Source organism: Fundulus heteroclitus, chromosome 15 (genome assembly GCF_011125445.2).
Source record: "Fundulus heteroclitus isolate FHET01 chromosome 15, MU-UCD_Fhet_4.1, whole genome shotgun sequence".
NCBI lineage: Eukaryota > Metazoa > Chordata > Actinopteri > Cyprinodontiformes > Fundulidae > Fundulus > Fundulus heteroclitus.
Window position 1 is genome coordinate 8317741 of NC_046375.1, and position 110724 is coordinate 8428464.

Consider the following 110724-nt stretch of genomic DNA (forward strand, 5'->3'; position numbering starts at 1 on the left):
GGCCGGTGTTAAACAGCGTACCTCCAAGCGATTTTTCTACTTTGGACGAGGGCTGAACAAAATTATTATTTTTTTTTTAGTTTAATTTATCATGTCTTTTTAAACCTATACAAACAACAAATCAATCTGTTTCATCGCTGTGTAGATCAGGTGCTAAAAGAGCCGCTGCGTCTCAACTCGGAGCAGAAATGATTGCGTTCTGCCTACGATATATTTCAACCAAAATTGCAATTTGATTTTAACTTTTCTCTGCATTAACCACAAGCAACAAAAATGGCCTGTAGATAAAGATGTTTGTAAACGAGGACTATTTAAAACAATAACTTTTAATGTTTTTATTAATCAGAATCATTCAAGAGAACAGCTTTTTATTGATTTGGACATCAATCCTTGTTGAACATAAACTGCAACCACCAAACAAGTCTATGTATTAAACTGATTGACCAGTACTTAATGCTGTTGTGAGATTCCTGAAAGTTTCTGGTAAAACAGTATGATTATATAAACTCTAAAACAAGTAATAAAATTAGATTATCTCACTGCTGCAACTATCTTCCCTTCCATGTGGAGGCAAAGCCACTTTAAACATATTACTGACACCTAAAGGATGCATCTAATTCACTAATTGTTACATAGTCAGAAATTGCAGACCTCTGCGATTTGGAAATTGTGGTTTTTTTTTTTTAAATTGCGATTATATTGCAAATGCAATTAATTGTGCAGCCCTACTTTGGACCTCAACATATTGGAGCAGCTGGGCTTGTAAAAAAAACAACAACTTCTGAACCAGCTATAATGTTTATAATGTTCCATATACGCTTTTACTTTGAAGTCTCCATACTGAGGTGAAAAGAGGAAATGCTGTTCTTTACCGAGGGAATGTCAGTCGGAAATAAACGACTAGAGATGTCGTAGGTTAATGAATTTGTCTAGTTGATTAGACACATTTTGTAAACAATCACAACAATAATGTAGAAATCAGCTCCTCTTTGTCAGCGTTAATTTTTTACCCATAAATGACCGCATAAAAATGTATCCATTTTCCCCAGATATACGACTACGTGTGAACTAGGCCTTAAACGTTAACGTACAACGCAGGATAAATGTTAGAATCAGCTGACGGCTCAGTCAGATACTCAACAGTGAAGAAACCAAACAGACTGGCGTGTCTTCCTCCATTACGCCTTTGTTTAGCTGTAAAGCTATTGGAGACTAATGTGGCTACTAATAACAGAGGTGTTGGTAAAGCCAGAATGAAGCGCTGACAATTGTAGCTAAAAAAAGTAGTAATGCATTGAAACCCTGTCATGTCAGGCAAAAATAGCAGAAAGACAGAAATTGTGCAGGGCTGCTGCTGAATACATTTTCCTGGACCAGCTAATTAGTTACACTGTATAAATATGTCTTTTATTTTAGTTCATTTTATTTATATGCAATATAAATATTTTAGTATAGAATGATTCTATACTAAAATATTTTTAGTATAGAAAATTTTAATATTTATTTTAGTATAGAATGATTCTTGCATGATGAATGCATGTTAGAATTTTATGATTTGATATATTTCTAAAATCAATTAAAGCTTTTTAGCTTCAACTTTTTAGAGACTCATCTCAGAACACGATTCCCTTATGATGCAGTTAAAACTTATTATTTTATCTTTTTTTGTATTAAAAAAAATCTCTTTTTCTGCACCTGATGTGGAAAATAATGCGTACAAACTGCTTCCATCGGCTGAGCTGTATGGGCCTGTTTGCATCTAATTGTATTTTGTACAAAAACGTGTGCAAAAAAAACTGAGAAAATCCCTTTGCTTTGTGAAGTTGTGAATGAGCAAAGTAAGAAAACTAGAAATTTGTTTAGAAAGGACTGGAGTCTTTTTGTCGAGGGTGTGCTTTACACTTGTTTTTCCAGCACATAGTGAAATAAACAACAAACTTCACCACTAGTCATAAGTTTGGTTGAAAATATAACCAGGTGGAGATTCAGAACTGAACGCAATAGAAACAAAAGACCACATCATCACATTGACCCATTTCCTGTCGAGCAACTGTCAAAAAAAAAGGCCACTAGAGCCACAAAATAAAAAAATAAAAATACTACCTTACTACTGAGTTAGACATTGATGCGTTCAATTGTGAATGCCTTATTGTTTCATCTCTTAATCACCGGTTCTTACGGGTTATTTTCAAGTGATTTGTAGCCGCACCAGACTCGTGCCTTTGCTGTTTATGGGGAACCTCGTTCTGAACCCGATGATAATGCATGCACTGGTCATTGCATCAGTCCACACAGTGGCGTTCTCTGCTTCCCTTTACTGTTTGCACACAGATGCACGCTCACGGTGGGCAGGAAAATGTGGAGCACAGAGGAAGTGGTTATCTGAGGGAGGAGATAGTAATCTGTGTTTGGAGGTGACCAGGAGCTGTCCGCTGTGCGATGGCAGCCTACTAGAGACCCCTTCTGGCTAGAGAGGAGATCTCACCGGCACTCCTGGCATGTGAAAGTGACCTTTCTCATTCAGCATCTCTTGTCAGCCATGCACCATCAATAATGATGGAATTTCAAATTAATCATCGCAGGACAGACAATTTTTGGGAAGATCCTCATTGGAAAAAAAAAACAAACAAACAAAAAAACATGTTTGCTTTTTTTTTTGTTTTATCAAATGACAAATATTAGAGGTCAGTAACATACAGTACTTGGGTTTTCTGCATTAACCGTTCAAAAATTATTTTCAATTTAAAGTACAAGTATATTTTCAATTTAATTTGTTTTTATTTCGGAGAAATGTATCATATTATTCTTCAAGATTGTAAAGTCTGCCGTATTTTTTTTTTTTTATCAGTTATCAAACTGATAAATAGTTACAGAAAAGGGGTATTATTTACAATTTATTATTCAAGTTTTAACAAGATTTTTGCGAGCGTACCCAACTGAAGAAAATCAAATGAAAGAGCTGAAATAAACAGCTGTGGCATGAGTAAAATTTGTTTACTAATGAGTTTTATTCACATTTTTACAACTCTACAAATAAGTAACTTATTTGCAATTTGGGCTCTTAAATCAGACAATAGATGCAGGCATCTTTTAATTTTTTTTATAGAATAATAAAACTAGTAAATAAATGTCCCTGTAATACGTCTGCTTTATTTGCAGATTTCCCTATATTTGCCACCACACTGCAAAAACGGATTTAAAAATAAGTAAAATGTGCTTAAAATTAGTGTTTTTGTCCTAGATATGAGCAGGTAAATAAGATTATTTGCCAATGTAATGAGTATTTTGACCCCTAAAATAAGATAATTAGATATACTGCACTTGAAATAAGATCATGGAGATGAATTGTTCCTATTTTAAGAGCAAAAATCTTATTCTATTGGCAGATCATGTTATTTACCTGCTCAACTCAAGGAAAAATACACACATTTTAAGAACATTTTACTTATTTTTAGTTCAGTTTTTGCAGTGCAGTAAGAATACTCAACATTCAACAGGTTTTTTAATCGTTATTTTTCTGTTGACCAAAAATATACAAACATTTTAATTTTGAGCTGGAACAATATGCTTACATTCCCCGAGATTAAATGTTTAACGAAGAATCAGAGTCCTGATAAAAGTGTATTTTGTACCCCTACTTGTCCCTGCTCTTGGCTCCTCTTCACGACTGCTGTCTGCATTTAGAAAAACAGAAAACTTCCCTGCCTCCACATATAGAGCTGAATCGCCGAGGCTTTCTAAAGTGCTACTTCTCGCTGAATTGCGACTGACTTCTCACTATCTTGATGGCTGAACTGACTGAACTTTAGCAGTCAGATGATGTTTTTTTTTTTTTCTGTTTTTTTTCCTGACTCGGTCCTCCCACTCCCTTCTGAGTCATTTAGTGGAGCTCCATGAGTCTGTCTGCTGTCGGGGGCACCCCCCTTCAGCACTTCTGTCTCTCTGTGGTCCTCCACTGAGGCTGCCAGCAAATGAATCCACAGAAAAAAAAAAAAGAAATCTGCAAACACAGACGGGTGTAACCGACACCAGTATGATGGGAAATGCTCTGTTAGGAACCAGACTCTGAGGCTACGTTCACACAGCAGGCAAAGTGACCCAAATCCTAACTTTTTCACGGCACCATGAACGGCACAATTACGATATTTTGCTATGGCGATGTGAAGGGCACAATTACGATATTTTCTAATGGCGCAATGAACGGCACAATTACGATCTTTTTCAATGGCGCCATGAACGGCACAATTACGATCTTTTTCAATGGCGCCATGAACGGCACAATTACGATCTTTTGCTATGGCGATGTGAAGGGCACAATTACGATATTTTCTAATGGCACCATGAACGGCACAATTACGATCTTTTTCAATGGCGCCATGAACGGCACAATTACAATATTTTGCTATGGCGATGTGAAGGGCACAATTACGATATTTTCTAATGGCACCATGAACGGCACAATTACGATCTTTTTCAATGGCGCCATGAACGGCACAATTACAATATTTTCTAATGGCACCATGAACGGCACAATTACGATCTTTTTCTATGGCGCCATGAAAGGCACAATTACAATCTTTTTCAATGGCGCCATGAACGGCACAATTACGATCTTTTTCAATGGCGCCATGAACGGCACAATTACGATCTTTTGCTACGGCGGTATAAATGGCACAATTACGATATTTTCTAATGGCACAATGAACGGCACAATTACGATCTTTTTCAATGGCGCCATGAACGGCACAATTACAATATTTTGCTATGGCGATGTGAAGGGCACAATTACGATATTTTCTAATGGCACCATGAACGGCACAATTACGATCTTTTTCAATGGCGCCATGAACGGCACAATTACAATATTTTCTAATGGCACCATGAACGGCACAATTACGATCTTTTTCTATGGCGCCATGAAAGGCACAATTACGATCTTTTTCTATGGCGCCATGAACGGCACAATTACGATATTTTCTAATGGCGCCGTGAACGGCACAATTACGATCTTTTGCTATGGCGGTATAAATGGCACAATTACGATATTTTCTAATGGCACCATGAACGGCACAATTACGATCTTTTGCTATGGCGGTGTAAGCGGCACAATTACGATCTTTTTCTATGGCGCCATGAACGGCACAATTACGATCTTTTTCTAATGGCACCATGAACGGCACAATTACGATCTTTTTCTATGGCGCCATGAATGGCACAATTACGATCTTTTGCTATGGCGGTTTAAACGGCACAATTACGATCTTTTTCTATGGCGCCATGAACGGCACCGTTACAATCTTTTGCTATGGCGGTGTGAACGGCACAGTTACGATCTTTTCATGCCGCCGTGAATGGCACAATTACGATATTTTCTAATGGCGCCGTGAATGGCACAATTACGATATTTTCTAATGGCGCCGTGAATGGCACAATTACGATCTTTTGCTATGGCGGTTTAAACGGCACAATTACGATCTTTTTCTATGGCGCCATGAACGGCACCGTTACAATCTTTTCATGCCGCCGTGAATGGCACAATTCTAATCTTTTCGCCCCCAAAAAATCTAATTTGTGCCACTTCTGTATGTTGTCCTAAATCGGATAAATATCCCATAAAGCATCAACAGTCTGAACGGTCATGTCTCATTTCATCCAACTTTTACGTCACTGTCCTGGCTCTCGCTGCACGTCCACACGGACTTCTCTACACCAGTAGCAGTCATGGCTCCACAAAAGGCTACCATTTTATGTATTCTTAATATTGTGACCTCCAATTGCTGAACAACCTCATAACACAAAAATGCTGGTACCCACTATTACGTGTTGTTGTTGTTGTTGATGTTGTTGTTTAAATAAAGCTTTATTGAACACTTCTAGTAACAATTACATCCATTCCTACTTACACAGCAGTGTGCTGCTGTGCAACGTCTACTTTCTCCTTCTGTCGCTTTTGGGCCGCGGACAGTTCAGACTGAAGTCTGATGGCAGTTGCATTGAATCTGTGGTATGAATGACAAAAAATCAGAGCTGAGCATCTAGACCTGCGTTGTGAACGTAGCCTTAGTTCAGACTGCTAAAATGCTCACAGTCTGGCAGTTTTAATAAGTAGTGTCAGCAACGTTGTTATTTAAATGAATCCAAATTTCCCTTTGTACTAATTGTACTCATTGGTAATGAATGCTGGTTGTTAAAAACAGAAATCTGTTGACCGGTGTAAAATTACCTGAAAGTGAGATTTGGGATGGATAAAGTGGAACTGTTTTAATTAAATAAGGGTTATTTAATATAACTGTCAGTTTAATGTTGCCCAGATGTGAAGAAGCCATAAATAATTGACTTAAATCAGGCCGATTCTCCTGGACTTCTCCCTAAAATCCTGCAGATTTTCTTCTGCAGGTCTGGGACTGAAGCAAATAAACATTTTGTTTTTAATCCTTGGCGTTCCCCCTTGTCTCCTTGTGCTGCTTCAGAATGTACCCAATAAAAGAGGTTCCTGTGGAGTCGGAGGCCCTGACTGACTGGCTGTATCAGAGGTTCGTGGAGAAGGAAGAGTTGTTGGCCCACTTCTACGACACAGGTACGTTTGACCCGTCGATTTGTTCAGTTTAAATTTATCATTTTTCTCCAGGAAAGTTAGTTCACTCTCTAGTAAAGCTGAGACCCATTTCACCAGACTATCAATAATAATCATAACAATCATCATCTTGATGACTAAACGTGTCCATTTTAGGGAGCAGCTGGCTGCCACTGTGCGGCTTGCTCAGGGACCCAGAGTGGCGGTCTCTGGGATTCTGGGAACCAGAGAACTTGCAGCCTAACCAGGATCCTTTCTTGTGCTTCTTTACCAATTACGACTACATGTTGGAGCTTATTATCAGCAAGAAGAATTTCCTCCATGAAACTAATCCAAAGCATACAAACTGAAGGCTGGTTCACACGGCAGGATTTTAAAATAGTCGCCGATTTTCAAAGACGAAGAGAGGGGCCACAGGTAACATTAAAGATCCTAGATAAAACAGGTTTGCTTGTTCAGTGTGGGGTGTCCGGTTTAGACGGCGGACTCAACACACCAAACACGAACAGATTTCACTTAAGATCATCCAGATGTCAGACGGGATATCTTGTGAATCCTCTCAAGATCAAAGCGTGAATTCACAGAGTAAATAAACATGGAGGACCAGGAAGAATAATGGCGATAATAATGCTGCCTGCTCAATTCTCCTCAGGGAACACCGCACACAGTAGGATGTAGAGAAGACAGATCACCTGCTATTACCATCTAATGTAGAACAGATTACTGGATCAATGTGTGCTTCTGTGCTTTTTGTCTGTCTTGTTGTGTCTATGCATGAACCACAAGCAACAAAAATGGCCTCTAGATATAGATGTTTTCTGTAACCACCAGTGGGTCGAGGCAGATGACCGTTCATACTGAGCCTGGTTCTGCTGGAGGTTTTTCCTTCCCGTTAATGGGGAGTTTTTCTTTCCACTGTCGCTTCATGCTTGCTCAGTATGAGGGATTGCTGCAAAGCCATGGACAATGCAGACGACTCTCCCTGTAGCTCTACGCTTCTCCAGGAGTGGATGCTGCTTGTTGGGACTTTGATGCAGTCTACTGGTTCCCTTATATAGGACATTTTTGACCAATCTGTATAATCTGATTGAATTTGACTTTGGAAAGTGCCTTGAGATTACATGTTTCATGAATTGGCGCTATATAAATAAAACTTAATTGAATAGGATATCGGGGCAAGACGATCCAGCATGTTGAATATATCCGATTTGAGGTCAGAGCGGTCCCGATCGCTCTTAACACAACACACCACACACGGCTGAGTATTCTCTTAAGATCATCTTAAGAGACACGTCGATAGTCTGTGCATCTCGGAAATGGAACGATCGGGGCGAAAATCGGGCTTAAAAATCCCGCCGTGTGAAGCAGCCTTAACTTTAAGGTAAAATGAATCAGAGCGAAGTGATGATTTGTTTTCTCTGTCTTCCTACAGGATCATTCCCCCCTCCAGAAGGCCAGAAGGAGGCAGCTTCCCGGCAGATGATCCTGGACCCCGTGTGGCTGTGCATGGTCCAGTCGTTTGCTTTCGCCTCGGGCTACATCTGGTACAACGTCCTCCAGTACCTCTACTGCTGTTTATTTTGAGCGCGCGGACGAGCCGGGAGTCTTTATCGGACCAATGGAAAAGCCTCAGGATCAGTCGCCGCGTGTTGTGTGTGTGTGTGTCTGTGTGTGTGTGTGTTTGTGTGTGTGTGTTTGTGTGTGTGACCCAACGTCACACTTTTGACCCCTCTCCCCTCCTTTTCCCCTACGATGGATGAATGTACATCTGCAGCATTGGAGAGAACCTAAAGGAAAAACTATAAACCACAAGAAACAGATTTGAAAAAGTCCATACGACACAAACACGGTCACCCAGATTGGTGTCTCGCACACACACCCAAACGCCACACACTCGCGCCAGCGGGGGAAAAAAAAATCGCCCACACCCACCCCCCCGCCCCCTCACTATTTGAATTTTTAATGTTTACACGTTCTCATACATGTAGACACATGACTTTGACTGAAAGGTGATGAAACGAGGCTCAGGACTCCTCCAGAAGATGCTCTGGACCAGACTTCCCCCCTCCCCCCCCACCCCCTCTCTCCGAGGCTTCAGCCGTAGTAGTTTTACAGCGTATGCAGTACGTCTGGACATGTTTGTGAACAGAAAAAACGTTCGACTAGAAGCTAAACGCCCCTCCTCTTCCTCCCTACGAGAGAGTCCGGAGCCCTCCCCGTTTCCCGCCGGACCTCTCTTTGAGCCCGCCGGTGATTCAGCCGGCCACACGTTGCAGGGCGGGTGGCTGTCCAGATGTTGAGGCGACGCCGCCGGCCTTCATTGCACTAAGGATCCATACTGCCCTGACTGCTCCCCGCCCCCCCCAGAAAGACTTCAAAATGGTAGCTGTCAATCCTTTAGTTGATTTTTATTTTTCTTCCTTTAACCCGCATATCTTCACAACAACCGCCATTGTATTTGATGTCTTCTTTTTTTTATTTTTATTTTTATTTTTTTGGGGGGTGGGGGTGGGGGGGATTGTTTTTAAATCATCAGGTTTCTGTCCATGTGTCTGTTGTGGCAGAGCTTGCTAAGAAAAAAAGTGGGATTATGTTTCTACTCTGCTGAAAATCTAAAGGGATTGTGGCTTTGACGCATCGCTAGAGAAAAGAGAAAAAGACGGGACTTGACCGTCAAGTTTATTTAATAAAAACAAAACCGATAAAAAATGTAACAATGGAAAAGCAGGAAACGATGAGCAGATTGCTCATTTAAAACTTAACAGCGCTGTGGAAAATGTTTTGACCCCTTTAGAGTTTGTTCAGCTTTTTTGCTTCCTTAGAATGAAACGCTTCGGATCATTAAACATATTTTGATATCAGATAAAGATAACAAAAAAAATAATTTTTAAATGATATTTTAGGTTATTATTTGAAAAACCTACATGTGGCCCAATGTAAAAAGCTAATTGTCCCCTAATGGTGGTACCTGGGTGTTTTTAATCCTTGGTAGGAGCAACTATCATCAAGTGTTAACCATATTATCATTATTAAATTCAAGTAATTTACCTGTATAAATAAGAAATTAGTTGTCAATTACAGAAGAGTCCAGACTTTGACTAGGCCACTCTGCCCTTTTTTTTCCTCCTTTGAGCCGTCCAGAGGTTTTCTGGTGGGCTTCGGATCGCTGCTCTGCTGCATAACCCAGGCCTGCTTGAGAATAAGGTGATGAACTGATGGCTGAAATTCTCCTTCAAGGTCTACTGCTATAGAGCTAAATTTCTGGTTCTGTCAGTTACGGGAAGTCTTGTTTTTAGAAATGCTGTCAGGTTTTTGAACTACGTGTAGCAAGACGCACACCTCCCAGAAGGGAAAATCTGTTTGTCTCATAAATACAGAGATTATTTTGCCAAAAGTCTTGAGGACCTTCCAGATTTCTTTTTGGCAGTCTGGAAAGTCCTTTATGAGTCGTTTCTGGTCACATGTGGTTTGGGGCCGGCTTAATGTGGCAACCGTTTGCACACACTCTGTCTTATTGTTGAATAATGAACTCTGGCGCTAACTGAGGCCTGCAGACGTTGTTCTCTGTCACCTCTGGGATAAGTCGTCGATGTTCTCTCGGAGCAATTTGGACAGACCGGCTTACCGTTGTTCTGTGTCTTTTCCCTTTGTGAATGATGGCTCTCATTGCAGTTCAGAATCCCAGAATCTCAGAGGAAATAAAACCTTCTAGACCTTCCAGATTAATAGATTTCAGAGACTTTATTTCCAGTCTGTTCCTGAATTTCTTAGGATTTTGAGATAAGTTGGCCTACTTCCTGTTGTCAGCCCGGTTCTATTTAAGTGATTAATTGTGTTCAACAGGACTGGGTGCAGCTATTGGCATTATAACAAACAAAGTAGCCAATCACAGTTAATTTGTTCATAAAACTAATTACTCCTTCACACAGGGCCAGGTTTGCTTGGATGGCTTTTCTTCCTCCTCGTTTTAAAGGAATTGATCCTTAAAAGCTGCTTTCTCTGTTTGCTCTGGTTATTTTTTTCTGATGTTAATACTTGTTTAATGATCTGAATCCTTTGTGATTTTAAAAGAAGAAATAAACACAATAGATGTGAAAGGGGCCAAAATGTTTTAGACAGCACTGCACCTTGTTGGGTTCCTCTGTTTACCCCTCTACGCTGCAACTCACACACAGATACATTCATGTGTCGATGCAGGAGATTAAACTTCTGTCCCGACAGTAATTTCAGCGAGGCTGAATCGAGAAAACAGATGTTTAAGCCATATAATAGCTATTGTTGGTGGTGAGAACGTACACTTTGTTCCTTGGTTTTATAGAAAGCTACCCTAATGTTTAGCGTTCTATGATAGAGATTTTGGCATACAGAGTTATAAGTGTCATAACTGTAAATTTACAGCATAACCTGCCTAAATGAGTGTGCGTGTGGTCGTCTTTACCCCTCATTTTTATATATAAGGCTCATGTCGTGTTGCTCTGTGACGTCACAGTTCGCAAACCGTTTCACCTCCAGTGGTCAAATTTTTATTTGTAAATTTTTTTTAAATTAAATTTCTTTTTTTCTTTTTTTTTTAGATTACGTAAACTGTTATGTCTCCATGTCATGCTATGTTTAAATCTTGTACATAACAAAGTTGAGAAAATGTTAGGAATGACTGCAGCGTCTCAATGGTGGTCTATGATCATTTCAAGAAATCTTATTTTGAAATATGAATGTTTAAGGAAAAAAACGAAGAAGAAAGGATTTTACCTTAACTTTACAGTATTACCCTGTAATTTTTTTTGTTTTGTTTTTGTTTTTATCTTGTATTTTTGGAAATGTGCTCATGAGGATTTATAGCTGCTGTAGCTCCAGGTGTGCAAGTGACACACGGGGGCCCCAGTGGCAAACTGTTTAAATAATAATTATTTGGAAGAAGAGATCTCAAGCCTTACCGGACGTGCCGGTTGAATACAATCTCAAACAATGCTGTTTCCTCGCGTTCCCTCTCGACATCTTTTGGGTTTGGTGTATTTCTCCGAAAGCGGTTCCGAGGTGTCGGAGTGAGGAAGGAGCCACCGTCACGAGCGAGGGAAGCTCTCTCGAATGTACCCGTGTCGTGGTTTTAAGGTTGGGTATTTGTAACTTTCTTCGAGGAGCAGTCGAATCATTGTCAAACTAATGCAAAAAAAAAAGAAGGAAAAAAACAAAAAAAAGGTGCGTTTTAGTTGCTGCCCTCCTGCTGTGCCACTGTTGGTAAAAACTGTGTGAAAAACAAAAAAAAGGGCTACCTGATTTAGGTAGGTGAAAACATTTTGAATCAGACTGTAAATGTGTTTCATCCACTGTCCCTTTCAGACTCCCCTTCATTGTGAGAGTGACTTGAAATAAAGCATAATCTTTCTGCTTTTAATTTTGATTTTTAATTTTCAATGTTTTCACCATGTTTCCAAAGAAGGCAGGGAAATGTTTTCCAAGATGTGGTTTTAGGGAATGAACACAATAGGAATTAAAACATATTATGCTAGAGTTGTCTCTGATTTTCCATTTTGTACTTCTCCTTTTAATTCCTAGCTACACAGCCATTTTACAACACAAACAACTTGTGCTGGAATAAAACATCATAAAGACCCTAACCGTGTGCCTTTCTTGTATTATTCTATTCTGTGCATGAAACTGATGATGCCAGAAGCTTTTCCCGTTTCCTTGTCCATTTATGCCTTAATTTCAGGCCTTGATAACACAAGCAGCTTGTTTTAAAGAGCCTAATTTGCACAATTTTTTATATATGCACAATTAACACAAAGTATTTTTTCCAGAAATATGTAAAATCATACAAGTTATTCCAATTTAAAGTTAATTGTATTCTGTTTGTAGTTTTAACTTCTTATTTCACATGTCTATTATTCTTATTGGCTTTAAATCAAAAGCTAAATTGCTTGTTAAATTGGTGGAATTACATATGATAAATAAGATTGCTGATGCAGATTCTACTCTAGGTAACAAATGAATCACTAAATATCGGATTAGGGTATAACAATCATGTTCTAATAAAAGCTTAGATTGTGGAAAGAGCCACAGTTACCTTGCAATCCAATAAGTGTTGGTACATTTAAGCTTCTTACACACACTTGGTGTGCCCCTGAGCAAGGCATTTAACCCGGAGTTGCCTCCCAGTGTGTGCGGTTGGCTGAATGTGGCTCTAGTGTAAAGCACTTTTAGTGTTAAGTATAATAACAGTGCTACATAGGTTTATAAGTATAAGTAGCAACCCACTAGCCTATAAATGATACAGCCATGAATGCTAGCTTCTAAAGCTAATGGACATTGGCAACAGAATATGACCAAAAATTGTTTAAAGAGTGTAACAAACATGTTCTGATAAAGGTTAATCTGCTTGTCAGAAGTTATGTTTTATTCAGTTTTTTCTTATATGATGCAAGTCGGTGAATAATTCTGTACATTTAGCACTGCTACACATGCTAGCTGCTAAAAGAAAAGAGCCAAGGATAAACATTAGCATTCAAATGTCAACAAAATTGTCTGATTTAAAGAGTGTAACAAACATTTTCTGATAAAGGTGAATCTGCTTGTCAGAAGTTACGTTTTATTCAGTTTCTTATATGAAGCAAGTCGGTGAATGAATCTGTACATGTAGCACTGCTACACATGCTAGCTGCTAAAAGAAAAAAAGCCAAGGATAAACATTAGCATTCAAATGTTAACAAAATTGTTTGTTTAAAGAGTGTAACAAACATGTTCTGATTAAAGTTAATCTGCTTGTCACAAGTTGTTTTATTCAGTTTCTTATATGAAGCAAGCCGGTGAATTAATCTTTACATGTAGCAATGCTACACGTGCTAGCTGCTAAAAGAAAAAGACCAATGATAGCATTAGCATTCAAATGTCAACAAAAAGGACTCTTTAAAGAGTAAACGGCTGTAACGGAAGTTTGTCCACTTTTGGATAAAGTGGATTTTTTTTGTTTTAATTAGCAAAAGTATTATTTACATATGTAGAATTGACACAAAATACAGTTGCCAAAGCAACAAAAATAAGCATTAGAATCTAAATGTAAATTTTTATATATAATTATTTTTCTCTCACTTGTCATTGTGCTCAATGATCCTTAGAATGAGATCTTAATGTGAGCCTTAAAAGTAGCTAATCAAGAAAAGAGACAAGACCAAAATTATTGTATTTGGTTTGATGTTGATTATGTTTGATTGCTCCATACAACTGTTGATTTTTGTTTTTATTTTTCACAATCCTTGTTTACTGTATCCCTTTTCAGTCAATAAACCACCGACCAATTTCTTTTAATGTTCCTTCAAACCCGATAAAAAAACAACAACAGATGCTTGAGCTTCACCAAAGTGCAGAAAACTCATAAAGATGAACAATGTTTATCATGGTTCATAGGTGTAAAGCCATTCTGTTTATGTTCGGTGAAACATGTGCCTTTCACAGAACCGGTTTTTTGAACAGCCCCACAGCCTGTTCCCGCTCAGCCATGTTCCTGTTATTTAACCATGCTGTCAGTTTAAGCTGTTTTAAGTAGCTGGGTTTTGTTACAAGGCTCCTATTTCAGGCCTTTCGCCAAGTGGAGCTTTGGTAGTATGTCTGTTTGCACTTGAAGCATGAGATCCAAGCTTTCTGACTCAAACCGCGGATTATTAGCCTTGAAATCCTGACCTATGTCCCTTTAGTAAAAATGCTTGCCAAATTATTAAATTTTGCTAGAATTAGATGATTTATTATTGATTTATGTTACTACATGACATTAATAAGTACTTTTTCTTTCATGCTATATTGACTCGTTTTACTTCAGTTGACGGTTTATGAAGATTGTTTGAACCTTGAATGAATTTGAGTGACAGTAGAAGGTCATGTCTGCAGAAAAGCCAAACGCTTTGGGCAGCAAATGAGAACTGAGGCTGAACAGCAGGAAGTGAGCTGGAAAATAGGATTAAATATGCGGCAAGGTTTACCAAAAAGTCAGGAGGCGAGGCAGGGCGGCTGCTCTTCCACATGGTGTGCTTGTGGAGGAGGAGGAGTTCTCCACACAGGGATGACGAAGGTCACCCGCACGGCACACACAAATAAATTTCAAGACCAACTTTAATGTCCTCTGCAGACACACCAGTGTTGATGTCTGGGCACCTGCACTGAACTATTTCATGGGAGCTGCTCCCTGAGGTCCTCAATGTCACGCTTTGATGCCTCGCCTGCCGTGAACGCTTCAGAGAGGGCGCCGTTCCCTGAGTCAGCGAGCAGTAAAACGTCCAGCTGTGGAAAACGAAGGCCGGCCTGAATGTCACTGCAGCAGCCACAGAGTCACCACTCCGGCAAGTCATAATTGGGCGACTACACCATGTTGATCGGCTCTGTGAACGTGTCTCACATGCAAATACTTCTGGCTTACAATTAAAACTGTCCCTTTTACTGCAGTGGTCAATTTATTTTGAGTTTGACTTTTTTTATACTAGGTATCTGGGAAGAATTGACGAAGCTTCACTTTTTTCACATTTTGCCACCTTATTACAAAATGGTTAAATGTTTTTTCACGTCGTGCTTTTACGCAGAATAATGAGTACAGACTAGGTGTATTAGATGTTTGTTTTTTTGCCAATTAAAAAAAACTAAAATCACATGTCAGACTTGTTTTCCTTCTATGCAGATCATCTTCAGCTCAGGTCAGGTTGGATGGGCAGCCATTTTTGGGTATTTCCAGAGCCATTAACTGGATTAAGCTCCAAGCTCTGGGTAAAGGACATCCACAGACAGTTACTGAAGCCGTCCTTTTGGTATCTTGGCTGAGTACTTCAAGTCATCACATTGAAAGATGAATATTCTCCGCAGTTTGCGCTGCAAAGCACTCCGGGGAAAAAAAGGTTCTCACCCCCACCCTATGTGGACTAGTCGCTCAGCTGAGTCCTCAGAGTAGGATCCTGCCATCACCATGCTTCACTGCAGCGATGGTTGAAGTTCAATCTAACAAGTTGAGTTTGGGTTTCATCAGACCAGAAGATGTTGCTTCATGGTCTCACAATCTCTAAGGTCCAACATTTAAAAGGGCGACTATGCCCGTTTAGTTAGGACCTTCTGTAAATATCCATCCTGCAGGAAAAACTGCAGAAACACCTGAAGGATGATCAGGGAAACAGGATGCATCTGAGCTTAAGCTTGAGTGCCCTAATAAAGGCCAGGAACACCCATTTTGATGTAGTATTTTATATTTCATCCCCTTTCTTTCCTGGAGTACCAGGAGAGAAGGGGATGCAAGTGTAGAACATGCAATTTCCATGCAAAAAAAACCCAAGGATGGGATTCAAACCCAGGATGTTCTTGCTGGAAAGCTACAGTGCATCTCCAAAATGCAGCCTGCACACAAGCATTGCATTATTAATTTATTTAGCTTGTTCGAATGATTGTTGACTCCAATATTAAAACTGATAAACTGTCTATTTATTGTAATGTAAGATGATATTGCTTATATGAATTGCTTAAACTTTAAAAATGAGCACGATCGGGCTCAGGGGAAAAGCACACGACTCAGATACGGAGGCCTCAGTCCTCGATGCGCCGGTCCAGGGATCGGGTTCCAGTTCCGCTTTGCCTTTAGGGTTTTGTGATGTAATAATCAAATCATTAATTCAAAACATGAGTGATGCACAACAAAAGATTAGATGAGAAAAACAAAACAAAATATCTAGAAAAAGTAGAAGAAAAAATCAAGCATTAGCTCAAACAGAATGCAACAGCTTTCTTAAAATAAATGTTATCAGTTGTATTGCTGGTATGATTGATTGAGATTGTTTTTTCCTCCTTCACTGTGTGTAGCTGCTCCTCACAGCTCCAGTGGCTTGAAACTGTATGACAGCGCTGACTTGATAGATGAACCTGTTTATATCTACATATGAACATGTTCAGGGGAGTGACGATTTTTTGCAGCCAATTCCTGGTTTACTCAGATCCAGTACAGATCCTGCTCTTCCAGTTCTGGAGAGTCTGGAAGATGAAGGAACTCACGTGTTTTATCACATTTAACTCGAGGGAAACGATACATCCAGACTTACTTTTCCCTCTGATCAACTCGAAAAAGTAAACCGTGAATCACAAATATGCTTCGGTTGCATTTATGTTACAGAAACAAAGTGATGTCAGTCTAACGGATGTAATCAAATTTAATGCAGATTTCCCCCCCCCCAGGTTATCAGTGAGATTTTTGCCACTGCAATGAAGGACATCTGAATCAGGGCTGCTTCACCTGTGTTAGGGCGGTGTATTTTCAAATCTTACAACGACAATCAGTCTTTCCAGCAGCTCAAGTGCAAGTTATGACATTTGGTTTGTATGTGTGGTGGCATTTTATAAACAAAATGCTGTTCATCCTCAGGTGTTCAGATTTAGATCAGAACAAGATGGACGGTCAGATGTAGAAAACTTCTTCAACGCCATTTCCTTGTCATGCCAGTAACTCTGGAAGCCGTTATGACTAATGTCTCAGCAGGATCTGGAAAAACTAATCCATGTGTTTATATTTAGTAGAATAGATTACTGCAACGGTGTTTTCACAGGTCTGCCTAAAAAGTGGATCAGACAGCTGCAGCTGATCCAGAACGCTGCTGCCCGCGTCCTCACTAAGACTAAGAAAGTAGAGCACATAACCCCAGTTCTAAAGTCCTTACACTGGCTCCCTGTATCTCAGAGAATAGACTTTAAAATACTTCTGTTAGTCTATAAATCCCTAAATGGCTTAGCACCTAAATACATCACAGACTTGTTATCAGTGTATCAACCCTCCAGACCACTAAGGTCTTCTGGCTCCAGCCTGCTCTGCATACCTAGAACCAGAACTAAACAAGGAGAAGCAGCATTTAGTTCCTATGCTCCACTTATCTGGAACAAACTTCCAGAAAACTGTAAAAGTGCGGAAAGCCTGAGTTCTTTTAAATCAAGATTAAAAACACATTTGTTTAAAATTGCCTTTGACTGTTCTAGTTAAACTGTTCTACTGTTTTTAATGTTCTTTTTTGTTTCTACATTCTATCCCTACTTGCTGTTTCCTATATTTTAATCATGTAAAGCACTGTGCATTGTCTCTGTACTGAATTGTGCTATATAAATAAATTTGCCTTGCCTTGACCGTCCAGATGAAATGTTTCGTCATTTTCAGTGTTTCTTGTAGCTGCTTCCTTTTGTACTCCAAGCCGGCATATTTGTGGCACGGGAGGAGACACTTCCGGCCCTTCTGCAGTAGATGCTGTCTCATGGTTACCGGGCTGCAGGGAGCATCAGTCAGGTCCTTCGTCTGGATCGACGATCAGGCTGTATCTTCATGGACAGACGGTCTTACATCCAACCTCAGCAGCAGAATGTCACAGGAGGCCTTATTTGTGCATCTCCATAATCCTGCCACATTCTAACACTAAAAGGACTTTTGCGTCTGCCATCAGGCGTCCTGACAGTGTGAATGCCTGACAGGTAATAACGTCGAAGCCAGATTTGTGTGCAGACTCTGATTCAATTTAAAAGCCGCTTTCAATCCGCCAACTCGGTTTGTTTATTCTCTTGCTCCTCTCTGCATTTTGAAGCCCTACTTAAGGCCTCGGTACAACCCTCCAGCACAAAATGCAAATACTTGTAATTTCTTCATCATTTTTTTTTTTTTTTCAGATTTTGAGCAGGAGTGTTTATATCAAGCTGTGCATTCACCACCGAGAAAGCCTTTTTTTTATAGAGGAAACAGCCTCCAAGACCTCAGGTACTCTTGCCACAAATTACAAACCAAACCAAAATAATAGTGCTTAGCAAATAAATATACCTTCAACACATCCAGAGAGACCGTTCTGTGTATACTTATTCCGGTTTTTGGGTCTGAAAAAGTACCATTCCAGCAGATAATTGTGTTTAGAACCTCCTTTTAGTTTGTGGTCCTTTCTTGAGACGGCTCTTTGATTGAACCAACACCTAGACATGGAGTTAGGAGGTCACAGAAGGAGTCAAATCCTCACATGACCCTGATTACAGCCTCGCTGTCACCCCGCAAGAGGTCAGGAGGTCACCGTTGGGTGGAGCTGCCCGGCCTCCCCGCCTCCCTCCACGCTTACACGGGCCGCTCTTTCACAGGGGCAGCTGACATCAGAGCCGCCCGGGGCACCCGGCTGTCTCTGTTGTTTTGTAGCTGTAGGTTTTCCACTCTCTCCCCCTCCTACGACTGTTCCTGGCCAGCGTCCAAGCTCTTCCAGCTCTTTGGGGGAGCGACCTTAGCAGGGCCAGACAAACAGACCGGCTCGGGAGCTCAATCAGTGTGTGGTGGCTGGCGAGCGAGCAGGGCAGGGCTGAGAGGATAATCTGAGGACGCTCAGCCAGCAGAAATCCCAGAGACTCCATTTATCGCAGGGAGGGGTCACACATTTAGAGGAATCATCCGTCACCGGGAAGATTTATCCGACTCCTCTGTGGATTTTTTTATTTTTTTTATTTTAGCGCGCTGACGCTGAAATTAATGTTGCTCGGCCCTCCTTTTGTGTCTGGTAATCAGAAATAAGAGGAAAGGAGATATTAGCCTGCAGATGTCAGGTGTGAAGGAACTGAGAATGAAGATAGGAAATAAAATGTAGAGGCGAGGTTGACATTCAAAAAAAAGTATTTATTACATATTATGCAGAAATCTAAAAAGTTCAGAAAGCAATGGTGCATTTCTCGGGTTTCTGAGTTGCATGTTTCAAACTGTTTTTACAGTCTGGGAAATGTGAAAACAGGTCATTTTTACAAGCGAAAACAAACAAATGCTTTACATTCCAGCTTTTAACACACCCCAGTTACCAGCTGATAAGAAAACCTCTATTCAGGCCATCCAAGGGTTGGAAGCAGAGCCTCCCAGTATGACTACCCTGACTAAAACAACCACGATTTACACCGAATTCACACAGAACACTGAAACAAAATGTATAATCTGATCTACTTGCTTTTAGTCACAACCGAAAAGACGTAATTTATCCTACTGCTGCTAAGTAATGGGGGAATACAGTGGGGTGAAAAAGTGTTTCCCCCCTTCCTGATTTCTTTTGTTCGTGCATGTTTGTCACACTTAATCGTTCAAGAACATCAGTATTAGTCAAAGACAAGTCAAGTAAACACAAAATGCAATTTTTAAAAGAAGGATTTTATTTCTAATGGCGGAAAAAAATCCAAACCTACATGGCTCTGTGTGAAAAAGTGATTGCCCCCTAAACCCAATAACTAGTCTGCCTGCCCTTAGCAGCAATCAAGAGTTAACTTGCAGTGAATCGTTTTTATAGAAGGATGAATTTTGGCCCTCTCATCTTTGCATTGTTGTAATTCAATGAGGGGTCTTCAGCATGAACAGCCTTTTAAGGTCATGCCACAGCATCTCAAAAGGATTCAGGTCAGGACTTTGACTAGGCCACTCCAAAGTCTTCTTTTTTTTCTTCTTCAGCCATTCAGAGGGGGGCATGCTGCTGTGTTTTGGATCATTGTCCTGCTGCAGAACCCAGGTTGGTTTCAGCTTCATGAACAGATGGCCGGACCCTCTCCTTCAGAATTTTTTGGCAAACAGCAGAATTCATGGATCCATTTACCACTGCATGGATTCCAAGTCTTGCGGCAGCAACACACTACCACCACCAAATTTTACTGTTGGTATGGTGTTCTTTTTCTGAAATGCATTGCTACTTTCATGCCAGATGTAATGGGGCACACACCTTCTGAAAGGTTCACCTTTTGTTTTGTCAGTCTACAGAATATTTTCCCAAATGTCTTGGGGTGCGTTCTGGAAAAACTGAGACGAGCCTTAATGTTCTTTTAGCTCAGCGGTGGTTTTTTTTCTTGGAGCTCTACCATGCAGGTGATTGATGGCCAGTCTCTTTCTTATGGTGGAGCCGTGAATTCTGACCTTAACTGAGGAAAATGAGTCCTGCAATTCTTTGGATGTTGTTGTGGGGTCTTTTTTGATCTCTTGGATGAGTTGTTGCTGCACTCTTGGGTTAATTCTAGTTGGCTGGCAACTCCTGGAAAGGTTTACCGTGTTTTCACCATTTCTGGATATTGGCACTAAGTGGTTCACTGGAGTCCCAAAGCCCTAGAAATGGCTTTGTAACCCTTCCCAGACTGAATCAATCACTTTATTTCTCATTTGTTCCTGAATTTCTTTGGATCTTGGCTTGTTGTTCAGCTTTTGATGATCTTATGGTGAACTTCACTTTGTCAGGCAAGTACTATTTAAATGATGTCTTCACTGAGAACAGGTGTGGTAGTAATCAGGCCTGAGTGTGGCTAGAGAAGGTGAATTCAGGTGTGATAAATCACAGTTATGTTTAAAGGGGGGGACAATCACTTTGTCACACAGGTCCATGTGGGTTTGGATCCCCCCGCCCCACCCCACCCCCCGCCCCCCACACACACACACACACCTTAGAAATAAAAACCCTTATTTAAAACTGTGTTTTGTGTTTACTCGTGTTGTCTTTGACTAATATTTAAATTAGTTCCATGTTCTGAAACACTCAAGTGTGACAAAAATGCAAAAACATAAAAAAAAAAGGTAGGTGGGGAAACACTTTTTCACACCACTGAATATTCCAGTACAAGATACATTACTGTGTAAGATCAGTCTTGAAACAGCATCGTTTTAAAAATGAATATTAACGAACAAGTAATTTGTGTAGAACATATGTAAAATAAGAATAACACTAATATCACTGGCTCTATCAAAGTACAATTTTTTATCAACTAGTAGTACGATATGCTAAATTCCAGTAAGAAATGTATTTAAATGTATTATATAGGCTACTGTATGTTTTTCCACGTTAAATAAAGAAATCTCACTGATAATTTCCTCTTTTTATTGAACAAGGAGTGTACAGTCAAGAGTTAACCTCTACTATGGATTTGCAATGTATCTATTGAACAATCAACACACTTTGTATTAGGGTATTGCATGTTGTGAAGTCTATTAAAAAACAGTGATATAAATAATAATACCGATGAAACTATATTTAAAAATGTTTTAATCTATTGTATCCAAATACAGAGGCCTGTACTGATTTTTGCCGTGTGGTTTTGCTGCCACCTAGTGGACAAAATACGGGATTGACAGCTACCCGCGCTGCTCTCGCGGTTCTTGGACGCCTAGCAACCATGTGATTGTTTCTTCATATGGACCAATCAGGGCCGACTATGAGTGGCGACTTAGCCAATCAAAACCTGGCATTTAGGCACACAGTTTAAATCTATTGCGAAGGCTTCCTGTTTTCAGAACAACAACTCGCACGCATGGAAACAAACAACGAAGAAGGAATGAAACGTAATATTGCGTCTTGTTTAAAGTAAAAGCAGGAAAGACGGTTGATCCTATTTTGTTTTGTTTTTTAATCGCTGGTTTAAATAAACGTTAAACGACGTCTGAATCCACTGACGCTAACGTTAAGTTAGGCAACTACTGTTAGTTTCGGGGGAAACGACCGAGATGCCGTCCCGTGTGGAAGACTACGAAGTGTTGCACACCATAGGCTCCGGTTCCTATGGAAGATGCCAGAAAATAAGACGAAACAGTGACGGGAAAGTGAGTATGTCACAAACACGCCCACTGAAAACTACAAACCTTTATTACTGGCTACAGTGAAATGTTAGCAGCTGCAGTGACTGAATGAAAAACAAAAAATAAGTAACAACATAACTAACATAAATTGACTAAAAGGTATTAAAACATGCCTCACCCACTCTCCATTGATCTTCAATTCTATGTGCGGTGTGAATTAAAGTTTTTGTAAATCAAAGATGTTTCTTTTTTTTTGTTTGTCTTCATTTCGAAGTGGTTGTCACTACACCAAGCTGCAAGTGTTCTTCCCTATGTGCTTCCTCGTTTTTTGCTAAATAGTCCCACAATATCTTCAAATTAAATAATAGTTTATGGAAATAGCAACAAATGTGGATCTGTCAGACGTGTAAGCAATTTTTGTGATCCTTCATAGAAACAGAATAAGATGACTCGGTCGGTTTAATAAGCAATAGGAACTCCTGTTCAGATCTCAAATGCTCCCAGATGATATATCAGTGAGCCAAAGTGTGTAAAGAAACACAAAAGGTCTAAGTAATACTTTAAATGGGATTACATTTACATTTATGACATTTAAGGTCTACTAATAGCGGAGTAAAAATGAAATAAAAGAATCTCAAAATCTCCTAGAAAGCTGTTTCAGGTGAATTATTAAGTAACACAAAAAGAGAAAGTGGCTCAAATGGTTCAATTTACTTTTAAATTGTGACAAAATATAATTATGGTGGTTATAAGCATTGATATTTACCATATGTGGTTTAAAGGGACTGATCAACCACAAGGAGATCCATCATGAGTACAGATGGCTCCTTTTTTTTTTAAATTTATTTATTTTATTATTTTTAATATATATATATATATATATATATATATATATATATATATATATATATATATATATATATATATATATATATATATATATATAATTGTAACTTCTCTCTTTCTGGGTAATAGAAGTTCTTGTGTTCTGCAGATCCTGGTGTGGAAGGAGCTGGACTATGGCACCATGGCAGAGAGTGAGAAGCAGATGCTGGTGTCAGAGGTGAACCTCCTCAGGGAGCTCAAGCACCCCAACATTGTGCGCTACTATGACCGCATCATCGACCGCACCAACACCACGCTGTACATTGTCATGGAGTACTGCGAAGGCGGGGACCTGGCCAGTCTCATCAGCCGCTGCATCAAAGAAAGGTCCTTTAGACAGGGAACGGCTGCTTATCTTTTCCTGTGTAGGTTTGCACAGTTACACATTTGTTTTCACCGCAGGCGTTACTTGGAGGAGCAGTTCATCCTGCGAGTCATGGCGCAGCTCACCTTGGCCCTGAAGGAGTGTCACCGGCGGAGCGACGGCAGGGCCACGGTTCTTCACCGCGACCTGAAGCCAGCCAACATCTTCCTCGACATCAAGCAGAACGTCAAGCTTGGGGACTTTGGCCTGGCAAGGATTCTGAACCACGACACGAGCTTTGCTAAGACTTTTGTCGGGACGCCGTACTACATGTCTCCGGTGAGTTATTGTTTTTTTTTTTTTCCTTGGAGCATTTAAACTTGCATCTTAAATGAAAGGATGATTTGGTGGAGTTTTCTCAATCGCTTTGCACCTACTGATACCTTTTAACCCTTTAAGGTTTCCATATTCCGTACGCCCTTTCAAATTTGTTGCAATCCAACCACATAGACTAATGCCAAGTAAAGCATATTCGTAATTGAAAGAAAAATTATAAATGTTCAAATTTTTTAGCAAATAAAGACCTTGAAAATGTGCCGTACATTTGTATTCAACCCCTCCTGAGTTGTAACATAATAAAACCACCCTTTCTTGCAGTTACAGCCGTAAGATTTTTTTTTTTTTTTTTTTTGCTTTACGCATCTAGACATCACCAATTTCTTTTTCTTTCTTTTTTTAACAACTGAAGCTCAGTCAAATTGGAGAGAGTGCATCTGTGAACATTAGTTTGGTCTAAACTTTGACTAGGCCAATCTAGCACAGGAAAAAAAAACCTTTCCTTACTTAATTAAATTTTTTTACTTGACAGCAAAGTGGAACCAAAGTCAAATACTTTATTTTATTTTCCAACACTAAACTTGACGAATAAACTGATTCTGGTCTAAAGCTGGGGTGTCAACATTTTGCCACATGGGCCAATATCATGAAAAAAAAAAAATTTTTTTTTAAATCAAGACATAAGACGGATTTTAATAATTTTTACCTGCTGAACAATAAACTAAACTTTGGACATTTTGAAAACATGGTCAAAGAAATTTAATTTGATTGAGCTATAAATCCCGTTGTTGGACGGGATTTATAGCAAAACACAATCTGGATGGACGCTTGCCCTATCCAGCTTTTTTTTTAATCATAATCAACTGGATTTTAGTGTTTAGACTTTAAAATCCTTCTGTTAGTTTATAAATCCCTGAATGGCTTAGCACCTAAATACATCACAGACTTGTTATCAGTGTATCAACCATCCAGACCATTAAGGTCTTCTGGCTCCAGCCTACTCTGTAGAACCAGAACCAGGACCAAACATGGAGAAGCAGCATTTAGTTCCTATGCTCCACTTATCTGGAACAAACTTCCAGAAAACTGTAAAAGTGCTGAAAGCCTGAGTTCTTTTAAATCAAGATTAAAAACACATCTGTTTAGGATTGCCTTCGACTGTTCTAGTTAGCTGAAACACTAGTTTTTTTTTTATGTTCTATTTTCTATCTACATTTTATTCCTACTTGCTTTTATTCTGTTTTATATTGCTATATTTTAATCATGTAAAGCACTTTGCATTGTCTTTGTACTGAATTGTGCTATATAAATAAATTTGCCTTGCATAAGTGGACAAAATCTGAAAATGCGGCAGTGGTTTGTACGTTAGAATGTTAAACTCACTCGGTGCATTCGGCAGACTTCAGTATTTGTGATGATCGATGTAAATAGCAGCCTGGTGCATGAAATTTTGCACTTTAAAATCTGCATCGCATTGGTGGGCTCTGTTTAGGGCAGTCGTCCTGATTTGGCTGCCAGAAGTTGAAAAAAAAAAATCACTCTTTAGTTTTCCTGAGTATCTGTTGGGCAGTATGTGCTCACTTTAATTATAATGCAAACAATAACTATTTCACACCATTGAGTTTTATCCTTCAAACAGAAACGTATATTTGTTTTTGCTGTAATTCATCTGTTTGTTCTTTCAGGAGCAAATCAACAGGATGTCATACAACGAGAAGTCAGACATCTGGTCTCTGGGGTGCTTGCTTTATGAGCTTTGTGCATTGTCGTGAGTTCTTCTACACACAGTTTGGTGTTATCGATTTTCCTGAGGCAGTTTTCCAGCAGCTCCTAATTCGTCTCTCCTGATTGGTTTCCTGCTCAGGCCTCCGTTCACGGCGTACAACCAGAAGGAGTTGGCAGAGAAGATCAGGGAGGGGAAGTTCAGGAGAATCCCCTACCGCTACTCTGAAGAGCTGAACATCTTACTGGGAAAAATGCTCAACTTAAAGGTTTGAAACGTTAACCTGTTTTTTTTTTTTTTTTTTTACCCCCGAGCATCCGTGCCTGCAAGGATGCCTGAAATGGTCCTCTCTGTCGGCAGGACTACCTGAGGCCCTCCGTGGAGTCCATCCTCCAGAGCAGCTTGTTGAGTGAGAGCGTTGCTGAGGAGCAGAGGAGGGTGCAGGCGCGGGCCCAGAGGAGGTCTGCAGACCCCGACTGTCCCGCTCACAAGCCGGCTGAAATGGTAACGGTGTCTGTCGCCGAGCTCAGACTCAGAGAGCAGGCGCTGCGGGACAGAGAGCAGACGCTGAAGGAACGCGAGGAGAGACTCGAGAGTAAGACTTGAGCGTTTGTCATGCCAAACAGGCTGTATTCTGTGTCTGATAGGGTAACATGATATAAACATGATATAAACCTCGAAACCTTTCAATGAAATGTGGCTTAAAGTCAGAACAGTGTTCCCACATAAGCTGGAAAAGTCAGGATTTTTCTTTCAGATCTGCTGAGAATAGAAAAGAAAAATGGAATCTGGAAATGTTTGTTTCCACGCTTTATTTTTTATTTTATTGTTGGCTTTCTTAAAGTCTTATCAGTCGGCTTCTTTAGGTTTAGAATCAAAATGTCTTAACCTAAAGCCCACTTTACATAGATTTATATTTAAAAGGCATGTTTTTATTTTATTTTTAGCCAAGCCAACATGATTTTGTTCTTTAAATTGTTTTTTAAAAAGCTACAGATACATTCATGATTCATAAAAATCGACCCTGTCAATCCACAGCTGCCTTAAGGTTGGTGCAAGACAAAACTGTCTTCTTTTCATTTTATTCAAACATCACCAAATTGGTTTTAGAGAATCTATATTTTAGCATTTAGTCCTGATTAGTGTTAACAGATAGCTGACTCTGGTTTGTTCAGATGCCTCTTTACCACATTATTGATTTAGAAACCAACTTCAGTATTGAGCTTCATGATTTGTGGAGCATACAGATAAAAAAATATTTAAACAGTTGCCCAGAATTATAAAGCTTACCGTATTTTTCAGACTATAAGGCACACTCTAAATCCTTAAACTTTCTCAAAAATTGATGTGCTTTATAAACCGCTGTGCCTTGTATACGATTAAAGTTTTGGTTATTGATTTTTATCTTAGAGTAAACATTTTAAAGGATAAAAAAAAAAAAAGCTAAATGAATTAAAGTTTTGAATTCTGCTGCTGAAATCATTAATGAATCCCAAATTGAACAAAGATCTGGGACCATTTTACCTTTTTCTTCACCAACCACTCCTGAGACTCGAAACATTTTAACGGCCGTGTTTACCAGAACTCGCTGAAAATGCTACAACGTTCTGGGACTGTGCAGTTGGTCCGGCGTCTTAGACAACATAACCGAGTTACCGAATATTTGTGTTGCAGCCAGTGTCTGAATATCAATCTACGTCGTTGCATACTTCAGAAAGGAACGGGTTTGTTCCTGTTGCCTTCAGCTAAAGTGTTGCAATCAAACAATGACATACTTGAATCCCCACGGCTCCTGGCTGACGGTGATTGTATGCTGCAAAGCACCTCAGGGAATTATGTGCAAGATACAGAAATGCTGGTTTAAAAACTGAAACGATCTGGTTTTTTAATGGCAGAAAGGGAGCAGGAACTGTGTGCACGTGAGCGACTGACTACTGAGAAGCTCGCACGGTAACGCTCAGAATAATCTGACATTTTGATTTATTTCGCCTGTGTTACATTTTCATTGACTTTGCAGTCTTTCCAGCTGATTGGTTCGTTGTCTTTTGGTTTTGTCTCGGGTTCAGGGCAGAGAGTTTGCTGAAGAATTACAGCCGGGCGCAGCAGAAGGACCCGGCACTGGTCTGTGGCAGAGACTTAGGTATGGGAATCCAGCGAAGATGTTTCGTCTTGCGAAACCAAGCCCAAAACTGAAACAGCTCTGTTGATTTTTTTATTTATTTATGGAATTTTATTCAATGAACGTACATATTTATATCATGTAAATAAAGTTTTTATACAACCATGGCGTCATAATTACATTAAATCTGGGTTTTGGCTCATAAATTACACCTCAGATGACCTGTTCGGCTTTAAAGAAGCTTTACGGTGATATTTCTGTGTTGGTCACTTGCCTCCTTGCTGTTTTGCTGTAGATTCGGAGGATCTGTCCCCCGGCAAGAAGAAGGTCCACTTTGCAGGTGAAAGCAAGGAGAACCAGCTGCCTGGTGGTCAGCAGGTCGGCCCGTACCAGGATCTGATGCTGCGGCGGCTGCACAACGCTCATCTGCGCGCCCAGAAACTGAGCGAGGTGGAGAAAATCTGCCAGTTCAAGAGCAGGCAGCTCCTCGGCATCCGTTGAGGACAAAAAAGGAAACGCTCCAAATTCTAAACACTGGATGAACATTTTGTAATTTATAAGATATGTAAATAGTATTTAAAAGGTGTATCATATGGTCTGTGTTTTAAAATGATAGGCAGCTATTGAGATCACTAATGTATTTTGTATATTTTTGTTTGATTGTGTTTCTAAACACATTCTATTTTAGCTATTAAAAAAATGTGTTTTGGGAATAAAGCATGTAATTGTCGACTGACTTAATTTAAAATTATCACTTTTAATTTAAGTGTCCCAGAACAATCAAATGTATTTTCTTAATGCCTTACTTGCTGATAAATCATTGCTTTGAAGTACTCATTTGCATTACATATACAAACACCCTTTAATCAAGATTTGATGGTTCCCACAAGGGGTCATCAGTTTCCTGTGAAAAATGCAATCACAGGATAGAATAGCGTGTCAGGACTTTGAAGCAATCAACTGGTTCCCTTATATAGGAGAATTTTTTACCAATCTGTATAATATGATTGAATTTGACTTTGTAAAGTGCCTCGAGATGACATGTTTCATGAATTGGCGCTATATAAATAAAATTTAGATTGAAAATTGAATAGAAACAGTTCTGATCTAGAAGTCGGTGCTTTGATAGCTGGATGTGATTAAAAAGCAAATGTCTATCACCACAAAGGCTCGTGAGCAGAAAGATTAGATCATTGGATGGCCTTTATCTTCCCTAATTTGACAAATAACACTATATATGGGATATAATAAATTAAAAAAGGCAAAATAAGCTCTTAAGGAAAATACTGTTCATAAATCTGTATAGATGTTACATGTAAGTCTAGGTTTCTATTTGCTTTAAATAACAGCTCAAATTAAATGGAAGACTTCACACTGAAATTTAAATAACTTCAGCAATACATCACCACAGTATTTTTCTTAATACTGCAGACATGTTTTAACAAATGCAATGTAGCTAAAGCAACTTAGCTAAAAAAAAAAAAATCTTTGACATAAAGTAGAAAGTAGAAAAACATTTGTCTAAAAGGCATATTGTCTTGTATTTGTTTCAAAAGCTATAATTGCCGTAACTAAGAACAAGCTTCTTAACTAGAATATAATCACTTCAGTAATAAATTGTTAAACTTCTTGAACAGTATTTAAACACTTGAGAATTTTATTAATTTGGTCATTTAACATTTATAACTGTTATTAATGATAATCTTGCTTTTCCAAAAATAAGCACTAGCTTATTGTAAATAAGCTAGTTTAAGATCTGGTTAATATAACGTATTTATTTTCTCTTTAAAAAAAAATAAAAAAATAGTATATATACTTATATATATATTTATATATATATATATACACTTATATATATACTTTTTAACTATATATATATATATATATATATATATTATTAAAATGTTAACGTGTTTTAAAGCGTCTGTTTAAAAATAAATAGCCTTTTCATTTTCTCTGATTAAAAATCCCTTAAAAAGGCAAATAATTGATGACATCACGTTTCGATACTACTGTTTTTTTGGAAATCGTTCGACAAGGATATCGCGAGATTACAGTGACGGTGAAGCGTGCCTAGCAACCTCCGTTGTTCAGCTTCCTAACAGTATCAGTTGCAAAATCTGACCAATCGGGTGCTCCCTTGTGCTCTCTCGTCCAATGGGAGGCCGCCGTGGCCCGTGTGGAAAGTTTACCGGCTCGGGTGCAAAGTTTCAGCCGTCTGCAAAGCGGAGCTCGTCGGCAGACGCGTCTGGAATATGCTGGTGACGTCCGCGGGGTTTTCACACGGTTCCTTGACTCCAGTAACCCCCGTGAATTCCGCTCCTGTAGATGCAGCCTCACCCTTAGGACGCCGGGGAAGCGCTATCTCTCTGTGAACTTGAATCGACGAACGACCACCAGGAAACAAAAATGGCCTGTGTGCCCAACCGTGCCCGGCTGCTATGTATGCTCTCGCTGACTTTCAGCTTCTTCATCGTCGAGGTGGTGGTCAGCCGCCTCACCTCTTCCCTCTCGATGCTCTCGGACTCCTTCCACATGCTGTCGGACGTCATCGCGCTGGTCGTGGCTCTGGTCGCGCTTCGGTTCGCCGAGAAAACCCAGTCGACCAAGAAGAACACCTTCGGCTGGATCCGGGCGGAGGTGATGGGGGCTCTGGTCAACGCCGTCTTCCTCACGGCGCTGTGCTTCACCATCGTCCTGGAGGCCGTGGAGCGCTTCAGCGAGCCCCACGAGATCGACCATCCGGTGGTGGTGGCCGGGGTGGGCGCCGCGGGGCTCCTCGTCAACCTGCTGGGGCTCTGCTTGTTCCACGGGCACGCCGGGGGAGGCCACGGGCACTCCCACGGGGGACACTCTCACGGGGGCAAGGGGAAGAGGGGCAAAGCCGAGAAGTTCCAGAAGGCTGGGAACGGATCGGCGGCCGAGGAGACCAACAACCTGGTGGGGAACCACAGCAGTCCGAGAAGCGGTGAGTGTGGGGGAGCTGGAGGGGTTTTGGAGCGACAGACGACTCCGGTAAATCACCTAGAAACATTTTACAACACTTAAAATCAAAAGTCGACTGATTGCACTTTAAAAAAAAAAAAGCCAACACCAAATGCCGATCTTTCACCATTGGTTTCCGTCTTTGTTTTATTTGTGTTGCCAGGGATTCCACTCATATGTGTTTTTTTCTTCATACAAACTATTTCCTTGGCTCTCTTCACACAGACCATGGGATCAATACCTGCTTTGGGAACATTTTGTACCCATTGCGATGGGATTTGAGCATTTCTATGATATCTTATCTCTACAGTTCATTAAAAAATACAGATAGCTTACAAGAAAAGTACGGATCAAGGCACCAGACGGTTGGGTACGTGAGTAAGAAATGGAAGAAGGGATGAAATATTAGTGCAAATGAACCAGAAAGTTGTCCAACGTGTTCGATCTAGCCAGAGAAATCTTTAGGGCTCTGGCAGATAAAACGATGACCTTGCCATTTCTCATCGCAAGTACGCCGTTGTTCTTTAAGGAAGTCGGCTTTCTTTTGGGTCTGCTGGTCTCGTTCTGGAAAACGCATTAAGGAAGCTAACGGTTCAAATTCAGGGGAAAAAAATCCAGAGGTTTCCTCCCTGTTAAAGGGGAGTTTTCCTCTCCACTGTCGCTTCATGCATGCTCAGTATGAGGGATTGCTGCAAAGCCATCAACAATGCAGACGACTGACCCTGTGGCTCTACGCTCTTTCAGCAGGAGTGAATGCTGCTTGTCAAGAGTTGATGCAATCAAGGGAAACTTTTTTGACCAATCTTTCTGTATTATTTGATTGAATTTGACTTTTGTAAAGCGCCCTGAGATGACACGCCTTGTGAATTGGCGCTATATAAATAAAATCGACTTAATCGTTATGCCCAGGAGTGATTCGGTACCAGTCCTCCAGGAAATGGCATAAATCTGCCACAGTAAGTTCTCTCCCTCTAGTTCAAATCTCCTGTTGCGACTCTACTAATCTGACAAGCACTCGTCGGATTTCAAATGCACTTTTAGCCGCCCGTGTTACCTAAAAAAAAAAAAATAAATAAATAAAAAAGTCAATCTTTACATTGTCTGAAGAAGCTGCAGCGGTGACTAATCTGCACTTGTTTCCTTGACAGCCACCATTTATTGAGTCATTCCTGGGCCGCAGCCGGGCGGTCCTAAGCGGGTAAAGCCTCGGCTTTCACCTTATTTAGCCGTTCAAAAACATCTGGAGTAAACAGCACCACCCATTCAAGAGAAAGGGACTAAACTGAGCAACGTCCTCCTGTTGCCCCCCACCCGGCAGGTGAATCCTGGCTCTCTGCACGCTGGCACAAACAGATCCTCTCCTGTATGAGTGCACGTTTAGAGGAAAACATCTGAAGGGTTAACCCCCCCGTATAGAGAGGACCAGGTTCCCCCTCCGTACCGTTAGGGCCCACCAGTTTCAATAAACGGCGGCTATATCCCCTCCTCTATGCCCTGGTTGCTGTTACCGGGTCATACATCAGTGCAGCGGTGGCGTCGACAGCCCCAGACACGCCATTAGCTGTTGATGAATGACCCGACGGTGCCCGGGAATGGAGGGTGGGGGGTCCGCCGTCCCTCAGGTGCCGCTCCCAGGCTTCCCGCGGGTACTAATTAAAATTGTGTGTGGATTGTTGTCGTATTTAGGGTACAACACGCTCCGGAGTTGATTCTCTGCTTTTAATCTGTGGGTTTCGGGGCCGGTTTGCTGTTTCCCACCGTGTTCAGCACCAGTGGCAGAAGCTTAGTCAGAGAGGACTTTAAAATGCTCCAGAAAAGAAAAAAAAAAATCCACCTATGTGTGGAGACCAAGAGATACAAAAAAGTTGCTATTTGTGAAAACTCTTGTATTTGGTAATTAATCCTGCTGCCTTTTATTGTTGTTATTTTCTGTCTAGGCTGGGGCCAGCATAAGATGACTGCATGAAAATCTTAAATATATAACCACTATAATATGAAAGTGTATGAAGTATTTAAATAGTCACGTAATATGGTACGGTATATAGCCATGTAATATGTTTATAAAAACGACCGGAAATGGTTTGATCATGATAAAGACAGGTTACTTACATCAAGCCTCCATCCTGATAATGTTTTGAGCCCCAGCTCCAGGCGTTAAGACCAGAGATGTAAACAGACGTGGCGCCATCTAGTGACAGTATCGCAGAACTATCATAATGCCGGTTTACTTAATTAATAAATGAAAATTAAATAATGCCGGAACGAGCTTGACCCTCTGAAATGCCTCGCAGTAAAGCAGCAGCTCAGCGTGATGATAGACCAACTATTATTAGTTAAATAAAACGATGTACAGCAACTTTAAGAGCCTCATATTAGAACATTTACTCATGTCAGTCAACTCTGCGGTCACAACTGACCCTCGGCTACTTTAGCGTCCGCTTCAGTGAACACCAACATTCGTACTGTATTCCCGGCGACTTTCCAGTCTTGTCTCTCTTGGAATCATATTTTATGCCGTTTTTTTTTTTTTTTTTTTACTGGATCTTGGACCGATCTTCATTGATTCGCTTGGAGATGCTAATAGCCGTTAGCCGCTTCCTTGTTTTAACCCAGGGGCCTGCAACCTTTACAGTCTCAAGAGCCATTTTGCCTGCAGTCCACTTGAATTAAACTCGTTCAGAGCCACACAAATGTTGCCTGGCCTTTTGGGGGGAAAAAAAAAAGACAGGTTATAATTTTTGATAAAGATCTACTGTAGAAAATATGTTGTCGTTGTTAAAGAAACGCCCTTTTATGGAGAAAAAAAATCATAGTTTCTAACACAATGAAGAAATATTGATTTTAGAATTAAATATTGCTGGCACTTTTAGCATCATTCTGTTGTGAAAATTAAAAGCAACTATTCCAAGAAAACCTGCATTTATTATTATTACATTTAAATACCATATTAAAAATATAATTTGTAGCCAAAGTTATTAAGAGCCACTTGCGGCTCCAGAGCCACAGGTTGCAGACCCCCTGTTTTAACCCCTTCAGTTAAAGTCGTAAATAAACACAAAAGGCTTTATTTACTAACAAACTGTGCAAAAACAAAGCATAAAACAGCAAAATAACAACTAATACGCCAGCAGGACTTGATAATCTTTCATAAAAACTTTGACGTTTTTATTTACACGTCAGTAGCTCACTCTGGTTGCATACAAACAACGTGGCTACGCACCTTTTAATAAAGAAGTCGGCACAAACTGTTTATCAGGATTTTACTAAAATCATGGGGAAATATTACATATTTTACTCCTAATAAGGTTCTCTATGAAATTGATTTATTTGTATATTGACGGATAAACATAATAAAAATATAGAATAATAGTTTTACGGTACCTATTAGTCCATTTTCTGCTCTTCAGTTGTCGGCAGCTACTACAGAAGCACAGGCATTAGGTTTTTGTTTTAAGCATAATCCTAGTATGTGCAGGTTTTTCTACAAACGGGCAACAAGTATCCCGAGTTTATAACTAAGGTGTAAAGGAGAGATATTCATCAATAAGTCTTGAGAGGCGTTCTGCCCTTTAGAGGGAATGGGGAGAATCGGGTTGGCTTGACTTCACGTTGCATTCAAAACAAGTCTAGCAAGAAACAAGAAGCACATTTTGTCCCTTTTCTGTGCCACAGTCCTTAAAAAAACCAAAGCGCAGCGACGGAACCACGGAAAGTTTGGACTTGCATGCCGTGATCGAGGTAACGAAGCTGTCTGTCTGCTCCGATGCTGTATCTCTGTGTCAAAGTCCGCTCAAACACTCGGCGGTCACGCAGCAGCGAGCTGAACCCGTGCGCCTGCTCTTTTTATCTGCAGATGTCGGCTGTAAAGACGCGCTGGAGGTGCAGATGAACGGCAACGCCCGCTTCGACGAGCTGGACCACGAGGCCGACCAGGACTCGTCGGCGCAGCTCAACATGCGCGGCGTCTTCCTGCACGTGCTGGGCGACGCGCTGGGCTCCGTCATCGTGGTGGTCAACTCCCTCATCTTCACCTTCGTGTGGAAGCCCTGCGCGGGACCGAAGCTGCGTGAACCCGTGCATCAACAGCCACGCCACGGACCACCAGCACGTCAACCACACCGTGGTGGGCCTGGCCGAGCACAGGAGCGAGGAGGCGGGCCCCTGCTGGGTGCTGTACCTGGACCCCACGCTGTGCATCATCATGGTGTGCATCCTGCTCTACACCACCTACCCGCTGCTGAAGGAGTCGGCGCTCATCCTGCTGCAGACCGTGCCCAAGCAGATCAACATCCACCGGCTCAACGAGCGGCTGCTGGGCCTGGACGGCGTGCTGGCCATCCACGAGCTGCACATCTGGCAGCTGGCCGGCAGCCGCATCATCGCCACCGCGCACATCAAGTGCCACGACCCCACGTCCTACATGGACGTGGCCAAGCGCATCAAGGGCTTCTTCCACGACGAGGGCATCCACGCCACCACCATCCAGCCCGAGTTCGTCACCTTCAGCTCCGAGTCCCGCGACTCGCTCTGCGAGCTCTCCTGTCGGACTCAGTGCGCGCCCAAGCTGTGCTGCGGCTCCGCCGACAAGCAGAAAGCCGACGCCAAGGCGCCGCCCTCCTCCGCCCTGGAGGTGATCAGCGAGGCCGGCGAGCAGGCCGGCGGCGTGGAGGCGCGGCCCCGCAGCGAGGAAGAGGCCGCCGTGGCCCGCGAGGTGGAGTCGTCTCTGTGAAACGGACCGAGGGGACGAAGCTGAAGCGTCGCCGTCATTTCCAGGAAGCTGTGTTGTTGTTTTTGTTGAGCCGCCGTGGCTCTGGTTAGAGATTAATTTATTCCTCCTGATTCCTTTTACCACAGCGAGCTCCTTCCTCGCCTGACGGCTGAGTCGAGCCGCTCCTCCTCCTCTCACCTCCTGCTCCGGGAGCACGGTCCTGATGCTGGCTGTAGTTTTACTTATTTTTAATTTTTTCACAGACCTCATCTCCTCCAGGACTGCAGCGTCGCCTGCATGCCTGGTCCTCGTTTTAGTGACATGTCTCCCCCCCCCCCCCCCCCCCCATCCTTGTCCTGATGCCCCCCCCCCCCCGCCGTGCCAAAGCCTCTCGCTGCAGAACCCAAGGGACAAACGGAGCACACGGTAGCCGTGCAGCTGAGCCTGTGGTGGACCTCCTGGCAGAAACGACTTATTGTCGTCCGACGTAGGCTACGTGCAAATCTATTTTCTTATCCGTTTGGCTGCAAGCGGAATAGTATTTTTATTTCATAATAATTTAAGTATTTAAGTTATTAGAAATGATTTATCTCTCTGTAGATGCTGTTTTTATGAGATTTAGTTTGAATAATATAGAAGGATCTTTGAATTTGTTTTGTCCTGGAGTTTATTTTGAAGAAGAGGAGGGGAGAAAAAAAAAAAAACAGTTTTTAGTGATATTTTTTTTCAACTTTGATGTTTTTTATAAAGGACCTCGCTGTCTGGCCTTGACTCCTGGCGGTCACTAGTCTGACGCGGACGCCTCTCACTTTGCCTTTTAAGGAAACGTAGACGGCGGAAATTCGACGCCTCGCGAGCTGCAGGTTTGAAATAGGGGCACGGGCCGGTACGTGGTTAAAAAAACAAAAAGAACGTTGCAACAAAACCTGTATTCATTCACTTTAATAAAAAAGAAAAACAGTTGTTTCCTCCACATTTTGGTTATTACAGCTGTAATCATCCTTAATGTTCATCTGGACTGAAATCAAACTTCTTTCAGCCAGCTGACCAACAGTTCGCAGCACTATTCGGTGCTCCGTACAGCATTTTTTTTTTTTTTTTTTCGTGGCTTTTCTAATTAAAAGGACTTTTTTAAAGCGTTGACAGTGACCGGCCCGTGCCTGGACGCCGGCGGCAGTCCTCTGCTGGTTGATCTCAGTTTAAACAAAAAAAAATCGTCATGAATGTGTTCAGCACCTTGTCACAATCCATGCTGGGGGAGTTTTTTTTTTCTTTTTTTTTATATATATATATATATTTCCAAGACGTCGTACCGTGTTTGCATGACCAAACCGAGCCCCGGTGCTCGACGTGTTCCAGCTCTGCTCCGAGCTCTCGCTGCTGCTCCTCCATCGTATCGTGTCGCTCGCCGGTCCGCGGCCCTTTTTGCTGGACTTAAGCTCATATGGTGGCCTTGGATCTCGTGTGACTCTCTCTCCCGTCAGGCGGCGCCGATATCATCTGAAGTCGGTACATTTCAGATTTTACCACTCCCTGTTAAATGTGTATGCAATGTGGAGACGTGTGCTGGGAAAAGTATTTCTTCTTTTTTTTGTAAACGTTTTGTCACTTTTACTCTGTCGTTTATGACCCGAGCTTTACGTGCAAACCGAAAAAGGACGGTGTTTTTATTTCAAGCACATGTCTGTTGATGTTTTTGATATATTTACATATATATCTATATATATATATTCACAGTACCTGTCCAGTGTGTCATTGTGAAATAAAACAGCTGTTTGGTACAGCTGGAGAACAGAACACCATCTTTGTCTTGCTTTCTGCCATCTTGCAGCTGAAACGGTTTCAGTGCGCTGCCATGAGCTATTTTCATTCAGCTAATGGGTTGGAGCAAAGGAATATGTCTAAGGAAACACGATTTCCTCCAGTCAACCGTAAAGTGAAGTAAAACGGCAAAGCCACAGACTTCAGTAGAAGAGAGACGACTCATACCTGCATATAGTTTGATTAAAAAAAAAAACAGCCACCTGGAAGGACTGAATCACTTTATAAAGATCAGTGTGGGAAGCATACAAATAGATTTCCATAAATAAAAACATCAGCAGTGCTTTAATTCAAAAAGTGAAACTTGCATAGGTTCATTACGCAGTGATGAAGCTATTAAAATGATGCTAATTATTTCCTATAGGATTATAGGGTCGACGTGCTCCGCAGGGATGGCAAGTTACAAACTACTCAATCCAAACATATTAATGGAAAGTTTGGTTGAAGGAAAAACTGTGGTGCAAAAAAGGTCCACAAGCAGTGGGGAGATTTTGTTTCTGTTTGATGATTATTGCTTGCAGGTGATTAATACCCTGAACTCAGTTTCTTAAAACAACATGCACTGTCCCCTTTTCACCTGGTAGGACTTCTGATATTTCTGGGTGAGGAGTGGGTCAACACAAAAGAGTTGTAGCCCATATCCTGGTTACATCCGGGTGCGATGGCCCTTAAAGCACCAATGCGTCTGGACGGACCCCCAAACTCTTGAATTATCTGTGCTTCACAATAATGTCAAGGCTGCAACCAAGTTGCTTGTGCATGTTTTTTGCACCGACATTTTTCCTTCCACTCGACTTTCCAACAAGCTGCTTGGATACAGCGCTCTGTGGACAGCCAGTGACCTTTCATTCATTGGTTTATGCAGTACTTAAAATCTCCGAGAAGCTGAGTCTCGTATTTTAGATTAGATTAGATTAGATTCAACTTTATTGTCATTACACAGGTACAGGTACAAGGCAACAAAATGCAGTATTCAGTAGCTGTAAGCCATAATCACAATCACCTAAAGAGAAGACGTCTTTGTGAAACATTTTGATTTGAATGATTGAAATAAATGAACTTTTTGTTAACATTCGCATTCCTTAACGTGTAGTTGTGCACATTTCTTCTGTTTTCGCTGCAGCTTCAGCTGGACGTACTTTCTAAGTCCAACAGGAAACGTGTGGCTTATATCTTCCACCCAGCGACAAGGCCCCAAACCGTAATGATGGTCAGCAGCAAAGCTGTTCTGCAATTACATAAGTCCATAATTGCGGCGTTTTCACCGCTCCGCTTCTTCTCTGCGGTGTGACGAGGCAGATTTGGCCGGGAGTCTAAGCCAGCAGAGGCTTGCTGACTGTAAATTTGGGGGTGCTGGGGGAGTTGTCGCTTGCCGAAGGGGTGGGGGGCTTATATAAGAGGCCGAGGGCATTCCTGAGGGCAACAAGTGCACAGATCTACCCAGCATTCCTCCTTGTAGCCGTGGAGCTTTCGCCTCTCCCTCCCCGTTCCCCCGTGGAGCAGACAGAGAGAAAGCGGCTCACACCTAAAACCGATGTTTCTTTTGACGAGGCAGTTCAGGACATCATCTGAAAACGTATGTTACGTCGACGATGGAGGAGACCTGGGCATCTAGCTTATGCATCAGTGTAACCCTAACTGTGTGGACGTGGTCGGCCATCTGTCCGCTCAGCTTTGTCCGTGTGGGATTTGCGAGGCTGGGTGAATCGGGTCAAGAGAGGGAGGGGTCGACGGGGATTGAACCTGCGGGTGAAGGGGGGGGGGGGGGGTCACTGCTGCTGCTAAATGTATTCACCTTTTGCAAGCGCAGCGTTTGTGGCAGCAACAACGAGCCCCAAAAAGCAACCTGGTGTCACTGTTTTCTGTCCTGCGTTTGCCACCCTCATTACTAACAACACTAGTACGGATCCCTATGCAGAATAGATAGGAAAAACCTCAATGGATGTTATTTCTGCGTTTTTATATAGTTCCCCATCTTAGATTAGGTGTATATTTCTGTCGCAACAGCAAAATCTCAGAATGAAAGTTAAAAGAATAGTCAGCGAGGAAATAAAATCTCATATGAAGAAAACTGTGTTAATATTAAGGGATATTTAGAGGGTATTGTCACCGCTCTGATGTATTGCTCTGATGTGATGTGACAAATTAAAGAGGTTGGATGAGGATCCATTGCCTTCATAGTGACTATTAAGCCCTAAATCTGTCCTACCATCACAAATGGAAACGTGCGGTGCTAAACCCTGGGGACTCACACCGTCAAAGATTTCCACAACAATCAATCGCCAAAGCACCTCATTTACATTTAAATACAGGATGTTGGATGATCTGTGATGTGGAGTTTCCTGGTTTACTTTAACTTTATCTGAAATTGTGCTTTGGTGAGATGAGATTAAGATTGAAAACACTGAAGGTGGGCTTGTTTCTCTTCCTAAAGGCCATGCGCACCTTGTGTGTGGCTCATCATAAACCTACATGAAACTTTTGGTAGACTCTAAATGGCTCTTCGTTGGATCACAGGATAAAGATACAGACACACCAATACAGAGATCATCCTTCTTCCTTTTCCAGCTCATTTAGAAAAACCTGTGAGATGAGCAACTTTGAAGAGAAGACTCAGGACTTTAACTTAGACGGTGTGTGCGCAGAGTAATAATATAATCAATGATCCCTCCGTCTCTATGCTCCGAGTTTGTAAATTATTACTAAAGACGACCTAGAGCTGCCATATAGGCAGCAGTAATTCTTTTTTTAAAACTATTATTATTTTAAAGTTCTTTTGCTGCTCTTCGCCGGCCATGTCAATAATAGTGGAAGATGCTGTTTTCCTGCAAAAGATCTGCTCGGATTCACTGTAAATATTTTGCTCTTTTTATCACAATCGCAGACACGGATTAGATGTGACATTAGAACCACTCTAAGGCAAAGTGACTCCAGTGCTCCTCTGGGAAAACCTTGAGTTTTATCGTTTCTTTTAGTTGTTGTGATATAATACGAGCAGCTAAAGGGACCCAGGAGCCCCACAGAAAGCCTGAGGTCCAAACATCCCAGATCTTATTTCTCAAAAAGCAGGAAACGTTTCGGAGGGAAGATGCGACGTCCAATGGCCCCATAAATCAGATTTATTTTGACCTGCATCATGGTTTAATCTCAAAGCGACCAGCGTGTACATCCAGTCTCACCTGCTCAACATTAGAGAAAACAGGCCACATAGCGTTCATCTGATTCCTAGTGATCCATCTCAGCTCTCATATTTATATTTTCATTTGTTCGAAATTAGTTAATATTTTTGATGGCGGTATTTACAGTATGCTTTGATTAGGCAGTCCAGTTTATGCAAAAATTGTTTTAGTTTTCCCAGAAATCTGTCGTGCACATGTGGTAGAAAACCTGCACAATCACCGCTGTTCTGTCCTTAAATTAAAGCCTTTTGTTACAGCGTACAGGTTTTTCCAGTGTTTTTCTTTCTTACCCCCGCACATCACTGGATGTAACAAGGATGATGCAAGATTAATGTCCTGCCTAAGGCAAGATAGAAGTCTCTCCTACAACAGCCACAACAAACAGCTCAGTGGAAAAAAACTTAGACGAACTTCATTGTCATTTTGTGCATACAGAATGAAATTTCGTTGCATACAGCTTACGACAATGTAATGAGATTGCAATTGAAATAAAATAACATTAGTGCGGCAGTGATAACAATGTAACAGTGCAGGAGATAAACAGTTTTTTTTGTGCAGAAGAATGTTCAACCATGTTTACAGGACTGTCTCAGAAAATTAGAATATTGTGATAAAGTTCTTTATTTTCTGTAATGCAATTAAAAAACATGAAATGTCATACATTCTGGATTCATTACAAATCAACTGAAATATCGCAAGCCTTTTATTGTTTTAATATCGCTGATTATGGCGTACAGCTGAAGAAAACTCAAAAATCCTATCTCAAAATATTAGAATATTTCCTCAGACCAAATAAAAAAAAATAAAAAATTATAACAGCAAAACAAAATCAAACATTTGAAAATGTCAATTAATGCACTCAGTGCTTGGTTGGGAATCCTTTTGCACAGATTACTGCATCAATGCGGCGTGGCATGGAGGCAATCAGCCTGTGGCATTGCTGAGGTGTTCTGGATGCCCAGGATGCTTCAATAGCGGCCTTTAGCTCATTTGCATTGTTGGGTCTGGTGTCTTTCAGCTTCTTCTTCACAATACCCCACAAATTCTCTATGGGGTTCAGGTCAGGGGAATTGGCAGGCCAATCAAGGACAGTAATGCCATGGTCAGTACACCAGTTACTGTGAGAATCTTATGTCGTCTCTTAACCACTACCATACTTGTGATTTAGTTTACTGAACCAAGCTGAGTGTTTTTCAAGGCTCAGGAAACCCTGCAGTGTTTCGAGTTAATTAGACGATTCAAGTGATTAGTTGAATAGCCTACTAGTATACTTTTCCACGATATTCTAATATTTTGAGATAGGATATATGGGTTTCTTAAGCTGTAAGCCATAATCAGCGATATTAAAACAATAAAAGGCTTGCGATATTTCAGTTGATTTGTAATGAATCCAGAATGTGTGACATTCCATGTTTTTTAATTGCATTACAGAAAATAAAGAACTTTATCACAATATTCTAATTTTCTGAGACAGTCCTGTATAGTGCAAATATACTGGTGCAAAAAGGCATTAATTTGAAAAGTTCAATGTTGGCAGTGCAAAATAATAATGGTGCAAAAGGGATTGGGGTTCCCAATGTGGGGGTCTGGAGCCTCCTGGGGGTCGCGAGGCGCCACGTTGGGGTCACAAGATGTCTGCCCCCAACACCCCCACCCCACTCCTGGGGCTGGATGTTCTCTGATGTCGAAAAGTTGTAAGTATTCAACAGGAAAAAAATCCTATTGAAATAATACATTTTCTATATTTAAACTAGTATATTCTCTGACATTGCAAAGTCAGAAATCTGCAGGCAAATAAATACCAAAATGTATGTGAAATATAATTAAACTTACATATTACCCGTTCTGTGACACAAAATAAACTTTTATGATGTTTTAGGCCAGAACGCCGCTGCATGAACTGGAAATTTCTGTCCAGATTGTCAAGATATTGAACGTGTGCGCTCCTTAATCTGAAGACAATCTGAAGACAAAGGGGCCGACATCCCTGGAAACGTTGGAGGACTTCTGCAATTAAGCATTATCTTGATTAACTGAGCAGATGTTTCAGGATTACAGCGGCATCCTTCCCTTCATCATAAAAGTTAATTTTTGTATCACAGGAGGTGCAATGTATCAAACCTGATTACCTTTTTAAAACATTTTTAAAAGTCTTGTGAACCCCTGTGTTAGATTATCTCCAGTGTTAGTTTATATTATTTGGTTTGGTAATAAAGGGGCTTGGCTGGTTCCATTTAATGCTGGGTAATCACTTTCATGGTTGCTTTCAGGGACACAAAACCTGAACTGAAACCCGGACATGTGGACAAAAAGCAGAACAGCGACCTGCGACTCATTCACTTTGCTTTAAATGTTGTTCAGTGTGGCTGTTCCTGCGTCATTCTGTGTGTAGGCTGTGGAGCGGGATGATGAGTCAGATTGTGAGCGAGGATGAAGAAGCTTGTTTCATTTTTTTTCCTCATTCTGGGATCCGCTCATTTTCCTTTCAGTTTTAGATTTCAGGATGATGCAAGCGTGATGCGGCGCCAACAATGGTGGGGTGGGTGGGCTGAGGGGACAAAGGATGGGTTCCCCTGAAAAATGCTGAAGAGAAATTACTAGCCAAATGTGAAACAAATAACTGCGTTGGTCAAATTTTGATCCGTTTTCTTCGTCGATATTCAGTTGTACAAAGCATATCTCGCCAGGAATGCACTTTTCGGAAACATGCACTTTGCGAGGGAACGCAAAAACTTTTTCCGAGGGAACGCAAAAATAAAAAATAATCCCCATCTCCCCTAAAGGGCTCCGTAGTCAGCCGTGAAGTGCTGGAAAACTTAGTTTTCCAGCACTTCTGAATTTGGAAACTTTCCTTTAGAGACATCCGGGAAAAAGACGTCACCTTCAGGTTCAGCACCACACAGCTCCTCCCCTACATCTGAACAGACCCCGACACAAACGTTAGCTGGTTAACTAGAAACACAACGGACAGTCAGAGAGGCCACACGCTCGATGTAAGGCTTCAACATATTAATATCACATAGGTGAGATTTCCGCTCCCGATCAGGAGTAGAGACCAAATAATCTTCCTCTTAACCACATAGGGGCCACTGTAGGGTGCTTGTAAGCTAGAACCAGGAACCGGAAGTAACACTAATACTTTTTCAACAGGCTCAAAAACTCCCTTAACTGCATTTCTGTCAAACCAGGACTTAATTTTAGGCTGTGCAGTTTTAAGACTTTCTTTGGCTATCTCGCACGCACGGCTCAGCTTCAGTCGAAAGTTACTGACATAGTCCAATAAATTTAGGTCAGATCTTTCACACAACCACTTCTATTTTAATAGTTTTAATGGCCCACGAACAGTGTGGGAAAAAAAACAAGTCCGACGGACTAAACCCTAGCTGCAGCTGTAGCTGCATGAGTCGCTTTTCAGCAAGCTACCCAGTGACAGGAAGTGAGCGGCCGGAAGTCTCGCACAAAAAAACGTCAACTCGCTGGCTCCGTATTTCTGTCAAAAATAAGGTGGATAGCACCACAACTAATGTAATCAAATTACCAAACAAAATAAAAATTATCCAACTCTAAAAATCTGTCTAGAGTTATACAAAACAATTTAAAAAAAAAAAAAAAAATAACAAAATTGTGTGCCCAAAGCACATAACATCAATGTAACTTTTACCCTTTACAAATCAAGTGAAAAAAACACAACAACTTTATTAGATGAAAAAAAAAATCATATCCTGGTGTCATACAGTAAACATGCACACTGCTGAATTAATACTTTGTTGAAGTAACGTTTTTTTCTTGAGCTCAAACCACCTATCAAATGTCATTAATTTGAAGCAAACTTTCAAATTAATGACAGGAAGCCCTTTGACATTGGACATTGTTCCTTTTGTGCATCCTTTAGCAAATGCCAGAACTTATAAAATGAATATTAAACTGTGCAAAGGTATCAGTCAGGACAAGAACATAAAAAAAATCATTGATTAATTAATTATTCATCATGGCACAGTGCAGGCAGCCATCAATAACTGGAGAACTCATGGGACAACGGGGATATTTCAAAATGGTGAACAATGAAACCAAACTCTAACTTTTAGGTGATATTTTTAACTGTTTTTTTTTGTCACAGAAATCACCTCATATAATGGAAAGAACAGTGAAACATGGTGGAGGAAGCGTCATGCTCTGAGGTTACTTCTCCTCAGATGGCATGTTCTGCTTTTTGTATAACTGGAAAAAGTTAAAAACAATTTAAAATAAATAAATAAAAAAAAATAAATAAAAAAAAAATACTAATCGTCAGTTTCAGTAAAAAACCTACAAGTGTTTCCTGAAAAGCTGAAGATGTAGACAGCTTTTATTTTTCTGCATCCTTGTGAGTCCTAGCATCCACATCAGCAAAGGAATGACTTCATCTGTAAAAATATATATAATTTATGAAACTTAATGTATTTCAATATTTTTTTCAAAAGACTGCCTAGAGTTCAGGACTGAATTTCACAGTGAACTTGTACTTTTTGGCATTCCTAATTAATTTGCTTGTATTTAGTTGAATTGTCCAAGATATATTTCACATTACATTCAAGAAATGAAAGGACTATTTTTAATGGTCTCGTCTTTTTACATCACAAAAACCTGGTATTTAAACAGAGGTATGTCTACTATTGTAAGACACACTAAATGTGCTTTCCCCACTGCGCTTTATTCGGAGCGTACAAAGCATTATAATTAACTCACAGTATGAGCAACGTTCCCGTAATGGGGCTGGAGTGGAGGCGAAGATTAAATCTGCAGGCCGACAAACCTGCCGACATCTGGGTGCTTAAATACAGAGTGTTTTAATGAGTCTGCAGAAAGAAAAGTTTGTTTTTAAGTTTCAGCGTTGATTTAACTTGACACCCAAGATCAATTTACGTTGACAGCAAATTGGGGGTGTAACAACGGGCACCGCTGACTTCACGGTTTCACGATAAAGTTCTGAAAACGAGAGCAAAACCTTGCATTTAGAAAGAGTTTGATGCTGTGGTGAGACAGCTGGCTGCTCATTCTAAATGTTGCCGAGTCCATCACAGTTCAGTTAAGCACCAATAAACTAGTGCAATTATGTTGGATAGCTGAAGTTATCTTATCAGAGGCTGTTGTCCAACACCAGCCTGCAGGGTATGGATCCCTTCATGCTGACAGATGGATGTTAAATGTGCTGTTGGCTGGACAAAAGTGCAACATTCAAGTTCTCTGCACTGGGACTCCCAAAGATGGAGAAATTTTTTAATCATATTTCCTTTGTGGGTGAAGTACCGGTTAAGGTAAAAAAAGGTTTAAAAATCTGAAATGTTAGTTTTAGCTTATTAATCTTATATTTTTATACGTTCTTTTAAATAATTTACTTTTTCTTTGTTTAAATTTGGCCCCAAAACCCCTGGTGATCTTGGCCATGTTTAAATCCTGTATTTGAATGCCTTTCTTTTTCACATTGATACCATTCAGTTGTGGTCTCTTTAAAGTGAAACTGCAACGCTTTGGTCTGAATACCCTGTTTTTGTTGCCCCACGGCTCCTTTTTTACTGCTTTCTGAGGTGTGTCTGAGAGCAATTCGTTTTGTTACTGTCTCTTTAAATGCCAATGAGGCCCTTCACAGTCTCCACCCTGTTCGGTCATTTTTCTAGTATGCTGGGGGATGGTGCAATGAGTTGTGTGGGTAAATACAGCCAACGACCGAACATTCCCACTTATCCACTTGTTCTACTGCAGCTTGAACTACAAAATTGCAGCAAAAAACTATAAAAATGGCGGATTCACGAGATTGGTTAGCCGGAAGTCCAAATACTGTGACCTAATTGTTCAAAACAACATAATGGAGAACAGTGAAAACTGAACCGCTTGAAAACTAAGACCCAAACAGAATATAAAGATGTCTATGCAGCACATGGATAGACTAAATTAAACTTTTCTACATTCCTAGAGACTCCAAGTACCCAACAGAACATATTTAAGGGCTAACAAAGGTGGATTTTGCATGATATGTTCCTTTTACTGAAAATACTTCAAAAATCTTTTGTGACAAAAAGATTTCTTGGCTGATTTGATGACATGGTGATAGAGATTTCATGGTATAGATATAAGAAGTAGATAAACTCTAAAACAATGTTGGCGTCTCTACGATAAGAGTTCAAAACAAATACAAAAAAGACGTTAATTCATAAAGATCATAATTCATCAAGCATTTATATATATTTTTTATCTTTAATGCAAGGCTCATATTTTTTATGATTCCTTTTACCCATACATTTTTTGAGTACAGTGGTGGCTGGTGGTATATATATATTTTTTTGATGAGGCTCTCTAGAGTCAGGATTTACAACACAACAATAAACTCTACCTAAAAATAAATCCATCACCGGTCACTGGCCTGCTGCTGGATTTTTTAGACACTTTTTTTTCATCCAGCAAAAGTCTTCTGAAATAATTGCTTTATAAATAAACAACAGAATTTTCTTTCAATGTGCCATTCTTTCCCGTCTTGTTTTGTTACTCTTCCGTTTGCATTGATATGTTTAAATGGCAGGCGTGCTGCGTATGATTTAATCTGATTGGTTGAAGAATGACACAAAAAAAACTCCTATTGGCCACGGGCACAGGTCTCTGCTCCTAAAGAATCTTTAAGTGACCAATTAGAGACCAGCGTGAAGTCACATGGACGCTCTGAAAGTTTAAGAACATATTTGCACACGCTATGTAAATGTACGTATGCCTGGAGAAAAAAAACAGCCCAATTAAACCCAAGATGCAATGGGAGTGCTGAAAAATCCAAATGAAAACATATTTTATTAGAAAAGATGTAATAATTACTCTTTCTTTCATAATTTATATTTACTGTCGACATTTTTTTCCTGCATTTTTGCTGGGGGAGGCTCCCTCATGCCCCCTATTAACAGGTGACTTTAAAAAATTCAGTTATGGTTAAAACAATAACCAGGCGCACACATTTAAGCCAGGGTTGAGCTTGGGTCCATCCCAGAAGATCCTGGTAGTTTGTTTTGCCCGTTCTATCACCAGTTGGTTACGTTGTGTGTGTTTGGGATCATTGTTCTGCAGGAACACCCACGCGTGTCCTCCTTTCAAACATCTAAACGTCTGTTTGAGCTGAAGAATTTGGCAGTATTGCTTTGTCTTTGCTATTCTGCCAACCTTTTGCAAATCACCTGTTCTGCTGGCAGTGGAACAGACCCTCAGCATCATGCTTGACAGTTGGGGAAAAAAAAATTCAAGAGTTTTAAAGCCTCGCCTTGATTGCTCTTGTCATTGTGGCCAAAAAGTTCAAACTTTGTCCCCTAAGGCAACCAGAACTGTATTTCTGTGGGAAATAGCCTTCATGATTCTTTTTTTTGCAGTGTTTAGCAATTGCTTATAGTTGCTGTGTGAAGAGCTCTTACGAATCAAAGACAAAAGTGTTTCCATCCATCCATCCATCCATTTTCCAAACCGCTTTATCCCTCATGGGGTCGCGGGGTTGCTGGTGCCTATCTCCAGCGTTCAAAAGTGTTTCCTGTACGTAAAATTATAGTTATGTCAGGGATGATTTTCAGAGATTAAAATCTGAGGTGTCATGTGGAATTTATCACGCTGGCAAGAAGATACGGGACTCTTTTCCCTCCCTTGCAAAAAAGGTCTGATGGACTGAAGATATGAAGATAGAAAGGAAAGAGCAGAATGTATACTCTATTGTATGTGTCTGTGTTTTTTTGTATGTTTCACTGTTTTAAAAGGGAGCTTTAAAAATTATTCACCTAACGAGTTACTAAAAACCGTATCGGAAGTAGGAAGAAACAGCCGAGTTTCCTCCCACTAAACTCCAGTTATGTAATAAAAAAGGTGAATTCAGATCATGCCTTTGGGACACTGAGTTAATGTTTCACCGTCTGGTCGAGCCTCAATCGTCAGCCTCTCAGACTTTGACCACAGAGTTGAATGGGTTCATCCGGGTGATAATTATTTCCACACCGGCACAGTGTTGACAGCTCCACGCCTCACACTGTCACCGTCACCCTTAATAAGCAATCTGCATACAGGCCACAGATTTACTGCTCTGTGATGAGGTGTAATTGTTTTTTTTTTTGTGTTTACTCAGTTTAGCAAGCTAACAGTATGTAAAAAAAGCTTTTGCCTTCTCATAGATTTCTTCCAATTAAGCCTTTTTGCAACACGTCTGAAAGGGTTACAAAGCTATTTCTAACTCTTTGAGAGCAGGGAACAGTGGCGAGGTTTCCCAGGAGGACTGGCCTACCATAATTCCTCCAAGAGCGCAAGGAGAACTCATCTAGGAGGCCATAAAAAGAAAGGAACAACATCTAAAGCAATGCAGACGTCTCTTGACAAAGTTATGGTCACTGTTCATAATATGACAATTAGAAAGAGAAACTGAGCAAAATTGGTCTGCACAGTTCTGGCCAAGCCCTGCTGATCTATAAGGACACAAAGGTTTGTTCCACGTTTGGCTAACAAGCATCTTTATGATCTCCATCACTCTTGGGTAGATGTTCTGTGGACTAAAGTGGTGGTTCCCATTGCATCTGATGTAAAATCCAGAAGCATTTCAGAAAACTAACATTATATCAAACGTGATGTTGGTATTGTAATGCTCTGGATCAGCTTCAAGATCTGGATAGTTTGCTGTAATTGATCGTTTAACAATAATTCATAATCTCTAAAATAAAATACTGCAGGAGGATGTCAGGCCACCAGTTTGTAACCTTAACCTGAAGCACATTTGGGTTAATCCGCAGGACAATGATCTGAGGTCCACTTTTCCAATAAATCTGTAAATAGATCAATAAATAAAACAAAACAAAGGTTTTGGTGTTGTCTACTCTAGCCAAAGTCCAGACTTAAATATGATTGAGATGCTGTGTGATGATCTCAAATGGCCGTTCATGCCTGAAAATCCTCAAATGTGTCTGAATTAAACGATTCTGCAAAGAAAAGAGGACCAAAAATCCTCCACAGTGATGAAAAAGACTGCTTATTGCATTTACTTGATGGAAGTTGTGGCTGTCTTGGATGGCTTAGTTATAGGGTTCTGGGGGCAATTACTTATTAACATGTGGCAAAGTTGTTTTTTTCTCTGAATAAATTATATTGTCATTTAGAAAGTTGCAATACACCATTTATGGTGGTTCATTTAGTCTTATATCAGAAGTTAAGCATTTGAGTGTGATTAAAAAAAATACAAAACCAGTAGGCAAATACAGTATCTTTGGCCACGACTGCAGACAGTGTCCCGTGTCCGGTTTGGTGCCGGTCCGAAGCCTAGATAAATGCAAAGGGAAGTGCATCTGGCGAAAACTTTAGCCAAATTTACATGCATTGTTATCCGCGATGAGAACAGGTGGAGGGAAATCTACTGAGATGGAGGTTTTCCCTGGAAATAAGAGGAATGAAGGTTAGTTCGAAGCAAGACGTGTGTGAACGCGATGGACCCAAGTGGAGCCAGGTGACACGAAGCAGAAATAAAGAAGATGGAGGATTTTCAAGTGTCTGGGCTCAAGAGTTCCAGAGCAACATTGTGTGAGGAAAAGAGGTGGAGAAAGGTCTCCAAGCAGGTTGGGATAATAGAGTATCAGCGTGAATGAAAGAAAAGGTGAACAAGGCATGCCATGTTGTCTGGTTTAGAGGCAGAGGCAATAAGGAAGAGACAGGAGGCAGAGCTGGAGGTAAAGATGAAGATGGTTTGGAGATGGCGGAGTGAGTACACCGGTAAAACAATGCTGAGGAAGACCATCCATCCATCCATCCATTTTGTAACACGTCTATCCCTTGTAGTATCGCAACTTCAAATCTTCTTCCCATCAGAAGATTTGAAGTTACCCGCATGTGGTCAAACCTTTAAAGACTTTACCTAGGCTCTACGATCTAGAGAAAAAATAAAGATATGTACACAAAATCACATTTGTCTTTAAAATGTAAACACTAAAGAGAGGAAGAATTAATCCTTCATTGTTGCTTTATATCCCAATAAATAAATATAGAAATGTTATACTGCCCATTTATCCACTGAGCGTTCAGTTTAATAAAAATGAATCATAAAACGTTTAATCACCAGTAAAAGACCCACACATGTCTGTGAAATGCTTTTCAAAAGAAGGAGTTCAGATACGATCTCTAAAACAGGTTGGAGCAGTCGGTCCTCCCTGGTTTGTCACCATGACTCAGCAGTCTTCAGCTGTGAGTGTTGGCTCTGCTTTTGCTTTTTTTTTCTTGTGACTTCCTCTTCAACCTCACATGCTGCCGTTCCTCAGCTTTATCTGTGGAGACAACAAAAGTGGCCACAGAATCTCAGGTCATCCCTCCCTGACCGACACACAAACCTTTCTCCCCGAGGGTTTCCACAAAAACTGGTTATGGTAACAAAACATCCAATGGATTTCAGCGTGCTCCTTCTCCCCTTCAGCGGATACAAGATAAATAACTCCTAATATTTTTCCATCTTTAATGTGACATATATTTATTAAAAGCCCAACCGGCCCAGTATTCGGCTGAGAGGGCGACGCCCATTCCCCCCCCCCCCCCCCCCCCCCTTTAAAGTGTTTAAAAATGGTAAATCACTCAACTAAGGAACCTTTAATATCGCTGACATTGCTTTTTTTTATTTTTTTTTTTACAAATGCCAATGATTTTACAGCACTTCAAAGCAGCACGGTGTACCTTTTAGCCACTAGGGGGCACTACACCTGTCACTTTCAGGTTTAGCGACGCTGAAGGCAAATAGCAACGCTGCTCTGAAAATCAAACTTTCTCCGTGTTTTTTGGAACTCTAGAGCAGCAGATTGAGAAGCCATTGAGTTACTTGTAAAGACAAAACCCAGTTCACCCCTCTAGATTATACTCAAAAGTCTAACACTGAAACCCAGAGGGAGAGGGAGAGGGAGAGGGAGGGGGAGCTCTAGGAGTCGTGGAAGAGAAAGACAGAGCAGGATCATTTGCTTATGAAAGGCTGCAGGAACTTCAATAGAGCTGACATGCAGGTTTGTGAACTATATTTACTGTGTTTTGTAATAATAACCATGGCCGTGACAAACTTTGACTCGAGGATGAGAAAAGTAGTAAGCATGTAAGGCTAGTTCTCGTGTTTAAGATGAGCTCAGACTGCTGTAAACAGAGCTGTAGGTGACATGACCCATTCAGAGGCGGATCAGCACCTCTCAAGTTACATAGGCGAGGGCAGCCTGCACTGAGCACCAAGTGCCATATATTAACCTGAAAAATCATTTAATATATCTAAAATTAAGCTAACACTTGGGTCAAAACTTACATGTTGCTGCTTTAAACACAGAAGATGCCATTTAAAGGTCTGTCAAACATGGCAGATTCTTCAGGACAGAGATATGTTTTTGCTCCGCCCCTTTTGGCTGATATCCTCGGAAACTAGAGTCGTAACTTTGCAACAACGACGTTGTCAGGTGACTCTATTCCACGTAACAGAGGTTATAAAAGTGGTGGTCATTTTTATAACCTCCGTGATTTTTGTACAATTTGCTTTAAGAAATGCGTCGGACACAGTTGGTAAAATTAGTAAATATCGGGACCAAAGGCACTTTCATATGCAGAAGAAGTCCTACAATGGATATCAGCACTTTTATTTGACCACATTCCCTTTTATGAGGTAAAAAAAAACCCACATTTGAAACAGTTTTGACACATTTGGCTAAATTGGGCCAATATGACAGCTCCGCCTGTCACGATGCTCACTAAAACCACTGTGGATCAATTATGCTTCAACTGATTCACTCCAGATGTTAATAAACACAAACAAAGGTGTCTCCTATTTCAAAAGGACTTTCATAATGTTTATTACTGTTTATTTAGAAGAAACTTTAGGTGGGGTTGGAAAAATTATATTTAATCATGAATAAATCAGACATAGTGACAGTTGTGATAGTGGTTGCACGGGAAAAATATTCTAATATGACTTACCTTTACACCGGTACCAAAAGGTTGCATTTGGACCTGATAATTGTGGCGCTATTCTTGATTTATTTCAGTTGTGTATTTTCAGACGGAAACTGCTTCTGAAACCTTCTGGGCTTGAAAGGTTTTAAACCTCAATTGGAAAACCAAAAACTTCAATAAAAAAGTAGGAAAAAAAATCTAAAAAGCTTCACCAAGCTGGTTGCCAAACAGAAGGCACTGTTAAATTAATACTTCTAAAAAAATAACACTTTTAAATTCAAATTCAGCAATGAGTTTTTGGCAGAAGGTTGAAAGAGTCACACATCTTGACTTTGCAATATTTGCCCCCTCTAGCTTTCAAAGGTTCTCCAAATATACCAGATTGTGAGGACGTCTATTGATCCCTCCTTAGGGGAGTTCTGGGCTCTGGCACAGATGTGATAGGCCATTATTTTATTTACTGCATGTCTGCTTAGATACACTGTGCTGCTGCCCAGCAGACATCTCAAAGTTTTGGATCAAAACTGACTGGCTTTTAAAATCAATCATAATTTAATCCAAACGTTCAAAGGACAAGTTATCCCACAGCATGATGCTGCCACCCTTGTGTTTCACCGTTGGTTTGGGTTTCTTTTTGGTGATAATGAGTTCCAGAAGTTCAAATTTTGGTTTCATTAGACCAGATCACATTTGCTGTGAAAGGTTTTGGTAAATTTTAGCCAGCCATGACTGCCTTTACTGGAGAGTCTTCTGTCTGAGAGCCCTGAGTCTTTTGTCCAGACATACAAAGAATACAAGAGATTGTTGTCAGATAGAACAAAACCAGTGTTTGCCAGAGATTCCTGCAGCTCCTTTACGTTGCTCTTGGTCGCCTCCCTGACTCAATCCTGTTCACTCTTCCAATCATTTTTGGTGGAAATGTCCAGTTTTCACATTTCCTCTTATTTTACAACTGTACTACTTCCTTTTGGCCTTTTGGAGGATACAAATGATCAGGAACATCTCTTCAAAACAGCTTTTTTCCCCAGGTTAACCAAATACACTAGAAATCGACCCAGGACTGCTGAAACTGACTAAAAAAGTGTTAATTTAAGGGTCTGCACACTTTTTGCAATCAGCATATTGCACTTTTTTTGATGATGCTCAGGTGAGTTATAAAAAACAAACCATGTTAAATGGGGAACGCTTTGGTAAATTTATTGTGACTTCATTGCATATATTCATATATTTGTTTGTAAGGAATAAACTGATTTGAAAGTTCAAAACAGCAACAAATAAAAGGAGTGTTAAAAACACCAAAGAAGCTTTAGATGTTGTTCTGGGTTGTGTTTTTTTGACCTGGTTGACTGATTAATGAGCTCTTAGAGAGATTTTGGTTGCCCAGTCTCTCCTGGAAAGTTTCACCACCGTTGCATGTTGGGGATTATGGCTCTCACTATGGTTCCCTGACTTCCCAAAGCCGTAGAAAAGTCATTGACATCTATCAGTCTTGCCAGACTGATAGATGTCAATGACTTTTTTTGTACAGTTTTGTTCTTTTTGTTGATGATGTGCTGCTTTTTGAGATCTTCCATCCCTAAGGGAGTCTGCATTTAAATTGTGTATCATATCTGCAGTTTAGGAAGTAATCTGAAAGTTTGGCTCACTTGGTAAAGCCTTTTAGCCGGCAAGCATGTACTTCCAGGTTTGAGTCCAACAATTTTCAGATTTTGTGAGTCTTGGCCAAATAGTCAGAGCAATGGTCACTTGTGTCCTGGGAAAGCTGCAAGTTCCCCGTTTTGACTCTCACAGACTGCCATTCTTGATCCCTGAGCAAGACCTTTAACCCCAGATTGTTCCCTGGGTACCGTGCAATGGCAGCCCACTGATCCCTAAGGGAGGTGTTAAATGCAGAGGACGGATTTCTTCGGACTGTAGAAAAGTTGACTTATGACAAATAAAGATGACGATAATGGTAATCAGGCCTTGGTTTCGCTTGTGACATTCAGCTCAGCTGTCTAAAAATTGCAGTTTAATCACAGCTAATTCGTGATTTACCAAGTGGGGTAATTGCCTTTTCACATGGTGCCAGTTTGATTTGGATAACCTTTCCTCCTTAATTGAATATAATCATCATTTGAAAACTGCCTTTTGTATTTACTTAGTTTATCTTTACCCAATACTGAGAATGGACAGAAAACAAATCTGCTCAATGCAAAGGTAATTTGGGTTTCAACAGGTCCTCAGGATGATTTCTTTTTTAAAAATGTAATCTTCCTTTTATAAGCAGCAGTTAAAAACCAAACAATAGAAATAACATCTCCAGTAGCTGAATACTGTTTCACTGTGGCGTCCTATGTGTGATAAGAGATTAATAAATGCTTCACATTAGGAGTTATATCATGTCTCCATGCGTTTATGATCTGTTTCCAATGATTAGCGGAGTATCATAAACAGACACTTAATTTACTGTCAGGGAAACAAAAGCATAGAGGCCTTTAGATTTGCAACCAGTTAAAACTAGCTTCACGTTAATTGATTCCCATGCAACATGAAGAACTACAGTGAATATTGTCATTTGGACTGTGCCAGACTGGTATTTTTCTTTCTGAATTAGTAAAAAGCATTTAAAACATGCTGTTAACATGAATAATCTAAACATTATGTAGTGTTAATTTTTGTAACAACTCGGTAGCACTGAAACTCATGTTTTTACAGGTGCTCTTATATTTATATTTGAGTTCTGGGTGAACCTGCAGGTAAAGCAGCTGCTGGTTTCAAGCTGTTAGAAGGTATGCGGCTCTAACGGCATGTTCTCCTGTAAGAAAAGCAGTTCTTCAGCAAACACATCGATCTGAGGGAAAATACTGGAAGGTAAAGCACGCTTGGATTGTTTTTAAGCTTGTGAAAAATAAATATGCTCACTTAGTAGATCTAAAGAACAAGAGCAAGTAAGGCTGGATGTGAACATAAACATTTCACTGTGCAACTGAAGTCTGAACTCAACAAATATGTTAAACATGAGGTGAGACAAGCTGTAGATACAAGAAACCCATCAAACATCTTACAGCTGAAAGGAGCCGTAGCGGTTTGTCAATAGGGGGCGGTGTGGAGCCACCCCAATCAAAATCGCAGCAAAAATGTAGAAAGTAAACATAAATTACGAAATAGAAGACAATTATTACACCTGTTCTCTCATTTAATTCATCAAATGGTTTTTGTGGAGGCCTCCTAATTTTAGAGTTTCAGTTTGTATCTGTGTGACCACGTAACTTCATGCTGGTCTTTAATTGGTCACTTAAAGATGCAGCTCTCTGCGGCCGTGGCCAATCAGCGCTTTCTGAGTCACTCTTCACCCAATCAGATTGGCTCGTCATACCTGTCGATCAAAGTCACATCTCTGACAGCTTAGATGCTGGTGAAGATTGTCAGTCATCCAGGTCATGATCATTACCAAAAAAGTAAAAAAAACAAAACAAATGGACTTTTTTCCGAAGTTTGAGCACGTTTCGCTTCCCATCCAGAAAGCTTTCTCAATTCAAATGTCTGGAGTAGTGTGGAGTTCCAAGCTTTATATTATTGCCCTGAAAAGGTCTCATTTTGGCTTAGATAACATGCAAATTAAACTGAAACTGGTCCGCCCCTTTGCAATGGGGAGTCGTTAGGGTCATTGTTGGCCTGTAAATTAGACATCTCTTGACGGCTTAGATGCGTAGGCGCGAAGGTCGCTCACACATAGGGATGCAAGCAGAGGAGTCAGACAACAACAGTGATAAAGTAGTAGAGAATGCTGCAGCAAAAGAAAATTTGGTCATTTATTTACAAAATTATGATTTCACAAGGCTTTTGCTGGAGGGAAAAAAAAAGCATATAAAGGAATTCGGACTGGACCGACTAGCAGCAGGCAAGTGGCCGTGCATGGATTTATATCCAAGTTGTTTATTGTTGTGTGGTAATCTAAGACCTTCAGTCCAGTCTTTTATTTCATAACTTTTCAGGCCATCCGGCCTCTTAATATGTCAGCATAACAGACAGAGATGCAGGCCAGGGGCCGTCCCTCTAAAGTGAGTGGCACACTGGCATTCATGCCATTGGATGAGTCTATAAAGTTCATATAAGTGTTTAGACTCATCAAATAAATTTGAATATGGGTCCAAATGCCACTCATTTGTCAGATTAAAGGTAACTTTTGAAAATAGTAAATAATAAAATTAAGAGGGTATTAAACATACTTTTTTTATATATAAAGCCCACATTTTTGTATCATTATTGGTCAGATGTAATATCAGGTTTTCATCAATTGTATGTGGAATATCATCATAATTAACAGAACTAAAGGCTTAAAAACATTCATGCGTCTTATTAATATATGTAATGTGTTAGGGTTAGAATAAATTGACTTTTCAGTAATAACTTATTGAATATGACTGTATTTGACTGTTTTAGTGATGGTCAGATGGCTAAAGGAGATACGTTTTGAGACAGTTTGGTTTAAATTTTTCCCTTTGTGACAAGGCTTCGTGATTTCGGCTGTGCTGACAGGTTTTTGAGCATATCTGTTGCTTTTGCTGCTCATACGATCATTGTTTAGTGTTGTATCCAGCTGCAGACAGCGGTGTTTGGCTGTGATTATAAAAGAACTGCACGGTGAGGATGAAAGAAGCTTACAAAGCCAGAGATTTATCTCATCGTTTGGGACCAAAAAAAGTCTGCAAAGTGATGCAATAAGCCGTGACCTGTTGGTAACCTATAAGCATAAAAGAGAATAAAAGCTTTTAGACATGCTATTATACACAGAAACATCCGATGTGCGCTCTTTATTTCAGTTTTTAGACTATTTACCCTCTACCACACATATATAGAGCATTATCCCACACTAGCATACATACCTAAGTGCAAAATAAATTAAGAGGATACATATTTAAATTACATTTTACTTTTAATACCGATGTCGTTGCCACATTTATGTTATTGTTTATCTATTTATGCACATGTAGCTGTTTTACCCTTATTTATTGCTGTTTATAAAACTATGCGTTTAAAAATGTCCCTACCACATAGATTGAGACTCTCAGGAACTGCTTTATACTTGTTTTTATTTGATTATTTAATTTATTACTTATCTGTAATTAAATATTTAGTCTTTGTTAATTTTGTCTCTCGGTCCGGGAACCAGTGCGATTTTGTTGTTACGCTGACGAGTGTGCAGTGACAAATAATAAACTTCTTATCTTATCTGTTTTCCGAGCATAAAGATGGCACAGATGTAAAGAAAACCTAGAGGTTAAAGATCTTTCCGGATTGCAGTTTAACGCTGGGCCTAAGCCTCAGTTTTCATGCACTTAATGTTCACTTTGCTGAGTTGCGAGAGCTGATTCACTGACCGCGGCCTCTCCACAGAAGCTCTTTACAGGAAAATGGGACATTGGACAAAGGCCAGAAAAAAAACGAGATGTCAGCATGTTGAAGTCCCCCCCCCCCCCCCCCCCCCCCCTCCTCTCTCTGCTCATGTGATGCGTCCTGAACTTCCTTCCCTATAAGTCACACTAGAAAGCAGCTTTGGGTTTGTTTCTGTAATGCTGATTTCAGTCCCAGTCTGTCAGCGAAGAACAACATTGTTATTTGCTGGCTTTTAAACTGTGAAAGTCAGTTTGATCAGGAGGACACGACAGAATACTCAAATGCCTTAGATTAAGGAAGTGGAGACTTGAAACTAGAAGAAAATGCAAAAATTTCCCTTTTAGGGGCTTTTCTTTTAACATCATATCCTCTCTACTTCCCCTCTTTAAATAAAATAATTTTCTTTCTTATCTCCTCTTCTTCTCTCTACATTTTACTCTAATTTTAATTGTGCAAATCTTTTTTATTGTATGGCAGCAGTGAAAGTGTGACACTGGTACAAAATTAGGAATTACATTGTTTTTTGTTTTTGTTTTGTTTTTTCAAAAAAGATTTAAAATAAAGTGTTGAGGCTTTGATATACATGCAACATTTAGCATTGTGAAGCTAAACTGAATCCTGTGGGAGTCTTTCTTTGAAATCATTAAACAATAGTTAAATGATGCAAACATGAGCGCAAAGAATCATGATCCACTGAGTTTTTTTCACACTGGCACCATAACAATTGCTGGAAGAGGGTTGCTACACAAACCCTAATAAATAAATGTAACAGCAAAGCAGCTCTTGCTATGCTTACTTAAATAACTGGAAGATTTAGTTTTGTTTTCAGCTTTTTGTATGAGTTTGTTCCTGCTTGGTTCCCTTTTTTAGCATCAAAAACTATTTGGTTTCATCTGGACTTATTTAAGAAAAAAAAAAAAACATCATCAGAGATCCGTTTCTGTTTCTGAAAACATGTCTTCACACTAAAAGTGGATTTTTCCACCCCTAAAATGTTCAGTTTTCTACCTAAATAAAAGATTTACTAATATTTTCTTACTAATAAAATCTGATTATGTACATCAGTAGGGATAGAGAGTAAGAAACCATTTAATTTTCAAGCTAAATCAACAGAAATAGGATTTAGAAATAAGTCCGTGGCTGAAAAACTAGTTAAGTGACAACTTTTCTTCTCAGTTTTGCACAGCACAAATCTCAACTTTATTCAGATGTGTAACGGGCCAAACCTGAAATTACAGCGCAAAGCCAGAAGGGAAGCGGCATATCCTGGATAAAAGTACCCGTGTGGGCAGAAAAGTGGTTTTCCTGCTCAGACATCACATGACCAGACATAAACTGTATCTGCATTGTCCCTTCAGGTTTTTACCCAACATGTAAACACAAAGGAAGCCCAAGAAGTTGCATTTAAGTCAGCTAAATAACGTCAGCCACAGTCCCATTCTGATACTATCCTTGCATTCTCACAGACATCTTTCAATAACATGAAATATTTTCTCTTCTCTTTAAGAGTTTCCTTTATTTTCTACAGTTTTCTACAATTGGTGTCTCCCATCACATCTCCATGTTGCTCTGAAAATGCTCTGTTCATGAGCAAATATGAGCTGAATAAAGACTCAAAATACACTGTGGAGCAAATATGGGATAAAAAAACCCAATTGAAAAGGCCAAACTCTGTAAATATAAGATAAATGGTTCTTTGGTTGCCCACCTTTGCTGTAAGACTTTTGTTCTGAACTGATTATATGAATGAACTGAACAATACTGAGTGTCCAGAAGCTCCATTACAGTAGAAACCAGATATTTACATACACTTTATAGAAGGACATATATATTTTTATCTCACTGACATTAAGTCACACTGTCTCAGCTCAGCTGAAATTACAAAAAAATATGTATGTTTGTTAAATGTCGGAATAATAGAGATTTTTAGAGGCAATTTAAATACTTTATTCAAAGTTAGAAGTCACAATGTTTCTGCTGTTTGCTTCCTCGCCAGAGATGTTTGGAAATTCAAAAGAAGAAGATTATTGTAGACCTCCACGGGTCTGATCTACAGTTTCAAAGCTGGATGTTTTAGGGCTGATTTTTAGTTTTTGCTTTTGTTTTTTTTTGCATAGCGCAAAACCAGGTTGGTCAGGCAACTCCTTATCTAACCAAGCTTTTACACAACTCTGTTCCCAGAAGAAGTCGGATTTCTTAACTCCTGTTGCTTATAGGGCTCGTCTTGTGACCTGATGAGACAGAGCTTTTTCTGTTTTGGCTCCCGATACCTTGAATTATTGCAAGCCATTTTTTAAAGATTCATCTTATTAGCTTGGCCTTTAATTCCAGTTGAGCACCCTGGTTTTATTATTAATGTTTTATTGTATTTTTCTTCATGTTTGTCCTGTTTTTAACAGTTCTCTGTTCATCTATTTGTTTTAATGTAGCTATTTCTGTCATTTTTAATGTTTTTTTATTTGTTTATGGGCCTGTACACATTAGGGTGCGTAAAACTCTTCATGAATAAAGGTTGATTGATTTCTAGATAGTTGACAGTGTCGTGTTTACCCGTTTAAACAATTATAGACACCGTGGGGATGCCCAGCTATCATTCCTTTGAGGAAGGAGGGGGGTTCTGTATCCCAGAGATGATTGTGTTCTGGTGTAAAATGTGCATATTAACCCCAGAACAAAATCAAAATACCTTATGAGGAAAGTGACTGATTCTGGAAAGATAGCCTCATAAATCATGGTGAAACAACTCCTGCACATGAACGGAAAAGCCACTCAGAGAGGAAGAAGCCATTACTCCAAATGCAACAGAAAATGCCAGCTTTAGGTTTGTGAATGCACTCAGGGATAAATATCTATTTTTTGGGGGACATTTCCTGTGGTCTGATGTAACTAAAACTGCAGTTTGACCTCAATGACCATTGTTACATCATGCGTAAAAAGGCTGAAAACACCACACTAGCTATGAAGTACGGTGGTGGCAGCACCATGTTATGTGGGAGTGTTGCTGCAGGAAGGACTGGAGAAGTTCACAAAAATAAATACATAAATGATCTCCCAACTGAACAAAGACCCTAATTACGCAGACAAATTAGTGGGAAAGTGGTTTAAGTCGACGTCTTGGACAGATCACCACAAAGCCCTGCTTTCAGTTCAGTTGGCAGAGCTGAACAGATGTGCAGTCTAAAAAATAAGATGGCATAACTACATCAGTTCTGTCAGGAGGAATGGGCCAAAACTCTAGCAAACAGTTGTAAAAAGCTTTTAGAGGGATAGCCAAAATATACAGTTTAAGACATGTCTAACTATTACCATCATTAAAATGGCATTTTGCAAACAGACATGCTTTTAGTATACCTGACCAAAAAAAACGTGTCTGATTTAATGTCAGAAAGCAAAAAAATAGGTCACATATCTTTTTATATGGTGCATGTAAACATCTGGTTTCACAGGTTCCGCATAGATGCAACAGAACTAGGGGTTTTAGCAGAAAGCACTTCATGTTCAAATCAACTTACTCTTCCTCTACACACAACCCAGCGTAACAGTTTGGTTAAGCTGAACTAAGCAAAACAAGGAAAGCCATCAGTAAAACAGCTGATAAGCAATTAAAATATATCGTTCAAGGTCAGGTGCAGAGTTAAAAAGAAAGGTTGCCACATAAATGTGCTACTTATAGACAGATTAACCGAGTATTGTGAGATCTGTTCATAAAGTATGTTAGATAAGAAGATTAAATTAAGGCAAAAGTTTTATTTTCCTTTATCTCATGAAAAGGCTGACCGTGATTTACATAACCGAGGAAAAAGACAAGTCAGTAAGAGAGTGTGTTCTGCTGCGCTAATCATGTGACTGTTACTCAGTGCTCCTCAGTGTTGAGTGCACAAAGCTCCAAATATGTGTCTATATGAGCTCAGCTGGCCTAAAAACCAACAACGCTCACATTCATCAGCGTCTGCAGCCGTCCACAATGCTCCACGGCCTGTGACCTCACCCCGGGCTCCTTATTGTCTTTTAATGTGCTGCTCAAGGAGTCCTGCTGGGACAAGAGATCCACCCCAGCTTCTGATGCTCCTTGCTGAGGGATGTGTTCAAGCCTGTGCGGTTCTGTTTGTGCAGCAGCAGGTGAAGCCCAAAAAGCTGCTCTTTGTTTGATCAAGTCTTTTCGGGATATTTTATCTCAGGAATTTGATGTCTCAGATCCAAAAACAATTAACCTCATTCCTGCTGCTTCTTTGTGTCCAACCAAAACCTGCGCAACCCAACTCATGCCACATGGTACAACTTCAGATTGAGACGGGCTTCAGCAGCTGAGACGGTGCGTTTCCTCCCCCTAGTGGTGCGTTTGAGTAGTGCAGCGTCATGGAGCTGGGAAGGATTCACTTTTTAAACAATATTCACTTTTAAAGTATTAAAAACAGACCATGACGATAAGAGCGTGGACTGTTTAATATGTAATAAGACCAAACAAATGTATTCCAATAAAAATTATGAAAGTGGAAAAGAAATGTAACCAAAAATAAAGCAAACACATGATAAGAATACAGTTTATATTTTTCATATGGAAACCTGAGGCTATAGTCTTCGGCTGGGTTCGATTCCCATCCCCTTCTTCTCAGCCACACTCCCTGTCCTGCTACTGATAAATAAAAGCCAACAAACTTGTTGAAAAAAAAAAGAATAATAAAATGCAAAAAATAAAACACATTTGAGAAAATACATTGGAAATACGTTTATTTTGGATTGGAAAATATTAAAAGCAGTTTTTTTTAGTCACCACAGTTAAGAACAAAAGCCCTCCATGTTGGACACGGGATCACCTGATCCGATTGGGAAATGATCGTGGTGAAGATCCTGTGACCTCACAGTATGACGCAACTTGCTCCTGTTGTTGTTGCTCACCCTGCGGGCGATCAATAGGCCCATGTTCCTCGGTGTGAGTCACGCTGACTCACTGATACGCGCACTTGTTAGTCATTAGGTTTGTTTTGTCAGAAAAAAAATGTTGCAAGCTATAAACGTAAGGACATTTAAAACAGATATTACAATAATGTTGTGCCGCTTGGAGTGAAAGCATGGGATCGGATGCTCCAGTCCACATGGTGATAAGCTGTCCTCATGCAGGAACTGATAACTTTCAGCAAAATAGATATGTTTTACCTGCTGAGAGACAACTGCATTACAAAAACACAAAGGGTTGTTTGGCATTAGAAGCTCATGTTGCTCTTCTACAATGGATAACAAAAGTGAAAGTTCTTAGATAAAAGGGAGTATGTTTTTTTAATTTATTTTTATTAATTTCAATTCAATTTTATTTATATAGCGCCAAATCATGAAACATGTCATCTCAAGGCACTTTACAAAGTCAAGTTCAATCATATTATACAGATTGGGTCAGATTATACAGATTGGTCAAAAATGTCCTATATAAGGAAACCAGTTGATTGCATCAAAGTCCCGACAAGCAGCATTCACTCCTGGGGAACCGTAGAGCCACAGGGAGAGTCGTCTGCATTGTACATGGCTTTGCTGCAATCCCTCATACTGAGCAAGCATGAAGCGACAGTGGGAAGAAAAACCACCCATTAACGGGAAGGAAAAACCTCCGGCAGAACCGGGCTCAGTATGAACGGTCATCTGCCTCGACCGACTGGGGTTACAGAAGACAGAACAGAGACACAACAAGACAGACAAACAAGCACAGAAGCACACATTGATCTAGTAATCTGTTCTACATTAGATGGTAGTAGCGGGTGAGCCGTCTTCTCTGGATGATGTCACAGTTAACAGAAAATAACATCTTTAATTTCATTGCTGCCTGTTGGCATGCTCACTTCATTTGGATCACCAGTGGAAACAATGAGGAGCTCTGTGCAACGGTCAAACAAAACATCCCTGAGCCCTTCGACATCTAAATATCTAAATGTGTAGAAAAATGGAGGAGCTAAAACAACAATGCACGGTTTTCAAAGATGTACTTCACAAAAAGGGTAATCAGGCCTTAAAGCCATCAGTGGCAGCCCTAGTATAAATGTTGCCCCCCCCCCCCCCACACACACACACACACACCTCACTCCCCCCAGTAACACACATACTGTAAAAATCAAAAACAACAAGAAACAGTAGAAGCAACCAAATGAAACCTTCTAACTAGAGAAACTGACGGATGTTTTAAAAGGCCTGTATCATGCAAAATCAACTTTTTTTTAGTTTAAAACTATGTTATGATGCTATTCCTTCATCAGAATAATGCCTATACCGGTGTTTTTGCTTGAGTCATGCATGTCAGAGTAATCCTCGTGAATTTTGCTCGCTGAGTAGCAGCCACTTCTCCTGTCGTGGAAAAACGAGTGGTCATGATAGATCTGAGTATTTACCTGCCCCCTCTAGGAAGCACCTACCAAGAGCTGCCCCTGCCCAGTAAACAACACGCCCCGTTCTGCTGGAGGTTTTTCCTTCCCGTTAATGGGGAGTTTTCCTCTCCACTGTCACTTCATGCTTGCTCGGTATGAGGGATTGCTGCAAAGCCATCAACAATGCAGACGACTCTCCCTGTAGATCTACGCTTCTCCAGGAGTGAATGCTGCTTGTCGGGACTTTGAAGCAATCAACTGGGTTCCCTTATATATGACATTTTTGACCAATCTGTATAATCTGACCCAATCTGTATAATCTGAAAGTGCCTTGATATGACATGTTTCATGAATTGGCGCTATATAAATAAAATTGAATTGAATTGAATTGAATTGGAAGTTCTCCCATCAGCCAGCAGTGATGGTAAACAGAGTGCGATCATTTCTGCTCAAAGCTGAGACAAAGTGGCTCCTGTAATCTGCACATCAGCTAGTCTTTGTTTTTTAGTTATAGATCAAGTCTCAGAAATGTGTTTTAGGGTGTGAGAGGTCTCGGACTTTGTTCAGCGTTCCTAAAGAACACGCTTGCGTTTGTCTGTGACGTCACATCCCTGGATCCATGCTTGGTGAACCTCAGGCTGTACCAGATGTGGATTGTCCAGGAGAACAATTCTTTAAACTGGTGCGATTCCTAGTTTAAAGCCACCCGATGGTTATGCCAGAGCTGAAAGTGAATCAAAACGCTTGATAAATTGTAGCAGTAATGTCGAGTTAGGCAATTATAAATCTGTAATCTGTAACAATATGCCACGTGTGTTTTTGTGTTCTAAACACACTTCCTTGTTAAATTGTGCACACATTATTGAAACAAAAACTGTAAAAAGGACACCACTGGGGGTTGCATTTGGTGGGCGTGGCGTAATGCCTTGATGCTGCGGCTCTAGGGCGACCCCACGTGGGCTGTGAAGGCAAGCGTCTTTCCTCCTTGGTGGAAAAATAGCACCAGAAAACAATTAATATTTCACAACAAATGAATACTCTGTAGCGCCATAGACAATATTTAATCATACATATGCCTATAGTTCACTTTGAAAGGCCTAAATAAGCACGATGAAGAACTTTGAAAGCATCCCTTATGGAGATAAAATGCATCAGGTCAGGTCTGACCATTTCGTGTGCTTTACTTACTAGTCTCAATCTGACGTGAACATAGAAGAAAGCATTTTGCACTTCTTCTGTTTTCCTTTTTAACAAACAAAAAAATAAATAAATAAAGGTTTCTCAAATCTTAAACTGTGAATTAAGCTCATTCGAGAACACTCCAGCTCAACTCTGCCCAGCCTAAATTTGAAATATCTCTCATTGGGAAACATCAACACAACCTTTTAATAAACTAGCATAACCTCGGCTAAACATCAGATAACAAAATTAGTGTCATCAGCTGCCCAGAGCACTTTTTTTTCCTTTTTTTTGCACAACTAACCTTTAGTTTTTTTTTCTTCTTTTTTTTTTTTGCCTCTTAGCACTTCCTGGGAATCTCTAAATCAAAAGCGTCAGCTGCAAACCATGATCAGCTCACAGGTCACATCTCCTCTCATATCAGATGTGTTTTCTGCTTTCCAGGAAAGAATAAGCAAGCGGCAAAGCTTCAGCTTCAGCACAAATTTGCAGCTGATAATCCAAGGCGCACCCGGTGAAGGTAACCGAACATGGGACCGTGTGACGCACAGAGACATGCATCTTATCACGTAGCCAATCTGCCAAAACTCTCGAATAGCATCAGTGCTGATGGTGCACTGCAGAGACCCCAGCTCGCCGCCCTCCACCTCCTCCGAGCAGATGCTGATGGAGGGGATCACTTTAGAGGATTAAGACTGTCATCTGTTTGGATTACACACTGTGTTTACCTGCCCATCTGTCACCTTTAGGCCGTGACAGCCTTTGTTTTGCCCGTCCACATTATTTACTTTTGCAGACGCAACAGATTTGTCACAACCTTATTACGTGTAAGAAGTCTTCAGGGAGCGATGCAATGGCAGATTATTTATATATAAAGGCCTGTTTACATACGTGGCATAGAACGATGCATAAACTGACATTAAATCAGGCGATCAAAAGTATTTCTATTTGATAAACACCGGAGCAGTTTGAGAAGTGTCTGTTTTCGGACCATTCTTTTATTGCTGCAATCAAAAATAAACATTAACGTAGAATAGGATTTCTTCGCCTTTTAAGCAGTTAGTAAAAGTCCAGATAAAGATGTCACGGCTTTGTAAACTTGTGATAAAAGCAAGAGACCTTGTGAAGATGCTGGCTGAAGCTGATATAAGAGTCCCATAGTGAAACACGTCCTAGCAGGCATGCTTTTCATTAAGCCCACATTTCTGTATTAGAAACGTTTTCTAAAAAAAATAATACAATTAAATGTTGGCGTGACGTAATATTCTCATCTTAAATGTCATGTTTTCCTCAGCTGAAACAAACATCGGTTAATCTATGAAACGTGAATCGAGTGAGTAAAATCAACAAATGTCTACAAATAAAACACTTTAAGTACATGGATACGTATCACCTAACCTCTTCTTGAATGAGCTTAAAATAAAAGTAACTCACGATAAACATCTATATGTATATTTTTCCAGTTTTTATAAATAAACTTGCTTCGACTCTAGACAAATTTAGATCTCAGTTTATGCAATGCAAGTGCAGTAATTTACAATAATTTAGGAGGACAGCGCTGTTAAGGGGACCTTCTCCTGAGCCAACCACAGGGAACTCCATATTTCTGCCTGGCTTCATTTTGAAGACATTGATAACTACTGAGTCTGTGACCTTTTTTCCTTCAGACGCAGCGCAGTCAGGGAGAAATTGCCTTTTTTCATTCTGTGTATTCAACCACTACAGGAAACATGTTCTATTGTGAGACTGGATGTTTTCTCGTTACTAACCACAGGTCACCCAGGGTTATTTCCATACAACCATAAAGAGGAGGAGGCTTGTTGTGGCAGGGGATTCGGGTTTGGATTATAATTTTTATTTTTTTTCAGGTTACAGTGAATATGTGCTGAAAGAAAGCGTCTGAGGTTAGTTACACCCGCCCACAAGCAGAATAAAGAGAGGAAACCTTGAAATCCACCTACACAACAGCTGTGCGTTCAGTCTGGATTCAATTTTCTGCATCACACACACACACGTTTCCTGCAGAAGTTCACACGTTTCTGACCCTGCTGTAAAACCACGCGGGTCGCTGATGCTCATTATCTGAGAGGTTAATTGACGCAGGGCGACCTCTCACCGTGAAAGGGAAACCATCACCTGCTCATTCCCTGCATCCTCAGAGTGTTTCTTTGATTCATGCGTCTCTGTCCATCTCGCCGCTCAGCCCACTCTGTTCTCCCTCTATCTGCCACTTCATCGCTCTCCAGCTTCCTTACCGCTGATGGAGCTTATCACGGACAAATAGGCTTAGGAGCTTTGCTATGGCAACGGCGAATCGTAAAAAGCTACATAAGCACTTCATCAGGGGCCGTGATCCAACGCCTCCCCTTGGAGATGGCGCCCTCAACCTCCTGCAACAAGTAAAGGCAGGCCAGATAGGCTCCTGGGAGGAGGAGGAGGAGGAGGAGGAGGAAGGCTCAGAGAGGTGGAGATAACACTGAGAGAGTACAGAAGTGAGAGAGAGAGACCATCATCTTCTGTCTCTGCTTTTCACTTGGATCGTCAAGCTGCCTCTGCGATGTCCGAGGACCTCTACACTTATTTTCTTCTCTGATTTTGTTCCCACCGGAGCCCGACAACAAACTTGAGAACAACAGCAACCGAAGGTAAGAGAGGTTCAATTCCTGTGATATTCTCTACTGATTAAAAGCTACAAACTAAAGGTGGATTTTGTATTTATAGAAAGCAAAGTTTTTTGTTTTTTTTTACGACAAGTGACCGTAAAAGAGGACCATTCTAACAAAACTCAGCCATTTCCAGTTTGGAGCTTTACTGATGACTTTATTGATATAATTTATCTTTGGAGTCCTTGTTCCAGCTAAAATGTGAGACTTGTTATATATGTATGTATGTATGTATGTATGTATGTATGTATGTATGTATGTATGTATGTATGTACGTATATATGTACTATTATGTCTACACACTATATAACACGTAGGTATGTATGTATGTATGTATGTATGTATGTATGTATGTATGTATGTATGTATGTATGTACATATATATGTACTATTATGTCTACACACTACATAACACGTATGTATGTATGTATGTATGTATGTGTGTATGTACGTGTACATGTACTGTTATATGTACATATGTATGCATGTATGTATATGTACTATTGTATGTATGTATGTATGTGTGTATGTATGTATGTACTCTTATATCTACATACGAATGTATGTATGTATGTAAATATGTACTATTATATGTACATATGTATGTATGAATGTATGTATGTATGTATGTACGTATATACGTACATGTGTGTATGTATCTCTGTCTGTATGTATGTATATTTGTAAGTACGTATGTATGTATGTGCGTATGTACGTGTGTATGTACTTATGTACTTACTTATACACACATACACACGCATGTGCGTGTGTGTATATATGTGTATATGGAAGTTTGTATGCATGTATACGTATGTACGCATGCGTGTATGTATGTGTGTATGCACATATGCATGTGTATATGTATGTATGTGCGTATGTATGGGTGTATGTACTTATGTATATACATATGTACGTATGTAGGTATGTGCGTATGTGTGTATGTATGTATGTATGTATGTACGTATGCATGTGCGTATGTGTGTATGCATGTGCGTATGTACGTATGTAGGTATGTGCATATGTGTGTATGCATGTATGTATGTATGTACGTATGCATGTGCGTATGTGCGTATGTGTGTATGTATGTACGTATGCATGTGCGTATGTACGTATGTAGGTATGTGCGTATGTGTGTATGTATGTATGTATGTATGTGTGTATGTATGTATGTACGTATGCATGTGCGTATGTACGTATGTAGGTATGTGCGTATGTGTGTATGTATGCATGTATGTGTGTATGTATGCATGTATGTATGTATGCATGTGCGTATGTGGGTATGTGTGTATGCATGTACGTATGCATGTACGTATGCATGTATGTATGCATGTGCGTATGCATGTGCGTATGCATGTGCGTATGCATGTACGTATGTACGTATGCATGTGCGAATGTACGTATGTAGGTATGTGCGTATGTGTGTATGTATGTATGCATGTATATATGCATGTGCGTATGTACATATGTATGTATGTATGTATGTATGTATGTATGTATGTATGTATGTATGTATGTATGTATGTATATAAGCAGGCATAGACAGGTTAGATTTATTTATACATCTTAACTTGTTGGATTCCTTTATGTCAGAAAAGGATATTTTGCAACAAAGTTTCCCCAATTTTTATTTATTTACTCATTAGATGGGCGAATAAGAGAATGAATCATTTTTCTCATGATTTGGAAGCTCTCAAAGCACAAGATGCATTTATAAAAGATCATCCAGATTCTCTAGATGTTACCTTGTAGATGCAGGACAGTGGTTGGAGCAGATTTTCAAATGACCAGGAATAAAAGGACAACATGTCATCTAAAGATCTGATGCCATGTTGACGGGTCCGCCACCTCTCTGCTAAACCGACGGCTGCAGCACTAATCTCACTTTGTCTACCGGGAAACCTTCTCGATTAACATGTTGAGGATAATCCGACCTGCAATCCCAAAAAAGTAGAGCAGAGCGAAGCGTGAAGGGCAGCTGTGGTTTAGTGGACAGCATACGTATGTAGGCAGATTGACAGAAGATGAAAAGAGAGGACACGCTTTAGAAAACTTAAACCACCGAACCTTACTGTTAACATAACACATCTAGGAGTTCATGCTGTTGTTCAGTTATTCAGATTACAGTTATAACCCGCATAAAGAAGCCGAGAGACTTTATATTCTCAAATCTGGGTCTGATTGCGTTTTATTCACTGTTCTGACACCCTTCCTGCTCTTTTTTTTCTTTGCCGTCACAAAGAACAATCAGAGGCTGCAGCCCTTCACATCAAGCAGCAGGGTGATTGTTGTGCCTGATTAAATCTTTTGATCACAGTCATTACACATCAATCTAGCAGGCTGCCCTCCAGTTTTTATTTATTTATTTTCTGTGCTAAAAAAAGGAGCCCCCGTTGAAAGGCTTGAACAGACGCGCCACCTGTTGAAGAAAGAGCGGACAGAAGATGAAAAGATGAATTTTGCTCACCGTGTCCAGATGATTAAATACATTTTTTTTTTTAAATTAAATCTCATTAAGGACATGCAGGAAGTGCAAAGATGAAATGCAAAAGAAATGCTCCTGCTTCTCATCGATTCTCATCTGGAAAATAATATGTCCTGAGGAGAAAAGGTGATCCTTGATGGCTGTCTTTGACCGGCTCCGAGGCGTCTTGATACAATCCATGCATGGAGTTTCTCACAATCCTTCTTAAAACACTCACATGAATAACGATTGTGATCAAAACATCTTCACAGTGGCCTGTATGAACAGCATGAGGGAGTATGAGGGGCCGTACAAGCCATAATTAATTCTGCCACACACATACATATATACATCTCTCATACACATATATTCTTCTCACACATACATGCATTTTCCCTCTCATATACATATATTTTCTCTCTCACATTTATATAATTTACCTCTGACACACAGATTTATATATGTATGTGGGTGGCAGAATAAATCATGGCTTGTACGGACCCTCATACGGAGCCCTGTGTCACGTGGGAAAAGTGTTTCAGAGGTCATAAAAATGAAATATTGAACCAGTTCACCAAATCATCAGATCTTACACCTCTTGTAGGACAAGAATAGACAAAAAGCTGATATCTGATCCCAGAGGGAACTGTAGGAATTAATAATTAAGGGGTCAACAACAGATTTCCACAAAATATTAATGTATTGTCTATGAATGCTTTTTAAAATGATAAAAAAAAAGCTTTAATTTTCGCAAGAGAAACATGGTTTATACATGAAGTTACACATGAATCCATCCATTCATCCAGGTCTTACACGTCATATCGGGGTTAATTTCACATAATTCTTCTCCACCAGGAGACAGTGAAGGAGGACAGAGCCATGTCCTCCTGGTTTAACTGGAATGAGCCCTATCAGCGGAGCCCCCCCAGAGACCCGGCCGACGTGGTCACCGACACCCTGATGCTGGAGTTCAGCTGGCAGCTGAAGGAAGCGGAGAGGCTGCAGAGGGAGCGGGAGAACGAGTACCGGCGTCTGAAGACCGGGGTGGATTACAGCTGGCTGGCCAGCACGCCTCGCTCCTCCTACAACATCAGCACTGGGGAAAGACTGGCCCTGGAGGACCTTTGCGCCAAGGTGCCGCCCTCCTGCTGCGGGCTGGTCATCCTCAGGTAAGGAGAACGAAGATACCACACACAGTCCAAGCTCTAATCCGAGATTAGCTACGAGGTCGGGCAATTGACTGAACCCTGAAAGGCTGTTTTGGTTTGGATGTGATAAAAACATCCAAGCAACACCAGGGAAAACTTCCTTTAACACTGGAAATAAAACAAAATAAAATAGATTATTGCAAAAATGTATGTTGTATTCAGCTCTTAAAACCAATGCTTTGTAGAAACCCTTTTTGGTGCAATTCCAGCAACAAAACATTTGAGGTGTAACCTCTAAAGCCATCAGAATTGCCGCATTTGTACTAAATTGCACACATGTGGGGTCTATTTTTGGATTGATTGCATTGGACTGTATCTTGAGGTATCAGATGGGATTAAGCAGATATGCTTTTATGTCTTTGTTATTTGTAAAGAATAGAAAAAAAACTGTGTAAATGCTTTTCCATGCTACAATTTAAAATAAATTGTATTTTGGCTTGAGAAGCAAATATCCCAAACATATGCAAGGAACTGCGTTTTATTTTTTTTATTTTTCTGAAAAAAAAAAAAGTGGTTGCATTTGTATTCAGCTCTTAAAACCAATGCTTTGTAGAAACCCTTTTTGGTGCAATTCCAGCTACAAAACATTTGTTAATGATAGCTATAGCTCAATTTTTGGCTCTGTTCAGCAAAGAGACACAGCTAAACACAGAGCCCCAGGGCCAGGTCAGTACGTTTTCATGAAGATAATTAAATTAACAAATAAAAAACATAACCATCACCATGTGTTCAGTGTGTTTGAGTAATATTATTTAAACGCCAATGAAAACTTCCTTTAACACTGGAAATAGAACAAAATAAAGTAGATTATTGCAAAAATGTATGTTGGCTTGAGAAGCAAATATCCCAAAAATATGCAAGGAACTGCGTTTTGTTTTTTTATTTTTCTGGAAAAAAAAAATGTGGTTGCGTTTGTATTCAGCTCTTAAAACCAATGCTTTGTAGAAACCCTTTTTGGTGCAATTCCAGCTACAAAACATTTGAGGTGTAACCTCTAAAGCTATCATAATCACTGCATTTGTACTAAATTGCACACCTGTGGGGTAAATTTTTGGATTGATTGCATTTGACTGTATCTTAAGGTATCAGATGGGATTAAGCACATATGCTTTTATGGATTTTATGTTTTTTTTATTTGTAAAGGATAGAAAAAAACTGTGTAAATCCTTTTCCATGCTACAACTGAATATAAAATGCTACTAAAATATGTCAATGTTTTAAGCTGCAACAAGACAAAATGCAAAGTTTAGGGATGTGTATACTTTCCCAAAGCACTGTGAGTACAGTTCATTTAACGTTTCAGCATTTATGTTTTTGTTGTCGCAGCACTAGAATCTCATTTAGTCATGTATGACTGCGTTAGATCTACAGGTTCCTATGAAAAGTCAACTTCTGCCCACGGTGTGCTGTCAGCCGAGAAAAAGGCTTTTTGCTCTGGCACCAATAAAAGCACAATAAAACCTGTCAAAGGCTTTGATTTCTGATGATGAAAGCTGCAGGAAGTATAAAACATGGCAAAACCACTAAACTTGTATGTGCGGAGAGTTTAACTTTTTAAAATCAGCATTACTAAGACCATTGTACAAAAACCATGTACACAAAAACCATCACCTTGGTAATAGGTCTGTCAAAAAGAAATGTGCTTTTAACTAAAATCTTTCAAATCCAGTTTTATTGTCTCCTTTGAACTCTAACAGAGCCTTGTCTAATCTAATGGAACGATTAAATATCACCTACCTAAAAAGATGGCTTCTCGCCATCAGGTGGTAATTTCACTAAGAGGGACAGCTAAACATCAAATCACTGGGCGGGCGTACTTTCTGTAGAAAAAAAAATAAAGCTCACATGTTGCTAAAATTAACAATAGATTAACCCTTGTCCTGGGAAAATAAACAGCTGAATACAGAGGCACTGGGTCAGAGGTACCTTCTATGACTAGAACAACAAATTGAGCACATGTGGTTTGTTGCATCAACAGGTTTTTGAATGGCCCTTCAAGGAAAGAAATACGGCTAAAAAAACAAACAAGCCCTTCAATGGCTTCTCCCTAGGGAATAGACACAGCTAAACACAGAAGCCCTCTGATTTTTCTACTCGAAAGAAAGAAAGAAAGAAAGAAAGAAAGAAAGAACGAAAGAAAGAAAGAAAGAAAGAAAGAAAGAAAGAAAGAAAGAAAGAAAGAAAGAAGAACAGTTAATGATAGCTATAGCTCAATTTTTGGCTCTGTTCAGCAAATACAGCTAAACACAGAGCCCCAGGGCCAGGTCAGTATGTTTTCATGAAGATAATTAAATTACACAAATAAAAAACATAACCACCACCATGTGTTCAGTGTGTTTGAGTAATAGTATTTAAAGCATTTGAAGTCCCCTTCACATAAAAGTGGATTTTTCATCAATGCCTTTTTGTTTCTTGTAGCACGCAAGTATTTAAAGGTAGAGTCAGTGAATTTTCTGGAAATGTAATTAAGTCCCTTTTTGAAAACATCTTACCTGCTCTTCTGCTCCTCAGGGGGATTGCATGTAAAACTCCCAAATCCACTCTGGTCTTATTACTTTCTACTTTCCTCTTCTCATAAACTTGTACGTGGTTTGCTTCTTGCGACTCTCTGCCATTTTCAAAGTATACGGCGAGAGCAGCGGAGCTACAACGAATGGCTAACATCGAAGCTAACTGCTAAGCTAACTAGATACATAAACACTAGTAATGCGCAGCCGGCAAGTGGAAACTAACAAGGACCGAGGACGCACACTGGAGTTACGTGAGCGCGTCAGAATGACTGTCATGTGGGACAACCAGTAGATAAGGCGATACCCCCAGAACTCTTAGACTTACACAACTTTTATTTGTCATTTTGTATGTACAGGGTGCATACTGAACGAAATTTCGTTGCATACAGCTTATAGGAGTATAGTCATATTCCAGGTGGAATAAGGCAACATTGCAATATAAAGTGCAGCAGTGAACATAATGTTAACGTATAACAGTGCAGGAGAATTTCCAAAAAATGAGGGACAGACGGGGGTGAGAACAGGACCGAAACTGACCAATTCCTGCCATTCGGACCAAACGGCAGGGATTGGTCAGTTTTTACAGGCCTGCAGCTTCCGCAGAGATCAAATTTTTTGACCTCCTTTTCCTGAAAACATAATGTATTTACTACTGTCAGGATGGAAGGACCGTTTCAGCCAGTATGACGAAAAGTGTTCCTGAACAGGATTACCATCCACAGCTTTAAGGCCAAAAATGACAAAACAGACCAGTTAACGAAACAAAGTACAATTTTGCAACCCCTGAAATGAACACTTTGAATGAGAATTTCTATTTATGATCTACAAATAAAACAAAAAACCTCACGCATGTATTTCTTTATGGTATAGACAAAATATCTTTAGTAACTCTGAGGGAAACTGATCCTCCCGGCTCTCGTCTCTCCGTCATCCGGCACACCTCCAACGGTTAATCTGCAGCAGAAGATCTTCTGAGCTCGCCTCGCCACCTGTTCCTGGAAAGCTGCTCTCCCAAATGTGCTGTTAGACCAGAGCTGTAGCATATTGTTAATAAAGTGGCAGAATAAATTAGTGGAGGAATTTGGTGAGGTTTTTGCCTGTGCACCCACTTATTATGTTAAATCCATTTGTCACCATCTAGAGAATGAAATAATGCTTATTTATAGTCTTACCTTCAGATAAAACTGATTTCTGGTGTAAAGCCAAAGCACATGGCAACAGTTTCAGGTCATTTTAAAAAAAAAAAACACTCCGTTCCTCGAAGAACTGCTGCCGTCGGGTGAGTTAAAGGCCAAATATCACTTAACAGGAGCCATTTGATGGGGAGCATGTTCCCAGAAAACGTGTGCTCAAAGGCTTGTTAAGGCAAAGCCATCTCCTGTGGGGAGGCGGTGCGGTAATTGGGAGCTTGGCAGGAGTGCGGTGTTCACACAGATGGGGGTAGGAGATGACTATCATCCTGGTTTCATGTGTTACGGGTTTTCATGTCGCTTTTAATGTTTTTGTGCACATCCTGGATGAGAATTTCCCCTTAATAAGACCGTCTGCGTCTTCTACGTTAATGATCTACGTTCTCTGAGATCTACCTGCGTGAGAACATCTACGCAGGTGTGACTCATCCTGTTCATGTTTGTGGTTGGGATCAGGAGATTACTGCTGACTCATCTGTTTTGTTGACAGTACCCTAGTTTTTTGTGCTCAGATTTACAGTTGTTGTTTTCTTTGTTCTTCTTTTCTTCATACAGTGTTTACAGGATCAAATAAATGTATATCTCCCACTAATATTTGGATGAAGGTCTTTTGGCAATTTGCAGGGAAACCGCACAGAGTTTGAAGCCATCAAGAAGTATTTGAAAACTCTTCTCATTGTAGTTAGTAAAGTTCATTAAAATTGCCTGGTTTCCTCCCAAAGACCTGCCTTTCTACAGAAATGTCCAGAAATTGTCAATCAAGTTGAGTTCAACACTACAAAAAGTGAACTAAAAGTAACTCAAATTTTCTTGAAATAAGTGTATTTGTCCTTCATTAAAGCAGGCAAGTTTAGATGATCTGCCAATGGAATAAGATTTTTGCGCTTAAAACAGGAACGACTCATCTCCATCACCTTATTTCAAGTGCAGTATATCTAATTATCTTATTTTAGGGATCAGAATACTCATTCCATCGGCAGATCATCTTATTTGCCTGTTCAAATTCATTTCAAGAAAATTGTATTTATTTTTAGTTCCCATTTTGATGTTAAGGCAAATAAAGAAGGTTAATATCAGGTAGTTTTATCCAGTCCAGAACCAGTTTTGATGTGTATTTCAGGTTAATTATCCAGTGAAAACAGCCAGTTTCAGCTCTTTAGTTGTTGATCTGAGGTTGGAGAACTCTTCATCATCCCATCCAACCTGTGCAATGCAACAGAGTCACTGAGGGTAATGCGGGCCCCTCAGCATGACACTTCCAACACCGTGTTTCACACTTGGCACAGACGACTAAATCTTTTTAGCAAATCAGCATCAAATTATTATTATGAGATCTTTGAAATAATTGTGTAAACCCCTGTGTGACTTTATTCTGGTATTTTTTTTCTTGTACATGACACTGTTCTTTTAATTTACAAAATAAAAATAGTTGATTAAAGAAAATGAAGAAAAAAAATGACGCCAGAGCAGTAATTTTCCCATTAAAGAAACTCAGTGTTTGAGATTAATTTAACATATTTGCGATTGGGATGTACTCTGATGTCAAATGGAGAAAGGACAATTTTTTTTCATGATTAAAGGCATAAATCTGCTATATTAAATCAAATCTGACATTTTAAAGGCAGGAATTTAAGTAATTTGGGTCCTCTTTGCGACCCGAAACCCACTTTGGGAGCCCCTGGTGTAGAGGATGACTAGCAGCTCCTGTGGAAGGTTGTACTTCTTAAGATGACAGGAAGTACGATCTCAGCTGGGCCTTTTATTCTGAATCATCAAATCATCACCTGCTTCGTGACCCATTCCTGCTCTAAGTTCCTGGTTCCTTTCTTTGTCTTCCCAGGTTCAGGGATGCTATGCAGACCAACGAGCCCGAGGTACACGAGGTGTCCAGCCAGTTCCGATCCGTCCTCCTGGAGGCCCTGGATCAGCTGAAGGAGGAGCAGGAGGTGCAGCGGCTGGCCCGCCAGTGGAACAACAAGCGAGCCATGAGCATGAACTTCAAGTCGCGGATCAAGATCAACCCGTTTGGAAGCACCGCGGGCCTCACCGCCGCCATGGGCAACGGCATGGGGCTGAGCGACCTGAAAACCGTCTCCGAGGACGTGGAGAAGGGGATGGAGAGGGAGAGGGGGCAGAGGGTGTGGAGCATGCCCGACTTTAGATACAAAGGCAGCAGCAGCAGTAGAGTTGTCTGATGTGGGGCGTTCGGAGAACACGAGACACACTGCAAAAAGGGAACTAAATGTGAGTAAAGTTCTCTTAAAATTAGTATATTTTCCCTTGATTTGAGCAGCTAAGTAAGACTATTTGCCAATGGAGTGAGTAATTGTACCCCTAAGATAAGATAATTAGATATCTGGCACTTGAAATAAGATGGAGATGAAATGTTCTTATTTTAAGTGCAAAACTCTTATTCCATTGGCAAATAGTCTTATTTAGCTGCTCAAATCAAGGAAAAAGAAAATTTTACTTACTTTTAGTTCCATTTTTGCAGTGCAGGCAGACGTTCCAGTGAGACTTCAGGTCTAACATGTTGAAGGCCAAGGCTAGATTTTCACTATTCTGATATTAAGATGTTGCCAGAGATTATCTTTTGCAGTGATGTCTCTTATTTTGTAGGAATTTGGCATCAAAGCATCGAGGGCTACTTATGCTGCAGCCTAATAGTATTACTTATACATTTTAGAAGTAATTTTAAAGCTCTGTTGAAAAGGAGGATGCTGCTTGCGTTGGTCAACACTGGAAAAAAAAAAGCTAAATGTGTAAAATGTAGAAAACGGCTGTAAAGTGCAAAAATGTTTATGTAGGAGGAGGTACGCAGTTTTTTTTTTCTATAAATTTCAAAGAGTGAGTCATCCTCCATGTGTGAAAACAGAGCGGAAAGGTTAGAAAAACTACAAGCTATTCCTCCTGCGCTTTTTATTTTCAACAGGGTTTAAAAAGAAGTGAAAAAGTAAAAAAAAAAAAAAAAAAAAGCCTAGAAAGACACAATAAATAAAAGATTTTCTGAGGGAACTGTCTCCAGCAGTTTATTTGCTGTCCTGTTGTCACACAGTGTATAAATGGATCTGTACGCACCATTATACAAACATGGACTCCAACTGGCTTCACACAAAGAAAACTAAGAAAAAAAAATAATTTTTTCCCCCATTTTTTTTTTTTTAAACAGTCACATATCTGCATTAATAAGTCATACATAACTGGGATCTATACACGGTTCAATCCTCTGAATAAAAACAAAAACAAAAGAAACCCCACAAATTAATTTCTGATTTTAGAACCATCTGAGAACATTTCGGGACGATGATGATCGGTTTCCTAAAATGAACACGTGGGCCCGTCCTGAATGCATAAAGGGTTGGTCAACATATTTTTAAAAATATAACTTTACAGAAGAATTTTATTCTTTTTTTCTTTTCTCCTTTCATTTCAAACGGAAAAAGAGGTTGAGCCCTGAAAAGATATTTACACACAAAGCCGTCATTTCTGCGACACAGATTCAGAGAAGCTGAACTGGTGGATTAAGAGTTTAAATGAGGTTTCAACTTAAAGCACAGTTAAAAAAAAAAAAACTTTCTACACAACAGTTCTTACTCTGAACTCAAGGTAACCACCTACACAGCAACAAGGTGAAAATGTAGTCTGTGAACTGAACACATCCAGGAATAGACGGGTCCCAGTGGGATCCAGCTCGCTGCTGCCGCCGTGTGGTGGAAAAATGTCACTTCAGTTTATCGCTTCTCCTGCAGAAAGCTCTTGTCTGCTCCGGAGGAAGTAGGAGCAACTATTTCCTGAGTTCTGCTGACCGGGAGGGATCTACGGTGGCTTCACAGGGTAGAGTTCAAGAACTCGAGCAGTTCTGCTCGGTTTTTATCCCGCTGTTATGCAGAGAGGCAAAACAGTACAGGCGATCAGATGAAATCCTCAGAAATACCTCTTTGTTTGCTTAAGAGAGAAAATCGGGTTACCTGTTTGTCTTTTTTGGACTTCTTTACCTTCATCTTTATCTTCTTCCCTGTAATCATGCTGTACTTGCCTTTTTCTCTGTCTTTTAAATACTGAAAAAGAAGAAAACAATGCTAATCTAAAATCAAAAATAAAACATTTTATACTAAAAATCAAAGTTTAAATCGAGCAAATGTTCAAACACTCAAATATAAACTTAAATTCATTAGTGTTTAAACGACAACATGATTTGATAATAATTTCACAAAAAAAGAAGAACAGACATTTTAAATTAGAACTTTTGGGAGTAAATCAGGCTCTTTTTAAGATGACTTGGTGACTCCTACAGTTTTTGTCCTCATTACAACATTTTCCGCTTCAACAAAATCATATTAGAAATAATTTCGAAAATTTTAGTAAAAACAATATTTAGCTGATTAGGATTTATTATTAATACATATTAAAAAGATCATGAAATAACACAATGCTGGGGATGGCTTCTGGTCCACTCCAGTTAATAATGTGTAAAAATCTGACCTATCAAGTCTGGACTTCATTGTCCTAAATTGATTGTAGATTATTCAAGCAACAGCTTGTGACAGTTATTAAATAAAGTCTGAAAACATATTTTTCCATATACTTATCCGGACTTGTAAAATTATCATAGGAACTCTATGACTGGAATATCTGCAGAGTGAACTGAGATGGGTCTCTTTAGAGACTTGGAAAATAGATTTGATTGTGATTCAAATTCTGCACCTGCGTGCTTCAGAGATCCGCCGTCAGCCTTCCCCAAAATTAGCTAATAAATGACATTTTACACAATCGGGTTTTGACATTTCTTAATCAAGTCAGGGTTTTTCATTTCTGTATATTGAGACATTTAAAATTTTATTTTCATACTGTTTTATCCATTTTAGCCTGTTTTTAGTAGAAAGATTAGATCATAAACAGGGGCTGGCATAGCCGCCCTATTAAAAGGAAGACATAGAGCTTCCTAAAACATTTGGATAAATAGTTTTTCTAGTTTTTGATCGAGCTACATCTTTGGTGTACTCTCAGCATCAAGAACAGTGGTTATGACTTATGCAGGGTTTCCCCCACTGTATTATAAGCCGCCAGGTTTTATATTTTCTGTTTTCAGGGGGAAGCCCTGCTTATTTTATGTCTTTCTTCGAAAAACATTTTCTGTATTAATCTAATTTTAAAGAACTGGTGCACTCAAATCCACTTTTAAGCAAAAAGACAGCAAATGAGTCCTTTTTGATAGGCCTTACAACTTTTAATTTGCTTCCACCGCATGCACTGTTGGGCCACACTTGCACAATCTCTAAAAAGCGGTTGTGGGCCGCACAAAATCATCCTGAGGACCGTAATTGGCCCCCGGGCCGCACGTTGGTACACAGGAACGGCAGGTAAAACATTCCCATGAGCACCAGGGATATATTTTGTTACCTTAGAGATCTGAACAGGTCCTGATTTGTCCTCTCCTCCTTTAGCTTTCTTGTCTTTTTTACGCTTTTGTTTCTTCTCTTTCTTCCCTTTCTGCTTCAGAACAGATAAAAAACAGGTTAAAAAAATGTGTTCTAGAAAGATAAAGGAGGAAGAATTTAACAGGAAAACGTGCTTGCATTACTTTTTTGTGCTTCTCCTTTTTTCTTCTCTTGGACTGCTTTCTGGATTTACTGCGAGAGTCTGAAAACAGCAAGAGAACAATGCAGAAAGACAAAATATGTCGTCAGATTCAAGCAAACAAAAGCTTTTCCAAAGAATGTTCTCCACAGTTTACTGAGATTCTGACATCGAGAGAGCTGATAAACCGAATGTTTTTGTTTCCTAAACCAGACTGGCTGCACTGTTATCTGCAAGTGATAAGATTACATTTCTGTGTTAATGCAACACAAACCTTGGGGTTTCACATAGAAGCCAGTTTGTATCCATTGCAGAGATAACTACACAGTAATAAGTTATTAATCTGATGGAGCGTTTAGCAACAGCTACACAAGACGGCTGGCAAACTGTTCACTTTTCTCTGTCATACTCCGTATCCTGTTACATAGCAAGCAATGCAAAAAGATTTTTATCAATTTTCTAGTCATCATACTGCAAAAACGGATCTAAAAATAAGTAAAATGTTCATAAAATTAGTGTTTTTGTCCTAGATTTGAGCAGGTAACTAAGATCATCTGCCAATGGAATGAGTATTTTAACCCCTAAAATAAGACAATTAGATAAACTGCACTTGAAATAAGATGATGGAGATAAATTGTCCCTATTTTAAGTGCAAAAATCCTATTCTATTGGCAGGTCGTCTTATTTACCTGCTCAAATCAAGGAAAAATACACACATTTTAAGAACATTTTACTTATTTTTAGTTCCGTTTTTGCAGTGCACAAAATCTATTATTATTATATTTATAATTAAAGCTTACACATTTTCATGCACACTTACCACTGCTACTAGAGCTACTTCTGCTGCTGCTGCTGCTGCTGCTTGATGAATGCGATGAACCTGAAGAGCTGGAAGAAGTGGAAGAGGAAGAGGAGGGCGAAGACGTCGAGCTAGACGACGACGAAGACGATCTGCTACGGCTTCGTTTCCGCTTCCTTTTTTCTCTTCCTAATAAAGACAAATAAAAAAATAAGTGGAAAATCAGCAACAAATGACAATTAACTGTCAGACTCCAATTTCTAGATTTCCAAGTGAATCTTGTGGCCCTTTTTTTTTTTTTTTTTAAAAAGCACAAATATTTACAGTAAATTTATGACCATTTATATAAAATTGGAGGAAGAATCTCTTTTAATTGTTTAACCAGAAAGATTTATTTTGCACCATATCTGACTTGACGAACTAAACTTTTCATTTAAATCAGAGGCGTTTTACTGAATTACGCCAGCTTACAGCTTATAGCCGTCTTCTTTTGGGTGTCATCTAACTTTATCCACACAGAAAGTACCCCTGGATCAGTGCTTCTGTGCTCTTTTTGTGTACGTATATATTCTGTCATCTCAAACCCCCAGTCGGTCGTGGCAGATGGCCGTTCTCACTGAGCCTGGATCTGCTGGGGGTTTCTTCCTGTTAAAGGGGGGTTTTCCTTTTCCTCGCAACATGCATGCTCGTTATGAGGGATTGCTGCAAAGTCAACGCCACAACGCAAGCAACCGCCCACTGCTGCCACATGCTCATCCAGTGAATGCTGTTCGTCAATAACTTAATACAGACTGCTGGGTTTCCTTAGATAGAAAACTTTTTAACCAATCTGTCTGCATGATTTGATAGAATCGACTTTATAAAGTGTCTTAAAATGACGAGTTGTGAAGTGGCGCTATAGAAATATACTGAATTAAAATAAAGCCAAATCCATTCCTATACCCTCCTCTGCCCATCAAAGCTCTGCATATCCTCCTTCCCAACATCCATGAAACCTTTCTCTAGTTTTCCTCCTTGATTTTAGCATCTTTATTTTAATACTTAAACAAGCCTTCCCATGCACCAGTTAGAAAGGGCTGTTTCTTTTTTATATTCATTTTATTGCCGTCTGTTTGGCCCGTCCCAATGAAAATATTAACATCTTCCGCTCTGCCTCCGGTTTTACTTTAACACCGCCTCTAAACCATACATCATAACAGGTCTCGCTGATATTCTGCAAACCTCTTCTTTCATTTTGCAGCTATTCAGGAATCCTAAACTTTTTTTGCAGTATTCCACGCTTTTCCAGACAGTAATTTCCTGAGCTCTCAGTCCTCTTTAAATGATTTTAAAAAATGAAATTTTTGTTTAAAGTTGCTAATTCATTTATTGCAGTAATTTCTACAAATGTAGGGGTCGCTACAGCCAGTCATTACAGCTTGCACACAGTTTTTACGCTGGATCTCCTTCCTGATGCTAACGGGATTCAAACCCCAGGGTCTCACGAGTTAAAGCCAAAGACTTTAACCACTGAGGGACATTTATGCCATAAACATGGATGAATGGAACTGATGGATGCATGGAGGGATACATGGACAAACAGGTTGATGGATAAACGGACGCACTAATTATGTTCAAAGCCAAACATAACCAGCTACCAGAAAATAATCAAAAACTGTTTAAAAAAAGAGAAGGATGTCATGAGTTAAGAAGTTTAAATAGGTATCAACATCAGAACAACAAGGAAAACCATCTGCATTTCTTGGGGAAGCTTTGGAACAGGCTAAATGTGTCCAAAGAGAAGAAATCGTATAAAACGTGAATAATAAATGGATGTCATACTTAAAACTGAACAATTACATTTTTTAATATAATCGCGATTTTAAAAAACGCAATTTCCAAATCGCAGAGGTCAGCAATTTTTGGTTATGTAACAATTAGTGAATCATACGCGTCCTTTAGGTGACGGTAAAATGTTTAAAGTGGGTTTGCCTCCACATGGAAGGGAAGACAGTTGCAGCAGTGAGATAATCTAATTTTATTACTTGTTTTAGAGTTTATATAATCATACATAGCATTAAGTACAGGACAATCAGTTTAATACATGAACTTGTTTGTTGGCCGCACTTTATGTTCAACAAGGATTGATGTCCAAATCAACTAAAAGCTGTTCTCTTGAATAATATTCTGATTAATAGAAACATTAAAAGTTCTTGTTTTGAATATTCCTTGTTTACAAACATCTTTAGTTAGAGGCCATTTTTGTTGCTTGTGGTTAATGCAGAGAAAAGTCAAAATTGCAATTTTGTTTGAAATATATCGTAGGCAGAACGCAATCATTTCTGCTCCGAGTTTAGATGCTGTGGGTCTTTTAGCAACTATTCCGCACGGCGAGGAAACAAATTGAGTTGTTGTTTGTATACGTTTAAAAAGACATGGTAAATTAAACTGGGGGAAAAAAATCGTATTAAATCGCAATATTAAGAAAAAAAAAAATCGCAATTAGATTATTTTCCAAAATCGTTCAGCCCAACTTAAAACCATCATTACTACCATTAATACTGCCTTTATTTATATGACTACTGTTGCTTATAGGTAAACATAATGCATTACAAATTATTAGTAAATATGTTTATAATATTATATAACATTATATAATGTTATATAATATTAAATAATTTGTAATATTCATTATAAAGAAGCTTCTTCGTTTTTTTCATCTTTTTTATAACATTCTGTACATCTTGTTACATATTAAAAAAACAAGTCATTAATAATAGATGATTATATGATTGACAAACATGGATGAATTGACAGAAACATGAATAGTTGATTAAAACCCAGACAGATGAACATGTGGGAACACAAACTTATGGACGATTAATAACTACATAGTTAATAATCGTCCACCTTCAGCATCTCCAATGTGGAACTTGTCTCCTACTTTAACCCCTCGAACGCTTTACAACGTTAATCACTAAAAGAATAATTTAAAAATCAAACCCAATATCTTCAAGAACCACCTCCTTTTGGCTCATAAAGAAAGCAGAAGTTGGGAAATGGTAGTAAGTTGGCTTGTCTCTCCATCTTTAGCAACACGGTGATGCTGAAATGACAGAGAAGGAAACCTGCCTCTGCTCCTTGACCTCCCTTCATCTGTCCTGGACGAGGAGCTGGACACCCTGCGTTCCGCTCTGGTTGACTACAAACACAAAGAAAAAGCTTTATTGTTGTTAGCATACGGCTGCAACTTGGATAAATACGGAAAGAATAAAAAAACGTTAATAAAATCTAACACACGTTCTTCACATAATGTTACAGCTCATAAAATGACACACAGCCAAGTTTTATGCAGTGGTCTGAAACGTGGTTTTAAGACGTACAAGCACGCAGACATGAGACTTTAATTGGTTTATTTCATTTTCAGTTGTCCTCAGTGCTACAGTGTAAGAGCTACGTTAGCCTAAAGCTAAAGCTGTGTTGAACAATAGCTCCTGTACTCACCATGGCAACAAGGTACTACAGGTAGCACGTCATAAATATCCTATGACACAACATATGCGACGGGGAAACGTCAAATGGATGTTTATTTGCAGTTATCACCGGCGATTTAGCAGCAGTTAGCCATCTCCCTACACATTTCGTATCCCATGATGCACCGCGGATGGCTACGTTCAAAACAACAGGCGGCAGGGGAAAGTAGCACAGCGCCCCTAGTGGCCAGTGAAGTAAACAACAAATAATGGCGGCCAACCAGATGCTACTCTTTCTAGGTAAAGATTGATGATTGAAATTAAGATTGATGTGTCTGTTTTTCGTAATTTTCTTAGCTAATATTTGGTTCATGAAAAAAATAAATAAAACATAATCCCTTCACGCACCATAACAACTTATAGCAATACAGATAAATGACTTCTCCTGTCCCACTTATGACTTTGATTTATATGATTTATGTTTAGATGTATATCTTTTCATTATCACCATATTTACCTTTTCTAAAAAGCAATTGATTCACACATAAATTCTGCGTATTTATTCATTTAAAAGCATCAACATATAACCTCTGTGATATGCTGGTGAAGATTCTCAGTCATCCGGGTCATGGTCATTCCAAACTTTTTGTATTGAGAAAGCTTCCTGGATAGGAAGCGAAATGTCTTCAAACTACAGAAAACAAGTCCATTTGCTTTGTTTTTAACTTTTTTTGGGAGGAACCTCTGTGATAAAACTACATTTATTAATATTTACCTACTAACATCAGCAAATTAATAACTACATTATCCTATATTAGTCATTGCTCAAATTTATTTGAAATATCATAATACATTTTTTGTGGTCTTTGGTGCAAATTATGCTAGTCCAAAGAGCAGTTATAACATATCGTTGTATTTTTTACCTTATATGAAGAAAGCTACAATCAAAAAATTAAAAGTAAATACAAATAACGCTAAATAAAGATAATCACAGTTTTATCCAAATTCTGGGGTGCTTTTTGAAATCTGTTTACATATATATTTTCAGGTCAACAAATATTTCCATTTATTGAAGAATTATTAGAATTTTTTTGTTTCAAAAATTACTTATACAAGATGTTTTTCTATTAAACCAGCTACTTAATAGTTGTATTTCAGTATTTTTCAAAGTACGCAGCCCGTAAGGTGTCACTGGATAAAGAAAACAAACAAAGCAGATGGAAATCCATGCTCACGCTTAACTAAACCGTGCGCTCGGTTTTGCAATCTGTGCACACGGATTACTAAATTGTGCTCTCAATTTCTGCAGTATGTGCATAAACTTTGCGCTCTGTGCATCCATGGATGCAGATTACTAAGTGACATCCTTCAAGGGTTTTTATATGCATGGCCCACACCTACGATATAAATTCTGTGGAAATGTTGTCATATAAAGGCAAGGCAAGGCAAATTTATTTGTATAGCACAATTCAGTACAGTGACAAAGCAAAGTGCTTTAAAAAGTTAAAGCACTGCCTTGTTTTAATCAGTACATCTCACAACTCGTAATACAACTTTATTTTTTTTACACAGGGTCTAAAATAACACAGTTGTGGGCCATGCATCTGACAGATGTTACTGAGAAATCTGCATGAACAGATTCCAGAAACAGCGTGCACAGATTTCCACCTGCTTTATTTTTTACCTGCTTTTTACCTAGCAAGAATGACTGCTACACTTTTTATTCAGCTGAATTTCATGTGAATAATTAAAATGTATATAAGACATTGCACTGCAGTCTAACAAGTGTGCTGGACACACTTGATTTCAAAGAACTGATATATTTCTGGTCAAATAGTGATGGTACTAAATAAGCAAGATGGTGGAAGTAAAGAAAAACTTTTTTTTAATTTAAATTCTACACATGGATGAAATAAACCAGCACATTATTAGGAGTATTGTACAAAAACATTTTTAATATGACTGTATTAGTATATTGTACAAGGAGGAGCCAATGCCCACTGAAAGGAAAATATATTGAAATATCAGTGGCTCAAGGTAGGACAGATAATGAAGCACAGCTGTATCTGTTTGATAAATCCTATTTGTAGTCAGTTTTATCAAGCCACCAGTCTAGGATTTTAAAATAGATGCAATTAAAAAGCTCTTCAGTGCCATGCCGCTTCAAACAAAAGGAGAAGCTTTCATACTGAGAAAAACACCTGAGGTTTGTCGCATTCTTGTTTTTGTTTTTTTAAAGACTCAGACTAAAACAGAACCTTACAGTAACCAATTAATGGAGAAACAAAGACAGAGAAATAAAATAAAAAAAAAACAGAAAATTAAACCTTAAAAATTATGTAATAACTTTGATAAAAAAAAAAAAAAAATGACTGCAAATTCTCTGTACCGGTTGCTATTGTTAGCTTTGATAAAACTGACCTTGTCGATCCATACACAAGCTGTATGCACAATGTCAAAATACATTTACTAAGAATAAAAACAGCTTAGTCTGTAACAGGCATTCCATGCTAAATAGTACAAGAGTCCTCAGAAATACAAGAAACGCTTGGAAAGCGACAGAAGATAAGACATATAAAGCTTTATTAGCTATATGAAGGTGAAGCGACCATCCCAGCCCGCGTCAGCGCGAACTGCTGGACTCTGGCTCCTCGCAAAAGAACTGGGCTCCAGTGAGGTAAAATGAAGCAGCAGATACAAATCCTCCTCTTTTCATCTTAAGTTTCAGCTTACATACATATTAAAATAAAATAGAATAAAAAAAAAAATACATGTAGTATCTTTAAAATACAAAAACTACATTAACAAAAGCTTATAAGAGTAGCCACGTTGCAGCAGTGAAGGAGAGAAGTTGCCTGCTTTGATTGCTATAATAATTCTAAAATATTTCTTCAAAACCTTTGGTGTAAGAGGTTATTTTTTGAGTCCGACGTGTCATTTTATCACAATGATTTCATAACTAATAGCTTTTCTATAGATCTCTTTGTACATACAACATGTAAAAAGAATGAGAATGTGGTGTTAAATTGTGTTTTTTTTCTTCAGATCAAAATAATGTGTCTGACAGCCAAAGCTTATAAAAGAAAGCCCTCTGTGCCTTCTTTCCCATCTGAAGGGACGACATGTCGCTATTCAAGCTTCTGTTTTGTTCTTTTCTGCAGCAGCCAGACTTCCGTCGTGCTCCCCCTCCTCCTCGGGAACCTGTGAGAGACACAAAGCAGCGTCATGAAGAGACTGCAGAACAATGATGTGTGATGTAGAGCTCATAATGCAGAACGGGAATCCTTACCTCCCAGTAAAGAGAGTCATCGAAGCAGTTCTGGTCTGGAGGCTGTCCCCAGATTGGCAGCTTCATTATCAACCCTGGAAGAAGAAAGTGGCAACGTTTATCATAAAGCATTCATCTCTGTGTGCGTACATTTCTGTAGTCCAGCTTCCATCCCCACTCACCAGTTATGGCACCTCCGATCAGAGCGAACCCGAGGGACGAAGCCAGGGCAGCAGCTTGCATGGCTGCAGAGCTAACGTATCAAGGGAGAATAACATTATTTCAAAGCAATTTGTGAGGGGTTGTTTCAATTACTACCTATGGAGTATCTTTTACCCTTTAGCCGCCTTCCCCATAGCCACAGCAATAATGCCAGCCAGTCCTCCGAGGACGCCAGGCATGCCGTGCAGATTGTGGACTCCACAGGTGTCTTGGATGCCCAGGTTGGATGCCAGGATCGGCTGCAGAGGAAGGAAAATATCAAATATTCTCTGTTATAAAAGGTAGACTTTGATGAAACCCACTAACAAATACTACAGATTATTTAACTTCATGCAACTGGATGCTTTCATGCTTTATCTGGACTTTTATAACCAAAGCAACAGGTGTGTCTGAATGCTCGGCACAGAATCAAGCTTGTTCCAAGTGCAAGCTGAACTTCACCAAGGCCGTCCCTTCTTAGTTGTCTTGTTCGTGGCTATTTTTTAAGGTTGCCGCCGTTCTATTGGTTTCCTCACAAACTTTAGCATGCAATGGAGTTGTTCGCATCGAGTTTCAGAACACGATTCTCAGCCGGATCTGGTTCTGGTTCACAGTCGACGCCGGGTGAGTGACGTGGATAGACGGACTGGGGCCTCTTTTGCAACAATGGGATCACTGTTCTGGTCTGTTGTGATGAAAAAAGAGCTAAGTCAAAAAGTGAAGCTCTTAATTTGCTGCTTTGTCTCCTTTAAACCATCACCTATGGAAGCTGGACAGACGGAGCTGACATGAGCTTCCTCTCTTGGGTCTTTCCACTCAGTCTTTGAGAGGAACCTCTTCATCCAGCAGGAGTTTTAAGAGCTGCTGCTCCTTTGAATTAAAAAGGAATCTGTTGTGGACATCTGCTCAGGATGCTCCCTATGCCTCCCGTTTTCTGGGAACGCCCCACTGGGAGCGGATCCCTTGGCAGACCCAAAAACCTGCTGAAAGGACAGTTCTGCACCTGAAGCACCTTAGGATTCCCAACAGGATCTTGAGAGTGTTACTGGGAAGATGGGTGTCTGAGTGTCCCTCCAGGACTTGCTAGACTTTAAGAATATTGCTTCTTTCAGATCACATATTCAGTCTTCACATGCAACGAAACCGACTTGAGCAGACTCTTACATTTAAAGCAATATAGCCTCAATTTACTGGAGCTATTGCTTGTTTTCAACTCACAGAGAGGTGTTTGAAGCCCAGGGTGGAAATGATGCCAGCCACTAAACCAATCAGCATGGCACCAAATGGCTGGATCTGCATGTCGGCACAAGTTCCCACTGCAACGCCACCAGCCAGAGTGGCATTCTGTATGTGGACCTGTGTTAATATAAAGGCATGTAAATGAGAATAAGTCCATAAATGTGTGTTTTTTTTTTCTTTTTTAGTCAACTACTTTAGATGAGTGCAAGGTGCCTGACCATATCCAGTTTTCCTCTGTGCTCAACCAGGCTGGAGACGGCGTAGGCGGAGAGCACGCAGGCAGCCAGGGAGACATAGGTGTTGATCACTGCGGTGAGCTGAGTGGCACCTCGATCAGCGATGGCTGAGTTGAAGCTGGGCCAGAACATCCACAGGAAGACGGTCCCTGCAGAACAAGCAAATGAATTCATGCTGATGAGACAAAGAATTTACAAGACAAACAAGCAGTGGATGTTGGGTGAGAAGCTGCGCTGCTGTTTGTGTCCACTTGGTGGCAGAAGTGCTGCATCTGCAGAAGGACTGAGCACAAACCACACGATGTTGATTGCATATTCTTGTTATTCACAGGTGTTGTGCATTAGAGTGAAAGTGTCCAAATGTGATAAATTCATATTAGAGTATGTATTGTTATCAGACAGCTGAAAAAAAAAAAAAAAAACAGAGATGGAAATGAAACTGAGAAGGTAAATGTTATGAAAAGCTGTTCAGACAGATGGAAAACCCTTGAAATCACCTTATGGTCGTCCTTATAGTGCCCAAAATATTTGTTTACAGTGTAACTTTCTCTTACCGATCATTGCAAACATATCAGAATGATAAACAGAGCCATCATTCTCGTGTCCGTTTCTCAAACCGGGTCGGTAAAGAACCCGAGCCACTGCCAAGCCAAAGTAAGCACCAAAGGCGTGTATGATCATCGATGCTCCAACATCGTTAGCCTGTAAAATGAGACGTTTCACAGTGTTTTCAGGTGGATTGGTTTGGTAATCTTTAGCATGTACTGTTATAAACTCACCCCCAGAATGGAAACCACCAGGTGCTCATTGATGGAGAAGATGGTGATCTCCAGGATGGTCATTATGAGGAGCTGCACGGGGCTGGTTTTACCCAGGACTGCACCGAAGGAGATCAGGACTGTAGCTGTGCTGAAGTCTGCATTGATCATTCTGTGGCAAAATGGGAATCTTAATGTTTAGAACTGCAATTATTTATCCCATGATTTTTCATTTCTTACATTTTGTCACATTAAAAACCCCAACAAATTATGGGGATTTTAAGCGATAGGACCAACGTGTATGAGGCAGTGCGTAATGGAAGAAAAAGGATAAATTGGTTTTAATATATTTTGCAAAGAATACTCAGCAAAGTGAGATGTGAATTTATGTTTTTCAATATTGTGTTTTTGGGTTTTTTGTTGCACTTGTGAATAATTTTTTCAAAGTTGGCTGACCTCAGCCAGAATTGAACCCGGGTCAGCTGCATCATGGACTAAGGCCTCCGTACATGGGTCATGCTCACTACCCCCGCACAATCGGAGTACACCCTGTGAATTTGTGTTTAGCCTTGATGAGCTGCATGTCTGGAGCAATTTGGTCCAACCACAGAATGAAGACATTACACGCTCTTTTGAAGCTTAGTCTTGCCGCCATCCTCAATTGAACTTAGTTCTGAACTTTGACTGGACCATTCCAACAAGTCAACATTTATTTGATCTAAATTACTCCAGGTCTGACTGTATGTTAATGGTTTTTGTCCAGTGACTGCTCCAGGCTCCGACCTTTTTTACAGCCTTCTGACAAGTTTTCTTCCAAGATTGCTCTGTAGTTAGCACCAACCATCCTCATATTCCTTTTTTTGCGGCAAAAGAAAAGCATCCTAGCCTTAATGATGTATGGGTGGTGCGCAGTGTTAAATCTCCTAGACGCATAATATTCGACATGTGGGACAAAAAACATTTAATCTCGTCTCACTAAAGTACCTTCTTGCACCTGTTTGCTGTATTTCCCACACGGCTTGAGGTAAACTACAAACACAACGTCTCACGGCTCTCCAAACAACGCCTTTCTTCTTGCTACATATCGACAAAGTTAGGTTTGAGTGCACGAGTAATAGTCCTGTCACCAACATTCTTCCTCGTGTGCTGTGGATCTCAGCAGCTCCTCCAGAGTTAACTTGTCCCTCTTGACTGTTTTCCTTATCAAACTTCTCCTTTAATTGGCTCTTGGTTGAGATGGCCCGGTCACGTGGCTTCTGTAGGTAGTTTATTTATGTTTATAAATAAACTACCTACAGAAACTACTTTATTATATTTATAAACGTTAATGGGTTGAATGCAACTTGCATGCTAGAATATTTTAATTTGTATTAAAAAAAATAAAAATAATAATTGGAAGCAAAATATTCATCTCACAATTGATCCTGCACATAAAATCCCAATCGAAAGCATTGAAAATTGTGGCTGTGATGTGACAAAATGTGAGGCAATTCAGGGGGTAGAAATACAGATATAACATGTAGTACGCAGCGGCCTAAAAATCCTTTTTAAAAAGCCTGTTTTTATGTTTTCGACTGCATCGGTTCAGAGACGTACTTCAAAATGTCCATTTTAATCTTGCCCTTATCCATGTGCCACAGTCCCTGCATGAGGAGCCCCCATTGGAGGCCGAAGGCGGCCAGCAGCAGGTTGATGCCCACACTGCTGAACCCGTATTTCTTGAGGAACGTCATCAGGAACCCGAAGCCGATGAAGATCATGACGTGAACATCCTGAAACACTGCAACGGGACAGAAAAAGGAGAGGTCACTTCTTTTGCTGCTAATTGAGGGACATGATCAAATCAAATTAAGCACATCAAGGTAAAAATGCTGCTTTCAGTTTCAATTTTGCTGTCCTGGATTGTCGTCCTTGTATCCCACTGGTTATTGGGTTTAAATGACTTTTTGAAAAGTTGGTTAACTTAACAGGAGTCATGTTTCTCAACAGAGGTGTCATTGTAGTGACCTGTTAGCTGAGAAACCTATTTAAGCCCACCATGAATAGTGTTCTGGGAAAAGCCTGTTCTGGCTTTCTTGCTAGCTCTATTGGTCTGTGGCACCTCTGATGAAGAGCATGCGATCCTAATATACTCCTAAAGCGTGAAGAAATGCGTTAAATGACTAAAACAGTGGTGTTTTTGTCATGTGGCACTCTCCAGAGTAAGAATATCAAGACTACTGAATGCTCCTCAAGTGCAGAGTTAAGTCAGTTTGTTAAGTTTTTAGGGAGAATTTAGACAGAACGGGCTGCTTCTTTCAAAACTCCTCATCATCAGACAGGAAGTCAGGCTCTGGTTTCCCTGAAGCCTTTAAGCTTGATATGATGAGCTTCTCATGTGGGAAACGCATCAAGGAGGAGATATGTGGGCTGGGAAACAATAGGCCTCATTTCCTTTGCTCTAGATGAATAGATGATGTAGTCTCAATCATCTATAATCTGCACCATGTACAGCCCAAGAGACAAGTGTTTGTGAGACAGAGAGGGAAAGAGACATTTCTCTCTCTGTCCAGCTAAATAAAACTTGCTTAGAGCTGCATGTTACATAACCTTTTGGGAAAAAAAGGCAGCTGATACTATTTGATAAATATCTACTCTTGGAAATTTGGCAGTTCATCCCTTCAATCCAAGATCAGGGCATGGGGGCAATAAATCCTGGAGGTATTCCCAGAGATCCCCAGCGACAACCTCCCGCTCATTCTGGAAGATCCTAAGGGGTCAGATGGGATTTCTTATCCCCCCAGCAGGTTCTGGGTCTTCCCTGGGGTCTCCTCCAAGTGGGCTGTGGCAGGAAACTCTCCAAAGGGAGGTGCTGTGGGGGCATCCTGATCAGATGCCCAAACCACCTCCACCCATTCTCTGCTTTGAGCTCCCACATCTCCTTTTGGCTGCTTGAATTGATAGCTTTATTTTGAAAGAACTGCAATTGCATATCTATTTTTTAGGTTTTGAAATAAAGAAAAACAAAACAATTGAACTTTTTCTATGATGTAAAAAAAAAAGTACATAGTTTCCACCCTAATGTCAAGAAATATATTTAAAAAGTGTTACCGGTACTTTAAGTGTCATTCTGTAGTGGAAATTTAATGCAACTTGTCCATGAAAAACTGAAAAAAAGCTCTTAACAATGCATTTTTTGTTATATCTATATTTAGAAACATTTTTTTTTTTTTTGTCAAAGTAATTACGAGCCATGTGGAAGGTCCAAACAGCCCCTTGTGGCTCTGGAGCTGAAGGTTGCCGACCCCTGGTCTAGAGATACATACTTTCTGCCTCCTTAAAGAAACTCTTAAGTGACTTGAGAAACGTGTTGACAGCTTTTCTTACGCGCAATGCATGCAATGCAGACAGGAAAACAAATTCCATACTTCTGTGCATGTTAAGGTTTTCAAAGTCAAAGGCCATAAGAGGCCACTGATAATCTTGGTGTGGCACATAATCCCAAGGCAATAGGTTTTGGTCCTACTGTCCATTCATTCTTTATAGATGATATGATCGATTGTAAATAAAAAATACATAGTCGTCGGACTTAAATATTGATTTGATTTTGCAACTCACTCACTAGTCCGTTGGTGGCTTAAATTTATATTAACAAAATATTATGGCTATAAGAGTGTTTGGACAGGGAGTTGGGTGGTAGTGCCACTGCTGTTCAGAGGGGTATAAAGAACGAAAACAAGAGTAAAGAGTTAGCTCCACAGTTTCTCAAGAAAGAGATGCCCACGATCTTTTCAACTCCCTCTAATCCATGTAACATACAGTCCATCGTCTTTGAGAGCTGAATGTTTTTTTAGATTGGCGGGTGTGATTCAAAAGAGGCTCCAACAAGCTACTTAACCTGGCCAAAAAATTGTGTCTGATAACATATTGACAAATGCAAAGACAAACAACTAAAAAACATTATTGACATTTAAACACTAAAATAGCAGTAACCACATTAATTACCCATGGTTAATGCTGTAAAATAGTAATAAAGGGATCAATAGCGAAACACAGCAGACCCAAAAGCTGCCGTGCCATGCATTCACCATCCATGGGTCGGTAAAAAACTCATTAGAACTCCTTTTTAAGGTACTCAAACAACAATTTTGTGCTCTCAGATGGTTTTGTTAGTTGGAAATTTGACCTTAAATAACAAAGCATCCAATAAACGTGTTCCAGTTGCAACCTGGAAAACCGCTAGCAAGCTAGCGAGCTAGCAAGCTAGATATCTATACTGATGTAAATAGTAAACAATGAAGCAAATGCTAATTACAAGATGACTGGAATATACTTCTCCTGCATTCAAACACTGTACAACACTTTTTATTGTCTTAGGGGTGCAGTTGATTCATTAAGGTAAACTGATTTGTATCTCATTGCAGACAATTAATTCTACTACAAGTATTCGTGAGACAGCCATATTGGATCATGAAGTTGGGGAAACCCTTTCAGTTCAAGTTTTGGCAGCTTGTCAAAAGGGTTTTGCTTGGGTTTTCCATTTGAAGTCTTGGAAAATCAGCAGAATATTCTTACAGCTGCGTTCTGCATAGCCGGCCCAAGCTTAATGAGCCAACCTTACAGTTGGCTCATTAAGCCAACGCATTTTTGCATGTCTGAATTATGGTTTTATACCATGGTAGTTTCCTCATTGTGCGTTATTGCACATGGTAGTTTTTCCTTGACAGCCAGTCTGCCCCAGGGCAGCTGTGGCTGCTAACATAGCTCACCACTGTCAAGGTGTGAATGGGTGAATGACTGATTCTAGTGTAAACTAGTTAAAGCGCTATGCAAGGTGTTTACCATTCATTTTATTTGTAATATGATGCAAAGATAAGTTTGTTTAAATTATACTAATGAGCAAAAATATTGTGCATAATTCTTTAACGTTCATTTGATTTCTTCAGGATGGACAAATATTGCTTCAATCCTTTAATTAAAGAACAACCATATTTAGGAGGCAGTTTATAGGTTTGTCTTGCTTATAGAAACCAATCACTACACTTAAAATAAGCTTTTTATTATATTTTATTCATCTTTAACTTGTGTATTCAATCTCTGGATCAAAATTTTAATTGACAGAGATACCACATATGCATCTGAGTAAGTAAGAAATTAGATTTCTCATACCTTCAGTATTTCTTTGCACAAGACAACCATATTGGATTTGTGAACTAAGTTCAATAAGAATTTATCCAAGCCATACTTTTTAAAGCATGTGCTCCAATGCTATGTACTATAACATTTTGAAATTAGGTTAGCATCAGTTTCAGTTTTTACTATTATTCTTGAAACCTCTTTAGGAAACCTTTCCAAAGGAAGCTTTCCAAATAGTAGCGTTTTTTTTTAAAGATGGTAGAATATGCGACACAGTAGGAGAAAACTATTGATTTTCCCAACAGCTGAAACAATGTTTAAGCTGTCTTGTTATAGTTAGTTGTTTGTTGGGATTATCTCTAAACATGCATTTCCCTCTAGTTATTTTACTTTCCTAGTCCTGTGTTTAAGCACAACTATTTCTTCAAGCTGTAACGTCCAATGAAAAAAGAGGATTTTTCCAGATGTTGAAACTGTACGAAAAAATACAGTTTTCGGAATAATCGCATAATATTGAGATCCTTACGTGTAAAAGCCTATTTAAAATGCTTTCAAAAGCTTATAAAACAGGGAAAAAAGATAACATACTTTATGAATGGAAACACCAGAGTGTTTATGCAAACCATGCTCCTACTCAATATTTGCTAATTGCAAGTTTCCACTGTGCGTTTGGTTAGATAAAAGGTTCTTAACCTCTTTTAATCTTGTCTGTTTATCAGCAGCTTCAGTACTGAGCTCAACATCTGCAGCAGCACAGTGAGGTGTAGATATCCATATCTGATTTATGCTTAAAGCCACATGACCTGTTTTTCTCTCAGGTTTTCTCCTTTGACTCCTTACTGATCACCAGCTGGGTGACTCGGACCCGCTTCGCTTGAAACGAGAGATTACGGTACAGTGAGGAGTAGTTTGAGGATGCCTGTGAATTGAAACTGGTTAGATGCCACAGTGAGTGGCAACACGCCCAGAAGTTAGGTAACGTTGCGTGGGTGAGCCAAGACAGGAGAGAATCCCCCCAAGGAGCATCTGCAGAGAGCTGAGCGAAGAGTGATGCAAGTGGTGCAAAAATAGTTGCTCTTTCTTGTTCATTTCCCATTAAAATTTGAAAAGTTGCACGATTGCATAAAATGGGGAATTTTATTTTTGCAAGATTTATCTTGGATTAAAATAATTGTTGAATATGTATCTGTGTCAAATTGTGGGTCTAGAACAGGGGTGTCAAACTCATTTTGGTTTAGGGGCCGCATACAGCTTAATCTGATCTCAAGAGGGCCACACGAGTAAACTCATTGCAAGATTAAATAGAACTAATAAATGTGGACTTGTTTTTGATTTTTATATTAAATTAATTTAACTTTTACACAATATATTATGAATAACCTCAGCGTTTTTAAGAAAAGTATGTGCAATTTCAACAATACTTTTTTCAGTTAAACATTTACTTAAGTGCATTATGCATAAGAACTGATCACAGTGATCATACAATGTTGAAAAACATTTATTCACATTTTTTGTAACTTAAAAACACTGTCGTACATGACAAAATAGATCAAACAGATAAAAATCAGTTTTTATCTGTTTTTATCATTAAGAAATTATTAAAATTTTCCCACACCTGAAGCTTAATCTGCTAATGAAAACACAGCGCCCCTCGTGGACAATTTAGGAACTGCATATTTTCAATTAAACGAAGTACATGTTTTTTTCAATAATTGTTTTATCATTCTCTTCCTTTTATCTCCTCCTTCTTTCACCTTTTGTTTTTTTTTCTTCTTGTTTTTCCTTTCCTCTCCTACTTTCCCATTGTAGTGTCCATATCATTTGAGATATTCCCCACATGAATCATAATAAAATTATTCACATTCATAAATCAAGTGGAGCACTTTGGCAAAAACAGTACTGCTCCACTTGTGAAAATCAAATCTGATGAGCTGTTTTTGCCATTAAGACAACAATTCTTATTGCCACATTGCCAGACAGGACACTGAAGAAAAAAAAAATATATATATTTTTAATAATGATAATGCATTTAGCCACAGGGCCGGACTAAATTGTTTGGCGGGCCGGATCCGGCCCGCGGGCCGTATGTTTGACACCCCTGGTCTAGAAGTACAAGCCAGAAGTCTGAAAGTCTCACAACTGATTCTTGCATCACCTTCACAAGCAGAATTAATGATTTTTCTACTTTTTCCTGAGCCAGGCCCCAAAGATTTGAATGAATTTTTATATTTAAGTATATTTCACCTGTTCATGAATTCAGTTCTGAAGAAGGAAAAGTATAATTAAAGCACAGTAAGCCTTGAAACATGATATTTAGCTCAGCTGTCACCCTAATTGATATAAAGTTGGAAAGGAAAAGTGCTTGATTTTTTTTTAAAAAAAACGTTAAAACTAAACCGTCATAAGTTTTCCAAATTCTTGAGACTGAGCTAATCTCTGAGCCTCACACCTGCCCCACCCAGTCATCTGCAGACCAAACAGCAACTTGTACATGCAACGTCTGTATATGTTCATGCAGATAAGTAGTTGAGATGCAAAGAGTAGCTTCAGTGCTTCTCACAAAGCACTCAAAACACATATAAATGAGGTTTTCACAAGCACCAGAAGCTGTAATTTGCTGCTCTGGCCACCTTACGATTGACTATAATTACTTCTGTGACATAGTAATGCAAATCACATGTAACCTCCTCTCTGCCACAGACCACACTTTCTCCTGCTGGATCCCCTTCACCTCTCGGCTGCATCTGTCTGACTGTTAGAGAGAAAATTAACCCTGTGCATGTTTTTATCTCATTTCACCAGACTGCTCCAGAAATGACTTTCAAACGCTTCCGTGTGTGTTTGCAAGTAGTCAAAGCTAAAGCAATTAAGGAAAGACTTTCCTCTAAAAGTAACAGGCAACCTTTTTTTAGGCTCACGCAGCTCTTATCTCTAAAAGTTTTTTGTTAAATAAGAGCTACCTCCCATATTTCACCTTGGGTCAGAAGACTAGCATACAGCTTGAGGTTTTTCCCCTGCTTCTTTTGCTAATTAAAATGCTGCAACTCATGCAGTGCAACCTGGATAGAGTTAAGGCAGGATAATCCATCCAAGAGCATCCATCAGCGTCACTTACTAGGGTACAGATCCATAGGTGACGTCTCACTGCTGTTAGTTGCATGGTGATCACCATGGTGAGGATCTTGGTGAGCATCTTGGTGAGCATCATGACCCTTCCCATCGTCATAGACCACAAAAATACCAAACAGGGCTATGGTGATAATTTCCAAAATCAAGGCCAGGATGGGGAACTTCAGCCTCATGTTGGTGGAGTACGCAGGCATCCTGAAAACCAACTCTTGTTATCTTTCAGCAGCTTTTGAGTGTCAGTCCCTCCTTTAGGGCTTGTGCCGCCTAAAAAAGGGGGAAAGAAACCGGCCCCTGCTTTTAAACTGATCCAGTTTTCTTTGCGACCAATGACAGGGCAGAAGACAGAGGCCTCGATTGTGAACACCCCCCCCACACTTCCCCCACCCCGTTGCACTTTACTTACCAGGGATGGGTTTCCTCTGTGGACTGTGGGGACGGCTAAACAAAAAACAAACGTAACAACACCCGACGTCAAGTCTGTTTCCAGGTTCTTTTTTTTTTTTTTTTTTTTTACAACCAAGTACATTTCTAACATGTTTTTGTCTTTGGTTTTTACACTATAAGGAGATTTTCTTCGACCTTGAACAGTCTTGCAAGCACAGCTGTACTTCTAAGCACAACTTTGAGAAAACTATACATTTCGGTACAGTTATATTAAATTACAAACATATTTGTGGTGATAGTGCTAAACAAAAGTAGTCCTACCTATAGCTTTTTTTTTTATCAAGTTAAAACCACTACTTCCATTGTATTTTGTTTGGGCTTAAAGCATAGTTGTGAAGTGGATTTACAATTATGCTCGGTTTAAATTTTATTCAAGGACTAAAGATCCCTGGACTCTGGTATCCCTAAATAAAATCCGGTGCAAAAAGAAAACCATCAGAGGTTCTGTTTGCAGTTTCTCACAGGCAGTGTAGGACGCATAGCAAACACCTGAAGAAAGTGATTTGATCAGATGAGACTAAAAATGTACTATTTGACCTACAGACAAAACATTATGTGGCATAAAAATGAGGAGGCTCCCTTTCCAGCAAGACTGCAACCTTAAGCATACGGTCAGAGCCACACTGGGGGTGGGTTAGATCAAAGAATGGCCTAGTCAAAGCTCAGATATAAATTAAACTCAGAAAACTTCATTCAGTCTGACGGAGTTGGAGCCATTTTTCAGGGCTGTGTGGGCTGAGCTGGTTCTGGCTGCAGTGGATACAAGGTACGCAGGTAACAGGCACATAAAAAAAAAAACAGATTTTTTTCTTTGACCCATAATTTTTGTTCTACTTCAAAATAGAGCACTGCTTTGCGTTGATTTATTCACATGAACATTCAAATGAAAATATGCGGTATTAACATGCCAATATGTAAAAAGGTTCAAGGAGTATGTGTTACTTCCAGAAACTGCAAAGAAAAAAAAAATTAACCATAGTAGATTTATTTCTTTTATTCTTTGGTTTTCATGCAATTCTAGCTAATAGTCTTGTATTGTATCTGATTTATGTAGAATGAGGAGCAATTCAAATGACTGATCTTGTGATCACTTGCTTCACTTGTCAACAAGATCACATGAAAAATCATGTAGAGATTGTCTAATTTACGACAAGAAAACCTTTCAAAATGTATACATGAGTAGGTCCTTTCATAAAGAGTACAGCAGACGCTGATAAAAAACAGAATAAAAAAACAAGAGGCTTCATATTTAGTCCTAATCTGATTAAATTCAGCTGCTGCACTTGATTTTAACCTGCTATATTTAGCACGTAGAATAGGGGCTACTAATGCATCTCATGCATACAGTTGTGGTCAGATCTTTACATGCATTAATCATAGAAGTGAGAGTCATACATTTCTTGGCTTCTATGGTGTATTTGTTCTTTTAAAAATTTGGTGCACAAGTTTAAATTTACTGTGGATTTTCGGGACCCACTTCAGCTCATGGGTGAATAAAAAGACTTGCATATACTTATAAGCCCAAAACGAGATCTTGGGATAATTCTGCCAGGATATTTGGCCATTTGTCTCGGCAGAACCGGCTTAGCTCATTAATATTAGTTTGTTTTTTCACGTAGAGCAATTATGTGGAATTTCTTTTAGCCCCCTTTATCGGTTACAGAACTATTTCTAATGTGTGTATTGGATCTTTGGTCTATTACTACATTCAGTTGTATTGAAATTTCAACAATTTCCTTATTATTGCTTCCACCTTGCATGACCTAAGATGACACATCCCACAGCATGATGCTGCCACTATCATTCATTATTAATAAAGCGTCCTCAGGTGTGAAAGCCTTCCCTTTGTTCCCCCAAACATACTGCCAATGTGGCCGAGCTCAAGTTCTGCCTTTTTGTCTTAGCGGAACATGGAGGTTTTCTCCAGAAGCAATTTGGATTATCCATGTAGCCAGCTGTGAGTTTCAGCCAAACGTAAGGGCAAAAACCCTTACGTTTTGGAGCAGGTGCCTTTTTCTTCTTCATCAGTACCCTCTTGGTTCATTGTAATGTTTTACTAGCTTCACTGTGGAAAGCAACACTGTTGATCCACGTTCTTAAGGTTCATAATAAGCTTGGGCCTTGGTGGTCTCTGAGCTGTTCCTGAAAATCCAGAGGATACACAGAATTATTTCTGTCTGCCAAATGGAAAATTATTAAAGACGATATTTTCAAATAGCTACTTTTTTAGAAGTTTACATACACAGGAGGAGAATTTCACATCTATTCAGGTCTTGCCGACCCATGGGCACAATTTCTGGGAATTCACGTTCAGCGTTAATCTTGTTCAAACAAATGTTATGCAACCACAAACACCATGGGAATGTCCAGTCATCATACGTTCTGTGTCCCAGAGATGACGTGTTTTGATGCAGAACGTATGAAGCAGCTCCAAAAGGCAAGTAATTGACCTTGTGGCTTTGTGAAAATATGGGCTAAAGTAAAACAATGTTGTTGTCCATCGTAGAGTGAGTCCTGTACTGGTCTGGGCTGAAAGGTCACTCGGAAAGGAAGAAGTCAGTACTCCAAAAACAACTTGTGCTAGCACTGACCACAGATGAGAAGTTTTGTTTTTAAAGGTCGATTGAAACTATTGGAAAAGTAGATGGTTCTTCTAGGCTTACAGCAGGTTTCTGGGTTGGCACCGAGGAGCGGAAGTACGTGATTTATGTCTGAGGCTTGAAATAAAAAAAAAAATCTGTTTAAATATTGTCAGAAGTGAATACTTATTGATCGAGGTGGTGCTTGATGTCCAAAGGGGTGGAAAGTATACCCACAGAGTCTGAAGGTGAACGGCAGCTTGGTAATGGCTCCCTTTGTTGCTTTCTTTCACAGTTGAAGTCTGAGGAACAAAGGAGCATTGGAGGGTGGGCGAGGGATAATTTGTTTTAGGGACCCAGACGGTCTTTGTCAGGAGGACGGGTCAGAGAAGCAGTGAGAAGATTTATAAGATGAATTTTGAGAGGATTTCTCCAGCAATGACAAGGAGCAAGGAAGCAGAAGACTGAAACAGGTTCCAGTAGAACGGACGACAGAAGAGGTAAATGTGTGGACTCCAGGTAGTTCAAGACGCAGAAGAAGGTAGACCTCACTACCAAGGGGGGCAAGCAAAGCAATCACACGAAACACCTGCTAGTCGCTTCCTGCAATGAGATGAGGTGAGGAGAGACTCACATGCCCACACAGCTCTGTGGATATGACAGGTTACAGTTTGCAAATGCACTCTTGAAGATGTGTCTATAATGCATCTATAATGATCGTTGTTGTATGATCGATGTTTTGCTGCAGAAGGGACTTGTGCATCTCATAAAATACATGGTATCATGGGGGAAAACATATGGAAATATGACGATTTCAAGACATAAGTATAAAAGTTAATAACAAGTCAATGTGATAATTACCCTATAGTGCTAAATTAGCTTGACTTGTTTGAGTTTGACTGTATAATGGCTTAAACACGGCAAAGTCAATGTTTTTAAGTGGACGATAGAAGGCCCTACTATTGGTAAGATTTGGGCACAGAGTTTAAAAAGGTATTGTTGATGAAGGGAGGCTCTAAATCTGACTCAGCTATATCGATTCTGCCAGGATGGGATTGGCCAAAATTCCAGAAAACAACTGTGCAAAGTTGTAGAAAAGATATCCTCAAATACAAAGGAAATGTATGTAAACTTCTGATTTTAAAGAAAGCTATAAAAAAAACTCAGCATTCTTAGTACCAAGTACCAATTTTGGTAATTCTAGCTGACCTAAAACAAGAAATATTTCATCAGCTATGATGTTCCACAGTGAGAGAAAAAAAAGCTATGTGTCTTTTCACGGAGTGTATGAAAATATCTGGTTTTAACTGTACATACAATGAAATGCTCTGCCGGTATTAAAGTAAAGATGTTAATATTTGACTCAGTCAAATACATGCAGCTCTTGCTCTGAATAAATCTCACTTGAGTGTGAACACAATGGTAAAACATGCAGTAAAAGAGACAGAAAAGAACACCCCTTATGTGTTTCCAGCTGTGTGTTTTCTGAATGTAATTATCTTGAGATGCTTTTCAACAGGCTAATGATGCAATAAAGCATGTAAATGCATTTCAGTCATGGTGCCAGCATTAAAAAGGATGAACTCAGATCGGTTTTATGTGAAACTGTTGTCACGTTTGAGGCAGTTAAAAAGTTTGTATCATGGAGTCAAATTTATTTTGTCAAACTCATAAAACTCACTTGATGCTCAACAGGCCACTCAAAGGAGGTGTTGTGGATTATTAGCTTTGCTTATGTGTTTTTACTGCCGAATTTTTGGCTTCAAAAATACATAATCTGAATGTATATTCTATGACAGCAGATGACTTTTACGTTTTCCCATATTGTAAACAACGCAATTTCACTTCAGCTCTGAACTGACCCAAGTTATAGATTCGATGAGCAACATCCACAGTGATCATGCCAAATTTCCTCGGCCAAGAGGACCTTGATGAAGTTTGTGAGCTTTACAAATGAGCTGAGTAACTATAATCACAGCCAGCCAAACATGCCCTTTGGGAAATTACTTCCAAATGTTGAGATATCCAAACCTCTGCAGCTCTGTTAAGAGAAATCCTCTTTTCGGCAAATCTTCTGTCACGCTGCTTTTCAAAGTGGGGAGAGTTGTGGTGAAAGTTTGAAAGGGGCCTAATCACTTACTGTGAATTTACACATTTATAAGCCAGTGGCTCACTCTGGTTGTACACAAAGGTTTTCTAATTAAATTATACCACCTGTTGGGTTATTATATATTATTTCTGTGGTTAACTCTTTGTTTTTACTGGTTGGTAGTAAGCGAAGTGGTTTTGTGTATATTTACCATAATAAGACTACGTAATCAGTAGAATGACATTGTGCATGAGCGCCATGAGTAAACAAGGAGAAGCAATGGAGCCAAGTGAGTCACAAACACCCAGCGGAGGTGTGAACAGAAGGTTTCCTTACAGCGACAGCAATACGGCGTTGCAGCACAGTCTACTGGCTCTCACAATAGCTGCGTCAATTGTCATCATCTTGGTTTCTGATAGGTCCGCACAACAATGTCTATGTTTGTTTATTGCGCCCGGTGCAAAGTTCTTTTCAGGCTTCCAAAGGGCTAAACAAATACTATCAGGACAATAGTTTTGACAGTTTTTATATTTTTTTTATTGTTTTTTTTTTGTGTTTTCTTTTTATGGTAGTAACCTGTAACTACACCCCTTTAAAGGGGTTTTAAGTTCAGATTCATGTGTTTGATGATCAGCCTGATGGTCACCACAATAACAAGTTCATCTCTTAACAGTAACAAGCAAGCCGTGTACATTTCACCCAACAAAATCAAAACTTACCCTCCCCAAACGGTTTTTAATAATGTTTTTTTCTTTACATAAAAACCTGTAAAGTGATAACAATAAAAACCAAACGGCTTCAAAAACAATCAGAGCTGGCAGGTCAGGGAGAAAGTTGTGGAGAAGTTTAAAGCAGAGTAAGATTGTAAAACAATATTTCCTGTTTGCATTTTATAGCTCTGTTTGACCCATCAGCTACAAAAATCATAACAAATGGAAAGGGTCTGGGACAACTTGGAACCTACCAAGACACGCCCATTCATCTTAACTTACATGCCAGGCAAGGAGAGCATTCATTAGAGGAGCTGCAAAGAGCGGCATACAAACTTTGGAGGAGCAGCAGAGTATAATTAAAAATTTTAGCTTTCACAAAATGCTATGTATCATGCAAACCTACAACATGTACATCGCCTTGAACACATGCATTACCACTGTGAAATATGGCGGCGGCATCTTCACAATATGGGTATATTTTTTGAGGGACAAGCAAGCTGGTCAGAGTTTAAGGGGAGGTGAATGACGCTAAATACAGGACAAGCCTGGGAGAAAACCAGCTAGAACTAGTCTATGTTAGAGCTTCAATATAATAAAATTATATCCACACAAGAGTGTTGACAATGCTGTTGAATTCCTGAAACATTGTACAGCTGTTGATTCCTTGAAAACACATAGTTCCCTCCCTGATATATTTTAGCTAGGCTTCCCAGGTGTTATCACAATAAAAACTCCTTATATGGCCAGCAGTTTGGATAATCTGGTGTGTTTCTGAATCGAGTATTTTTCAGTTATATTTCTTCATTGATTGACTGCAAATACTTCAGGTCTCATGATCCTTGGGTGTTTGGTTTGGGATTTCCATTCTTGCCTGTTTTTCTTTTATAATATACATGTTGTTTTGCTTTACAGGTCTTGGCATGTCCTTTTAATTTCTGTGTTCATTAACATATTTAAGGTGTTGCCACATTTGTTCATTCCGTTAGGTTTACTTTCTTAGTTTATACTTGTGTTCTGTTCTTTGTACTTTTGAGGAAACATTTCTGTTATATCTCTGTTAGACCTTCCCCTTTGGTTGGATAGTTTCTTTGTGTATTATTTCATCTCCTTTTGTGTTAACAAGTCTCTCTTCCTCATTGTCTTAAATCCAGCTCCTTGATCTCCTGATTAATTATTCAGGGTCATTCTCCACTTCTCCCTCAGTAAATATGCTCATTGGTTCCCAATGTTCATCGCAGGATTCTTCCGTTGAACTGTGTTATGTATACGCTGTTCCACCATTAATCTGTCCTTGCTGGAAGCCTTGCTCCCCTTGTGTTTTGACATTTGCAAGTTTTTCTTTTCTTTTCCATCAAAGAAATCTGTCAACATCCAAACAGACACAAACTGTAGTTGCAGTACAGCTGAAGGCTCTGACATAATAAAGCTTCACTTTTCCATTTTATCAATAGTGTAAACACCCCGTGGGAATTTTAATCTTACTTTTAAAACTGCATCTGCTTGACCTTGAAACCTCTGACATTTTTTGAGTTCAAAAGCCAAATGTGTTTTAAAAGATGGTTGTTGCTAATTTACATTCAGTGCTATGCTTATGCAAGCTGCCGAAGGGCTCCACCTGTGAATCATTGATGCATTTTGAAAAGTTGGGCATCACTTTATGATGCATTTACTACAAGTAATGTTACTGAAATCATAGTCAGCTTTTTCTAAATTTAGGCTGTGAGCTTTGAAGTGCATAAAATGCACAATAACAGATTAGCTGTGTGGCTCCATCTAACAGACTGGTGTAAAGGTGCAGGTAAGGGAGTTTTTACAAAGTCAATGAAATTACAAGAATATTAGCAACAAAGCTGAATGATTTATAAGTCCCAATTGCTGAAAAAACACATTTTTTTTCATATTTTATTTTACAATCAGAAATTTCAATCTGTTTTATTGTTTTTCATGTAATAGCACTAGGAAGTGGAAGCAAAATAATAATTGTTTTGAACTTCTTTTTAAACAATTGTCTGAAAAATGATGATATTATTCCTCGTTTTACACCGATACTCCTAAAAAGAGTAAAAATGCAATCAACTACCTTCAAAAGTCATCAAATTAGGAAACTCCATGCGTTTGCAATTTAATCTCAGCACAAATTAAGCCTATTTGTGAAGCTCCCAAACAGCATCATGAAGACCAAGGAACACAGCACACAGATCAGGAATAAGGTTGTGAAGAAACACTGAGAAACTCACAGAGGACAGTTCAATTCGTCATCCAGTAGTGCAAACTTACCAAGACGTGGCTGTCCACGTAAACTGGAGGAGGATCTCTACAGATTTCACCATAATAGATGAGACGTAAGAGGAAAATCAAAGTTTTAAAAAAAGCCATACAAAATAAACTACTTGGTCTATCACATGAAATCTTAGTAAAATACTGTGAAGTTAGTGATTGTAAATATGTGAAAAAAACTGTATATATTTATTTTTTGCCATGTCTTGTACACAGGTTCAAAAACTTGCTCTGTTGAAACACAATGAAGAAACCTTTTTGTCTCCTTGCCTTTTATCTTTCTAGGCAATGCTAATCAGCAGATCATCAGGTGAGCATTCTGATAAAATATTTATTTTTTTGTTGAAAATGTTGCATTATATGTATATGCTTAAGTCTTTTAGTAAAGCGCAATTTTTTTCTGTCACTGTTTGTGTATAGACGCATCCAGCGTGGCTCCTTGTTTCCAAGAATTATCAGCCTTTTCTATGAATAAGTTGGCATTTCAATTACGTTTTTTCTCTCCTGAAAAAACAAACACTTTGTTGGCTCTTTCACATCTGCCGATGTGAACCGGCGCTGGACATTAAAGGCTACATCAAACGGGGCATTTAATCAGCTAAAATCAGTCTAATCTGGCCTCTTTGTGAAGTTCACATTCCAGAAAAGCCATTAGACAATTTATCTCCTCTCACTCACTACCCCATCGTAAAGCACATATCTGAGGAGAATAAACAAGCCATCAGGCTCAATGTGTTCCTTTTGTTATAGATTGTCACGCGCCGTCATGCAACATGGACTACCACACAGATGTGGTCCCATGTTGTTTTAAAAATGGACCAATGTCCACTGCCTATATGTGAACCTCTATATGAAGGACATACTTTTGTGAAACGTCCATCCAGCCTGACCTATCTCACCTCTTTTGTGAATTTCTAAACATACTGCATGTGGTTTCAGTAATAGGTGAACACTTTTATGTGGCATTTAATCTGACAATCTAGTCAGATTTCTTTTTTTATTTTTAAAGTAATAAAAACATTTTTTTTTTTTTTTTTACAATTTAGACTAATTTTAAATTAATGCCTTTGAGCTGTTTAATATACGCTGGGAACTAGTGGCAACAGGCTATTAAAAGAGCCGGTGTAGCAGAAAGGCATTTGGACATAAAAGTCTGTGAAAGGATGTGGAAATATCTTAACGATCAAAGCATTAAAAAAATAAAAAAAATTCAGTACAGAAGTGTGGTACATAATGTAGCCTGATATTAAGTGCTCCTCTAATGGCATTTTTTTTCATTGCTGTCTACTCAGCTCAACTCAACTCTTTTCTACTCAACTCTGGTTTGGATCGTTTTCTGTTACAACTGGGTACCACGACGTTAATGTGGGCGGGGTCGTCATAGCAAGATGATGTGACGTGTTTGTATTCAACAAAAACACAACGCAACAACGGAGGACATGGTAGCAATGTTGAACGTGTTGCTCAGCCGTTTTTTTTTTTTCTCAGACTCAAAGTCGAAAAAGATAGTCAGGGAAAACCAAACACTCTGGAGAAGTACAGGGGAGTGCGTATCTTTTTTTTCCTCCAAAGATAAAAGGATACAGAGTTTCCATTTTCTTTTAAAGTTTATATCAATATAATAATGTCGCTTTTGTGAACTATTAAAAAATGCTGGGTCTGAGAACCAGCAAAGGCTTCCTGTGCCCTGCCAACATGGTACTAATGGAAAAGGGCCATAAGTATTACATACCTCCTATTCAAAATCCCATGGGAAGCACTCCCTTAAATACCCCATGAGAACCCAGTAAATACTCTGTAAAGTCCTGTGAGTGCATTTTTCTGTTCTCAGGTATGTATACTGTAAGTATAAGTTTGCAGCGGCTTTCCCCAAATGGAATATGAAACGTGAAAAACCTTCTCTTGAGGTTGGGTTCACACACAGGATTACCAATTCAATTCAATTCAATTCAATTTTATTTATATAGCGCCAAATCATGAAACATGTCATCTCAAGGCACTTTACAAAGTCAAGTTCAATCATATTATACAGATTGGGTCAGATTATACAGATTGGTCAAAAATGTCCTATATAAGGAAACCAGTTGATTGCATCAAAGTCCCGACAAGCAGCATTCACTCCTGGGGAACCGTAGAGCCACAGGAAGAGTCATCTGCATTGTACATGGCTTTGCAGCAATCCCTCATACTGAGCAAGCATGAAGCGACAGTGGGAAGAAAAACCACCCATTAACGGGAAAAAAAACCTCCGGCAGAACCGGGCTCAGTATGAACGGTCATCTGCCTCGACCGACTGGGGGTTAGAGAAGACAGAGCAGAGACACAACAAGAGAGACAAAAAAGCACAGAAGCACACATTGATCCAGTAATCTGTTCTACATTAGATGGTAGTAGCGGGTGAGCCGTCTTCTCTGGATGATGTCACAGTTAACAGAACGCCAAACCAGGTGTACCTACTATGAAGAGAAAAGAGAGAGAACATAAAGTTAAAGCAGAAATGACAACACATAATGCATAATTGAAGAACAGTAGAACTCAATATAGTGAGAAAATTAGATCCTGATATACTCCAGTAACCTAAGCCTATAGCAGTAAAACTATAAAGGTAGCTGAGAGTAACATGAGTCACTAGTTATAATTTTTGTAATTACTAGTTATCACCAAACTCCTCGTTCCCTGCACTTCTCCTCCTTATGAAGATATACGTGTGGCTGATTAGAAGCAGGGGTCAGTCGGCATGTCGGACACAATCCAGATATTTTCTCTTCTCGAGTGAAAACTGTTAAGCAATCCATCTTTTGTTATGGGGGGGGGGGGGGGGGGGGGGGATACACACTGCAAGCAGCTGCCCTGAAAAATGTGAGCATTGCATGTTCAAGATCTTCAGTGATCCAGCCTGATTTAAGGAGTCGGATGGACTCCTTAAATTAGTAGTCCAGACTTGAAGGGTTTCTCACGCAAATGCATGCCTCAGGTCTGGGTCAATGTAAACCGGTTGAAGGTATTTGACCTGTCACAGTTGATATAGATGTTGTTTACAACATTTGCTTAACAAAGGTTTCTGTAAAGCAGCAAGTGTTGCGTGAAACTATGTTTATAAGCGAATATTGTGATGCTTGTGTTAATCTACAGCCTTATGATTAAGTTGGTGTGTTTGTGTGTGTGTCGTGATCTGGTCGTTTCAGCAGCACAGTGAAGCACTCTTTCAGACTGAGGACGATCAGGCGTTGATGCCTCCACTCTCCATCTCCGGACTGCTCTGCCACCACACCCCTCGTTTCCTGTGGCTGGGACAGAAGGGAACAGTTGCACCCTGATAAGCCCGCTCAGAGGGAAGCCTATACAGGGCGGCTAATCAGCGAGCTGGATACTTTCAGTCAACAACAATCACATGCTCTCATCGTGTTTGTGCTGATGTCAGATTTTCTGATACTTAAGGGGAGCCATATATTTCCTTATATGGTGTCCTATATGTGCAACACTTCATATGATCATATCCATATGATGATTCCCTCCTCTTCAGATGAGAAGAAAAACACGTCTCTGGTCTAGTTGGTCAGTTGCCTACTTTCTGTTTTGCTCACTGATCGTCTGAAGATATGTGAAACTCTGCGAGAGAAGCTGACAGCCCTTCAATGTTTAACAGGTGTGTGGATAGTTTAGTGTTATGGAAGCCTATCGTGTTTCTGTGGGATGTGCAGCAGCCATCAGTCAGAACTGTCTACATACAGTGTGGCCCCCAATGGACCAAAGCCAGATTTCAGGAATGTGCAGAGAAACAGCAGTCATGCGCAAGGCT

The 110724-nt window shown here is 39.7% G+C and overlaps 6 protein-coding genes across 7 annotated transcripts in view; 4 read left to right on the forward strand and 2 right to left on the reverse strand.

Moving 5' to 3' along the window:
- The window catches only part of lpgat1 (lysophosphatidylglycerol acyltransferase 1), a 74012-nt gene extending 65528 nt beyond the window's left edge, over positions 1 to 8484 (forward strand). Inside the window, exons 7-8 of the mRNA XM_012869124.3 lie at positions 6471 to 6577; positions 8007 to 8484. Of these exons, the coding sequence (XP_012724578.2) occupies positions 6471 to 6577; positions 8007 to 8158 (259 nt within the window). The 3' untranslated portion in view covers positions 8159 to 8484. The remainder of the gene's footprint in view (positions 1 to 6470; positions 6578 to 8006) is intronic.
- A 13320-nt stretch (positions 8485 to 21804) lies between these two features.
- nek2 (NIMA-related kinase 2) lies at positions 21805 to 28452 on the forward strand. Its single transcript, XM_012869131.3, has 9 exons — positions 21805 to 22142; positions 23113 to 23330; positions 23406 to 23646; positions 25329 to 25411; positions 25508 to 25634; positions 25727 to 25961; positions 27262 to 27316; positions 27433 to 27506; positions 27781 to 28452. The coding sequence occupies exons 1-9, from the start codon at positions 22047 to 22049 to the stop codon at positions 27984 to 27986; spliced, it is 1335 nt and encodes a 444-aa protein (XP_012724585.2). The 5' UTR covers positions 21805 to 22046; the 3' UTR covers positions 27987 to 28452.
- Positions 28453 to 29618: 1166 nt separating this feature from the next.
- slc30a1a (solute carrier family 30 member 1a) lies at positions 29619 to 35319 on the forward strand. Its single transcript, XM_012869125.3, is given in 3 exon segments — positions 29619 to 30453; positions 34324 to 34519; positions 34521 to 35319. Coding segments are annotated over 3 exon segments (1434 nt in total). The 5' UTR covers positions 29619 to 29894; the 3' UTR covers positions 35200 to 35319.
- A 32113-nt stretch (positions 35320 to 67432) lies between these two features.
- rd3 (retinal degeneration 3, GUCY2D regulator) lies at positions 67433 to 78024 on the forward strand. The gene is made up of 3 exons (XM_021319761.2): positions 67433 to 67662; positions 70997 to 71310; positions 76890 to 78024. The coding sequence occupies exons 2-3, from the start codon at positions 71021 to 71023 to the stop codon at positions 77242 to 77244; spliced, it is 645 nt and encodes a 214-aa protein (XP_021175436.2). The 5' UTR covers positions 67433 to 67662; positions 70997 to 71020; the 3' UTR covers positions 77245 to 78024.
- Positions 78025 to 78062: 38 nt separating this feature from the next.
- si:ch211-22i13.2 (uncharacterized protein LOC553945 homolog) lies at positions 78063 to 85084 on the reverse strand. 2 transcript variants are annotated; one of them, XM_012869080.3, is made up of 7 exons: positions 84909 to 85084; positions 84537 to 84606; positions 81447 to 81614; positions 80631 to 80689; positions 80450 to 80539; positions 79018 to 79107; positions 78063 to 78927 (listed from the first exon to the last, which is right to left on the reverse strand). In XM_012869080.3, exons 1-7 carry the CDS (start codon positions 84909 to 84911, stop codon positions 78877 to 78879), a joined length of 531 nt encoding a protein of 176 aa, XP_012724534.1. In that variant the 5' UTR covers positions 84912 to 85084; the 3' UTR covers positions 78063 to 78876. The 2 variants fall into 2 exon arrangements, with proteins under 2 accessions (XP_012724534.1, XP_021175437.1); XM_021319762.2 differs by having other exon boundaries at positions 80450 to 80542.
- A 1728-nt stretch (positions 85085 to 86812) lies between these two features.
- rhag (Rh associated glycoprotein) lies at positions 86813 to 99101 on the reverse strand. Its single transcript, XM_012869075.3, has 10 exons — positions 98810 to 99101; positions 92176 to 92359; positions 90601 to 90751; positions 90376 to 90523; positions 89804 to 89970; positions 89565 to 89702; positions 88482 to 88606; positions 88328 to 88398; positions 88167 to 88240; positions 86813 to 88078 (listed from the first exon to the last, which is right to left on the reverse strand). The coding sequence occupies exons 1-10, from the start codon at positions 99015 to 99017 to the stop codon at positions 88010 to 88012; spliced, it is 1335 nt and encodes a 444-aa protein (XP_012724529.2). The 5' UTR covers positions 99018 to 99101; the 3' UTR covers positions 86813 to 88009.
- Between the last annotated feature and the right edge of the window lie 11623 nt (positions 99102 to 110724).

Bases quoted from the DNA above. Each gene is read 5' to 3' on its own strand.
- nek2 (XM_012869131.3), top strand. From the start codon at position 22,047: ATGCCGTCCCGTGTGGAAGACTACGAAGTGTTGCACACCATAGGCTCC. The intron at 25,412-25,507 runs GTGAGTTCTTCT...TTTCCTGCTCAG, and splicing joins TATGAGCTTTGTGCATTGTC to GCCTCCGTTCACGGCGTACA. The intron at 27,317-27,432 runs GTAACGCTCAGA...TCTCGGGTTCAG, and splicing joins ACTACTGAGAAGCTCGCACG to GGCAGAGAGTTTGCTGAAGA.
- rd3 (XM_021319761.2), top strand. From the start codon at position 71,021: ATGTCCTCCTGGTTTAACTGGAATGAGCCCTATCAGCGGAGCCCCCCC. The intron at 71,311-76,889 runs GTAAGGAGAACG...TTGTCTTCCCAG, and splicing joins TGCGGGCTGGTCATCCTCAG to GTTCAGGGATGCTATGCAGA.
- si:ch211-22i13.2 (XM_021319762.2), bottom strand. The intron at 80,543-80,630 runs GTAATGCAAGCA...TCTGTTCTGAAG, and splicing joins AAAAGGAGAAGCACAAAAAA to CAGAAAGGGAAGAAAGAGAA. The intron at 78,928-79,017 runs GTAACCCGATTT...TCTGCATAACAG, and splicing joins AGTCCAAAAAAGACAAACAG to CGGGATAAAAACCGAGCAGA.
- rhag (XM_012869075.3), bottom strand. From the start codon at position 99,017: ATGCCTGCGTACTCCACCAACATGAGGCTGAAGTTCCCCATCCTGGCC. The intron at 89,971-90,375 runs GTAAGAGAAAGT...CTTGTTCTGCAG, and splicing joins TGATATGTTTGCAATGATCG to GGACCGTCTTCCTGTGGATG. The intron at 89,703-89,803 runs GTCAGGCACCTT...ATATTAACACAG, and splicing joins ACAGAGGAAAACTGGATATG to GTCCACATACAGAATGCCAC.